General features: G+C 39.1%; 5 protein-coding genes and 1 non-coding gene across 6 annotated transcripts; 2 read left to right on the forward strand and 4 right to left on the reverse strand.

The window, feature by feature from the left end:
• Positions 1 to 32,681: 32,681 nt before the first annotated feature.
• LOC139712391 (SNF-related serine/threonine-protein kinase-like) lies at positions 32,682 to 33,748 on the reverse strand. The gene has a single exon (XM_071624216.1). The coding sequence runs from the start codon at positions 33,370 to 33,372 to the stop codon at positions 32,704 to 32,706; it is 669 nt and encodes a 222-aa protein (XP_071480317.1). The 5' UTR covers positions 33,373 to 33,748; the 3' UTR covers positions 32,682 to 32,703.
• Positions 33,749 to 39,061: 5,313 nt separating this feature from the next.
• LOC139712392 (splicing factor 3B subunit 3-like) lies at positions 39,062 to 69,229 on the reverse strand. Its single transcript, XM_071624217.1, is given in 27 exon segments — positions 39,062 to 41,379; positions 42,987 to 43,117; positions 43,554 to 43,659; positions 44,314 to 44,556; positions 45,577 to 45,789; positions 46,698 to 46,823; positions 47,348 to 47,504; positions 48,322 to 48,527; positions 50,229 to 50,403; positions 51,245 to 51,399; positions 52,377 to 52,453; positions 52,456 to 52,495; positions 53,971 to 54,114; positions 55,275 to 55,430; positions 55,708 to 55,863; positions 57,108 to 57,259; positions 57,521 to 57,593; positions 58,465 to 58,560; positions 59,517 to 59,682; positions 60,401 to 60,579; positions 61,277 to 61,339; positions 62,358 to 62,470; positions 63,482 to 63,623; positions 64,298 to 64,564; positions 65,219 to 65,295; positions 66,261 to 66,545; positions 69,157 to 69,229. Coding segments are annotated over 26 exon segments (3,684 nt in total). The 5' UTR covers positions 66,487 to 66,545; positions 69,157 to 69,229; the 3' UTR covers positions 39,062 to 41,334.
• Positions 62,865 to 63,006, reverse strand: LOC139712396 (small nucleolar RNA SNORD10). The gene has a single exon (XR_011709561.1). It is a non-coding gene; the product is annotated as a small nucleolar RNA SNORD10 (small nucleolar RNA).
• Positions 69,230 to 74,630: 5,401 nt separating the features above from the next.
• Positions 74,631 to 87,557, forward strand: LOC139712394 (uncharacterized). The gene is made up of 11 exons (XM_071624220.1): positions 74,631 to 74,673; positions 77,407 to 77,484; positions 79,078 to 79,330; positions 80,070 to 80,178; positions 80,628 to 80,901; positions 81,674 to 81,809; positions 82,401 to 82,797; positions 83,479 to 83,583; positions 85,517 to 85,696; positions 86,356 to 86,460; positions 87,252 to 87,557. The coding sequence occupies exons 2-11, from the start codon at positions 77,416 to 77,418 to the stop codon at positions 87,382 to 87,384; spliced, it is 1,761 nt and encodes a 586-aa protein (XP_071480321.1). The 5' UTR covers positions 74,631 to 74,673; positions 77,407 to 77,415; the 3' UTR covers positions 87,385 to 87,557.
• A 2,355-nt stretch (positions 87,558 to 89,912) lies between these two features.
• LOC139712395 (putative ribosome-binding factor A, mitochondrial) lies at positions 89,913 to 99,437 on the reverse strand. The gene is made up of 6 exons (XM_071624221.1): positions 99,237 to 99,437; positions 98,801 to 98,898; positions 94,115 to 94,163; positions 93,446 to 93,610; positions 91,852 to 91,964; positions 89,913 to 90,543 (listed from the first exon to the last, which is right to left on the reverse strand). The coding sequence occupies exons 1-6, from the start codon at positions 99,435 to 99,437 to the stop codon at positions 89,913 to 89,915; spliced, it is 1,257 nt and encodes a 418-aa protein (XP_071480322.1).
• Positions 99,438 to 99,483: 46 nt separating this feature from the next.
• LOC139712393 (GPI mannosyltransferase 1-like) lies at positions 99,484 to 103,718 on the forward strand. Its single transcript, XM_071624218.1, has 5 exons — positions 99,484 to 99,691; positions 100,572 to 101,131; positions 101,739 to 101,997; positions 102,544 to 102,645; positions 103,526 to 103,718. Exons 1-5 carry the CDS (start codon positions 99,509 to 99,511, stop codon positions 103,691 to 103,693), a joined length of 1,272 nt encoding a protein of 423 aa, XP_071480319.1. The 5' UTR covers positions 99,484 to 99,508; the 3' UTR covers positions 103,694 to 103,718.
• The last annotated feature ends 18,908 nt before the right edge of the window (positions 103,719 to 122,626 follow it).

Below are 122,626 nucleotides of genomic sequence, written 5' to 3' on the forward strand. Positions count from 1 at the left end.
CCCGTATCCATGAGTGGATGTGTGAACAGAAATGACAACAAATGGAAGCTATACCCTGCAAGATACTCCAGTCCAAAGCCAAAACATTGAAGGCAGCAACAGTCTTCTTAAGTTCTTCAATTTCTTTTGTCCTTTTTTATTACAGTAATTAAGGAATGAGAACCAACATTTATGTAAAAGCCTACCAGTCTAAACTAGTGGAATGTTTGTACAAGGAAGCAGCAGACTATAGGGCTCGTCTCATTTGTCTTTGAAGCTTTTTAATGTTCAATATGAAGTGTTTGATAGGAAACTGGGGTTAAGCACCATTTTTGAACATTTTAAAGCAAGTTCCATCATTCCCCACTAGTTACATAACAAGAAATATTCCTAAAATAGGATTAAGGATTTTTTTTTCTCCACAGGCTCAGTCGCAAACATTTCAAATCTTGACAAGAATGTGATTAAACAGTTTTTTAAAATCAAACTCCTCATATATTCTGCCAAGTGTAAGTGGTATACCATTAAACCTTTCAGAAACAAGACGAACAGCAAGCTATCACATGAAATAAATGTACACATACTCTGTAGAACTGAGACGGAGACATTCACTGCATTGAAAGAGCACAAGGAATAAATCTGTGGGTGGTCCCACTGAATGTCAAACCCCAATACAGACAGAAATCCATTTATGCTCTTGAAACAAAACCAAAAAAAAAAAAACACACACACACACAAACACACACACACACACTCACACACACACACACACACACACACACACACAAACCTACAATATGAATTAAATATTCCTGTTATAAGGGTTCATTTATTGAGAAACAATACATCCACTGAAATCACATCCCATGTATTCAATATTTTTGAGGTGCATTCTTCTAATTCCAGGAAACCTATCAGCCTGGAGAAGTACCTTGCATGGGGAAATGGAATACTTTAAATGTCAGAACTTCCGGCATAACTGGAAGGGTGCTTTAATTTGTTGTATTAGGGACTTTCAAAACATCACGAATGATATTGTGTAAATTGGGACAGTTGAACAAGTGGCTCAATTCACAACAGAGAGCCACAGTGATGGGATAAGAATAAAATACCATCCCTTACGGAAAAAAAAAAGAGAGAAAAAAAAAGGAATAATTTTTCCAACTTTGTGTAACCGGAGGCAACAGGTATTAATTTCACAAGTATCGGTCAACTTACAAAATTTGGGAAAATAAAAATGCAGTGAAATAGAGCGCATACACAATATTCATCTGACAATGAAGGCAGACTGTACATCCACTCAGAATAATATACAGTATATAATACCAACCAGCCTTCTACTCTCCTTCATAAACACCAATCTATTGATGCCTATACACAAAACTGACCTCAAGTAATATTCTGACTGCACATGTAGTATACTGTACCTATGATTAGACCTGCATGAAGTTGACACTCCTAATAGAATCAATAAAATCAATTCTTGTGATGATTTATTTGAATGACAAGCGATTCCCAGACAAGCCAAGCATCCCTGGATGTATACAAAACCAGCTGGACAATTATACTGTCAACGTACAGATTTTCATGCAACATTTTTTTTTTTTTTTTTTTTGCCAATTGACTAATACCTTCCATTGCACTTTACTTCTGAATGAGAGTATATTTGTTCAAAATCTAAATCTAAAATGATATTCATGCACTGGTAGCTTTGTATGATATTCAAGTGCACGATACAACAACAACAACAACAAAGAAGCCACATCTAGAAGTTTAGTAAGACCTAAAGTTCCCCCCCCCCCCATTTCTTTTTTAAGAGTACGAATATCACAATTCACTGTTTCAATGATCAATATCAATCTAGTCCCATTTCTTTCCGTCTAAACCTCTACCACAATAGAGGAACGACAAGCTCTGTCTCTCTATTTGTCACATACAATGGGGGACAAAATGTGATAGTGGGTGTAGTGGAAAAAAGTAAAATATCTAGCACTTAACGGTGCAAGTGAAGATAAAAGTTTTCCAAAGTTCACTTTAAACTGACTATTTTCGGCCATGATGGGGCAGCTGCGGAAGGACAGGATGTCATTGCCAGGAAATGTAGGGTATGACAGGGGCCAATACTTTTGGCGACAAAATTCTCTAATTCTGTAGCGAGGGGGGCCGAACGCATAGATATCAGAGACGTCCTACTGGCCTTTGCGTGACCCTACGGCTAATTCATCCACGCTGCCTATTCATTCTATTTTCGGTAACGTGGCTCATAATGCGACCATTTAAAAAAAGATATACTCTCCAGAGAAAAGAAAGATTGAAGTTGGAGAATAGTTTAGCGACGAGTGAGGTATCTACGATCAGTTTGGCACTATATTATACTTCAGATGATGCAGTTGAAGATATTTCCTTCATCTTGATTCATTTTGTGCTTCTAAATATATTGCCTGTTTACCACTCACCCCCTTCCTCTCAGCCAGTATTTCCCTCCCTTCCCTAATAACGCATCCATGATCAATACCTATTTCATCGCACGATGCAAACTATTTTTATCTTCCCAATGAAGATAATCCCGCATTTCATTCCCCTGCCAATGACACTGGATAGAATGATGAAAGAAATGCTAACCTTGCATACATACTTTGTGCATTGGCCTGTGGAACCAAGGAAGGCTGCCAATATGCTTGCCATTTTTTAATGACAAATCAACAAACATTCACATCTTTCCTTTTGTTTTGATTTCATGATAACATACATACAGTTGTAGAAATGATCACCACATAATAGATGCATACTGGTATTTTAAAAATGTCCGGAATTCATAGTACTATAGTAGAGAAAAAAAATGAACAACAGTAGTGGCAAATCACACATACAGTGCATTTATGACCAAAGATGTGATTTTCTTTTCATTCAAAACACTGAAATAAAAATTAGATAAAAAACAATTGTTGTCTCACCATGATTTGACATGTATACTCAATAATTTCTCCCTTCATCATAATTGTTTACAACAGATAATTTATTTGTTTCTTTCTCTTTCTTCTTCTTCTTCTTCTTCTTCTTTCGGGGGGGGGGGGGGGGGGATATACTTATGTCTCAAAACCATACTTGGGATTCTTCGCTAAGTAAAAATCAAAGGCAAAAGCCTGAATTTATCCACCAGACCACATACAACATTAAGTGCATGGCACCCATTTACTAAAGTGAATTATACCCTCACAGCCTCTATTTCTGTGGTCAGAAATTTGGGACTTCAAGCTAGAGAGAGAGAGAGAGAGATAGGACATTTGGCAGCCTGTATTTTAATATGTACGTCGATGAGCTGCGGCTGACTTGAAAATCATTACCAACACACTATGGGGCACAATCAGATCATACACCCTGGCTGGGTGGAAAGGGGTCGAGGAAGAGAGATCAAAGATAGAGGAAGATAATAAAATAATAAAAGAGACAAAATCACAGACAGACAGACAGACAAAAAAAGGAGCAGACAGAGACAGACAGAGGCAGAGACAGCAAGAGATAGAGAGAAACAGAGAGAGACAGAGAGAGACAGAGAGACAGAGAAAGACAGAGAGACAGAGATAGATGGAGATAGATGGAGAGAGAGAGACAGGGAAGCGAAATATACGCAATATACTCTTCTGACACGAACTTGACATTTAACAACACAAATATCAGCAGGGCGACGCTGCTAAAGACACTGCTTGACACATACACACTGCCTTGCAAGTCAACAACAACTTAATTCCACCTGACAGAGCTGTAACATTTCATTTCACTCCCGCTTGATTCCCCTTGGCACCCAAAATATGTTATTGTATATCATGCCTATCATGTTTATTGTTCACTCTCAGTTGGTGGTTTCGCATATCATTTCTACTTCACCATATTATATTCCGGGCCGAAAAAAAAAGAAACCAGCATGTGGACTGTGAATTTGGGGCTGTAATCATCATGTTTCAAGCTCCCATGAATATTGTCGTATTCTTTTCCAGGAAAGACTTCTGTTTCACTGTTAATAATTGCGGTGATGGAAATACACTGGGTGTCTGGTAGGATAAATTTTGCATGTACAACATATGATATCCTTCGTACTGTGTGATATTTTTACATCTCTTTCATGGGTTCCAAGATGTGTCATATATCTATGCTACCAAGAAATTTCTGTCACTTGGTATATATGGTAAATGACAGCCATTTATGCAATAACACTGACAGAGCCATTCTGGATCATGACATTTGTTTATGACTTCAAATCTGTGATAAAAAAAGTAAGTGTGAATAGCTAACCACCTGTTCTACTTTATACAAACAGCCATTATTACTTTCATACGAAAAAGAAAAAGCCATCAACAACAGATCTCATAAATAACTAAGATACACAACATGTGTGTGACTGCCTTCAGTCATACATTGTAATCACACGTACTGTATACACATATTTTGTAAGGTTTACCCTACAACATACATTTATGGTAGAGTATTTATATTTTGTTACCGCTGGCATTACTACCACTCATTTGTGGTTCCGTACATTAATAACGAAGAGCATCTCTGGATATGGAACACTAGAGCAATATCATAATGATGATGATCAGAATATAATGATACTAGTTACGTTCAGACGGCAGACCCTAACCTCGAGGTTAGGAAACCTCGAGGTTTAGCTCTTGCCCCCTAACTACGACGTGTGTCCACACGACGAATCTTAACCTCGAGGTTACGAAACCTCGAGGTTAAGCTTCTGCCCCCCGTAACTACGAATGGGTCCCACTCGATGTTAAAACCACAAAACCGGAAGTTTAAGCCCACACTGTTAACAAGGCGTCTATTTATTCTTAAGTCCAACCCTGTCGGACTCGCTTACAGGTACTCTTTTTCTCTGTCATGATATGCAGAGATAGCACTGCACTGATGACTTTATGCCTTTATAAAGATATTCGTTGAAAACATTTTTTTTTTTAGCGTCGGAGAAGAATATAGAATATAGCGAGTTCGACGTGTTCAGTTTCAGAGATCAAGCGCATGGGAAGAAAAGATTATGTTGTTGTGTCGTGCGTCATAGGTTTTTCACGTGTAGTGTATTTGTGGTGTACGTTTGGGAGGTTGACCCGGAAGCAGAGGGAAATTGTGGGGGGCTGGAGTTTACGGCGAGGTCACTCTTAACTTCGAGTTCGTTGTTTTTTGTGTCCACACGGTGCTTAACTACGAGTGGGGACCCCCGCGGCTCGTGGTTAGAGCGCTAACCATAAGATTTCTCGTGGCTCGAAACATCGAGCAAACCTCGAGGTTTGCTAACTACGAGTGCGTCTTCACGGTCCCTAACTACAAGCTCTAACCTCGAAGTTTCCTAACTTCGAGGTTAAGGGCTCCCGTCTGAACGTAACTATTGTCCTACTTACCCAGGGTAGCCTCTACAGTGTTGGTACTATTCTTCCAGAGAACCCTGCCATTATCATCAACCCAGCAGTGCCGAGTATTCACATATATACACATGGGTCAAGAGGGATATGATGGGTAAAAATATTTTGTCCAAGGACGTCAGCGCACGTGGCAGGATTTGGAACTTGGGAGGCTAATTTGAAAGGCAAGAGTCTCATCCACTGTATCAAAAGGCAGTCAGAAAGGCAAAAGATCAAGAAGTTTCAGATCGCGAAGTCTTCTTGATATTTTGTCGTGCAGTCACACTGGCAGCCAAACTTCTCGATCTTTGGATGAAGAAAATTGGGTCACTGATGTGCATGGGCAAGAAAAAAAGAAAGAGCATACCATCTAATGGCTAGTTATTGTGACATAACAATGAACACTGAGCATCACTATGGCTACATGCTTCAGTGGCACCGCTGATCGCAAAATTTCAGTTTCTTGTGGTCACACTGGCAAAACTTCAAGATCTTAGATTTCTCAATCTTTTGCTAGTGTGACTGCGGCTTATGGCGTGTCCTTACATAATGATAATGAAAATGATATTGATAACAACAATGCAACAAGAACAAGAATAACATTAATAACAAGCATCATCATCATCATCATCACAATCATAGTCTTGATCACAATCAGTAAAACAGTCGTAAATTGCTGACTCTATAAAGTAGATAATAACATGCAAGCTGTGTAGAAGTTTCTTTTAATCTTGGTTGGTCGGGGTCTCTGTATTATTGGGTAGTGTCGGGCAGAGCATTTCTTACCCAATTAGGCCATGTACCCAGTTTACTGGAGAGCATGTTCACTCATTCACGTCATAGATAACCACCTACTGATGATGCACTTGCTAGTATCTGTATCACACACACACACAGCACAGTATATCACTACAGCAGGCCACAGTTCATCTGTCTGGCACTAGTAAAAAGTAAAGTTACACAACATCCTTCGCAGTAGAAACCTCACTCTTTCACAAGATTTTTTTAATGGAAAACAATATTTAAACATATACACTGTACTTCTTTGCTACTGATCTCTAGGTTTCTCCAAGAACTTGAAGACTTCTCATAATTTGTATATCTACACTGTAGACTCCTACAGTGTATGTCAGGCATGCAGCCATGTGCTACAGTAAATTTTCTGTCCTCCTAGTTTTAATAGCGAATCTAAGTTTATTTTCCTATGATCGGTCCAAAGAAAGGTAAGAGTCTTGAAGGAGCTAGCTTTAGAACCTCAGTTGCTTTTCTTGAGATCTACCATAGCTAGACAGGAGTAGTGATTAGTGCGTCACTAGGATAGTGTGTGGTGCTGATGCATAGTGTCTACCTTGTAATGATATGGCGAACTGATTGTACACTGTGCAATTAACCTGCTGATGTTTAAAAGTGAAACTACACTGTAGGCTGTTGCCTCTCAGCATCTCAGAGTTTCTTAAGAATCTACATATTTTACACCCATCCTAGAAATTTTCTACAAGAAAAACAGGAAAATAGATTGGTTCCTCTGGAAAATTTCTACCAATTTACATCAAAATGCTTACCCGATTATCAGGTAAGTTTAAGTATGCATCGGAATTGTTTGTTCGGCCTGAACATGAATTAAGTAGGGTATTGCTCCTATTTAAAATTAAAGCAGTACCCCACTATGCGGAGACTGTAGTACCGATGTCTCTCTCAACCGTCCATCTCTGGCCGTATAGTGTACTCTGTACTACAGTCGTGATGAAGGAGGTCATTAGGATGGGTGGGTTGCCCTTTCCCCATGGATGAGCGAGACAGGAAGTCAAGTGCCCTGCTGGTGCAGACGATCAAAATTGAACATGTGAAAGCGGCAATGCGTGGCAATCCACGTGTAAAATAAAAACCCTACAGGGATTTTTCTTGACCCACTCAAGGTTAGAATCAAGAGGATCAAGTCACAGATTTGATTTTTCTCTTGTGTTGCCGTTACCTGAAGTGTTATTCGCCTACATTAGCGGGCACTAAACATGCAGGATGGGTAGGTGCATGATAGGACTCCTACCCCTAAGATACCCCTTATAGGCCCATAAGAGGGTGCTTTTTTATTTCTTTTAAATACTACGAACAAACAAGCATATAGTTTGTATGCCCTGTGTGAAATGTATCCCTGGTTGCTTGACATGAAACACTACGATATCCCCAATTGAAGTCTGTTACGAGAATACATACACGTACACACACATATAAACACACACAATGCACACACATCACCCCCCCCCCCCTATAAGTGGCATTGTAAAGCTACGCTGTATTTGTTCGTTTACATACAACCAATCCTTTCACTACCTTCTCTTTTCCACTTCACAGTGTGATACTTCTACGCCCTTGACAAAAAGTGCATTTACTCTCTGGGCAGCACAACTAAAACTTGAAACATTTATTACACAGGGCTGCCAACACTTCCACATCAAAAGCAAGGAAGTTCTGTAGAGCACTCAGGGAGATACTTCTGTGCTGTGTTACATACATCTTTATTGGTGAAAAGGATTCTCACATCCCTGAGGCTTACTGAGAAACATGCAGAATCATTTGTTGTATGTTGTATTAAACTTTTCGTCAATTGCTGACCATGACAAAATTATGAGTATACTACATATATACGTGTACTAAATACAGGAATTTGTTGAACACACACTGCTTGTGGTCGATATTAAAATCACACAACAAAGCTGAATATGCACTACTAAACATGCATACATTGCAGTTTGTAAAGTGCAGTAGCAGTCACAGATCGGGTGCTACATCTAACTGAACAGAAGCAGCACAGCATTGTACCAAGGAGGTACTAGTACCTCCTTGATTGTACTGGCATTATGAGCATCATGCACACACAAACTTCCCCATGCATTAAATACTTTCGTGACTCTTGGCTCCTTGTGATGACCGTGTAAGTCAAATGCAAATGAAAATGTCTGGTTTTACAGTACCTATTCTGCTGTCGGGACATGAAGAGATAGAAAAGTTTTCAGGGAGTCTCCTGCGGAACTATGAAGACTTTGCTGCCCTTGTACTTCAGGATGTGTCCCCTTGATCACCTACCTAAACAATTCTCCCTACTGCATATAAATCTAAACATTTTTCCGAAGCAGCCAGGTCTGTACCCTGGTGGTACGCTGTGTGCAAATGAATGAGGTGATCTCATACGCACCCACGCACAAAACGAGGAGGTCAAGCGGAGTCGGTAAATGCAGAATTATTGTGCAGAAGGCACTGGCAGAGCGTACATATGCTGTAATGAAATCTACTGGGGTGATCTTTCCCCTTTTATAATGATTAAATCACAATCGTTTCAGAGTGAAACACATCTTCACACTTTATAAATTTCATATTTCTTTTTCCAATATGAAACAATTGCTGAAAAAAATCTACAAAACAATGGTAGTTTGGAGATAGAGATAGTGCTCTGTCAAATAGAGCTCTGGCCGTGCAACAGCATAGCATTGTTGACATTGTTTCAGAACTTGAATAGCGCTGCTGCTGTTTGAGTTTTACAGTTATTGCGATCTCGGAGAATTCCACATAACAAAAAATCAAAAACAAAATAAAATGGTTCCCCTTCACTTTAGACCAACAACCCAAAACAACTCATGGTGATCACCAAGCCATGAAAAAAAACCTTTTCAGACGCATGCCATTTTATACCAAAACTCGATGACGAAACGACGTATGAAGAATCATCGTATAGCCGACAGACCGTTCAGACATTTATTTCGACCGTTCTGGTAAACGTCGTATAGATGTGCAGTTTCCCACTGCGCGAGTGACAGCTGTGGGGTCACCTTTCGTGCGTGGTCCCATTAAGCCCCGCCCAGTTATACCGTTCTATGGTCACCATACGTTCAGACGCACAGGGAATGCTGATTCGTTATCGAGTTCTAGTTCGAAACGATGCTCTGACCGTTGTTTCGCTATATGTCGTTTTGTTATACGTTGTTTCGTTAGTCAGCGTTCAGACGTATAAATTCATTGTATAGCGATACCGTTTCGGTATAGCTATACCGTTCTAGTATAAATTTTTTGCATCTGAATGCCCTGAAAGCCTACATGGTGTCCTGATGAAAAAGAGTGATAAAGAAAATAATTACAGTGAGAAAAGTGAAGTGCATGAAGCAAGCATGCAGAAGGGGGGGGGGGGGGGAGAGAGACAAACAAACTTGGAGGAGCATTAGCGGAAGATCGGATTACTCCATCCCATTTCCCACATCCCTCATTTGATCTTGGCTAGTCCTCTCTGGAGGCGTGGTGATTTCTGAATTGATGTTCTTCCCATTTAAGATGCCCCTAATCCCAGCACATTACACAATCCTCATCTTCACCAGGAAACCCTCTCATTACATTTGAATCTTGCACGTTTCTGTACACAAAAATAACCAGCCAGCAAGGTGTTCAATCAAAGGTATTTCATCACATAGCACATGGTACCTTTACCATAGGAAACACATGCAAAGTATAGCATCTTTTACCATGGAAATAAAATTTTTAAAAAGAATAGTACTTAGCAAGAAGTACAACTGTATGTTACAATTGCAGACCCAGTCCCAATCGTATTAAGTCAGTATCAATTCTGATTACAATTGCGCACAGACTGTAGGGCATATTTATGAGAAGAAACATTTATGAATAGATGAATAGATAGATCATTATATTCATAAACATAGATCAATAATGTTGTTAAATTGAGTCTTCCTCCATCAACTATATCACACGTTACATTCATATAAATTGCCATTCATTGGTTATTGAATTTATAGGAAACTGCAGAAATACAGCAAAATCAAATTTAAAAAAAAGGAGATGCCTTCATGATCATATGACATTAAAGCTGACTATGTATCAGCAAGCTTTGGATCACCACTATATGAGGTTTATGCAAGTTGACGGGTATTAACCACAAGCAGTGCATGCACAGTGTGAATGTCCTACACTATTTCATGGAATTGCAATGCTTCCCTTTGAAAAGCTTCACCGCGTATGTATGGAGACGTCACGAATGTTTTCATTATAAACAGCCACATGGTATTTTGGTATTACTGTTGATGCAACTCAAGATATTAAAGGCGCAACCTTCATATAGAGAGTTGAGCACCGAATGTTCTGACAAAGTTGGTGTCAAGTATCATCCATCGTGAAAGCTACAAACACTGACAGAGATACTTAAGCTGGACACAAGGAAATGAAAAGTAAACACAAGTATCAGTGAAACTCAACGGTACAAAGACAAACGCACTTATGCCACCACTCACTTTTAATGAGTATGCTGTGTTTGACACTACAGACACGTATGCACAAGTATCGAATTACGACTAATCACTGTCAATATTGAGATAATTCATCTTTCCACCATAATCAACTTTGAATGATCTTCACAGATGAATAGGACTATATAAATGCTCTTCATCATCATGTGTTTTTAATGCACTGTAGGCCATAAGTACAAACGTAGATTATTCCAACCCTGGTGGCCACCATCCCATAAATCCCCCCCCCCCCCCCCATGGAAAAATGCAGTATTTGCATACAGATCTGCATTTTTCCAAAACCGAGATATTTGCCATTTTAAGTTTTTGCCACAGCCATTTGAACATAATGTTTTCTTTTTAAAAAATTCCTTCATTATAGAATTATAGTCTATCCAGCTACCAATTTTTCCTGGATACATATAATTCTGTGTGTTTTTTTAAAGCTATTAGTGAAAATGTAGATATATTATACTTTTGTCCCTGGGGAAAAACCCAATGCAGCTGCATGCAGATACTGCATTTTTTCTGGGAGGGGGGGGGGGGGGGGGGGCAGAACTGCATATACACAAGTGTGTACGCCCTGTTGTGATTTTCATTTAAACCAAAGCACAGTACCGTACCATGATATTAGGTGCACTGTTACAATATCAACCATCCTGGGAACACAAGCTCAAAATGTCATTGATATTGGGTACGGGTACAGGTTGCTCAGCAGCAGTACAGACAGGGGTAACATGTGGTGATAGTAAGCCAACATCTTCCATCACACATTATATGATCCTCTTTCACGCAAGAGCTGCCTGCCAATCACTCTGTCATGTTCCTAACATCTCGATCGGAACACTGTCAAATGAACAACTGAAAAAAGAAAAGACAAAATGATTGGATATTCTAGGCCCCCATAGCCTTGACCCGAAATGATTTATTTTTGAGGCCAGCATATCGTCATAATTTGATGGTCCAATACGCAATTACACACAAGCCCAATACAAGAGCATCAATGGCAATTCCACATCAGGATGCTGCACTGCTACGCACTTGTGTTTGATTCATAAGGAAAATCATGGAGGGGGGGGGGGGGGGCACAAGCGAGATTATAGCTCTACATTTATATTAGACATGTCACTGTGGTGACCTGATATATGTACAATAGAAAGTGGAGGCTTAGCAAGTGAGTCCACACAGCCAATCCAGGGGTTACACCGCCACTTTCACATCACACCACCACATTTACTGACCATACAGGAAAAGGGGGATTACCCAATTAGCGAATCTAGTGGGCCCAGCAGCAAATCACATTGCACAACCCGGAGCCATTTAGGCTACATCACTTCATTGATCCGTGGATAAACGAGGCTCGCTGGGACGATTTGGAGTATAACATGTAATGCAGCAGCAGGGCAGGCCATCGACTGAGGGCGAAGGGGAGGGGCTGGTGTTCGGCTCCCTAATTTGTCAGAGTTCCATCTACCATGCGTCACTGCTACGTGTCCACCATAAACGTCAATATGTGACTGAAAAAGACCTGCTTAACTCCCAATATAGAAGAATGTCTATCAATACATACCCACCTACCACATGTAGGAAGGCATCCTGGTATAGTCAGTGATTATACAAAGCTCTAGTCTAAAAGTTTTAGCATTGTTCAGCATTATTTCAGCATTTCAGGTATGTGTGTTTAATGCATTTTTATAGAAGATTTACATTTCCACGGCAGTCTGACCTCCTTTATCAAAAAACATATCAATGACAAATTAAATCTTTTACTTCGCACGACGACTACCTCCCTTCTTCAATATGTTGCAATATCATAACCAGAGACAAATAACACACCATCACTGCCAAAAACAAAATAAAAACATTAGATATTCAGCAGAGTGACAATTGATTGACATCCTCACACTGACATATGAAAAGGACAATGAACTCCCTGAAATTCACCCAACTGTGCCATTTTGAATGCACGTATACGCTAGACTAGATATTAAAGTTTCTCACACCAACACAGCACACGTATCGTACGACTGAATCCCCGATTCTTGACGTGGCTGCTTGCCAAGTCATTAGCAGCTGACATTCACTTCTTCCTACCACGCTCAGCTTGGCCACACTACTGCAATGATAGCAACGACCTATCAAGGGGTCGGAGTAAATATAGCTCCTTCCACATCCTACCCACCAGCAATATAAGCCCAGGAGGCATTTGTACACCTCATCCCACTGGACAGAAGGATGGACAGCATAAAAGACAAATAAAAAGGAGGGAGGAAGACTTGGAGATGGTTGAGGGAGAATGAATGAATGAATGAAGGATAAAAAACAAGAAGTAATATCCCACACAGCCATGCCTGACGTCATACACAGCAGCGCTTGTGGTATTGGCAGATGCTTCCACAACACTGCCCAGTGGAGAGGAAATGGTAATGGCATGAGGGAGAAACAATTCGGAGAAGCCAGCATAGCGGAGGAAGCCTGGGAGGGGGGAGGGAAGGGGGTAGCCTGATGCAACAGCAGATATCATCAATATATATATCTCTACGCTGTGCGCCGCTCCACTCTGATTACGTCACGATGCTGGCTTGTCCCGTCTGTCATGCTGCGTGACTGATGGTCAGAATGCGTGGCGTGTGATAGCCTGAAACGACTTGCAGCGCGAGGGCAGAGGGGGAGACGACGGGGTTGCACGTTTTCGGTTCCGCAAACTCAGCTTGAGTGGTACAGGCCATGTTCTATTTCCCAACTCAATGCATCATCCCCCCCCCCCCCCCCCCATACACTCAACACTCTACTATGGTGACAGAGTTCAATGGGGCAGAACTATCCCATCAAGATGTTGCCAGACCTCAAGGCTACTAGAACAACACTCAGATTGCAGCTAATGCACATTGCTATGCCGAACATCCTGAATATTGATGGCAAAAATTTGTTTCTTGAGGGTAATTGCCCTGCTTGGGCATGATTGCTGGATTCCTCTACAGAAATTGGTTCATTTATAAAGTGTGTTGATGACATTTCCTGATACACTGCGTTCAATTCACTGTGAGAAAGTCACATTTGATAACAAATGGAACATGAACATATACATGTAGGCCTAAGAAGCCCCAACTTTCCAAAGCATTGCAATGGTTTCAAAACATGCTGAAATAAAAGCTCTTCAATGGCAGCATATATGCAGAGACTGACAATTTGCAATTGTTTCATTGTACCAATGTCATGCTCACCTGAATGATTTTATTTGAGGGATGTAGTATTATTCAAGCTGATTTTAGCAAAACAAAATCAACTAAGCAGAAAGGTAGAAAATTCATTAAAACCAGACCTAAAAACTAATGTTCGGGAACGTTACTTTCATACTGTTCAATGAAACCAAATACAGGTGTAATAGCATGCAGATATTTCATGGGAGCAATTGCCGCAGGAGCAAATTGTCATGGAACCACAGAGATAATATCCTCTGCAAAGAAAGTTAGCTGCATTAATTGAGAGGACCTACCCAAGGAACCAATGAACGTACGGGGAAACTGGCAGATATTTGAATATTCAATAAATACTTAACCCATTGAGAACGGTTGGATTTTGCTGCAACACGCATTTCCCATAGACGCTGGCCCAAGTACAAGTTGTATACTCGGGACTTGTCCTCAACAGGTTAAAAATACAGTTGTGTACACATCAAACATTAAAACTACATGGTCTAATTTAGCATTTGATGTTTTGAGCAAAGCAAATGCCCAGTAATAATGATTAATGATGATGACGATGATATCGATTTCATTAGTAACACACATAATCTACACGTGCATGTACAGTACCAAGTGTTCTTGACGTCAGCACGCTTTGAGAGTTTTCACTTTGTCCCTTGGTATCGGTATTACGTGGTAGCCCTTATCATTTTAAAACTGATCATGGTGCATAAATTTGCAATACCACCATTAATTGCATCACATGTTGTAACAAGGGGTTGGCACTTACCGAGAGTGTGCGCACACTGTACAGTGAAGCCGCAAATTGACCTCCTTCGACCTGCACTGCTTTATAAAGGAAACATGAACGCTCGGATTTATGTAGCAGCAATGATTGTGGCGCCACAGACATTGAAGTTTGGAAATAAAGTTTGCCATCCCACAAATTGCAAACATATTTTTGTACTTTTGTTTTAGGTATAATGTACACATACAATTCATTTGTAGTGTTGTCTTTAAAAGAGCTGAACATGGATATCACTGAGTTATTCTGACATGGCCCTTTGAGAAGGAAGAACTACTGGTAAAAGGGAAGGCAACTTAACCCGAAAGCATAGCTTGCATACCACAGGTTAACATGCAAATAAACTACACTTTCATCGCATGACCTCAACGGCAAAATAGATATCATAATCTAATTTCTTCCCGAAGCGTACAACACAGGCATAATTGCGCAAATTCAGAAAAATTAGGTCAGGCTTCACCGTGAAAGAGAGCCAGTAGATTGAAAATTGAGAGAAAAACCATCACTTTCCCCCTCTGCTAATTCCAAGAGCACGTTTCACTTAGAGCAGTCACACAATAATTCAGGGGGAGAAAGAGATAGGGAAGAAAAAACAAATCCATGTGGACTGGAGACCAATTGCTGTTGCGACTTTTTGTGAAGAAATTGACAAACTTAAAATCTGAGACAGCATTCCTTTGTGTTGATTTATTTTTAGCATATTCTGAAGGATTGCTAGGGGTGGGCACAGAATGCTGCGAAGGGGAACTTGAGCACGATTACGTGCATGCTCATGTGTGTATGTGTGTGAGAGTGTTGAGATTTTCAAGAATCCTTTGACGGAATCTTTTGGCACGATGCATGCTGCACAGCATAGTGTACAAGGCAGTTTGGGGGGACAGCGCAGCATTATCGATCAATGCAGCACACAACCAGCCATACTCAAGTTAAGACGCAAGCTCTTTCAGCTGGATGTATTAATGCATGGATGAGATAGTGGTGCATGGGAGTGTATACAGGAGAAATGAAGGGAGGATTAAAACAACTGCTTAATACGTACATATTATAAAGTGTCTCTCCGTACTGGATGAAAAGAAAGGTATATGCATTCAGCACTCCTTTATCAGTGTAAGACAACACCAGAATGAAAATATCAATTCACTAATATACATTTGTACACCGCTCCGTTCATAACAATGAAAAAATGAAAAGGTAATTAATCATGTTATGTGTAGCAATGCATATCATCTGCATTACTTTTGAAGTGATAAAGAACATGTGAGGAATTGAGAACTACAATTACATTCGAGTTGGAAATTGTTGCACTTGCAAGTATACTGTTTTGCTTTCATCTCACCTGCAAATATGTTGAATGGTAGAATCTAACATGCTATAACTAGGCCTATTAAAAAAAAAAGGACTATAGTATTCTACACGACTTTTCACAATATTCAGTTTGCCTTTTATTCGTTGAAATTCTTGAAAGGTCTACCCATATCAAGAGAGACCCAGAAGCATGCCCACATTGCGAACTAATGACGCCTATTCATTCAGCTTATAACAGGGAATTGAAAGCACATTATGACACAATTACATACACAGCACTGAACATATTCTAGCGTGACTACCCGTACTGTAACAACTGCCATGAAAGCTATTTGTTCACAATGTAGATTGTGCACTGCACAGAAAGACATACTGATACTGTGTACACCATGATATACATTTATCTTTTAGTGATCGTGAATTCTGCAATCTCATTGGTCAATCAACCACTTAATGTATCCCGTATTACGTGGATATGACGTCATGATACTGTATTACACAGCCAGCTGCGCGTGAACCAAAGACGCTTATAGGAAAGTGCACGCTAATCCTGTACAAAACAAATGGACAGCGCGCGGTCCTCAAGCTTATTGCGCACATAACCTGAGACCACTAGACGCTTGATAAACAACAGCAACTTATCTGGCTACTGCACTGCAGTATCTTATGGCATGTACGTGTATGTATTTGTATGCGCGCATCGCATGCAGTAATCAGCTCGCGAGACGTAGGCCTAAGTCAACATGGTCATGGCTGACAGCCGGCGATTTCAACATCATTCACGAGGGGAAATCAGCGAGAAGAAGGTTAGCACTTACACTAAAAGATAAAATCATTACCCCCTGCTTGTTCTAACGAAATACGGGAAATATCTACGGTCTGGTGCCATATTCCATTCGGCCTTCGGCCTCATGGAATATGGCACCAGACCGTAGATATTTGCCCGTATTTCGTGAACAAGCAGGGGATAACTAATAGTATCGCGTGGTCTTTATTTTTGCAAATTTGGCAAGTCCGGTGCTATTCAAGAATTTTAAAACATCTAAAAATATTGACTCTGATCTCGACATGAATGCAACATTGAGGTGTATGCATGTAGATTTCTATGTACCCATTGTTTTACTCTACGATCGTGAATCTAACCACTCGCCAACTTGACGGGAAGTCCGATCTGCGAAAACGTTAGATTCACCAAATATACGGCGTATGCAGTATGGTACATTGTATGCATAAAATTGTAAGTGAATAATCAATATTTATTGCTATTTTTGCCCCAAAGTTCCTTTAAGACAGACACTCAAAGTCCTCATACTGTACATTGGACAACGTACTGTACATCACAATGTGGGTTATGTGTAAATGGAGACTGTACATTGTGTGATTATGAATATAGAATGTACATGTACACTTACACTAATTGTTGTTTCAAAGTGTGCTGCTACATAGTCCATTGTAAATAATGCAGCCTCTCACGGCATGCTAAACAACTGTGACTGTGGATAATTGATTGTGTGTGCGTGTGTGTGTGTGTGTGTGTGTGTGTGCGTGTGTGTGTGTGTGTGTGACTTCAATTGTGAAGATAGGACATTTGCTGTGAGTCAGACCACTTTAATAATAAACTAACAGTCAAGGTCAAAAATAAGCTGTATTGCCTACTGCATAAAATCATTTTTTAATTTCTTTTTATTTTTTTGTGAGGAAATGAAATTTGATTCTACATATATCCATATATGTAGAAAAAGCACATAAAACAAAAAAGACAGAGACTACAAAAGATAATCCATCAAGAGGTATTAAACAGGATACCACTACATGAAAGTTATACACCTTTATATTCATCACAAAATAAACACAAATCCACTGCCACATTGTGGCAAACACTCATCATGATGAACATAAAAATAAAAAAACAGCAAAATTCCAGAAACACCCTGAAGGAATGCTTGCTACAGTAGATCAACTTTTTGGGTAATTCCAACATGAGAGCTATTTCATGCGTGCATTAAATTGAATCAACAGGCAGCAGTACACTTCCCAAAATAACACGATGATAATTATCATGTCAGCTATCATTGCTTTTAATTTGCAGTGCAGCACCAAAAATTTTATGGGAAAGCTTGATCGTGATCACATTCTGAATTATACTCTGGAGCAAGACTCTTTTTTTTTAAAATCTAAACAAGATGTTTCGTTCAATTTTGGCAGTCAAGCAGCGCACACCGAAGTTGCATGATAATTCCTTGACAGACGCACATTTTTTAAATGTGCAGCACTTCTCATATACACGGCTGGCCTGCATGTTTTCTTTGCGTGACTGTCAAATCACTTTCACAAGATTATCACAAATTGACGATTAATGCAAATTTTTCCGACAGCTTCTATGGATAAGAGAATCAGTGCACACTGGAGTTTGTAAAGAAGATTTCTTATTGAATCATAAAGAACCCATAAGTTTTTGATTGAAATGTGCATGTAACCCTAGCACGAATTAAAAGGGTGCATGAGGACATGTCGTGCCATATGAAAGATGATGGGGTACATGTTAATCTGTTAAACCTAAAACTGTGAACTGTGTGCAGTCAGTTGCAAAAGGCCTTAAAGTCTGCAAAGGTCACTTTTTTTTTCTGATTCAATCTGGTGATCTTGAACAGGAAAGGCAAGATGTAGGTTGTACTACCATGTGGCTTTTCCACTTCAGCATCAACATTATGCTTCATGCAAGTCTAAAATTTTGGCGAGACCTTTAGAATCGAAGCTACATTAAAATGCAATGAGCGAGTCTCAAACTTTAGGCATGCGGTCGCTCCGTGACTCCACAATGAGTTTTCTCTCTTTTGGTAATTGGCTGAGAAAAGTTGATTCCTCGCTAATGGGGTTAATTCCAATAGCGGCATAATGTGTACTCGCAACCATAAGGGGGAGACCGTGAATCTCCGGCACCTCAATATTGCTGATATGCCTATCTGGATTAGCATACAGCAGGGCAAAATGTCCCATAATCCCATTACCTCTCTCTAATAGCTAAAGCAGACATTTCCTCCGTGCTGCCGGGCCCAGTGGTGACAGAGCTACAAGCATCAGAGATATTTCTCATACGCTTTTAGCATACGCACTATCAGGCTGGTAGCGACTATCCACAGGAATGCACTTGTGCGCATGCACTAGCAGTCGGAAGGTTGCGCAACAAACATCCGAAGATGCGATTCCCCAAGCCGTGTGTACACTATAGTCTAAGTGAGTAGGCTTTATGCATACACATACATGTACAATGTAGGCCTACATATGAAAGAGTTTGAATACAAAAACAGATAAATACCATTCTCAAAGTTATGTTTAATATGTATAAAGGAAGGTCATCATCAAATAGAGATTTTTTTTTAATGATACTACACTCAATACACACAAAAAATTTGCTTTAATATACACATAGTACAATGTATGTGCTTTATTCTGCAGAATCAAAGAGATAGAATGAATATGACATATATTCAAAAACATTCACATACTTTTATTTTTGAGCTAATTTTGTGTTGTGCGAAATGCGCAAATTTCTACGGTCAGGGTTTCTAAAATTTTCCGCTTTCACAGCATGCAAACACTTTAATGCATTATGAAACTTGTAGCTTGTTCGACCCTTTCCAGTCTCTTTACTCTACAATGCCAATACATAGAAAAAATGAGCATGTGAAACAATGCAATCTAAACCAAGGCCAGCTACTTAAAAGAAAATATAAATGGCTATTAAATGTGCCCTCATTTTCAAACTCCATGCATGGTATCCCTGCGGTCAAGCATTTGCATTGAGGACGGACGGACGGACGGACGGACAACCCGAAAACATAATGCCTCCGGCACCACTTCGTGGCGGAGGCATAAAAATGGCGCTATAGAAATTGTATGTACACTGTATCATTATCGTCACTAATTATTACACAATTATAATTCAAATATCCAGCCGTGAAAATGTTGGTAGAAAAGGAGGTGTAAAAGAAGGAGAAGGGGAGGAAAACTAATCATGCATTTGCAACAAGTGTTTTAGATACTATATAAGTGTATATGAAATGTATCCAGTCTGTTCAATCACACCAGTAGAGAGTGCAACTAAATATTATGGTGTTTCCCCCTAACTACATGTACATAACCTCTGTTGAAAGCACCACCATCTGCTGCCACAAGAACATGTACATACATGTACTGTACATGTAGTGCCTTCATGAAACCATAAATTACACATAGGTACAGTTTACTCCACTGCATTTCTGCACTGTCTATGATATAATTAAATTACTTCAAGTTCACTGCATACTTGTACAGTACTGTACCTACAAGATTCTTAAAATGAAAACAAAAGAATAAAGACAAATTAGGAAGAACAGAGAAATCATAGAGAACCAAAATCAAATTTGGCTTTTCAGCACAGTGCAGCTACATAAGAAAGGGGGAAAAACCCTCAAAAGAAAAATTAATACTCTTTTTTCCCCTTTTCTCCTTAGTCCAAAAATATCATCTTTGCACACTCATACTGCATTTCTCTGGACATATCTGACATGAATTAGGCCATGGGAAATCACATTACAGCTATTCCAAGAACCTAATTAAATCTTGGCACAATGTGTGAAAGCATGCAAGTTCAAACGCAAGTTGCAGTCGATCTGCACTGTGCGGACATGTGCTGTACAATGTACATGGTACAATAAGCTACATGTACGTGACTGACATAAAGAGCAGTGTAAAAATGTCAAAATGCATACATTCATCTGTACCAATGCAGCTTCTATATCTGTGATATGCTAACATTTCTTCTTCTTCTTCTCTTTTTTTAGGGGGGTGTTTTGTTTTGTTTTGTTTTTAACTGCAGATCTCCTATAAGCTTTAAGCATGACTATATGTTAAAAAAAACATGAATGCTCCTAGATAAGATTAATTGTCTATGTTTACTGATAGGTGCACATTGACAGATTCATTAACTGCAGTGTCAACAACTGCATCATAAAACATTTTATAGCATGGAGTCTCTTCTGAAACAGTTGCACTCAAGTATAGATCTACTAATATGTGTGACTCTACTGTCAGTATTATGTGTTGTGAGTTCTCTAGGTGAGACTGGTTGGATCACAGAGATACAAGGCAAATTTGGCCCCCAGGGAACAGCTGCATCCCGCATGGGTTGAAAGGGGAGATTGGGAAAAGTTGCACAAAAGGGAAGATTGATTTTATTTTATACTTTTTCTTGCAAATCTACAAGCTATGTACCACAACTTTCTGTCATACATTTGTAGGTTCAATACACAATACCGCATAGGATGTAGGAATAAACAGCTGTTTTACACTGGCACGAACCCAATTGAGAAAAAACACACAAATACACACTTTTGCAGAAAAAAGGCAAACAGCCTTTTCTTTGAACATCATTACAAAAAAAAAAATAGTAACAACAACACCATGGGACTTTCACTGACTCATCTATACATCATATTTTCTGTATTAAAATTGTCCATATTTGCAACATGTTGCTGCTCTCTGCAAGTATGTCAACCATCCCAACACAGGGGCAGGACCTGCAAATTTTTGGGTACATGATGGTTTACCATTCCTTCGAGCTTTTGTGTGTGACAGTGTGCGCAAAGGTGGCAAGAGCATACATTAGCAAAAACAAAAACAAAAATAAAATGGAAAAAAATATTTATGGAAATGAAAGAGCCTAACACACATCTACAATACAGACGTTATTTTCATCTTGTTGTTTTTTTCTCAGTGCACTTTTTAACCCTTTTCCTACGGGCACCTGGTGACCTGTGTATTAAGTCTATGGGATTTCAGAATTCAGTATAGAACGAGTTAACAAAGTTTTGTGGACAAAAATAAAAAATTATTAAATAGCAGCTACAGTTGTATGCTGAAACATGTAGGTCTGCATTGTATTCAAACACATTTGAAAAGCCAACTTTGCTCCACAAATAAAAGTACTGTAGTATGAAGACTGCTTTAAGCTACAACTGTATGGTGATCACCGAATTCTCTCACGTGCTTCCCTGACCATGCTTACTTTCATGGACTAAAGTAATTCTTTTTTCCAGGCTCTCATAACTTCACTAAATTTGTCTGGAGATGGCATTGATTTGGTCATGTAATAGTTTACATGGCACTGCATTTCTGGCTGTGTGACATTTCACAATATGTACATGTACAATAGGAGCTTCGTTTGAATTGTCTAGTGCTTTGTTCTAAATGCACTATAGCTTCAAGTTTTAGGAAAGCAAAATTTGCTATCACAGGCACTGTCTCTATCAACGAATGTCTATAGGCCTAAGGCTTACAAAGTAACAACACACATGAAAACTTAACAACTTCCTCCCCTCAATCCCCCCACCCCCCCCCCCCCCAAAAAAAGAAAATGTTGATACAATTTTTTTCTACATCCAATCATTTCTGCCTTTATTGCCCTAAAGCATTCACATTATAATCTAGATTATTGGTGTATTTGTTATACAGCCTAACAGGAATTTGAGTCAGAATGTGAGTCTGGAATCAAGGCTAAGTCAGCATCAGGAATCAGGAAGTGGGAGGGGGGAACATTCCCATGGTTGGGCACACAGGTTTACATTCATGGAGCTATCTTGTTGACATCTGGCCCGGCTTCCTGAAATCCACAACAAACACACAGGGTAGGAATGTTTCAGTGCTTTAGCTGGTTCAGTACAACCATGTACCCCAATGTGCAGTCAGTGGTGGGACTGTATGCAGCGAATGGACGAGACAAACTTGTAGATTGCCTTTTGAAAATACAGGGTGGAAGTACCACCCACTTCCCCCCTTCCCTCTTCCTTATCGTTTATAGGTCAAGTGATTGATTGTGATGACTGAAAGCTGCCTCATGTTAATAAACGTTGGCTTGGACAATGTGCACATCTTGTGAAGGCCATCAGAACAATGTCATTGCTGCATGATACGTGTATGTTTTTTTCTTTCGTTTGTTTCTTTTTTTTATTAATTATCAAACTGCTATTACCTTCTTTCTTTCTTTTTATAAATAAAAACAGGGGGAAAAAATGTTATTCAAATATCACAACCTGATATGATCTTGGATGAACCCAAGCGCAGTCCTACAAATTCATTGTGCTGCAAATTAATGATTATTTATATTTCACACATGCAGATTGAAATTAATGGTGTGACAGACATGGTTGATGTTGTTACAAGGCCAAACTCAGCACGCATTCAACACTATTATACACTATTGTAGCCAACCCAGCAAACTGTCTACATGTGTATTCAAGTGAACGTGCATGAAACACATTGTAACACATCAGACTTTGATTTGTCCAACAGATACATGTACCATTCTATCGGCACATCCCCCTGATATTTTGAAAAGGAGGTCATTCATTTGGTGGTCAGGGTGTAGTCTTTTGGATGTAAACCTCAGAAAATTTGATTTCGCAACATACAATTGTACATTGAACAATCTTTCACCATTAGTTGGCACTGCAGTCTTTACTCAGAGGTATGGTATTGCAGGGAGATTTTTCTACTAGAAATCCTGAAATAGTGCAGAATCATAACATTAACTCTGATTTTTTTAAATCAATATGTGACATTTGATAGTATACCTACAATGTAAAATATAACAACATGTAGGCCTATACAGCAAGTACAAAACATGCTGTAGACGTTCAGTTAGTGTTTCAAAGACACAGTGTATCAATTCCAAGCATACACCTGTATGTGGATTTTATAAGCAATTATCAAACTTAGGTAAACAACAGAGAAAAAAAAAAAATCTGCATGCTTGGCATAACAAGTTTTACCTTCTAATAGATAATACTGCCAAGTTCAAAACTCCCGTACCATGGTCCCACATACAAGTACATTGTACATTTGTAGGCCTACACTGTACACATTATACAAACCTCTCCACTGTACATCCATGGCACTTGTGTAAAACTTGCATTTGATATGACTCCGAAATCCATCAAATTGTCATCTTTCAACTGCAGTAAATAATTCTCTATACTCGTAACTTGTACATGATATACATGTACATGTATTGTGAAGTACAATCTGTGTACAACAACTGTATATTATATGTTGAGTTTGTTTTTCTAGCATTTCACACTCAACTGAATACCACAAATACTATGGAGTTTTATCTTGCTCCCTTCAAGAAGGATGGTCTGAAAGATACAATTCTTTCCAAGTTCATGCCACTTTAGTTCGATGTTTTCATGTGGTGTCAGGACTAATCGGCCGAGAGTAATCTCCCCTGGCACGCTACATTGAAGCTATCTATCAAGATCAGGTTTCAGATTATAAAATACTGTTATCACTGCAGTGGCGTCCACTGAGTCATCTCAAACATCCGATGGACCAGACTTCAGATGATATGAACATCTGTGGCTTTTTTCCTCATCACTCGGGCCAAAATTTGTTGTAATGTCTCACAGGTTCAAGTCAAATTAAAAGTGCAATTCCATGTCATGATGTGCATTTATGTTGACTTTACAGTAAAACCAGAATCTAGGACTTATTTAAAGGTTTGATCAAAATTGGACAAGAAATAAAGCGTTACATGTATACCATCCTAAAGTGCAAATGTTATCACAATGTAGTGATGATGGTCGTAATTACACAAACACACACAGAAAAGGCAATGATGTCATACCTAATACATTGTAACTCTTCCGTCGGTATGTACACAAAATACTAGATAAAAATTATGCTTACTATCATTTAATTTTGCAAACAATCAGATGCTTCTGATAACAAACATAATTGCCAGGTTGTTAAAGACTGCCAATGACTTGATGAGAAGTTTGGTAACTTATTGATTTCATGTCAAAACAGGAAACTTGGTAAAGATTTATGAATACATATGTCACAGCGAGGTTTTATGGAATGATGACAACATTTCCTCCTCTCAGAAGTGCATACGATATGGTTGTCCTCAGTATCACTGTTTTCGGAGAAAACATACATGTACAAAAACTTTATAATATTTCTTCACTTCCTTAAAGCTGGATGGGCTTTTGATGAAACCACTTTATCATTCTGTTCATTTGAATTTACTTTATCTATTATTTAAAACCAATCTGATCATGGTGTGGAATGCATACACCTAGTTGTTAGCTCTCTATCCTCCTGTATCTTATCACCTTTTCTTTAATAAGGCATATAGATGGCTTCACACTTACAAAGGAGCTTGTTTGCATCCATGACTAGAAACTCATTTTCTGTTTCTGTACATATATTTGTACAATTGTACATTGTATGTACAATGTACAGTTGTACATACAAATGTTAGTAAAAAGCAAACTAGAATAAACATTCACCCCAAACATGTTTCTACTAACATGTTTGACAAATCCTGGTGTCATGGTGTTTTCCAATCACATTCTGTTGATTTTGGGAGAACCCTTGCCACTTGAACAGACTGACCCTCAAGCATGATTCGTTTCTGTCATGGGACTTAAAGAAATAAACTCTTAGGGCCTACATTGATAATGTACATTGAGAATTGCATATTGACAGTTCATGGACTTTGCGACACAGATTTTGTATGAAATCTTTTTTTGCTGTTATTGTTGCAGTCTACAGCTGTATGCTGAGACCCATTGTAGTGAAAACACCTCAGCTTCTAAACACATCAGAGATACACCTACCGTATGTCTCAAAACATGAATATAAACAAGACGTTCTCTTGTGGTCCAAAATCCCTCAGAATCTCTACCTCCCATTCAGGCTGGTTCCTCGAATCTTTGACCAGGCAGACTTGTTTCTGACTTCCAACTACAAAGTGTACTGTACACTGTACATGAGATACATGTAGTTACACATGTACATGTACATTGTACATCTAGAACACATGTGGCATTAAAGGCACAGTCTTCTAATATCTGTCTTTCCCACTATTGGTAATTGATTTCTAGTTGTAGGGTAGGTGAATTATATACATAATGTACAGTATGTACTCTATTATCTGACACCACACATACAAATGTGCAATGTACATTGTATGTAACATGTACACATATGTACTTCCTTCCTAATTGTGCCAAGCCATTCACATTTGATAAAAACAACCTACAGTATATGGCTGGTGACAACCTACAGTATATAATGCTCTGTCACTTTACAAATACAGCGTATCAATTACAGTGCCTTCACATGCAGATGTTCAAGTACAGTATACATACATGTACATGCAGTGTGTACATCATGTACACGTTTGTACAATGTTTTAATAGAGATGATGCTTAGAACCTGATATTCTGATGACAAAGGCTACATTGTACTTTTAGTTGTTGTTGGTTTTTTTTTGCTATAAATAGAGAAGATTGCCAGAGTACCACACGAAATATTAATATTTTGCTTCCATAGTTCTTACTAAATCTTACTGCACAATTATCTTGTCATCTCCTTCTCTGAATGCATAGTACACAATGACATAATGAGTCTTTGGTGAAACCTTACAAACATGAGTAAAGTGGTTTCAGAGTCAGGATATGACTTAAATTTCAGGAGCTGTACGTGCCTGGGCTTACAGTAGGCCCTGCACTACATCCGTACATTCTTAATCTCTTATCATCACTTTGCACCAGAACAGGTGTCATTTAGAACAGTTTTTATGTTTGCTTGGTTGTCTTCTAATCACTGTTTCGTTTTGTTATTCTACACAACTCAATCTATTTTTCTTGATCCTGCCATTAAAAGACCCCCCCTATATATTTTGGCTTTCTTAACCTGCTTGCTCTGAATTAAACGATGGGCTTTGTTTGTTTGTTTGTGTTTTTTTTTTTTTTTTTTTTTTTTTGGGGGGGGGGGTTCAATCATGACATCGTTTAAAATGATTTGATACATATCACACAAAAATCCAACTACCATACAATTGAACATTGAAAAAAAAGAATGTGATCCGAAGTTAATGTCTATGAACGTCCCGATATGATCACAGTCAGTGTGTAGGGCCTACACGTACAATGTACGTGTAACATTTTGATTTAATAAACAATGTGTTAAGGTATGAAACATATTGAATACATCATCTGTGATACAGTGTACATGTTCAGGCACATTTCAGCAATGTTCTGCAGCTCATCTGTCACAAGTACAAGCAATTGTTCAGGGTAACTGTCATAGAGAACAAACCAAAACAAACAGGGCAGAAGCAGGTGTAGGTACATTTGAACAGTAGATGTATGAGAGAAAAGAAACCCCTGGCAAGCTACTAAAAATAAATTCTTTACCCTGGGACCAAGTCTTGATCCTTGAAAGGTCACCCTCGTGCCCCAGTTCCTGTCCAGAGGGCACAGGCATGGTCTGATCACATAAGGGACAATTTTATTCGTAGCTGTTAGCCCCCCCCCCCCCCCCCCCCCCACCATCTTTGTAGAACAGACATGTTACATGTACAATGTACAATTGTAGCTAGTGTTTTGCACCAGTATGCAAACATGAAATGTGCAAACATACTGGCATGCCATGACTCTCTTGTCTTCATGCTGATTCCCTCACTTACACCATTTGTATACATTTTGTATGTGTACACACTGATCCCCAATCCTACCACAAGGACCCTAATTCAATCTACCAGGTAGTCTAAATGATCAATCTATCAATTTCAGGAGAAACTGTATTCTCATATGTACATTGTACATTGATGTACAGCTGTACAGTGCTAACATAGCCATCTTCACAGGCCTGCATTTGAAACGGCATGCAAAATGTAATTCTCTAAATTACAGGTACAGGGTATACAATGTTTTATATGAGTACAGCTGTAACGCTTATGTACAATGTACTTTGAAAGATGTCAAAACAAAATTGTTGGCCTGCATTCCAAATGTAACAAACACACAAAAAAAGTAGATAACAAGTACAGCTATTTTGTAAACATTACAAAGGTGAACAAGTGCTCATAAAATGATGATTGCTTTCAATATTCCCCTACTTCAAATAAACTGGGAAGATGAAGAGTTCACTTGTGACCATTATCTTAAATTTTATTTAGCTGATGTCAAGGGAATCGACAACGCTGGCACAATGCCATCAGTATCAGCATGTACAGTGTAGAGAATGGCAAGGCTCAAAGAAAATATAGCAGGTACTTGTACATATACCCACAGACTTTTTATGGCATGATTTTGCAGTGGGCCTTGAAATGAACTACAAGTTGTAGTTGCCCGCGCTAAGGCAAAGTGCTCCATATAAACAAGGTCCACATGCGTGACACGTGAGTCATGTTGAGCAGGATGGGTAAGATTCTAATTCAGGCTCAGTCCACATTATTATTAATAGTGGCATCTTCCGTGACACAGGCCCCAATATGAAGGCAGAGGCCTGCATACAGCTGTACATGTACACTTATCTGGGCCAGTTAATGCCACTGGACTACGGACTCAGTTTTATAAACATGTTGAGGTCAAATTCCATGATCAAAATATGTCTTGGCACAAGACTTTTCTTCATTGAAGATGTTAGTTGTTACGAGTGTATTAGTCTAAGGCAGATGACTGTAAATGTCAAGTAGGCCTTCGACTACGTACTACGTACCCACGTTATTATTTGTGCCTGTGTGTGTGTGTGTGTGTGTGTGTTTCTAATCTTGGCCTACATTCTGTACTGTTAGCTACAATTACAAAATATATGTACATAATATGTACACACTGTACAATACAATTGTAGCTACTGTACATACATGTACAGTACATGTGTATTCTTTATGAAAGTTTACCCTTGATTGAAAAGCGTTGCATACGCAATGTAAAAAGAAATCGATACAAGTCTTGAAAGAGAACATATAGGGGAGCAGGCTGCATCTTCTGCACAAATAAAGTGTTTCCAATTTTTGTTTGATCATTTGATTGTATGAGATAATGGTGCCCATCAAGCATATTGGTGTCACTCCCACTAGGGGAGTAACACTAGATACTAACTGTCAAAGCCTGTATTTTGCTGACTTTTATGGTTGTCAACAAGCATTGAGAGAGACAGGGTCTTGAATCAACACAACACTTCCTGTCACCTCTGGCCATTTCTGTGTATAAATGAGGAACAACGCTATTTTCACCTGGCCTTTGAACAATCACTCCTCCATACCCACTAAAGTCTGTAAAGAAGTCTTCGACAAAAGAATCCAGGGTCTATTGTGTAGCCATAAGGCTTGCAGTCATAGAAAAGGATGATACGATTATGTAATCAGCCCAAAACAGGCAGACATAAAAGGGTACCCTGTACCATTCTAATGGGTTGCGCTTAGCGTGGTACTTCCGCAGTGTCAGTGCATCTAGCTCACCTCGTGCCTTTAAATGTGCACCAAGAGAGTACGAGCTCTAGTCACTGACCTTCCTAAGCTTTGATTCTCCATTCGGTTCAAGATGTGGAAGCTCATAAATGCACTAGTGCCTAGAAAGCGAGCCAGCAAGCAAGCAAACCACAGCAGACAAGAAACATCATGACTAATAATTACACACACATCATTATATATGCCGCGTATCTTACTACAAGACTGTATAGAGGACGTAAAGTAGGTCTGGCATGGTGATGCTTTCATTTTATACAAGGAGAGAAGGACTATTAGAATACACTGTACACTAAGTTTAACTTGTTATTTCTGTGCCCACTCAAAATTTCATATTCGGATGTCATTGTCTCACCTTTGAATCAGAGTTTGGGTATCGTTCTTGTTCAAAAACTCTGTCCATCACACATAGATTAATAAATTGTGTGTGTGTGTATTTGTGCATGTGTGTGTTTATGTGTCTTTCTTGTTTGTTTCACATAAAAGGGTAATTCCAAGACTTCAGGTTTTAAGACAGAAACCATGTACATTGTAAACAGATATCTAATGATGTCTCCGATAACTGTGTGTACACACTACATTTGTATGACACATGGATTGTGACCATGTTATACTTATACATCATATGTATACATCAGTAGCTGATATACATGTAATTGACAAATGTACCAAACTTGTAATTTTACTGAAATGGCAAGCAATTTACATTCCCTGAAGTGTCACTATTGTACTGTATGTGTATACAACCAGATGTATCCATGTGTATAGAAAGCAGGATCATAGTGATGACTGTAAGACTTGGTAAGTATCGGAATGACTCCTGATTAAATGTACTCATCTGAGGAATTAAGAGTAATTGGTAATGACCTACAATTGTAATTTGCACACTGTATGATTTCCGTTTGTTTTATTCTCATTCTTAAACAACATGTAATGTCTCTCCATGTCTATCCATCATGATACAAAAAAGAACACCAGTGGCAGCTTGGTGAATTTACTGGACACCGCATGTTATGCTGGTATTCAGCTCTAGTTTTGCACAAAGGTTTGTTTTAAACAAACAAACAAACAAATACATTGTATACTATGAAGGAATGATAACAGTACACTGTAAGTCACTAAAATGAATAAGGTGCCTTCTTATTCAATTCAAATTCTGTCTCCTTCAATCTGAAGATCTACTAAACATGATTTGTGCTTGTATCTCAGGTGTAAAGTGTGTACATGTATATTGTGAGTACAGTTGTAAATACTATGAGTGTATGAGTGTGTCTGTACGGCAAGGCACGAGATCAGAATTCACATTCTCTAGCACTCACTTGACCTCTGCAGAAAACAATGCCATGGTCGAGCAACTGGGTTGTATTTTGTACAGAGCGTATTGCTTGTATAAAATATATGCGAATTTCACCTTTTCACTAAATTTTATAACAGTTTCACTATTGACATACAATATGCAGGTACAACATACATACACATACACTGTGTACATTCATGTATACATGTACATGTTTGTACAGTGTACAAGGTATAACTATAAGGCTCTTCTTAGATACTCTTCTTAGAGAACATATAATGTATGTGTACAACATACCTTCATGAGGGCAAATAAGTCATGTAATGTATTTTTGTTTACATGGTCAAGATATTAGACAAGTGTTACAGCAATCCCAAAGAAACTTCAGAAAGACTTCCATACATCCACCACACCCTCCTCCCCCCCCCCCCACCACCACACAATAGTATTTTTGTCATTGAACCACTCCACCCAACTCTCCCTTGTCTGCTTACACTACAGTACATTTGTAAGCACAGACGCATGCAGGACACACATTTGGCATGTGGTGAGGTATTGATATTGAGGGGACGTACTTGTAGTTGTACATGGAATGCTTGCCGAAATTTCAGAGTTACTATTTAACAGAAGACAAAAACTTCGAGTGTCCCATAATATAGAATCCAATTGCAGATGAGGGGTGCTTTGAAATTCATGCTGTCGCATACCACTTTTCCCTTTTGTGTCAACTTCTTCCAACACAATTAATGATTTCAAGTTTGGTACCCGTGCTGGTGTACGTTTTGTAAGTGCTACTGTATCTCAATGCTAGCACCAGCAATAATCCGGAACTTGTACATTTGTAATCAGTCTGTAGCTGGTTAACCTAAAAATTGTGACATACTTTGTACATGTAGGTACGTTGTACACTTTGTAGGTCTGATGGCTATAGTAGTGTTGGGTCTGGTGCTGAATGTCATCTGCTGAACTGAACTCCGCTCTTAGTCTTCTTGCTGACAATTCCTAATGCTTTGTTTTTTCACCTAGTGGCAAACACCAGCCCTGATAAATCATAAAATTTGATTCCATGCTGGTGTTAGTGTTGCCTCTACAATAACTGTATGTTCAAGACCCAACTTCAAGTCTATGGATGCACATCATCCCCAGTCACTTGTACATGTGTATGTGCATAGCCTATGCTGGAAAACAATGCAACAGTCACATGTAGAAAGTATGGTACATTAACTTAGACATGGCCACATTAAAATCTATGCCTGGCTGCAAAATTAAGAATTATGGACATGTCAGGACATTTGTGACATTGCAATTCTTCTTTATAATAAATATCATCCATTTCAGTGATTTTGAGTCTGCATTCTTTTATATTTTGATTTGAGCAAAATGCAATTAAGTGGAGTTTTTTTCTTTTGTCAATTTCTGCCCAACTTTGCAGCGTGTGCAGGCAACAGCAGTGTTGAGGATTGATAAGTTTGATCAATATCGCTTGCATTTAGTAATCTGATCGTCAGTGACAGTGTTCTGGAGCTTGATTTGAGTCAGTTAAAGGCACATAGACCCAGTGGTTTAGTCGAATGCGTACGCAGGCGCACGGCACAAGTTTCCTTCAGAGACCTATGCTATCAACTCCTCTTTGTGACCCATTTCCACGAGTCCAAAGAAGTCTGATCCACTGTAGTCAGTGGTCCGATCACAGTTCGATTCATGATTCAGCTGATGATGACAGCTTTAGTAAACTTCTTCTGCGACGTCATAGTAAGAAGCGCACACCCTGGCATCACTACAGACTGCGTGACGTGCAGAAGACATCGAAGGCAACGTTACCTAGCAACACCTACACACTTTACTCTTGATGACGGCTCAACTTCAGCAATCTTCGTATCATGCTAGCAGTGATCAGCAGTATCATCCAACAGCGCCCAAGCACAAGCACGTCTGCACCTATAACTTGAAATTACTGTGAAATCAAATAATACATGTAAATTTATAGGCCAATTCTCAGCATGAAACTTTCGCAATATTGGAGCCGATGGCCTTTTTCGTGGGATGAAACTTTTGCGAATCGTTGACTAGCATTCAAATGATGCACTGTATAGTACAGTCTCTAGAGACTAGACAAAAACTTTTGTGTTTCACTTTCTTGGCTCCTCACAAAATTCACGAAGTCTCATGCATGCAAAAATTTCTAACATAACTTGTCAGTTTTAAATTTATGTGGTTACAAATCTTACCAACTGCAGGTGCATCATAAGAATCTCCGAGTAAAATCTCTGGGGCAGAATATGCTAGACTTCCACATGATGTTTCTAGCTTTTCACCTGGCCTGAAGCAATTACTGAATCCAAAGTCTGTCAATTTCACCACTCCTTGTTTCTTGAAAAATATCACATTCTCTGGCTTCAAATCTCGATGGACAACTCGCCGTTTGTGGCAGTATGAAATGGCCTCGACAATTTGGCGAAAGTAAGTTCTTGCTAACTCCTCGTCAAGTCCATTTTCATGCTGCATAATGTAATCATACATATCTCCGCCATCTCCTAATTCGAGAATTAGGTACAATTTCGTCTGTGTGTCGATGACTTCATAGAGACGGACTACGTTTGGATGTTGCACTAGTTTCATGCATTTTACCTCCTGGAACAAGTGAGCTCGCGACACCTCATCTAGCTTGAGTTTATCGATGACTTTCACCGCTACCTTTTCACCCGTAAAGATGTGCCGGGCGAGCTTGACAATGGCAAAGTGCCCCCGTCCCAACGTCTCCTCCAGGTCGTACAGGCCGACGATTTTCGCGTCATGATTGTGCTTGAAATATGCCCCACTCATGGTGCGGGAAAGAAGATTGAAAGCGTCAAGATAGGATCTTACCTATCTGCTGTTTAAGACATACTTCTGCTTCCTCTCCTCCCTGAAAATATGCAATATTTATACTAGCACGGTCTGAAATACGAAACAGTTGACCTCAGCCGGTTCCCCCACCGTATACAATACTACACACCCGTCAGGTTTTCGGGTTTCGCTATCAACTTATCTTCGATCCTTCACCAGCACGTCGTAGAATCTACATCCATTGATAGCATACAGCTAGCTAGCCAGCCGCAGATGCGATGCCGTATCGTCTAGCTACGGCTACCGTACCGATTTACCGGCTCCTAACAGAACCTCCATAACATAGACTACATGCACACACAGCCAGCTTTCCCCTTTTCAGTACAGTCAGTGCGGCGAGATAGAATCAACATAATAAAACTACGGAACATATCGATCGTTTCTTTTATTGGTGGATGGGCTAACAAGTGCGGTGTACCGCCCAATCAGAGTCATTCTTACAAAACCTTTTGGAAAAGTCGTCTTGAGAGGGCAGCATACAAATAGGTAGAAACAAACTTGTCCAATGTCAATAATACATGTATTTTTGATGAAGGTGTTGATGATAATTGTGAATAATGTCTTTATGATTCTACAGCACATAGTAAAGAAAGTAATTAGTTTCCAGGCTTTATTTTGCCTTCTGTATTTTCAACATGAATCTCTTCCAAAAATGTAGTTGATGAATTGTTGAATGATATTACTGATCTCATAGATTGGACAGGCCAGCTTGGATCTAAGGCTGGGGTGGTATTCTGAACACCGTTTTATCTCTGTTGTAACTTCTGTTGTAACTTGTGTTGTAAGTCTGTGAGTTACAACACCGCTAAAACAGTCGTAAATCGGTATTCTGAGAACCGTTTTAACGGTGTTGTAAGTCCTAGAAGCCGCACCCACCCAAATAATCATATCCAATAGGAAATTTTGTTAGAAGTAGCATCAAAGACGTTTTAACCAATAAGATTTCTCCCTTGGGCAAATGCGCCTTGATTAACTCTGCGCGTTTTAACAAGCGCTCATTCTCTGGCGTGCGCACAAATAGGACAATGGCATGCGCAGGTAAAGAGAGCCAGAGATAAATAAAGTTACAACAGAAGCTTGATCATTATGCCTTCTTTCCAGTTTTGACGTATAGTTGGTTCGGTACGGGGATTCGAAAAACTATCTCAAATTGAGACTTTTTATTTGAAATTTTGTTCAAAAAATAATAAGATTTTTGGCGTTCGTGAGAGGAATCCGAATTTCATGGTTTATGGGGAACTATAAAAATTATGTACGCTTCATAGGCCCTTGCAATGCCTTGTTATTATTATCATTACTACTATCATTAAATATCATTAGTATTATTATTATCATTATTATTACTAATATTATCATTATCATTATTTTGGCACAGGATTGTCCATTAGAGGGATATAGGAAATTATCATGCTTATTGTGTTTTGTTAACTATTAATTGTATGTTAAGGGCACTCACAGCATTCAGAAGATTAACTGACTTCTTGATATTTGTGAAAAATGTAATATCCGATGTCAGCTTTTTCAAATTTCTCGTAGAACAAGCACTTACGAAATATTTTTGAAACACCCAAAGGTATTGAAAATGAATTCTCATTGGTGAAGATAGTGAGATCACGTAAAAAGAAAAAAATGTTTAATATTTTGAAAGATGAATGATCATAAACGGTACCATACATAGAGTTTAATGACTTTTACTTCTTTATATCCAGTATCAATTAAGTATAATTCAGAGGAAACTTTCTAAAAGAGGGTCTTTGGCATGGTATATAGGAAGTTTTGTATTTATGAGTTTGTGTTTTCGTGCTTGAAACAAACTGCCGACGGTGCCGGTAACCTTTCTGTTCATTTGTTTGTGTTTTTATCTATTCTTATGTGCATATTATGCTACGCGAATGTACTTGCAATGTTACTGTTACCAAATTTTGTATTGTGGAATGAGTTTACATTTTGTCAAACTGCTTTTATCTTTTCCCTTTCTATACATACATTGTTTTCATTTTTTTGTATATCTTTTTTTATTTTGAACTCGCGTACCACAATGTTGAGTTAATGAATTGTCTCACTATCTAACATATGTTAAAACGAAAGTTACAACAGAGTTAAAACACCTTCCACCCTGTTTTATCTCAGAAGCATAAATTTGCACGGATCATGACTTACAACATTAGATAAAACAGTTTTCAGAATACCGTGTAATCTAATGGGTGTTCAGGTTTGCGCCCAGTTGTACGCGCGTGCACATACCCTAAGACAATGGTATGCGCAGGCAAAGAGTGCGCAAGATAAAACACAAGTTACAACAGAAGTTACAACAGAAGTTACAACAGAGATAAAACGGTGTTCAGAATACCGATTTGTTACAACAGACTTACAACAGAGATAAAACGGTCTCAGAATACCACCCCTGGAAAATAGATGATTTTGATATACTGTATGATGTGGCTTCATGATGGAACTTGAATGTACTTCACCAGAATGATTGTCAAGAACATGGAGACTACTGATACTCTTGATTTTGTGTCACAGCATAAATCCTCACATAATGTTACCAGTACCAATAATTATGATTTGAGACTAATCCAGCTGTGTAAAAATCATGACCTGTGAATTTCAAATGGTAGATCGACTGCCCTGTCTTATAAAACTTGTGACAGAAATCAATCAATCAAAAATCTCTTGAAGGCTGCAATCAATCGCAACCTGTGATTGATTGATTGCAGTTCTCCGTCTTAATTTCAATCATAACTTTTTTATAAGATGGATTTGCATTCAATCATAAAGTTGCTATTGATTTGAATCAATCACAAGTCTTTATAAGACGGGGCCAGGTTTGGAAGATATGGAAGATATACTTATAAAAACATCTCTGTTGTATATTGTTTATGTAACCCAAAATGCTGGCTTTCTTTTTTAAAACTTGATGTACTTGTAACACATTTTGATATTACCCTGTCTGACAAATATATAGGCCTACCAATAACCCCACCTTCATTAAACAACACTAATTTTGTATTAGCCACACCAGCTGATACTCAAATGCATGGCAGAATGTAATTGACATACATACAAATGGTACAATAGAAAGAAAAAAATCTTATGCATAACCTTGCCTAACCCATAAGAAAGCCAATAAGATAATTATTTCATAATAATATGAATTTAGATCAGATAAGAAATGGGAATGAATGAATGAATGAATGAATGAATATAGAAATCATAATCTGAGATTGACTAACTTGTTTTGAATCCAGAGTATTCTGAGTCATGAGATATAAAATCTATTACTGAAAAAAAAATGTTTGCAAAACCTACCAACTTTGCTGGTTGTTTGAGAAATAGTTAATGAGAAATACTGTACACGTAGTTCTATCTCCGCTTGTTTTTTTTTTTTTTTTTTTATCATCGCTACTGTAATATACATACCTGTATCAGTATGCACTCATTGGAATGCCTTTTTTGTCACGCCATGATTTCTTCCCTTGAAAAGAAGTTTAAGAGTCAAACTAAAACAATGGGGCATACAAATGAAATTGAATTTCTTAATCTTTTCACTGTGTGTATGGTAGATGTGAGTTGTAATGTCATAGGGAGAGTCAGCAAAAGTTAATGCATACAAAAGTTTCACATAATCAAGAGGGGCAGAGAAAGAGAAGGGAAGAAGAGACCAAAAGATATCAAGTGTCTTGAATTGTTGAACTTTGTAACCCCATGACCTTATAAATGCTAAGTAGAAAATAATTCTGAATAATGATTAAACAAACAACAAAGAGAACTTTTTGTCAGCCTTTAATTTTGAATACTGTTCTAAAAAATTATTGTGAGATACATGTACATGAAGAGTTTGTTCGCAAAAAACTATAAGTCCATATTTCCCAAATAGAGATATTTGCGATTAAAGGTCAAGAAAAATAAAGAGAATAATAAGAAAATTTTTACTTCTTTTGACCATAACTTCAAAAATGTATCTTTATATGAAGTGACCAATATATCATTTAAAAGGTATTATTTTTATGATATAGACCATACTTCAAAATCTTCAAAAATGGACTTATCAGTTTTTGCGAACAAATTCTTCACATGTTTATCTTTCACTTGTGCATGCAGGATGATAGTGGTAATCTTACATTTGGGTGAAAAAGAGGAAAATGAGGATTGTTTAGGACCCACTCTGATGTGGTCTGAATGTACAAGTGTAGAATTTCATTCTAGAGAAAACTGTTTCACCTGCTATGATTGGCAGTGGCTAGCTTCTCTTCAGATGAGAAGTGTTTACATTGCTATATACATCTTGTTGAATATATATACATATATCCTGTTGAATCATACTCGTATCCAGCAACACGCACCTGTGAAACAATATCTCATTCACATGTTCTCTGTGTCTGAGGACTTTGAGCAGGGGAATTTAAAAAAAAAGGACAATATTTTTGACGTTTTCCTCTCAATCTCAAGATACTTGACCGCTTTCCTATGGCCTCTTGGGAGTCTAGCACATTTTGTCTGAAGCCTGCCGTGCATATTGTATCTAGTAATGAGACATACATTATTTTTGGAGTTGCTTTAAAATTTCCTCTTCATGATAAAAAATTTTCAAATGACAAGGGTCATTTCATTACATGGGATACTCTGTACCCAAGTGGATAGATAAGACTATATTATATGTACACTGTATGTACTTATGTCGTGATTAAAGGGAATGGCTAGTAACCGATCAGTGGGAATCAGTGGGAATGCTGGGGGATGATTGCTCCAATTCTTGTGGGATTCATTTAAGAGTACATTATATATCTACTGTTGTGTGAAATTTATTTGCTTCATAACAGTCTCATATTCAAGTAATGTGCAGATTACTGTAAAGGTGGATATTTACGCGCGACTAATTTTTCGCACTTGGCCGGGTAAGAAGAGTTTCGCGTGGTTTTAATTCTGCGGAATCAAGACATCACGCACAGAAACGTATGGCAAGTAAAAATATTTGCGTGCTTTTATTTTCGCGCTAGTTTCTGATTGCGCGGAATGCGTGAAAATTTCAACACCGCGAAAATTTCCACTTTTACAGATGCCCCGTCACTGACCAGGCACGCTAACCTGGAAACATTAAACTGCATATTACTTGAATATGAGACCATTCTGAAGCAAATAATTTTCACACAATAGATATATAATGTACTCTTAAATGAATCCCACAAGGATTGGAACAATCATCCTCCAGCATTCCCACTGATTCCCACTGATCAGTTACTTGCCATCCCCTTTAACATTGGCCATGTCTATTTCCGTGGATTGTTAGGCAATTGGATTTGTAAAGTCTGTTCGCTGGTATTTGTTCATAACTGATACATTTGCTTGAATTTAATTTAGTGGAGATCAAGTTATTTATCTTACGGCAAAAATGATGTTTGATTTGTGTGATGACAAGCTTATTCAACTGCTAACCATGAAAAACTTTAACCTGGAGAAATATCACACCATAACTGCACTAGCTGCTACTTTACACTCACACAGAATCAATCAGCCACAACATCACAGCAGAACTGTCCACAAAAACAAAAGAATTAAACATCAGGAGTACACATTTTGTACAAATTTATTTTCTATGTATAAAAGAAAAACATATGTCCATCATCAACAAATTTTCAGCAGATGTGCACGATCTGAAAAATGTGCAAATTCACTGACATCATACTGTACACTAATTTCTGGGTTTTTTTTTTTTATATAAATACTGTATATACACACATCAGAGACATTCTTGGGATTGCCTGGCTCAATGGATGTAAAAGGCATGAGAAGTTCCATCAAGGTAGTGCAGGTTTAGATCCAGCCTGATTTTATGTCTTTCATGTATATTTAATTCAATGGAGGGGGTTGGTTGATCTATGGAAAGTTTGAATACAGAAGGTTCCAAACTTAAAAGAAAAACACCTGTTACACAAAGTGCATACATGGTAAACCTTGCTATGCTTTGCATTCATTGCCTGAAATCAATACTCCTTTTGTCACCAAGTATTCACCATTCCCAAGAATGTTGTTCTTTTCACAACCACTGAACATGACCGCTTTAAGTACTGCTATTAACACATTCGATTGATTCCACTCCGCACGCAAAGGGCATACAAAGAAACTAGTTACCATTCCCACTGCCCCCGTCTCAGCAGTCATACAGAAGTAAATCTACAGGGTCACCACATTTTTTAGGTCAATATGTTTTGAAGGAAAACATTCTGCTCCTACAGAGCGGAGCATGTCTGAAATCACATATGCTGGGACCAGCATATAATCGAGATACTCTCATTAGAAGGCAGGTTCCCATCTTCACATTCTTTTCTGCACTGACAAAAAGACAGTAACCATTTAATATTCAAGGTAATATGAATACAAATTATGAAGAAAAATATCCTAACATTTGACTGGCATCATGTCAACCTTGTTTACCCTGGGTCTGGATTAAAGCCAAAACATAGTTCTCAGAGGGGCTAAAAACTCATCTTCCATCATTTGGAATTTGCATCCAATACACCGAAAGGGTCTACCAAGAAACTTACCTGGCCAATGCAATTAGCCAGGATGATGAGTTGTTTTGGAGTATTTTGAGATCAAAAGTGAAGAATAATTTTGATCGTAGTACACAACTTTTATTCCAGAAAAGCCCTCACCGTTAACCCCACATTCAGCATTGTCGAAAGGTAGAACATGATGTGATGATCAATCGTGCCCTTACAAACATATTTTTCAACAAGCTGCATGCGATCTTCTCTAGCACAGAAGATCGATGGGTATCCTGTAGCCCTATTTGTCGATTACTGATAATTGATTATGAAAAATTAAGTAGTAACCACAATAGGGAAAGCTCTGAGATTGTGGACTTCTGGCGAACCTTTTTGGCTAATATTTTGCATTTCATCAATCCCAAACTGAATCGTTTTATTACGTTATTTCACACATTTCTTATGCATAAGTGTACATTTGATAGCAATAATCAACAGTTCTCCTAGCATACGAAAACTATGTTTTGGCTTTAAGTTTGCAAAGACCCACAATGTTATGCCACTGACATTCTCTCTACATATAACTCAAAATCTCAACAGAAATATTCTCATTTCAACAGCTTGAAATTGATGGGTAAATGTTTTTCAGTGACTTCCATTAATTCATTCCAAACATTCATTTAATAACAATGGCACTTCAACTTCTGAAATGAATCAATGATTTCAACAGAAGCTACTATGTGAAAAAGCTGGATGATAAATTATATCAGGAAAACAAGGAAACAAACAGTAGCCATATAAGAGAGGTCATATCTCATGATTACGTTAACAGGCACTTTTTGACTGCATTTCACCAGGCTTGAAAGTATTTGCTTATTTGCTTGCTGAAAAATAACAACAAAACAAACACACAAGACGATGGTGGGCATTTGGAGGTGCCTCTTACACCTTGATCAATTGGACTTGCAACAATACATTTTAATACACAGGCAAGCATTTCAAACAATCCTCTGAGTTTGCCTCCATTGTCATGACTGAACGCTCAAAGTCTTGACTGCTGAGCTTGGGACAGGAAAGACGGAAAAACACTGAAGCATCCAGAACATGACTCTTTACCTTCAAACCTTCAGTCCAGAAAAGATCCTTTCTGATTTTCACAATTTTTAACAAGAAACTTCCTCATTAAAAAGTTCTCTGGAATATGATTTGCTTCAGCCGTCTGACACCAACTGCCACAGATGTGCCATTCCATCCTACATGATCACTTCATAGTTTCACTCATGATTTCATTGAGCTTCCAACCACTGCTAGATGTCTGTTGGTCATTGTGATCGGGGGAAATCCCTCAGGCTTCGAGTACCACATACAAAATTTCACCAAACTGGGACAGAATTGTCAGTGACCGTATCACTCAGAAGGCAAATCTTGTCCTGATGTCCTCCAGCTTTTTAGATACCTGCAAGAAATAAATGATATGAAACCCATTACAACCTAGTTCAGAGTAAGCTGAAGAAAACTTTTGGAAGAAAGCACAAACATATCTCGGAGAGTTAATCTACATCAATCACAAGGAGGGGACAAAAAGGACAAAATAAAAAAGAATTGAAATGGAATAATAGATTAGCCCATGAAGTCCATTTCACATAGTATCTTCTTCTTTTTTTTTTTTGACAAGATAACAGAGAAATCATAGTGTATGAAGGAATTGTATCCAACCACATGGACATGAAATTTAGTTGACTTTATTTCCAGCATATTTCAATAAGTACAATCTGTTTCGTATGAAATGTAACGCAACTAATAATATTAAGAAACATAGGCTCAAAGTTCTGGCAAAACTGTGATATTCTACCCACTTTCCAAACAATAATTCAGGGAATATGATAGAAGTTTTCATATTGTATAATGTCATAACATGACAGGGTGTTGGCCAACAAGATTGGGGCCAAACTATATTTCAAGGGTTCAAAACTAATTTAGCAACTTATGCCACAAACACGAAGTACACTTTTTCTTTTCTTTTTTTCAAAACACGTTTACCTGAGCTGAAATATCATGTTGCCACACAAAGTAACAGATTCATCATATTTTCAGAACATTTGGGAGAGTGGTCAGTTTGGTACACTTACAATGGTCAAATAGAGCATGGCATGTTGGGGCTCATCCATTGAAAATGTCATACATGTAGCTAAATCTCTACCTTGTATTTGGACATTCATTATCGACGAACTGACCATTGAGGGCAATCATTTCTTTTCAAACTTTGAAATGGCAACAATGTCATATCTTTTGGTATCATGTCCGATGTATGTAAACATTAACTAGACAACAACTTGAAACAATCTCCATACTCCATCACTACCCACACTTTTATGTAGTAACATGAAACCATGGGGGGGGGGGGGGGGGGGGGAGGAGGTTGACCTCCATGTCCATGCTATGCAACGTGATGAAAGAATGTTACTGGTACTGCAGACACGCTGGTGCTTGCACCACACAGAGTGGTCTAGGTTTCATGAAACCTTGCACGGGGCTCTTGGTGTGCACTGCCAGTAAGTATATTCATGGTCAGTATTCCCCTCAACTACTAGTATTACACACATACACACACAAAGGCACACACACATTCACACAATATCATAAAACAAACAACAAAAACTATACAAACCAAATTATTGCATCACTCATCATTCAGCATGACCTTATTTTCGTGAACTTATTCTTTGCAGCATGCTTGCTTTATCAAATGCAATGATACTTGATCTCCGCACCCTTGCCTTTGTCTTGCAAATGAAGCATACTCACGGATGCTAACTTTGTATACACCACTGCAGTAATCTGAGGGCTGAAAGAGGTGAAGTTTTGGTGGAAAAACAGTATTTCTGCCTTTCCTGCAACAGACATGTATGCCAATACAATAGGGACAAAAGAGTATTTTGAAAAGAAAAAAAAACAGTATAAAATACTGCAAAAAAAGTTTACAGTTGGTATATCTGCATACTATATCTTTGACTCCTCTGAAGCAAACAATTGTGCATTTGTACCGCCCAGTAGAATGCCTACCTCACTTGGATTCCTATCCAGCTCCTCGGCCACGCTTCTCTGTTTGGAAAGGTCCATTGAGTTGTACTGCTCACACAGGTCACCATCAATCACATTCTGTGTGGGATGTAGTAGAAAATGATGCACAAATCCTCATTATATTTGAATACACACGGCAAATGGCAATGACTTCAAGGGGAATTTGTTCTTCATAAATTTTACTTCAGTTCAGCAACACTTCATATATATCCAGCACATTTCCAATGCAAGTCTTGCAACACCATTACTTTCTAATTCACTCACTACATTATGCATTCAAACTTCTTTGGTATGTTCATATTTCTTTCAATAAAGAATGGGGAACATCCCCCCCCCCCCCCCCCAACTCTGCACAAGATGAATATGAAATATAAAACACACATTCTCAATCAATACAAGTTGTACAGAACCAAGAAACTATTCTATTGTAAAGGGGATCAATTTACCATGACCCCCGCTCCACATCTACAGTAAATGAGCACATGATCTAAGGGGCTAGAGTGTGAAAGTATCTCATGGAAGATCAGTTATTACAGGAGAGCATCTCACCTTCACGGGGGTAGTAGTAGGAGCGGTAAGACAGGTGGTCTCTACCACAGAGGGGAGGGAATTCTGACCTCATGTGCATCTCCAGGTGCTGAAAGAAGTCATGATCCTGTAGAGAAATAATACCAAATGGATGTAAGCAACAACTGGAAATGGCACTAATCTTTGAAATAAGCACTGCTTTGCAAATAACACAGGAGTATACACATACAATGTACCAAGTACACTTTAACTGACTGTGATTGCTTATTCTATTCTGACATCGGGACAAGATATCATGTGTGGGAGTCTTCAGACAGAAAAAAAAAAGTCATGCAAAGGCAAATGTTACAGCCAGAGCCACTGCAAGGTAGCTGAAGAAATTTTGGAGATGGGATGGAGGGAGGCCTGGTAGCCCTTCAAGGGTCAACACTTCCTCTGCTTTGTTGGTCAGACGGCACACTGAATTAGCTGGCTTGTTTCCATCATTACTCAGTACAAATGCCTCAGATCAACTAATGGTCGATGAATTTGATCTGAGCTCGCTATCTCAACTTTCACTTCAGTTAAGTTTGGGGGGAGATGAAGCCAGCACCTATGAAAAAAAGTTTGGCGACTTACAGCAACTTTGTGAATGATGTATGACACATTGTGGCAGCCGAGCACCTTTGAATGTTTCTACAGACAAATGGTGCTAAATAAATGCTGTTTCATCATCATCATCATCATCATCATCAACATGCAAGGGTAATGTACAGACAGTGAAATGACCACAGGTTCATACCTCATGTGAGGTGAAGGGCACCAGAACACCGATAGCCCCAGAGAGCGTGGTGTACACCACCGACTCGGAGCCTCCAGGGATCAGGGTGGCCTTCTGCAGGGAGAGAACCGTCTCTCCAATAAAGAAGCTGGAGATGACGTCCGTCTTCTGGGAGGCCCCATTCAGCAGGCCTCGGTCCCAAAGGGCCTTCACGCCTGTTGGGTCCTCATCAACATTGTCATTGACACTCGTGGGTAGACGCAGCTAGAGAAGGGGCACCCAGAGAAAAATGCAGAATACCATTACATATACAGTATAGCAATGAACACATAATGTTATTTCACCGATACTACAACATTTGTCTGATAGAGCAAAATATCCTTCTTTTCTCCCTTTAATCAGGTTACCTTACATTCTGTCTGATGTTACTGATGTGCAAGGTTCTGAGGAACCAAACTTGAGACGGAGCATTGTACAAAGGATAGACATAAATGAATATCATTCTCGTTATGGCATCCTCAGTGGCAACTAGAGGGCAAAGAAGTGTGCTAATAGCCAGGAATGTGTGCTAACCAAAGCTCTAAAAAAAAGTATGTTCAGCTCTATGGTAAAGAGTCTGTGCAGCAGAGGTCCTCTTGCCAGAATACTGTATACGCCATATATTTAGCGAGTCTAAATTTTCGCGAATCGCGACTTCCCGATGATTTCGCAAGTGGTTAAATTCGGGATGGCGCAGCACACTACTGAATGGAGAAATGTATACATGCACGTCACATTCATATCAGGATTAGAGTCAATATTTTTGCTTGTCTTTAATTTCGCGAATAGCACCCGACTCGCGAAATTCGCAAAAATAAAAACCTCGCGAAATATTCGCTGTATACAGTAAATTGATATGAATATAGTATACAAGATCACTATGGCAGTGCCTACACATGACTACTATCTCTGGAAGCAAAATAAGCTGAAATCAAAGACATTACCATCACATGTACAAAGGATGAAAAATATTGCATAGTTGACATACATTCACCGAGGCTGGTGATGGCAGTTATCTTACATACTACGCTACTACTAACTCAAATTCAAGTAAAGAATACTATGCCCTACACAGTAGAAGCATATGAACAAAACAATCATGAGGCAGCAAAGAAGATCCTAAGTCTTACCGAGTTTAAGCCAGTCACTCAGGAAGAAAACTCATTACAACACTACGACTGCTCACTGAATGTTTGCCATCCTCGAAACATATTTCAAATACCATACAGAGTGGAGCCTACTCACCACTGAGACACTGCCAAATTTGTCTGCACACATGATGGTGTCGTGGTCCAGCATGCAGGTGGCCGTTATCCAGCGGGGGTTAGAGTCATCGGCAAAGATGACCATCTGGTTCTCGGGCCGCTTGTACTTGAGGAAGTGGAGGCTCTCCTGGACGTCGCTTATCACGATGCGGTTGCCAGATGACAGGATGTTGGTAATGAAGTTTGGAATGTGCTGGACATACACAATGGGAAAAATTGTGAGGAAAAAGGTTTCTAGTACAGGAACAGTAGAACAATCAAAATCTTGAAAACCAATGAAATGTAAAATGTTGGAATGTAACAAACGTTGTCTTTGATTTCATTTAGATCAGACACCAAAGGATTGCTTAAAAAGAACAATAATGTCACAAAAAGTTTTTGCCAATATATGATTATTCATGCATACCTTCTTAATTCACTGCACACTAAGCATAGCTTTCATGATGAGTACTGATAAATATTTTATAACACTCAGCCCGAGCATTCTATGTGCATTGTTATTTCAAGGGGACATGCTATCTTGTTACAGAAAGTGGACTAGTTTCACGACAAACTTCAAGTAACAGTAGCACAATGATAATAAAACAAGTGTTTGCTACATCAAGCTTGTAAGGTAAGACAAGTTTTCAACTTAACAGGCACTTACACAACTTGTAATATGAGACTGTCAATCTTTATGGAGATATTTCTTACACTTTGTGCACAAAGCATGACCACACTTTTTCACGTGCAGGAAAGCATATTTCTACAGCTTACAGCTTAGGATTAGTACTACACTGCATTGATATGGGTACAACAAGACTGCAGTGGGTGTCTTTCTTTGCCATTGTTAGCTGTATATTCATTTTTTTTTCAAAGGTGGAGGAGAGATTTGTTAAAGGGAGTCAGATGTCCATTAGTGAGTACAATCTGAATGCTGACTTGATGGATCAGATCTGTGCATGCGATTTCACAACACGGTTAATTCACTTCAGTCGAAGCGCGAGTATACATGCATTCATCACATCCAGCTTTCATTCAGACAGAGCTCTACTGTGCAATGGACAAGCCTCTCTGGTGGGACGGAACAGCAGCTTCACGTGGTTGGACACCAACGCTCACCTTGTTTTCACACTTCCGGAGAAGTTTCTTCTTGCCGAGGTCATACACTCTGAGAAGCCTGCCGATGCCGATGAGTACTTTCCCTTGGAATGAACATATTGCAGAAGGGACATCATCTACAGGCGTCTGCAGCAAACACATATTTGAATAAATGGGACAATCAAAAGTTTTGTTTGCCACAAAACAATATATCTATGACAGTGGACCAAAGCACACGGTAAAACCAGCGTCTCAATACACAGTAGACAGTCCCTGTTCAGCTAGTCATGTGTTAAGATGTGTCATTCTATGACACTTCCCAGAATTGCATCAAGTCCATCAAAGTACAAGCCTGTTTTACTTGACATATGGTCATTTGTTACACTTGACTACAAAGCATTGTTGAAGGGAATGAGGTGTAGCTGATTTCAGAGCTTTCTCAGAACACACCATCAACACAATATCTTTTTTGAATATTCTTACGACACACATATACTTAAAGGGACCTCAAGACCAAACAACTGTAACATAATATGCACATAATCTGTCATGTTTCATTCAAGAAGTGCATACACTTCACATTTGTACTCTTTGTTGAAATTTATTATTGAGACATAACTTAAAACAGACAGACAGGCAGACAGACAGGACAGTGCTAAGACAAAACGAACCTTGTGAAGTAGCTCCAGTTTGGCTCCTTCCTCTTTGACAAGGTACGTGTGTATGGATCCCCCTGAACACGTCCTGGGGCTGAGGGTGACGTCTTTAGCTGTGCCAACCAGCACATGTGTCTCCCCCTCTCTGTTGGCAAACTTTACCACTGCCAGGCTGGTAGACAGAGGATAAAAGAACAGAATAATTGGAGCTACAGATACAATTGAAAGATTGCGATGACCTATATTTACCAGTTCAGACCTTCTTTACGCAACATTGCTGATCATGTCTTCATGTCCAGTTTGTAATGATTAATATACTGACTGTTGTATTTATTTTCAACATATAGTAACTATCATATCATATCATATCAAATCAATGGCAGGTAAGTCTTGTGTATTCTAAGTTTGTTTGCAGTTATGATACATTCCTGGCAAAATTAGAAATATGCACAAAGCTCTTACGGAAGAAGATACAAAATTTTGTGAATGAATGCAAGATTTGGACTGGTAAAAAAAAAAAAAAAATGCTCTCCTATTAAAAATTTGATATATTCACATTACCATTTAAGTCTCCACTTCATACCCTTTGTGAAACTAATTCAAAGAGATGTATCACTTCCATCAAATTATTCTAGAGTTATTATGATTAAGGAGATAAGATTTATCAGAAATACTTGGGAATTATCACTTTTAGCAGATTTGAGTGAAACAAAATCAAGTACAAACCTATGTAAGAGCTCTAAAGAGATAATATTATTGCCTTGTCTAACTATATATGTTATTGTGACTAATAATTGCTCCATGGAAACAGGTGAAACTTTGAAATTCTGCAAACTTGTCTGATTTCGATGAAACTTGACTGTCTACCTGGCTTCATTTAAAGTCAAACTTGAGTATGCAGTAGAATTCCCTTTGCATCAAGACATCATCAAGCACACAATCCCTCCAGGCAAAGGAAGCGGGCTCACTCTCTCAGCCCTAGGCCTCACCTGTACGCCGCCTCGTTCTGCTCCAGCTCCACCAGGTCCAGAGTCTGGCCCTGCACGGGGTTCAGGACCCGGACGTTGGAGGCCCACATGCCAGCTCCCGCCTTGGGGGAGCTGAAGGTCGACTCTGGCAGCTCCTCATGGAGAAAAGCCTCTGCCATCTCCGCAGCTAGCTCCTTCTCCTCCTCCCCTGCTGCATCAACCATTTCCTGACATGGGGGGAGGAAATAATGTCTTGAGCATTACTTACACTGAAACACACTAGAGTAACTGCGTCAGTAAGCGGCCGTGCAGCCGTTCGCGGCAGGTACAACATACACGGTAATATACAGCTAAACACAGCATTGCACTGTTACATGCACACTACACATATACTAACACACTAGCAATCAACAAAAACCAACCGATAAAATGGGCACGATCTCTGACGAAAGTGAAATTTTCTCACCTAAATGACAACATATCGCATCCAAAATGAAATTTTCGGTACTTCTTAACATAACAGTTAAGAAACAATGGTCCAAGAAACTGGATTTTTTGTCGTTATCTCGATGTTCATGGATTTTGAAAACATATCCTCACGTAAAATAGAATTTTCGCGAGCCGATGTGGGCCGCCATTTTTTTCGGAAAGTGGATGTTACCATCGAAAAAAAATGAGAAAAACACGAGAAAGACATCAACAACACCGCCAGAATTGCGATCTTGTTTGCGGCCAATGCATGTGCGCACGCTATTTTCACGTGCTTTCGCAATGGGAATTGGCGCTTACGCAATGTTCGCGAGACATGTGAAGGCGTTCAGCTAAAGATCGCGGAGCACGCGCGTATTGCATAGGGATTGTACATCGTGCCGCAAGCAGAAATACTACGTCGCATATCGCCCCTATCGGCGAAAATTGTGCCGGGTTTTGCCATGGTAAATCATGAAAACTGCGTTGGTCAATGGTAAATTTCTTTCATGAAAACAATTGCGTTAATGAATAATCTTGTCTATGATATATGAAATGGTTGAAAATAATTTGCCTGATTTGTTTACAAGTTGGAAAAACTATTAACAATGCTTAAACTGCCGCAAACGGGATATTTTACTCTATAAGCTAAAAAAGCAAACAAACAAACAAAGCAAAAATGCAAGCCTGCACTACTTACACGTGGTCATATGAAATACACTGAATATGATAACAAGAGTTGTAAGAGTAATGTTTAGATAATGAGCTGCTTTGAGATCATAATGTTGACAATCTCATCCAAACACTTTTTTTTGCTAAAAAAGCTATAATTTTGACACCTATAAACAGCTCACTCAGCTAAACTTTACAATTCCATCGCTGTGGCTCTCGTCTACAAATTTAGCCACACGCAAACTTGTCTTCAAAGCCCCTATCTATCTATCCATCTATCTATCTATCTATGTATCTTATTCATTTATGATGTATGTGTGTATGTATGTATGTAATAAGAGACATTGAAACTGCATTGACATACTAATCATTGCACAACAATCATTCCTGTGAGGGCATGCATTTCATTGTGGTCTCAGGATCCATGTATGACATTCAAATGAATTCAGACATATGCTTGTTTATAGCATCATAGACCACATTCAATTCAGTCTCTTCATATAAAGGGACAGATGCACACCCGACAAGATTATATACATACATTCCGAAGTGCGCAAGAGAGCAACAGCTTTGAAAACAGTATGACATAAGCCTTGTTTTGCCAATAAAATGATTAAGAATGTCCTCCAGCACAAGTAAAAACTAGACATATACATTGTACGCAGCAGATTCATGCAAACTGTCTTAAGTATCTACATGACAATTATCACTTCTATCATGCACAGAATTTGACACACAACATCTGAATAAAAATTACTGCGTAAAATATCTATTTAATGTTTTTGTACCTCAGCCATCTGCTGTTTTCGCTGTGCCTTCGTTGCATCTGTGTAGGCGTTGTGGTCAGTTTCCACGACGATGACACTGCTGTTCTCTGGATTAATGGCAAATTTTCTTGGCGTATATTTCAGCTGTGTAGATACTTGATTGAATACTGCACCCAGTTTCTCCAGTGCCAAAATCCTAAACAAAGGAAATACATTTGTATCATTGCTCAAATTGAAACTACAAAGCGCACATACTGTCAACAAGTATATATGTTTTTTTTTACAGATGTTAAAAGATCTGCAGAAATACCCTTGTCTGCATGATTAAAACCACAAGTGAGTTTCACTAAAACTGACAAATCCATTTATAAGAAAAATACATGTAGTAATAATGACTAAAAAACAAAAATCACTTTAACAGCACTTCCCCATCTGATAGTAATAAAATGATAATGATGTTGATGATGATACTACTATGTTAATACTCCTGTCATTACTTCTCCTGACATTAACAACTACAATGATAATACATTTGATCTCTTGTATCATATCATCTAGAATACATGGGGTTTTTGTGTTTTTTGGTTTATAACTTAAATAGTATTTCAGTAATCACTTGGTACAAAGTGTGTGCATCACTTCCACTACCACGAGAGAATTTTACATCTCCTTCTATTCACACTGTGATTGGGCATATTTCACAAGACTCGGTCTTCACCCATTCTGAAGAAAAATGCACACACAACACCAAGAGAAAGTTGGCAGGAGTTTGAACCAGCAACCTTAAGACCGCCAGGGCAGTGCCTACTCCCCAAGGTCGCAATCCTTGAAACGACATCTGGGGGGCATTTCATGAAGCATTTTGTCAGATATTTCGTCTGACAAAATGTTAAAAGCTACTGAAATCCTTGCATCTGATTGGCTAGGAGCAAATTTGTCCAACAAGTTGTCGGACAAAAATGCTTCATGAAATGCCCCCCAGGTGTCATGTGGTAGAGTTACTAGAGGAAAGACAGAAGAGAGGCCCCAATCCTCACCTGAGGTAGTTGGTGGAGATGGCCACAATACCCTCAGGACACTGCTCCGAGGCAAAGCCTGAAGCAAACTCCAGCGTCTCGTAGGAGAGCGGCGTCAGGTGGAAGCGGGACTGGTACCAGTAGCTCAGCCACGATCGACTCGACATGGCCAGGACCTGGATTTGGTGGATGAAACAAAAGGAAACCATACACAGCAAAGAAAACATCAACATGATGGGACACAAGTTATATGAGAGTGCAGAAATGACAGGTATGAAATCTGTGCTTGATTGAACTATAGTGCTAGTGCTTTCCAAATATTGCTCCTACATCTCGGTTCCTCTTTGCGTCATATTCAGATGACTTGGTGTCAAAAAAGTACTGGCAAAAGAGAGCCAGTCTGTGTGCTAAAGAAATGCTGTTTAAGTGATTTTTTGACAATAAAATCTTGTGTAATATGGTATAAAGAGTCATATTTGAATTATTCTGGTGCATGGCTCAGGTATCAGGTGAAAATATCCACACAAATGATTTCGGTGGATTGACAGATAATGATATACATCACTGCTAAGCACCAACATTTTCTATATTCACTAAACTAGGTCGAGTTAACAATTTCTATTGCCAAAGATTTTGGAGATATGAGGATCTCCTATAGGTGCCCTGTCTAAGAAAAAAAAAGTCAATTCGCAAAAACTGTAGCAAATATACATCCAGCTTTATTAAATGCTTTAAAGAGAGATTTGAATCATTATCCTCCATGACCTCAGAGCAGAGGTATGAAAGTCAGCGTAAAGGTGATTGAGTCTCTTTTCCCAACCAACGTGAAACACTTATTGCATGTACAGTGTGTCTGCTGTGCTAAAAACATTATACAGTAGCACCATCACTACAGCTTATATTGCTGGCAAAAAGAATGAGTGATTTACATGCATACATACACACATACTGATTTGTCATGGGAAAAATATGTTACTGTAACTCATGAAACTAAAGGGTTGGTGCACTTTTGATTGAGCATAAAACAAGATTGCAAAGGACTCTTAATTTCAAGAGCTGCAGCCAGGTAGATTAAATTCTACAGTCCCGTTGTAGCTTCAACATCCTCGGCTATGGAAAGAGACAAGTTTTCAAATTTATGTCGGTCACTCACAGCCTCTGATCCCTGCATGTTGATCCTGAAGAGCTTCACCGGCCTTGACCCAAGGTATCTCGTCCTGGTGTCCGAGAGCCCGTCACCGAGTCCAGGACCATCCTCAGCAACACACCATTCTGGAGTTAATCAAGCCGAGCAGCATGGAGTGAAAAGAGTTGGATGACGATAGGAGATTGAGATAGCATTGAGATTGAGAGAGGAATGAGAGAGCAGGAAATGAGAGGGATGATAGAAAGGGGAAATAAAGATATGAGAAATGGGTGACAAGTAGCATAATACACACACACAGACACACAAAAGAGACAGAGAGAGAGAGAGAGACACACACACACAAACACACACACAAAATGAAATGAAATGCAGAGAGTGAAGGAAGAAAAGACAGGAAGATAACATATTAGTACTGCACATCATTCTAAGCCCTGTCTACACAGAAACACGAATATTTCAATGTCTTGTTTGCAACAATTTGTTAATTCAAACTGTTAATCACATCAAGAAATGCCACAACACAAAGGCAATCTCAGATCAGAACAGTGCATGCCTTGTTTCAACACTGGTAACAAACCATCAGTCGAAGCGCGAGTATACATGCATTCATCACATCTGGGTTAGTTACATTTCTTTTTTTTGGGGGGGGGGGGGAGGGGATTTACATGAAAGCTGAAACATCTACATCATAAGACAAGAGCTGTAATGTGACTGAAAGCTGTGACACACTCTTTGTAATGCACTAAGATTTTATCAGCATTAATTTTATTCTTTTTTTGTGTGTGTGTGTGAAGAAGCTACATTGGAGCTCATGTGTCTAAGGTGCAGACTATAAACCCTTTATTATATAACAAAACAATGTGAGTACATAACCACAAAACACAATGGTACAAACATCATTTTCCACTGCACTACACAGATTTTCATGCCTACTACTGCAGTAAACTGCATGCAAACAAGATGAAACATTAACCAAACACTTGGCAACACCATACCAAATGCACACAACACAAACTATTCTCTAAGCACAGCTCTATCTGAGGTTACCAAGATGACTGACTTGGCACCATTCACACTTAAGTAAAAGACTATCTGTAAAACACACTTTGTACTTCACAATTCCATGAGGAAAGAGATAAAATGGATTCATCATAAGCAAAGTGAAGGAGCTGTATATGCATTCATATTTCTTTCAGTGTTTTTAAGACAGAAAGTCCTAAATTCAAAGACTGATCAATATTTGCTGTTTAATGATGGAAATGTTACAGCCGGCCGGCAAACTATGACATTGACAGATCTTGAGCTCAATTCCTCAATTGGACACACAGAAAGTTTTCCAAGTAGACACTCAACCCACAATGGGTGGCAAGGATACCCTAAAATATGGCTGATAAAATCTTTGCTAAAGAGACATATACTTCTTTCATGCTAAAACTGAAAATGGGACAGGTTCCATGCAGAGAACTTTATAAGCGCTCACAGGGACTTCAATTCTGAAGTGTATTTACCGTATCTTTACATGAACATATTTATGTGGAAAATCACAGGGGATACTAAAATAGCTTCACTTCTCTGAACTATGATTTTAAATTCCACTCACCTGTAGACCGATATTGAGGAAGAGTCCCCCAGAGCTGCCCCTCTCTCCAGTATCCTCCCTAGCCTCAGCCCCACCCATCTCAATGATACACAGGGCTTCAGCAGGGGCTGGTAAGGCTTGCATACTCAGGGGCTGCAAACAGTCCTGTCACAAGATGTCAAGGATAGCATGTATTACATTATTTAACATCAGATAAAAATATGTCATCTAATCGGGCAAAACAATATGAGTGGCGGATCTGTATTAATGATAATTCTATTATAAAAATATCTACATAACTTATACCATATAACATCAGATTTCTACAATGTTGCCACATTATTCTTGGGCTACATGAACAGTGCATTCTGTTTTCCTAATATATGTTTTCATTCGTATTCTATACCCATTGAGTCAAGATGAAGCATTGTGTTTGATATGAGACATGTGGTGAATACATCCAAAGTGTCAAACAATTATACTTGATCAGTCAAGTGGCAATGGCAAGCAACTCCTGTATTTGAAGTCATCTGGCTGAAACAAACAAGATATTTCAGTAATTTGTGGGTGTATGTACATTTGCAAGCAGTTCCTGCACTACAGTTGACACAACAGATGCTCACATGTAGTTGAGTTGGGTTGTATTTCTTTATTTTTTATCACATGAACACTGTGCAATGAATCCATTACAGATGCAGCTTGCCAATTCAAACCAGTGTCAACATTATGTCACTCGCCCATCAATAAAGTATAATTGCTCTGGGTACTCTTGCATTCTCCCAATAAACCATTGGAGCATCCTATTGTGCATAGCTCAGGTATCAATGAAGTTATCCACACAATATCATTCGGTGGATTGACAGATAATGATAGAACATCATTGCTATACACATTACAGGCACCAAGCACATAAACAATATGGATTTGCTTGCTGTGTTTTATTACAAAGGAAGAGTCTAATGAGGTAAAAGGCTGTTACAAGCTCACTAACAATTTAGTAACATAACATCAGTGGGTAATTAAAATTGTTATACAAACAAACTAAAAAACAGAACTAAACACCAACATTGAGGAAAGGCCTTAAACACCACTTGAAGTAGTATGAAGAAAAAGTGTCAGGATATATACTATTCAAACAAACTAAAAAACAGAACTAAACACCAACATTGAGGGAAGGCCTTAAACACCACTTGAAGTAGTATGAAGAAAAAGTGTCAGGATATATACTATTGTGATGTCAGCAAACAGGAACCAATATTTTGGAGGGCATCGCCTGAAGATACAGCATTACCTGCAAAGAGATGACATACAAGAAGCAAACTTACTGATTGGTCCAGGGAGATGATGCGGACGGTGTTGTCATCCAGACCCACAGCCAGGAACCTGGCTCTCTGCTCCCCAGAGGGCACACTGGCCAAACTCATGCACTTTACATCGGCATTCATCTCCTTCCTTTCAGTGTACTCATTCAGTTGACCAGTCTGTGTAGAAAGAAAACACACAGCCATTTACTTACAGAAATCAACAATTAAACATTCTTAGTGTACTATATCAACACTAATTGATGATCATGCAAAAGATTCTTCTTTAGTACTATGTTAAAATGAACAGTTTCATTAACATTATTTTCAGGGTGACAATTTCAAAATTTCAGGTTCATTTGTGTACAAGAGTGTAAAGACTGTGTTTCAAACTGGTGTGTATCAGGCTTCAAGTAATGTTTTCATATCTACAGATTCAATGTAAGTGTCCACTCACTGGATCCATCTCGAAGTAGACCAACTCTCCACCGGTCAGGGCAATGACCACCTGTCTCTGGTTGACTGCACACTTGACGATGGACTTCTTGCCTGGTGTCTTCCACTCATTCACACGCTTGTCAGCCCGAATGTGGCGGATACCATCAGGGTAGATCTGACCCCCAGTTTAGAGGAGAAATAGGCAAAAAAATATTGACTTAAGAATAGATGGTCTTATTGTAGCTTGTAAGTTCACTTGTTCAATCCATTTTACAATGGCCTACATGACAAAGAAGGAACTAGCCAGGGATTAGATCTTGGAACCTACTGCTCACCATGCAGTGACACTACCAACTTTATTCAAACTTTCAACTTTCAGAACTCTTGGGATACTGTGAAACTACAACTGTCCTATTTCAAATATGACATGCAGTAAGCACAGTGACATTGTACAGTTGGATAAGCTTGTTCTTTCGGTGCCAGTGCTCTACATTCATACATAGCTATGTGGATCAGAAATGTGCATGCGATTTCACAACACGGTTAATACACTTCAGTCGAAGCGCGAGTATACATGCATTCATCACATCCAGCTTTTTTTTTTTTTTTTTTTGGGGGGGGGGGGGGGGGGAGACCACACATTGACAAGGGATGGGGAAATATGTGACAATCATTACTTGAACATTCAAGGTAGGTGGCCTCATGCAGAAACACTGAGGGAGGATCATGAATAAACTTGGGGGAAATATGACTTACAAAGATGACTAACATGGCATACATATAAATGTTCAAACATCACTTATTGTAGAGTTTTCGATGCTGTAACTTCAAGATCTATATATGCCTGCCTCATTTAAGTTCTAATAGAAAGTTAATGGAATTCCATACAGCTGCTACTTTAAACGTTTAGTTTGATGTCAAATTGGACACATGGGACTCAAACAGCTTCTAAAATTTATCTTCACATGTGATTGGGTGGAACTGGGGAGGGAGACTTGCAAAACAGGACTGCTTCCTCAAGCCACCCTATCAACAAGATGTGCAAACTTAAAGCTACTGGGGGAACAATGACAGTTTGCTTCTGACATTGATATATGCACTGTATGATACTAAGTGTTCTTAACTTAGCACAGTGCACATACATGCCTCATCAGACAATAAAGAATAACATATAAAACACACAAAAATAAGCATATTCACTGTGAGCTACTGTAAAACCAGGAATTTACATGTGCACGAGGCAAGATTCTCCGAAGTAATATACGTGTGAAAGTTTTTTTTTGGTCACAACAATGCATTGAATGCTAGTGGCAATTTGTAAAAGCTTCATGCCATAAAAAAGCCCATCAGCCCCAATTTGCGAAAGTTTCATGTCCCAACTGTTTGTGGTTTTACAGTAAGTTATTTCTTCCATCTAACCTGTAGGAGAGCATCGTCACCAATAAGAGAGGACGACAGAGTGGGCGTGGTTCCCAGGAAACCAGAATCTGTCACTTCCTCCACAGTCTCACCGATGGACAGAACCAGGGTGGCATTGACGAAGGACACAATGATGTAGGCATCAAATTCATCTGAAATACATAATGATGAGGAGTTGACAATGTGAAAGTAGCTTTGCAAGCCATTTCATCCCAAAGAGGGGATGGCTTTTGGTGAAATAGGTCCTGTCAACAAAGTAGATTAACACACATTTATGAGCGACTTTGCAGGGGAAAAAAAAAAGTACTTTAGAAGTTGTGAAAATTTTGATATTAGCAAGTCATTTAGTGTGGCTTTCTAAAAGGATCTTTATACAGGTATACAGTTCTTTTGATGAGGTTTGCTCCACTCACCATCTGCTTTCTTCTTTACAGTCCAGACAGCGTTTGGGCTACCGGGCAGCTCAGAGACGGCCATTTCTGAGACCTGCAGTGAGAACATGGACACTCTTAATATCTTTACATAATCAAAAATTCACACTTAATACTTTCAGTCGAAATGTAAGTACATTGCATAAATAAAGAAGAAGGTTCTTTATTTTACCAAGTTCTCTTACATAATTAACATGCTGCCCTATCCCCCTTAAGATGGGTGTGTTGGTAGGGAGAGAACAGCAAGCTCAGTCATAAAAGCAAGCAATGGATCCCTCCCTACCTGTTTGATTTCTGCAGCACTGAAACACATACATTACCACAGTGACAAGGTAACATGATGCCCGAATGCTGCAATGCCACTGAGAAGTATGACAGTGACTTTTATCTCACAACCAACTATCTAAAAATGCCATTGACATTATGTGCTATAAACCTGGTGGTAATGCCAAAGTTAGGACTTCACTTTTGAATTATACTGTAGTTTGCATCTAAAAACCTTGCTGAAGTGGACTTTTGCATATTCCACTGAAAGACAAGATGAAAGTGAAATCTTGTATACAGACTTTCTGGTCTCTTACGTTTTCATAACTTCCTTTATATGTTAGGTGGGGGGGGGGGGGGGGGGGGGGGGAATATTTCACTTTCCTAAAATGTATTTCCCACTTAATTACAGATATAGCTCTCCTGCTTCCAGAGGAAAGACAAAATGGAGGCACAAATATAACTTTCGTACTGAAGAGCTTGCAACACCACGTCATAGCAATTACTGTTTGTATCTCACAAAACATGTAGACAGTAACAGCATATAAACATGGTGGACCCTGTACTCAATGTCATAAAGTATGTGTTTGATGAACACTTGTATGTATATACACTTTGGCAGGAAAGTCTGAACTGCCCAATGATGGTCACTGGCCACTTACCTCCAATCCGTGCCTTAGTACCCTCATGGATGACCTAGGACCTCTGCCACATGCTACATACAGCTGGGGCGTGTCCTCACCGGCAAGATCAGCAATCTGGTGCAGAAAGAGACAGATTTGGTTAGGAGATTAAAAGAGGCAAATAATGGTAAGTAGAAAATGTCAAGCTACAGTCTACCATTGGTGAAAACAACATAGAATAAGTCCTAAATCCATTTCTAAGAACTCATGCAACAAATTTAGGAATTAACTTGTTCAAAAGATTTCCACCTTGATGTCAAGAAATTATTTTGCAACGTCTTTGAAATTCCTCTGTAGAGATTCAAAGACCATTCATTCTCAAAACTATGCACCGTTTTAATCAATCAGCCACTAGTGTAGGACATAAAACAATTAAAACACACAAAAATGATAATAAAAGCTATCTGTCACAAAAGTTAGTGAAAGAGGAGTTTGCAGGTCTATCAATTACACATTTGATCGGATTAAGCTTGATTTGTACAACAATCTGAGGAAGTCAAAATATGCAATGTAGTGCAGTGAAGAGTTGTCTTCAGAGACCACATTAACTATAGGTCTCTCAGTTTTAACCCTGAAAGTTTAAACGATACGTTGGAAGCTTTCCTAAAGTTTAAACTCTAATGTTTTACCTCATGAAATTTCCCTCATTGGCTCCTCACCATTTCTCTAACAAAATGAGCCAAGTATAGATAAATATGTACACTTTGTAAAGAGTGCATGGTGACACCAAACTCATTGGAAACATGAATTCTTTACAAATGATAGATCCTTCTGACTCTCTGCCAGCATCTCCTGGTAATCTAATGAAATGATTTCAAATAACATTGTGCCATCGGACATGATTTCAAGACCATTAGCATCTGACTTCGTCCAGACATATAAATACAAGTGTCAACTCAAGACAACATAGAGCTACCTTCACAGATTTTATAAATAAAACACTCTTAGAATAAGAATCCACTCAAACGAGAGGGTACCCTTCAAAAATGAGAATTCTATCAGCCTGTGAGTGGGTTGTATAAGTCTTGTACCTGGCAGTTGAGGATCGGCGAGAGACTCTCCAGCTGATCCACTTCCTCCAGATTCCTGAGGGGTCGTGGGGCAAAGAAGAATGTGTCCCCTTCCTCCAGGGGTGTGGCACTGCTGAATTCTGGCTCATCGTCATCGTCTCCCAGGTGTGCAATCTGGTAGAGGTAGCTGTAAACCAGAGGTTTGGAGAAAAGAGTAGGGTACACAGATACGTATTTTGGACCATAACAACATTACAACAACATCAACAATAATTAACCTCAATGTTTTTGACCACAGAGAGATGGACAAGCATCTACTTCTGACAGGAAGAAAGTGTTTTCCTTACCACACAACCCCTTTGTACAATTCACTTTTCATACCTCGTCTATTCTCTAAAAGCCACACTATTAGTATATCAGAAAAATATACACATCAAGTGGATTTTGTATGACAACTGAAAAAAAAAAGTCTCCAAGTTAACAGGAGAAAACAAAATTGAAGTGTATAATAGGCAACAGGATGTCTTATCTTAAATTATTACTATATATGTCCACAATAAAAACCCTGAATATAATCACATCATATTGCTATATGGGATTCATAACAAGGTATTATCTCCACGGCAGAAGCACAGTATGATTAGCCAGAGTTCAGGGTTCCTATTTTTTCAAGGACTTGCTAACACACTCAGAAAATGCTGACAAAGCCTATGCTATTTTATTCCCGCTTTATCTTTATATTTGTTACATCGCTTCTCCTATGAAGCCAGGGAATAGAAGCATACAATGTTGAATGTTTGAAAGACTACAACAGAGTTGGTCCATATCTTAACAATGCATTACCACACCCAATTACAGAAATACATCCTTTTCCTTTGGTGGCTCACAGGGCAGACTATACTCACTGATTGCCATATTCTGATGCAATGAACAGGAACCCCGTCTTGAGCACATTCATAGACGTGGCCACGGGGACTGTATCGAAGTATTTCATGCGGATCTCTGTCACCATGTCGTCGTCTGTCTCCAGCGTGATCTTGAAGATGTCGCCTTGCTCCGTTTGGGTCAGGAAGAAGAACATCGACTACGGGATGAGAAGAAAGAAAGCATGTGATGGGTGCTACTCCAACTGAGACTACTGCCTAATATCTTTCAGGACTACATCTGCTATTATTTTTGAAAAAAAAAAACACTAAATAGAGTCATTCTGCATCTGCAAGATTGACACGAGCTTCCTAAAGTGGATTGAATAATTGCAATTGATTTGACGTCTCCCCCACCCATACAGAGTTTACCATAAGTAATGTGACAGCAAAGGTATGACATCATGAGTAACTGACAGAATTGAAAACCTGAAACAGAAATGCATTTGGATTGAATCTGTGAACCTCCAAGCCATTAGACAATATTGAATTTTTCAGAATAATGTACCCTTCATGGTAAAAAAGTTTACTTATTGTTGATAATATAGCAAAATGCTGGGCTAAAGTTGTTACATAAGAAAGGAGATACAGGTACATGTAACAGATTCAGGAGGCAGGGTAATTTGCTGTAATTTCTAAAAGGTATTTCAGGGGTAATATCAAGGGGATGTGTTGGTACCTGTGGCACACACGCAAGCCTAGGAGATAAAAGGCAATGCATTCATGCCACTGGCATCGTATTGATTTCTGCAGCACTGAAATACATTCGTTACCATGGTCATCAGGTAACATGATGCCCGATGCTGCAACTTGATCACTCTGTTAACTCTTTAAAGGTTCCCACAAGGCATTACTCACCTTTGTTTTATGTGTTGCACTGCAGACGAAGATCATACCCCTTTCAGGATCATCAAGATCATTCTGGTATGGAGACACAAATGAACACTTGTAACACCTTCTATGAACAACACAATTCTTATTTTCTTTTTTCTTTTTTTTGTATGAGCAGTATCTACAGTCATATGCTACTTTTTTCATTCCTGAAATATGTTTGTTGCATGTTGATCAACAAACAAAGCAAAATACATCTGAGTACTATATCGGGTCACTGCTTAACTGCTTAGGCAAGGCATGCAGAACAAAACAAAAATGTATACTTGAACTAGTATTGAAGAGGAAAGCTACTTGTAGCTGCATGGATATGTAGGATGGCTTTGATTTGACAGTTTTCATATTTCTGCAGCAAAGCAGTAGAGAGAAAAATCTGCTGCATGGTATAATATCTCTATAGAACAAAGCAGAGAAGAGAAAAGCTATTTGTAGCAGCTGTAATCTGGTAGGACATGGAAAAGAAAGCCAGATGTCATGATAATCTACACAAAAATCTTCACATATTTCAAAAACTAGATGAGCAAAATTTTTATTCGAGGAAGCAGTAGCGAAGTATTTTCCCTGTAACATTTTTGGAATTTCTCTGAAATCACTCAAATATAGCATGCATTAAAAGAAAGAAAGAAAAACCAAACAAACCAAGCATTCTATGATGAAAGATATTGTAACTATGAGTGTTTATCTATTGCTCTGATGCAAAGACAATGACTACTACCATTTTTTTTTTTTTTTTTTGGGGGGGGGGGGGAGGTTGAATCTAATATCTTCATTGACCAATTCTAATAGATAAAGAATGAAAATCTACCCAATTACATGATGAGAAAGCTAAGCTGTCTACAAGATTTCTGGAGAGAGAGCAGATCAGCATGCTAAGATGGTATAATCACAAGAAGTCAGCTGAAACACGGAAGCATAATGCACATCATATCTGCATCACATCCAGCAATCAAATTTTCTATGTCCCACAGCCTGCTACTCTGTAGCCAAATGGCACAGAGTGTATGTGAATGACATTGGTCTTTGTTACATTGAAACATCCGATGCTTACTCTTCTCCTTGGGATGGGCATCCTGATATCAGGCTGGTCTCCCAGGTTCTTGTAGGTGATGTAATTCTCGGAGCAGATGAGGACGCCGCTCGGTCCATCGCTGCCTCCAGGCACTGAAACATGATACCAAAAATTAGCTTCTCTTGTCGAGACTTCAGTCTACCTTGCCATAAATAAGCACTCGGGACAACAGTTGTTGGTCTTTTACAATGTTAACACAAGGACTATGACAGTGATTTACATAACAAGACCTAAGGCATGAAATGCACCAAGAACACTGACAAAAAGTAATGTTTTACACACCATTGGTAGGTCTGATGCACACCCCCCCCCCCAAAAAAAAAAAAAAAAAAAAAAAGTTGTTTCACTTACCAAGTCCATGAAAAGGCAGACATTTACACACTTATGTTACTATTCACATGAAAACAGATAGCTCTTCTCATATTACTAAAGCATGCTGGGTAAATCTTACATATTTGATGTACCACCAGTGGAAACTACCATTAAATAATCAGATGCCATGTTGTATCATATGTCCAACTGCAGCATCCCAGTCTGGCTACCTTGAGCAAAACGCTTAAGATGAGCACAGAGCAGAGACACTTAGAGCAGAACTCAAATGACACGCATGAGGTTATCATCATCTCATACACGTGTTTCCACATTAAAGACCCAGTAGTATAGGCATACCAGGAAGTGAGAAAGCTGGCCCAGCTCAGATGTATTTGAGAATCACTGGAACAAATTATGTACAGATTTATCACTGATCTCTATGTAAGTATACACACAATAAAAAGTCTTGACTTGAGTCAAATATTACCAATGAATGTACACTTTGATGCATATATTTGCAGGCATGTTGCTGACGGGCTCTATTCGTGGTTTTTGAATGTACCCCGGTGGACAGCGAATGAAGATGGACTCAACCTGACCAGCCATGTCTCCCAACACTACCAGGTCCTTAAAACCATATTCACTCCCAACTGACAAAGATTACTTTGCATTCAAGACAAAGAAACCAGATCACCATTCAAACATATTTCAAGTGCAGCCGCACACTAAGTGCTACCTTAAGAGCAGACACATGCACTTACATGCACTGGCAAAAAAATAGAGCAGATTACCTGCAATAAGAAGGTTGCCATGTTCTTCCAAGGGTTCACTGTACTTTCGGACGACATGGTTCAGGCCAAGGTCTAGTTCATAGTAGGTGAGGAGCTGTTGGGTTGCTAAGGCTGCCTCCCCTGTGGGGTCACTGTCTGCATCCTGGACATAAGGTGAACGTGGAAGAAAATAAAAATCATGACTATTAATGTCAATGTCCACTTAAACTTTTTATGTAACAGTAAAGATGAGACTATGTTCACAGAAGGCAGAGTAAACTAAAATCACATTCAACCATTCTCTGAAGCACTTCATAGGAACATGGAGGATTTTATGGCATAAATAAAAATGCACATGAATTAGAGTCTTTATAGCTTACGGGCTCTCCTTGACAAGATGAAACCCATACCGGTAAGCATCTTCCATAGATACAGGCACCGGTCAACAGATGCTGCATTTCTGTTAATGCTGATGTACTTGCTTTCTTACTCCCCAGATAATCTTCTTCAGCTCAATAAATCAGGACTTGTCTAATCACATTCTTGTCTACCTCATGGGAACACAGAAGGTTCAAAGTTACTTGTAGTTATTCAGACTAACAATCATCAAACGTATTTCAATGGTCACTGAAGTAGACTAGTCAATACACCGTGAATTCTGTTGGAAATTGTTCATCAATGATGAAAGTCCTACACAATGGAAGTTTCATAGCCTACTGGTTTAATCTCTGTATTTCAAAATTTATTTGGATTGAATTCTTATCTTTTTTCAGTGTGTTTTAAAAAACTAGCTCAAAATACACAAGTTTCAGAAGCAAACTCTACAACGTTTACTACCTCATAGTCGATCTCGAGGCAGGCAAACATGGGATTCTCAAAGCCGACATCTACACCAACGATGTGGAAGCAGAACGTGTTGGACTTGTGGGCCTCGAGAGGCGAGGAGATGGTCAGCCTTGCCTGGGCGTCTCGGTTCAGGATGTAGACCAGCTTCTGCTTCTCCAGCGCCCCCACCATGACGGCACGGCCCTTTGGGTCCACCGCCAGAAACTGGCCCGGCACGATGCGCCGGCAGCCGCTCTTCCCGAATGTTTCCTGATGGATCTATTAAAGGTAGTAAAGAAGAGTAACATACAATGTAGACACTGAAGCTGTGGCAGATATCTCTGCATGCATATGCAGTTATTTCCTGGGAATCTTAATTATACAGACCAACTATTCTTGTCAGTGGTCTTTGGTTGGTTGAGTCTGCAGAAATGCGATTGAACATATCATGGTAATTTCTATTTTTTTTTTTCTGCACACATATTTGTCTACCTATCTATATTCTTCTTTTCTTTACTCTTCTCACATTTTTAACACATCTTGTCAACATCAGGTTGTTATAGGCTAGGAAAACATTGAGCAAACCTATTTCTAATAGAAGGCACTATATGTTGAGAAGTAATTGTGAAACTACCACTAGTTATCAATCTTAACACTATTGTTGAAGAATGAAGAAGTCTTATTAAAAGTAGTGTTTCTGTCATGGACTTATTTTATGTGATCATTAAAAACAACAAAGATCATCACACACCTTTACAGCATCATTTTGTAATAAGCTGGGAAACATATTATATTCAATATAGAGTGCCCTTAATGTTAAAAAAAAATCATGGTGAAATTATCACTTTTTATTCATTTTCATGCTACTGATAAAGTCTGCAGTGTAGTGTTTCTGTCATCATGTACCTTATGTGATCATCATAAAATGCTTACCCTGTCAAAGCAATTCTTTGATGGGTTGTATTCCAGGATAATAATTCGACCAGAATCTGAGCCAACAACAATGTAGTCTGCAAGGTATAGATAAGGACAAAGGACAATAAGAGGAAAGTGAGGCCATCAGCATCAGAAATAACAATCTAATCTCAATTGACTTTGTGGAGATGTCATCCTCTGGTATTTCCAAACAATAAATACTGCTACCTTGGGCTTGTGTTTTATTGTGGTGATGCTTTGCAAATTTGCAACCATACCCTATTTCTTGACATATCAGTAAAATTGAAAACCAGTGACATCATGCATCCATACCTCAACTAGTTATGCACATAATGGCTTTCACCTGTATATGGATACATTACTAATAATGCATCTTCAAAACAATAATGAAACAGTGGGGTGTGAACTCCAAATATTCTGTATGAAAAAAAAAAAAATGTGGTAGATTTCTGGTTCTCAGGTGATCATGATCCACAGCTAATATAGATAATCTACTTTGTCATCTTGAAGTATATTCAACTAGGTTCCAGGTTCCAACATCTAATTACATTCAGCAAAAAAGCACACTATATGATACACCATTTGCCCTCAATACACAACATGTGCTTAAACAAACGTTGCCACATCATCTCGGGTTGCCAATTTGATGAGTCACAAATTCAACTCCATTTTCACTGTCGTACCGAAATCATACACACAAGACAGGAACATTACACACATGTGGCAACAGATTAGCACATAAAAAGTAAACAGTGAAAATACACTACAGGTGACATATTGTCATAATGAAATCCTCGGGCTGACAGCCTTCATTCATTACATGCTAAAATTTTGTAATAGCCAGACAATAAAGTATATAAAGATGATACAGATAAAAATTTTGGGACCTTAATTTTAACTTCCTTGTCAAGAGTTTCATTACAATTGTGTTTGCTATAACAGTACTGTATATATATATATATATATATATATATATATATATATATATATATATATATAACAATACTGTACCATGAGCACTTTTCAGTATAATAATCACCTTTGCTCCCTCCGGTCAACCTGAATGGCATGAGTGCCCGGATGACACCAAACACCTCGTGGCTGAGCACAGTGTAGAGCTTGCCGGTGTTGGGGTCCAGCTTGACCAGCTCCAGGAGCTTGCCACGCCCAACCACCAGCTCCTGCTGCTTGGAGCCAGCAAAGTTGCCATGGATGCACTGGACGATGCCAGTGGCTCGCTGCAGGGTCAGGGAGTAGAGGAACATGGCTGCTATCCGTTCCCAAGGATGCGCAGGAAACCACACCCTTTTTCAATGTAGTGTGCCTGAAGACGTCATGGGGGAAAAAAAATGTGAGAAAAGTCCTATCAACTCTCAAGCGCAAGCTGTAGTACTACATCATTCGGCACAAGTGTACTTTCACACCTCTTCATCTACTGATCTTCAAAACATGCACAAACTCACTCTAAATATCAAACAGCCATGAATATTTGCATCTGAGTGAGATTCAAGTCCAGTAGAAACGGAATTTTCACCATTTTTTACACTTTTACACTTGTTGGAATATGCCAACCGCAGCTTTATCATTCTGCGATAACTGCATTGCACAGCAGCAGACAGCGCAGCATGGTATACTAAACAATTCGTCTGTTGAGAATGATAAGGGCGTTAAGTTGTCACAAAACCCATAGTGTTCAAGACAACTTAACGCCCTTCTCATTCTCAACAGACAAACATGTTCACCGCAGCACTGAATTTAGCGATCTCATAGTGATCAGAGCAAGTTCTTCTATTTATATTTTCCTTATATTCTTGTACGCATGTGACATCTGAGTTATTCACACACTGCAGTAGTCTTCTCATCCAGCGGTTACTGCACAAAAACTTCAAAAATTCATAACTTTTGAACGGATTGTCCGATTTTCCTCAAACTTTCAATGTGTTCTACTAATATTGCTACATTCTCTCAATCCTTATGGGCAATTCCGCAGTTAGGTGGACATGACATGGATAAAAGAAATGTGCCTCTTTATCTTACTCCTTGATTTAGGTATCAACTAATGCAATGGATGTTCATCAATCATTAAGGTCTTTCAAATTCAGTAGATTTAATTTTTCGTATTTATTGATTTTGCGAGATCTAAAACCATCATCTAAAATGTACATGTGGGACTGGGGATGCTGAAATTTACTTAAATGCAAATTACAGTGGGTTCCTTTGAAATTTTTTCCTCCAAGCTTTGCTACATGTAAAGGGTAAAGGATGAATACATTTAAATACTCCAGAAGTCATGTGACATTTTGTCAATTACAAAAGGGTGAAATGACCTGCGGAATTACTCCGGACAAATGTAACGTTACTAACCGTAACGTTACTAACCATGCTTTTGGGGGTCTAGCTAAAAAATCGTCAGTCGAACTGCTAAAAAAATTTGCATGAACATTTGTCATGATGCAATAATTGAAATTAATGCAACACTTTGTTTGAAGTAACTTGAATTTTTGCACACTTTTTGTTACAAGACATTGATTTTTTTGTCATGTCCTTTTTTCGTAACGTTACTAACCAGCCCTTTAAGTTGCCATAGCAATTCTAATATTTCTTGGATTGTATTCATTCTTTTCTGTATCATAAACATGGGGAGGATGAATATGTTTTTGACATAATTTTGACTTGTAAATAATCACTTTGTAGGTATGACGAGTTCACTTTCTTCGTCAATTCCGCCCACGATTCCGCCGCCCGCTTACCGTTTGGGCGCTTTCTCTGGAATCATCCCGCGACGCGACGTACGTCGCATCACATCACGCATCCAGCACATACCAGTAGTGCTGGATGCGTGATGTGATGCGACGTACGTCGCGTCGCGGGATGATTCCAGAAAAAGCGCCCAAACGGCGGAATCGTGGGCGGAATTGACGAAGAAAGTGAACTCGTCATACCTACAAAGTGATTATTTTGCTAACAAACTGGAGTATGTCATCTACCCACCTACTCTATCAGTGTGGAATAGTAATTTGGAATATATGGACAAGATCAGGTTAGTACTGATTTAATTTTTCTCGTTACGAATTTGTGTAAAAAGATGTCAGACTTCAGCTTCACGAGGCTGATTCGTGCGCGGAGAGGTGAGAGCCGCAGAAAAAAGCATCGAAAATATTTAGTCGGATCAGGCCGCTAGGTGCGGCAGTCTTGCATTGTGCGAACGTGCTGGCGCCCGTGTTTTGATGGGCGCTCTGCATCGGTTGATTAAAACTCGATTTTTGAAAAAAAAAACAGACAGGATTTTTTCTTCTTTTCATCATGGATAGTGGACATGTGTGTGTAACAAAAAATCACCGTGCAAAGTTGCGACAATTTATACGTCAGATGGGAGATGAATAAGAAGTGAATGGGGGGCCTCATGAGGCGTTCCCCGGGGGGCCTCATGAGGCGGGGGGAGGTCCTCATGAGGAGGGACCATCCTCGTACGCGGGGGCGGTCCTCATGAGCGGGTTTCCCGGACTGTTGATTGGAATGACTTGGATATTGTGCATGTTTGGAGATCATTTGACAAACAGGTGTGAAAGTACACTAGCGCCTAACATGATGATTTAGAAAGGATTTTGAGAGAGTTTTGAGTTTGTTACCGTAGTTTTCTGTGCTGTGCTGTGCCTGCATGTGCCTCCCTGTGCTGTGGTAGTGTGAGCTGCTGTGTGTGCTACATGCTGTGCAGGGCGGTGTGCTGTAGCTGGTAACGCGCCGCCCTGCATGCAGTGATGCGACGACGATGTACAAACGAAGGCAAGGGATTCAAGATTACTGCAGCATTGTACGTACAATCACGTGGCCTCATCAGACGGGAGCAATTTGCAAAGAAAACTCACGCTAGTAAAATGATGAAGTATTAAAAAAAGTTATGACACTATGAACTAAACATTTTTAAGCATATTTACCTGGATGAATGACGATTGTACAATCCCTCGCCACAGGGCCACGGAGTGAATCACTAGGACGCAGCCATTTTCACTAGACATTCTCGATTCGCGTTTAAGCTGTCTGGGCAAAAGAGGGCGTCTTTCAAATACTAGTAGTGAGGCCTGCCGGCCAGCGTGTTTTTTTTAGACGGCACAGATTGGGGAAACTAAAAATTTATCGGGGACCCTATCCCTAAACCTAACCCTAATCCTAATCCTAACCATAACCATCAAACCCTAACCCTAACCCTAACCCTAACCCTAACCCTAACCCCAACCCTAATCCTAACCCTAACCCTAACCATAACCAAAAACCCTAACCCGACGTTTTTCCCATAGGTTTAACACGCGCCATGCCCCAATCTGTGCCGTCTTAAAAAAAACGCTGCCGGCCAGCACTGAGTGAGGCTGGAGCGACACATCCCACTGGCACATCATGGGGCGAGTGGACGCGTCAGGTATCATGTACTTGGAACCATAGAATTCGATACCTTTGATTTTATATATATATAAATATAAATATTTATAAATATATAAATATTTATATATATATATATATATATATATATATATATATATATATATATATATATATATAATCATATATTATGCATGAAGTGAAAAACCTCACGAGAGATCAACAATACTGCGAAGAAGAAGAAAGAAGAAAGAGAAAAGAAAGAGGAATATAAGAATAAGATCATGAAGGAGAAAAGAGAAGAAATAAAGGAAAGAAGAAGGCAAAAAGAGAAAGGAGAAGAAGATGATGATGATGACAAGCAAGGGAAAAACTGGACATTCTAAAACATTCATACATCATAGATTCATATGATCAGACACGCCATTATGCAGGTGAACTGCAAGTGTAGACATACTAAGGTGTAGATCGATGTAAACCACACCTCCACATTTATGTTGATACTATTATCATCATTTCCTGTCTGCTAAAACCCATGCCATGTGCAGTTTCGGTGACACCGAGAGAAGTCAGAGAGAAAGGGTTCATACTGCAATTTATGTTTATAAATATTATCATTGATGGGTAAGGATCAAATCTTGACTTAATTTTTGAACAAAGGAGTATCTCCAGTCATGGCAGGCATATCTACGCCACTTCTTTTTGTCTTCATAGTACATGCATTATACTTTCAAAGTCTTCCAATTCCTTTTTTTTTTCTTCACTCTGGGTTTTTTTTCTCTCTTTCTCTTTAACAAGAGAGCTTACTTGTGTTTGACTGTCCATCTTTGTGTTTGTTTGTATAAGTAATGTATGTGTGTGTACGTGCTTTTTTTCAATACATATATCGAAGCAACTTGCTTCCTTAGTGCTACACGTATTAACTTTGTTCGCTGAGCGGTTAGGCCCCTATAATGTCCACAAGGAGACTGCAAAATATAAGCTTGGCTTTTCATCACGTCTCCTCCATTTCCGTGCAATTAATCTTAATTCAATTTCATCTGAACGTGATGCTCAGTAATGTTAACTTCTCGTGTTTTTCTTTGTTACACTTATACATTGATATTTTCTCATTTTGTGTATGTAAATGCTCTGCATTGTTGGAAATGAAATGAAATGAAATGAAATGAAATGAAATGAAATGAAATGAAATGAAATGAAATGAAATGAAATGAAATGAAATGAAATGAAATGAAATGAAATGAAATGAAATGAAATGAAATGAAATGAAATGAAATGAAATAAAATGAAATGAAATAAAATAAAATAAAATAAAATAAAATAAAATAAAATAAAATGAAAAGAAATGAAATGAAAGTCTGAATTGATTGTGCCTCCTTAGACGTAACAACCGGTATAGGTCCCTAGTGCTCCCCCCCCCCCACCCTCGCCCAACTCGTGAAACATAATTATGCAGGCGCGAGATGCTTATTTTGTGCCATTGCACAAAGTGGCTGACAAAGCAGTGCGCAATGTCAGAATTGCTTTGTGATGTCACAATCGCTTGGTGACATAATTTCACAAATAGTGCACTACAATGTATTGGAAAATGTCACAAACAGTGACGTCATTTCCCAAAGTAGGGCCTATACAGTGGACTCGAGTGCAATGTAAAAACAGACCAATATCTGCAATAGCTGAAAATACATATAATCACGTCAAGCTTTTCAACCAATCACTAGAGGATTGATTTTTCAGCCAAAATATAAAAAAGAACTATACTTGAAGATTACACCATTTCAGTTTCAATTCGTTGGAAATAATCGGGAAAGACTTTAATGATAAAAATCGGTATTCCAGAAAGGTATACTATTTCAAACACTTTCACTACATATGGCTCAGAGTACACTTTTGCACACGGTTTACTTTTGGACGCGGGATTGACTTTTGTTTTAATCCATGGTGAAGTTTAACTGCAGTTGATATAGATACATGCAAAGCAGCCTGTGTATTAAGCGTTATAAATGAAACTTCAAATTGCTCAGAAAGATGGCGGCATTGAACCCCGATCATTAAAACGGCACAAATGCACCAGTGTAGAATCATTTTTGTGGTTCCATACAACTGACAGCTACTAGTATTTGAATTAGTCATAGCCAGTTGGAACTCCCATCTCTTGAACCTCATTTATTTTATGCCAATAAAATACAATCGAAGTCAGAGAAGGTGGGGATGGGGGAGGGGGGGTTTATATAGAGGGTGAGGGCAAGAATCCCTCCTGCATCCGACCAACTGGGCCCCATTTCATAAAAGATGTTAAAATGGCAACTCAATCTCAGAGTCTTGCTGGACGATGGCAACTTCCAGTATAGCAACAGCCAATCAGGAAGCTGGATTTTTGTCGTTACTATTACAATTGTCATTCCAGCAAGAGTTGCTATCATATCAACTTTTTATGAAATGGGGCCCTGATGATGAACCGGCCAAAGTCAACATTCCCTGGGGGCTGGGGCAAACCATAGTCCGAAGATCGGAGATTCTTTGTCCACAGTTTCCACAAAGAAGAAGAAGCAGACCACCACCAAGAGTCTAGCTCCTGCGAAGTTTTTATTCACTTTAGAGATTGAAGAGCAAATCTGCTCTACACAGTCGTTTCATTCACTAAAGATTTTTCACACATTATTTGAACTAATCAATATGATTGACATTTTATACAGTTACGTATAGACACATCAGGAACTAGCAACATTGACTTCGAACGAGGCGGCGTCGTGGAGGTGACGGATGCCCTGATGCCTGACCATTCTAAGGCTGGTTATAGTGCCCATGAGGAGGTGGAGGAGGGGGAACCACACTATGACGAGAAAAATCCCATGGAAAATGAAGGCTTTACTTTATTCCCTCGTGTTGTCCGCACATCTAAATGGTTGTCGGAAAGTCATGTTGATTGTCCTGGTCCATGATTTCCACTCCTGGGGGGTGTTTCATGAAACTTTTTGTCGGTGAATTACACTGACAACTGTTAAAAGCTACCGAAATCCTTGCGTCTGATTGGCCGATAGCAAATTTGTCGGTGAAAACCTCCGACGAACTCGTTGATGAAACGCCCCCTAGATGCTGTGTCCGCCACACTCTCTTGCATGCGATCAATAATAATTTCCTCAACATCTAACGCCCTTTCAGAATGATTCGAAGGACAGGTCAATACGCAGATATTCGTAGTGTTGTCACAGGAATATGAATCGCACACACCTTTTCCCTGTCTGCAAGAATGAATGTCGAAAAGACATAACTTGCCTCGTCAAACTGCCCAAAGAGTATCTTGTCGGGGCTCTGAAATTGAACGTCAGCCCTAACGAACTCAGAAGGCATTTCTTATTGTTTTAAATTCTAATTTCTTTCATTCCTCCGGCATATCGTACAATAGGCCTACATGAAATTAATACATCATATAGAACGAGATCATCGATATTGTTTTATATGAAGAGTTTTATTGCAAAATGGTCTAAGCGCCATTTTTAAACATTTCAAAGTAAGTCCATCATCGGCCCATTAGAGCAAAAATAAACCTTTCCAGTAATACCTCACTTGTAACATAACAGGGATTATTACCTCTACGAGGGAGTTTTGCGAGGCAATTCCGGTTGTTATTTTGCAGGGTTAAAGGTCAGGAGTTGTTATTTTGCAGGGTTAAAGGTCAGCAGTCAATATGCTTTTTCGCCACGTCGCTGCGTAACAGTAACAGTATGTGCAAACAGTGCAATCTTCCGGTTTGGGGAGGTGGGAAGAGAAAGAGTGGAATCTCTCTCTCCACCTCCCTGCTTTAAACGTTAACATTCCGATCGACCACGAAAAGAAAACATTCCAGGACGTCCAGGGTGTCAGTTACACGCACCGCAGAAGAACGCTGATAAATCATGTCATACAAGGTCGACCACTTACAGCAGCACTAGGCAATGACTAGTCCATTTGTGATCAGTAATTGCACAGTGACCATCAGTTTTACAACTCTCAAACTTTAAACAGAGAAGTAAAAATAAAATGTAAGAACGTTCAGAAGTTTGAAGTTTGCCCGTTACAACTACATGTATCTTTGAAGTTGGAGTTGAATGATATACATTGATGAACAATCAATTTGCAATTATTCAACATATTGATGGTGTATACAGGTAGTCAAATGTGGCTTGATCTGTGTCATATATAGTGTAGGCCTATAGCCGTATTTACATATTTTCTTAATTTCCCTAGGGGGATAGGTAATAATTATGATATTGACTGGCCTTTCTTTCGGGAGGTACCAGATAAATATTGCCCGCACTGAAAACATAATTATTGCCCTCGTCTTCGACTCGGGCAATATGCTTTCAGTTTGGGCAATATTTTCTGGTACCTCCCTCAGGGCCAGTCAATATTATATAAATGTTCTATAGGAGTTATGATTGAATATCATGTATCTTCTTATCATTTCTTTGTTTTTTAGCAGCTTTAATCACAAATATCAGGGGCGGATCCAGAAATTCTGTAAAGGGGGGGGGGGCGAACTAATATTTTTGGTGCCACTTCCGGGTTTCCTTTATTTTTTTCTTTTTCTTTCTTTTGCTTTTAATGAAAAATAAAGGGGGCGTGCGCCGGGTGCGCCCCTTCTGGATCCGCACTGGATATCTCAACTTAACAAGAATGGATTTAGCTCGTTTTGCGATAACACTCTGTTAATACATACAATAATAATTTTAGTTAATCGAGAAAAAAAAAACTAAAGTAAAAATAAAAAGGGGAGGGTATGCAATTATGAATTATTGTCTCACCCCATGACACAATCGAAGAGAATATACTCGTTTTGTTTGCTTGAAAATGTTTGCATTCTTTCTCCCGCTTTACATCCACAATACAGGAAAATTATCATTGAAGAAAAAAAAAAATCATGAAGGAAACTTCGGATCGCTCGATGACATACAAATGGATAGACTGCAGCAGCGCCCTCTATGATAACGGGGAAATGCGGGAACTCCGAAGTTAGTTGTATGTGTGATGCATTCATGTTTATGTACACATACATCAACCGCAACGTCTTACACTTTAATGCTGAGCCAAGCAAGTGGGTAAGCAGCTGACAGATTTTCTGGTTTTACATTTTTTTCGGCTACCATATGATAAGTCTGATGTCTGATGAAAGTCTACATTGTACCTACTTCGATCTTGGCTCTGTTTGGCCTTGTAATGTAACCATAACGTAACCGATGAATAATGGTAACCGATGGCTTTTCACCAGCCTTTTCCTTCGCTCCGCCGGAGCGGATCGGAGGAACCCTATCGCCAAGTGGGTACGCAGTGACAAGCTGCCGTGGCAGAGTGTCGTCAGGGTCCGTCCCGGTCCCGGCTGCTAAAGCTAAGCCCACCCTAACCCCGTCGCGGGGCGCTGTAACACAGTAACAGCCTTTTACGGTACGTATTTGTCCGTATGGGGTCGCTGCTGCGGTTAAGCCCACCCCACTAAATTAGGCAGCTCACCTTTCATGCCCATGGCCTTGTCCCTTGAGAGACCACTGAGAGACCCAAGATTGGCAAGATCCCTCGGCAGTCTCCAAGACCAGATAAGAATAGTCTAGTGTCTAGACACTAGAGATCGAGTTGTCTAGATTCTAATCTACCTAGGTACTAGTATGTGAAATGTAACTATACACAGCCCAGTCGCTGTACGTAGGTACGTCGCGACAGGCAATCGCACGGCGTAATTACAGCGTCTGGTCGGGCTATGTGAAATGGTAAAAAATACATGGGTCTCTAGTCTTGAACTAGACAGAAATTAAGATCCGTCTGTCCGGAGGAGTCTTTTATTTTTTTGACGTTATCGCTCTCCTCCGTAGAAGGAGGGGATCCGTGAAGCCAGATGCAGTCTCCGCGGAACATTTCCCCGACGACCAGATACAGACCGATCTTTCGGTCAAGTCTTGATTGTCTTGAACTTGCGTTATTACTAAGCTGTTAAGAATTGTATTCTAGATCTAACTTTAGGCCTAATAATAAACCATTGCCATTGGGAGGTAATATTAAGACCAAAAGGTAATTTTCCAACAAGTTTCTCATTGAAAGAAAGATATTATTCAGAGGGGTGAAGGCTCAGGTTTGAGTTTCTTCAGTTTGTCTCCCTCTGTTACAAATGAAAATTTGTCAAGATCGCAACTGCTGATCTGTAAATTAGCAAACATGTCAGAAAAAAGGAACCAGTGGGACTCGAACCTGTCATCTACTCATTAGGGCTGAGTTCGTTAGGTAGGGTTGGGGGTACCACGTATCGTCACCCTAAGGATCTGTAGCTTGTTTATTCTAAAAATATAATACAAATCCGCCTAATTCTTACCTCAAATATGCCATAAATACTGCAGTTTTGAATGTCATGACCGTCTCGTTGATTATGAATCTCCGTTTTAAAATAGCGCAATTTTAGTGCGTGCGTTCCGTTTTTTTCGCGCAGCTAAAAAGGGAACCTTGCGATCGGCACCCCCTCTCCATAGGTATACACGTGAATTTCACAGCATAGGTAATACACGTGAATTTCACAGCCATGCGTCGTTACTGATCGGATGTGTAATTTTTAGCTTGGTTTGTTTGAGTTTGATTTTTGTTTCTTCGTTTTTATTGTTTTTATAGCTAATGACACTTGATCCCGCGCGTACTTTTTCGTTCTATACGCAAACAGCCATGATACGCAGGGTGTCGATGGGAAGGTGCCCTGTCGATAGGTGGTGCCCCAACCATACAATGTAGACTTTAGGGCTAAGTTCGTTAGGGCTACTTAACATAACAATGTCGGAATCTCGGAGCTTGGGTATTTGTTCCATGTTCATCGTGTCACTGCCGGCAACCAGGGACATCCTGGTGGTAGTGTCGCTGCCCGGAAAGCAGTAGATGACAGGTTCGAGTCCCACTGGTTCCTTTTTTCCGACATGTTTGTTAATTTACAGATCAGCAGATCAGCGATCTTGACAAATTTTCATATGTAGAGGGAGACAAACTGAAGAAACTCAAACCGAAGTTTCTCTTTCACTAGAAGGATTCTACTCTGTACTCGAGATGAGAGATCTTTTGTGTGAGACATTGACATTGTCATAAAAGATTGCTGAATCCCGTGAATGTTCACTGAGTTGAGTGACCAATGAGACTATTGAGAGATCACTGAAAGAAATACTGCCCCAGGCCCAGGTTCTTTAGTTCAAAGCATAGTTACTTACGAGGGCTTTTCTTGCCCTTTCTAACATGGTTAACAGGACCACAATACTATAGGCCACTCCAGTGTATATTGCACTGTCAGTGTGTTCACAATATGCATGTAGTATTGATGATTGGTGCAGATAACCTTGAGGAATATATGATGCCAACTATTTTGGCTGGAAATCTCCTGGAAATCTTAATGTTCGTACCGTACTACTGACCTGTTTTGAAACATGATTCGCTTACTGCGAGTATCACCAATCTTTGGTATGGTTTTTGTTTTAGAATGGGGTCATAAACCTACTTGTGGTTGTGGCAAATTACTGAGATTACATGTAATGTATAGCAGTAGACACCTGAAGTGTCTGTTATCCAGTGTCAAATTAAACAAGATCTTTTTTTTTTTTCCTTCTCAAAACAGCTGTCTTTTGGTGGATTGTGTAATTGAGACCAGAGAATCTGATTTCTTATCCTCAACAAGCTGTAAATTATTTGGATGCCTTATCTGTGTTTAAATCCCAGATTCATGTTAACAAGATTTAATTGATTGTACCAAAATGGAATGATAAACAGGCTAGATTGCAAATTCTCACATGATTAATTGTTTATATGCTTAATTTCAGTAATGCAATATGGCATCTGTGCGAAGACGAAGTCGACGATCCCTCTCAGCCATGGACGATTTCACACCAAGGACTCTGGTAAATAAGTTACTTTAGTGCACCAAAACTGTTTCCATCAGTGAAAGGAAAGTTGCACTTTCTGCCGAGGAATAGATCTGTTATCTGCTGTCATTAAACACACGCGCACACACATGCACAATGCGACACAAAAAATGAGTGATACGGATATGATTTGTCAGGAGGGAGTACGCTGGTACTAGCTTATATGTTGCTCAAACACCCTTTCATTGTTCTATGGATGTATTACAGGGTATGTAGATTTGGAATGCTGCTGTTCCAGGGATTCAATGTTTGAAGACAACACAATTATGAGTGAAGATGAAGACAAGTATTAAAATGTTAAGCATTATGGTTAAACCCTCTGATATCATAATAATAAACAGCATCATTTGTAGATATTGGTACTACACAGTGCATTTGAATTAAGTTATAAGTAAACATGTCCTCACGGGACATGAAAATTATATACCTTATATTATATTTTGGCTTTTTAATTGCACATTGAAGGCATTTTGATCAGAAATCTGGCTTCTCATTTGACAATAGATGTAAGTATGCCCAGCTGTGTCACTGGAAGCCTAGCTTATTCAATTTTAAAGGGACTGTACATTACTGGTTGCGGCGGGGATTCATGTTTTGAACATTCCTAAGTGAGATAATGAGAAACCTATTATGAAATATGAAAGAGAATGTAATTTTAAGAAGGATTCAACATTTATTTGATGAAAATTGGTTTTCAAATGGCTGAGATATCCAAAAAAGTGATAATAATAAAAGGTGACAGGCCACGCCTTTTATTAGGATCTCTATGCTTCACCTTGTTTTTGGATATATCTCAGCCATTTCAAAACCGATTTTCATCAAATAAACTTTTGATACCCCTTAGAATTGCATGCTCTTTGACATCTCGTAGAGTAGTTTCTAAATATCTCGCAAAATGTTAAAAATAAGCTAAATCCTCACCTCGACCAGAACTGTACACACCCTTTTTACATGTGTTATTACTCCCAAATACACTCTGTAGCTGCCCCTGTTTTGTTGTGTGTTTTGTTTGCAGTTGATAAAATGTGATTCTCCCAGAAGTGAATATAAGTAGAATGCAATTTCCTGGGTATCAAGATAATGTTACATACATGTACATTGCAATGGATTTAATCAATGCCTACATTGGGGGCACTGTGGCATAGTGGATAAGACTCCCGACTCCCGATCGGAGGACCCGAGTTTCGAATCCCGCCCAGTGCTTACGTCCTTGGACAAGATGTTTTTTCCCAATGTGTCCCTCTCGACCCAGGTGTATAAATGGGTACCTGGCAACGCCAGGGTAATAATAATAGCAGGGCCCTCTGGTAGAGCAGTGGCAACACTGAAGAGGCTACCCTGGGTAAATAAGACCTGAATATAAATGAAAAAAAAAATACATGGACATGCCAAATGATAGGTTTGTCTGTGGTTCATCAGATAGCTTGTTTGAGCAGACAATGTACACGTGTTCATGTACATCAATGTGTGTTGTGACTTCAGATTTGAAAAATGAATGGTCACAATTCTAATTTGAAAATTTGCTCTCTAGTATAAGTTTATAGCTCATTCTCTGACTTGTTGTAACAGATTCAGGGTTTCCTGGACACCGCCCAAACCGTTCGCCAGTCCCCAAGAAAGAGAGCGAGGGTCACCCCTGGCCCAAGCGCTGCATCGCCGGCACCCATCCCAGCTTCAGCCCAGCGGAGGCGGTCGAGGACTCCGGGCACCCTGCCGCGGTCTGCCCGCTCGTCACGCCGCATGACTCGGCTGGAGACTCTGGCAACCCCTGGAGGGAGTGACCCCACCCCCAGGGGCTTGATCACTGGTTTCCTACAAGCTGGTAAGAGGAAAATTATGCTGAAATTTTGCTTGTCAGGCAATCTTCTGTATCTGTGGACCTTGTTGATTTTGTTAGCCTCTTCTCTTTCCCTCCTTTTCTATTTCTGATGAAAGTTTGTAGCCATTTTTGTCATGTACATGTTTTGAACAAAAAATAAAACTGTTATTTTAATGGTTGTCTCTTAATTTTTCTCAGCTGTACATGTGCACAGTTTTGAGTCTCTGCATGGTCTTGTATTTTGTGCCTGTTACTAACACCAATCATTGCTGATATCAAAATTGTTTCATAGTCTAATATTTTTTGTTGTTGGGGGAAGTGATTTGGTTTTTCAATCAGTGAAGAGAAAGTTGACTCACTGTAAAACCAGAAATGCTGATTGTTGGCAAAAGGAACCAGTGGGAATCGAATCTGTCATCTACTTGTATTGCTTTCTGGGCAGTGACACTACCACCAGGTTATCCCTGCTGGCTGGCAGTGATGCAATGAACTTGGAACAAAAAACCCAAGCTCTGAAATTTTGACCTTGTTATTTTAAGTAGTCCAAGGCAGACTCCCACTGGTTCCTTTTTTTCTTTCCTTTTTTTTTTTTGACATGTTTGTTAAGATATAGGTCAGCAGTTGCAATCTTACAAATACATTATTACAGAGGGAGACAACTGAGAAAAAACAATCTTTCATAGCACGTCTTCATCCCTCTGCTTTAGTAATCTCTTGATCTATTTCTTATTTGTATTTTCAGCTGATGTTCAGACTCCAGCTATTTATGCAAAACCTAGAGTGTCTTCTCCTTTGAAGCAACCTACACCTTCTGTGCGCAGCAGAAATGATATCCAAGCTCATGCAGAAAGGTGTGTACAAGACCCTCAAAGCAATATGCTACTGTTGTTATTCCCTGCATTATGATTGACTTTTTACTTTAATCAGATATCCATCTCATTTTAGAAGCTATATTGTCTGTTAGAATTAATTCTGTAGTCAAACTTGCAAACTGTTTGTGACATGCAGTTGTCACAAAATAATGTACTCCATCTTCATACAAAGGTTAGATTTGTGGTTTTATTTTTTCCTGCAGGTTTGTTGAGAGTCGGTCTCCCAATACTCTTGAGTCATCTTCTTTTCTTTTTCTTTTTTTTTTTTGTTCAGACATTTCAGAAATGTACACTCAATAGTGTCATTGTCATGTTTGATGAGAGCTAAAGTGCTGTGCCTAGTTTGTGCTGTTTTCTTTGAAAAAAAAAAACCAACAACCAACAAGACAAATACCCCCCAGCAACTCTCACTCATTACTCTTCAACAGCAGCAGCACGTCATCTGATTTGCCAGTCTCAGATGTGGCCTATCGGTTTGCCCGCCCCCGGCCAGATGAAGGGCCCCGCCCGAGGCGTCGCCGTGCCATCGACAGGGAGGAGTTTGCCTCCAGAGTGAGGGAGAGGTTGAGCCAGGAAGAGGAGGAGGAGGAGGAGGAGGAGGAAGACAGGATGGAGCAGGGAGAGGAAGAAGGAGAGCGGGAAACCACAGCGGACAGAGTGCTCCTTGAAAGTATCGCAGAAGATCCATCTCAGTTTTCCCTGGTAGGTGATCCACAACAGAACATTTATTTTACCGATCCATTTCTGAAAGATGTATTTCATTCTTCATGTGCAACATTTTTAACAAGCATTGTCTCTTCTTGTCAACTAATGTAGAGGAGCTTTGAGAAGAAGTGCATGAGCTAGGTCACAGCAAATTTGGTGTGTAGTAATCTTTTAAATTCAAGCACTACATAAACATTTCAATACAGTGCACCACCACAATGTCCATTTACAGCAGGTAATAACACAATGTCATGCATTTAGATGGAAATCTATCCTTCTTTCTTGTCATAGTCATTTGATTTGATCTGTCCCTTCAGATTGTCAGGGCTTTAGCAGATGATTGTGGTGACTGCTTTTGTGCTGCATACATTTTGAGTAATATTTGATGTGTGAAGTATTGCTAGTTTGTTGGAACTTCTATGGTAAAGACAGGTGGCAATTTGTCAGAAGCTGCTGTTGAGCTACAACTTTCCTTTTAAAGGAGAAGTTTAAAGGGATATATTTCATTGTCCATATATCATTCAATATGGCAGCCTGTTGGCCGTTCAGTGTAACATTTGGAGTCATATTACTTCACTATCTGTTGTTTTTCCCTTTGCTTGCCTTGCTCTCAAAATGAACAGACATATGATAAAATTACATTTTCCAGTTTAGTTACAGCACTATCTGACTTCGCATGGAATCATTGGATTCAACTGCAGGGTGTTTTGTTTTTCCTAAATGAAAGATCCACTCAAAGGACTTGTCACTGTCTTATTGTTCCCCCAAGCCCCGCCCTGACTCAACCACCAGGGACCAAGGTGAGACTTCGAGATTGGGTACCACCCCGTCTGGTCGACGTCGGAGCAGCAGGCGGTCACTCCTCCAGGACTCTTCTCTCCAGGTACCGTCCACCAGCACACAAGGTGAGGCCAACTGAAGGGACAGACTGAGCAGACATAAGAGGCATGAATTTTTTATTTTATGGCACCTCAATGGCAGCCATGTCCAGGGCTCAGCAGAAGCAACTGGGGGTAATCACTTAAACTGCAAGCATGCAGCATTAATGCAGACATGTATAGAGTGGTTACCAGGCATTCAGCAGTTGTTTGCTGGTTTCGATGTGCCACAATTTTACCCACTGTGTGGTTTGGGCCACAAACTTTCTGCTGCACAGATTCTGTTGTTGTTTCCTCCTCTCCCCCCCCCCCCCCCAAAAAAAAAAAAAAAGAAGAAAAAAAAGAAAACATTTAACTCATTTTTAAGAATACTTTGAATCATTTGTTAACATGTAAAGTTTACCATGTTAGGAGCAGATTTGGTATCCTACATCATGATAACGGGACTCTCCTGCACTTGTGTTTGGAAGTATTTAAATGGAAATTGCTGTGCCAGCAGCATTGATCCTATTTCATCAGCCATTAGTAAAAAGGATTTTATATCTACACGTATGTTCATTTGACATTGCGTGAATGTAGCAACTAGCATCCTCTCTGTGATTTGTTTCCTTGCTTCAGTGTCACACCAAAGCTTTCTGTCCAACGAGGGAGACTCGCTGATGATGCAAGTCAGTCAGGACACCGTGCGGGCCCACTCCACGTCCAGCGCCGACACAACTGGAGACGATGAAGAAGAGGGCGTCAGACAGTCAGGAAGTGCCAGCAGGAGGGAAGAGGATGAAGGAACTGTGGATGATAGAATGGGTGAAGAGGATGCTGTGGAGGGGACAGAGGAGGAGGAGGAGGAGGAGCCAGCAGAGAGGATCGGCGGAGACAGTAGCCGAGGAGAGGATGAAGATGTTGATGAAGATCGGGAGGACATGGATGTCCGTGATGACAGCAGAGAATTCTTTGAGGATGCCGATGTGGTTGCCCCAACCCAGCCCGCCCACATAGAGAGTGTTAAAAAGAGGGGGTGAGTCAGTGTTGCCGTGCACTGCCATTATAACAAGCATAGTTAAACAACAAAATTCTTGTTATGATGAAGTAAAAATTCAGGTCCTAGAGTCAGCATGTTGATATCTTTATATACTTTACTGTTCAGCTTCAATGAAATTTCAGTATAACAAAAGAAAACTAGTTGTCCCAAGGACTTCATTATAACAGGAGTTGCCTGCATCAGTAAGAGGTTGTCTTCTTAATGTAATTTATTTTTCTCTTCCTATGTGAAAATCGAAGGCACCCCTTCCACCAGCTCTGCAACTTGTCTGACTTATTCTTGTACAATCTCTTTGTCATCATTCTATGTCACCTTCATACAAGTTTCTGTAATCTGGGTGAACTTTATTATTTTGAGATACTACTCTTTCATGAACTGCGCATGAAAATACGTTTTCATGAAAGCCATTTCTGGATGTTAGTAATACAGGAAAGATTTTCATTCCAAAGAAAAGCAGATGTTACGTGTAAAATAGACAACACCCTTGTACCAAATTAGGAGAAGTTTTAGTGGGATGAGACAAAGCATATTAAGAACGTAAGAAAGTTCTGATGATTATGCATAAGAATAAGTCATTTAGTATGGGATAGGTGTGAAGGATGCCATGTTTTTGAAAAGTGATATGTTAATAAGCAATGTCTTCCTATTCAGCTCCAGAGCAAGCATCTCCTCACCACTCAGGACACCTCATCTCAGGGCAACGGGGAGACGGACCACGCCCGCTGCCAAGACTCCGGCTGCCTTCAGGCAAGCCCCTCTTCCGTGAGTGAAGTGTTTGATAGTTCTATTCCTCATGTACAAACATAAAGTGATGATCTGTTTAGTTAAAGCGTGCGATGAGTAGAAATGAATAGCTATTATTCTAATGACAAAATGCAGCATCAAATCACAGAAATGTCTTTCTGGTACATGGTGGATTGAAAGTCATATATCCCTTTGCGAACATCGTAAAATTTTGCATGGTAGAAAAGTAAAGTCTCCCAACATTGAGTAGGGTATTTTGTGGTAATACACCTCAGAGTTAAAAAAAAAGAAAAAATGAAAACTGTCCCCATGTCACTCAAGAATACACTCCCCTTTTGTGCTGAGAGTAATGGCAGGAATTTTTCAGGGTTGGAATAAATTCACTTGAAATCTCTAGCAATGCTTCCCCCCTCCATCATTAAGAAGTTTTCAGTTTCATTAATATGAAGAAAAGTCTGAATAACCTACTTCTCCAACATATCAGCTTTTGAAAGGACTCTAATTTTCAGCGTTGCAGAAAGGACACATGAACTTAAAAAGTGTCTGCATTTGCAGAAGAGTATTGAGAGTTTCATCTTCAGAGGATTTTTGAGCTGATATCACATTCATTTATGTGTACACAATACATTGAAGGCTACGATAAGTGTGTCTGTGAAAAAGACTAGAGAGAAGCAAACAGACATGAAAGTGGTATCCATGGAGAATGTACCTACTGGTGCAATTTGCATTGGATGAATCCACTGAAGTGAGAGCCACAGCTTAGGGAAACTCCTTAACCCTATTAACTGGGCTATTTGAGACCATGTTTTTACTGAGGGGGGGTCAATTTGACCCCCACCCCCCTTCAGATCTTGGCCGCTGATGGCGCGATTGCCGTAAAATTTTGCCTGAACATAGAGCCGGATGTCAACTACAAGATTACATGGTCATACAATACAAAAATATTGATTTTCTATTTTTAGATAATTAATTATGCAAATTTATGCATGAAATCATATTTTCACCTGTAACTCCATTAAAAAGACTGAAGGATTGCTAAATTTTTGTGTCAGAATTCCTCAAGACACATTTAACAATTTTCTTGTAAGAAAATAGCACAATCAAAATCAATTTCTTATGTATTTTATTGTTTTTTCGACCTTTTGTTTTCTATTGTTTTTTCCAAACTTTGTTGCAGGCACTCTTTCAAGCTTATCTACATTAGAATTTATTAATTTCAATGATATAAAGTTGAAATAATCTAATTTATGTCAGTTTAACAAAAAAAAAACCCACAATTTGCATTGGATTTGCACACGATATCATGAATTTGAGCTGTTTTCGGGTTGACATGCATATGCAAAACATTATGTAACTTCAGAACGGTGTACCCAGACGTCACAAATTTGGTCTCAAAATATGCGTGAGACTGCAATGAAAAAAATCATGAAACGACGCGGCAAAATCTTTGCGCGTTGCGGAATCGTAGCGCGAAATGTCGAAGGGGGGGGGGTCAATTTGACCCCCCCTAGTTGGAATAGGGTTAAGCACAGTTATCAAAACATGATACATTATCAGACTGTCCAATGCTGACCTCACTTTTAATGAGTGTATCACTTATCTTTTTGCATTTAGTGAATCCACTTGTTTGGGAAAATTTTGCCTCAAACCAGATTGCACACTTAGTCAGAAAGCTATGACTACTGTCAAGTCACAAATCTCACAAGTCTTCATTTTTCATGAAAAGTGCACATTCCCTTGACTGAGATAAGTTTAGGCAAATATGTCTGTGTGTCTCGTGGAATAGCTGGGGCTGTAAACACTGTTGTTGCTTTAAAATACCATGCTTGCACCTGGTTTCAACCCCAGTTATAGCAAAAGACATCACTTCAGTGCTCTATACCTGTATTAACTGTACATTTGGGGAAACTTCTCCCTTACTGTTTGTAAAATTGTGCTAAAAAATTCGCAGGACCAAGAGGCAGCCTCTCCATCAGATCAAGACGGCGACGCGGCCTCCCCCAGGGGGCAAGGGTCCCAGGACGCCCAAGGAGCCCCCCACCACACTTCCCCGCAGCCTGATGAGGAGCATCTTCAGCCACTTCTCGACGGCACGCATTTCCCAGGAGGCCATCAGGAGTGTGGAGGAAGTGTGAGTGTGCTCACCTCTGTTAATATTCATCACAGAATCCTATGAAATTTTGAGATGCTCTGTGTGATTCTTACTCACTCATTACAAAGCTGCTATGATACAATCATTTTGACAAACATGTTGTTGATTTGGGAGGTCTACTGGTTGCTGTATATAATTCTTTCATTTGTGAAATTCAATACCCTCCCTCCATTCTCAGCTTAATAGCTGATAGGAATTCCTGTTTCCTTTGTCTCTTTGGTACAGTCTGTTTGTGTTTTTGTTATAGTGAGTGGTTGTATCAATCTTGAAAAGATGTTTTTGTGTTTAGAATTATAATTGTATACACATTTTAAAGAGCAGTTAAGCAGATATGAGTTGTTTTTTATGTTGCTGTTTGCAGCACAGTGGAGTAATGTGTATATAACAGCTGTGCTATAGCTGGCGTGATGTAATGCACTGTGAAACAACTTATAGCTTGTAAGAGTGCTATACAAATGTAATTGTTGTATGTATTAGTATCTAATATGTAAAATGTACCATTGCCGATTGTAATTCACATCATTCATGACATTTAAATGCAATAAATTCAGTTTTCATTGTAGATGTCCCTCTCTGCTAATCCCTCCAACAAACACAACATGAATTTTTGTCTACTGATATACTTGTATATTTTCCAGATCCAGCAAGTACTTCAAGAATATCTCCAGTGACTTACTGGCTTACTGCAAGCATGCAGGAAGGAATACCATTGATCAAGCAGATGTAGAACTGCTCATGAAAAGGTAACATAATATATATATAAAAAAAGAAGAAGTTATACAGATTTCTTTGTACTCTTTCATTAGATTACACACTGTTTCTGTCTGCTATTAGGCCTTTGTGAATCTTGTGATTTTCTAAAATACATATATGATGACTTTCTAAAATGAGCACATTTGTCACCATTAAGCAGAGTTTTTAGGAGATGGACATGCTTATATATACACACTTTCAGCCAACCAGGACAATACATCATCTAATCGGTATAGATACAAAGCACAAAATGCTGGATCCATGATTCTCTTGAGCAGTGCATTTTATCAAAGGACAATGTGCCGTTACATTGCTTCTTGTATACCATAAGTGATCATAGAGTTTGCTTGGGAATGTAATAATCTTGATGTGGACTTAACGATTATTTGAAATCATATTGAGAAAGGAACATGCAGCTGATCTTGGCAATCCGATTTGAGTTACTGTCTATATTTCTCTAGGTGTCTGTGCCCATGATGACATGATTTCCAGTATCTCAATATTGTTGTGTGCCCGGGAGAACAACACAAATGCAGCCGAGGCATGTGCTATACTTATAGATCTTGCCAGCGTTCGCGTCATTCTCCCTGGCACGCATTCCTTAAATTGTGTGCGTTTGTGTATTTCTCCCAGGCACACAATGGTATTATATCATCCATCTCTATTTCCTTCTTTTTTTGTGCATGAATGCATTGCAGCCAAACTGCCAGAATGAAGTGCATTCATTATTACGCAGAGTAAGTGAAGGCAAGTCTTCTTTGTTCCATTTGTTTGTTTGTAGACAACGCTTAGTCTCCGACAAGGAGCCCCTTCAGATCTACATTGAGAAGTACCTGCCCATGGAGTACAGGGAGGAGCTCATACCCATGGCAAGGTCTGGGAACAGAGTCTACCCAAGGATAGCAAAGAAATGAAGTAGTGTCACGGATGACACAAAGACTGAATTGTGGATTCAGTGTGGTTTCATAGATCAACACATAATATCATGATCAACACATAATATCAATATGTGTTGTCATGAGCTTAATGGCCCCAAGAACATTTTATGGATGAGGAATCTGAATTCTGTCTCCAGGTTCCACTTAGGTTAGCAGTTGTGTGTGTATGTACGTGTATATCCATGGTTGAATTTTTGTCCCATGATTTACACATTATACATTGTACTCATAAACTGACTGTGGATAAGTATGAGTGTATGTGTGCTTAATAGTGACAAGGTCAATCATTTTTATTGTTGTTGAATTACAGAAAATGGATATGCAATGTTTTACATCAATAGGGGCGTTGCCATATTCTGAAGGCAACAGGCTGACATGACCCTAATGTACATGGAACTGACATTTGAGAATAATGAAGAAATGATTCATACACATTTACAGCATTCTTTTTTTCCTTTATGAACGATGGTGTGTTTATTTGATTTCTGATGTGAGTGAATAAGGTATCTGGTGCTTACTGATTTCTCTTTATACCAAATGTTGCTAGCAAAAACAAAACAACAAAAACAGTCAATTCATTGCACCTCTAAATTCTTGCTCACAAAGTAGTATAATGGTATATGCTAATCATACTCTTTGTAACATAGTCATGATAGCATACATTTATTAGTTTGTTAAAGGAGGTGGGGGAGCAGTTATCAGTAAAGTTGTACTCTAAAACGAGGAATGTTCACATCAATTTTAATTTCGCAAATTTCATGAGAGCCAAGATTTACAATATCAAAATGCATGCGAATGTTCTTGTCTACACTATACAGTGCACTCTCGTTATAATGAGGACCAGCGGTTTTCTTATGTTTGTTATAATTGAACAATAATGTATGTAAAGCTGTATACATGGTGAATTTGGCATCTGACTTGTTACTTCATTGTTACGAGAATTTCGATACAACCGTGTTCGTTAAAACGGAAGTGCACTGTATGCATTGAATGCTGGTGACTATTCATGAAAATTTCGTGCCCCTGAAAAAGGCTGTCAGCTCCAATTCACAAAAATTTCATGCCGTGAAAATATCTTGCTTTTTCAGCATATCCTGTGCATTATAACATGCAATACATGTACTTTGAAACATAATGAATAAATTAACAAATGCATAAAATAGCGTGCCATTTCAAGCACATTTTTTTTCTTCCTTTTTTTAAAGTTCAGGTTAATGAGGTTGGAATATTATCTATGGAAAAGTTATTTTGTTAAGTGATTTCTATCTTTGTTTATCACAGTCACACCTAGAGCATTAGCTTACCACGATATACATGAAGCAATCTTAAGTTACATAGACTTGAGTAAACGTGATATTGGCATGTTTAGTCAGAAGTTTTTTACACTGAAGTACTTGACAGAAACAGTCAGTTCATGTTGCAAATACAGTAAACCTCGGATAAGTCGACGTCGAGTGAGTCGAAAATCACTTAACTCGAAGCAAAATAAAAAGTCCCGATTTTTCCCTATGCATTTTCTCTAAGAAATATTTGGATAAGCCGAAGTACGAGAGTCGAATTTCGGCTGTGTCGAAGTAAAACATTCAGTCCCTTTTGTACAAAATACACGTAGTTTACATCACTTGAGCCGAAGAAGATTTGTCTGGCATTCTCATGACATTTAGAGGAGAACAAAAAAATCGGCATGTCGCAGAACCCCGTCCCTGGCCTGCATGCTGCAGGTAAGCATGCACACTCACCGTACCGGTATGCACGCATGTCGAATACGTACACATGTATGCATGTAGGGTATACACACAGCACATCGATCCATATACTTTATCCATACACACAGCACATCCATACTTTATCCATGTCAAGCCAGAACTCCTTGGTCAACCAATCGCTGCTTTAATATTTTAGTGACAGGCCAAGTGGGCGGAGCTTGTTTGTGCGTGCCCGGCTGGCTGTATAGTTTTGTTCAGTGGAGGTGGGATGGGCCTGGGAGAGTGTTTGTCTCAGGGTAGGTTGACAGAGATGGCTACCTACATTGTATGTTGCACCATAGACATAGCATATGCACATTGCCACATTAGCGCAGACATTCTCAGAACTACGTTTAACTACTAGTATTGATACAAATTCCATGTTCAATTTAGAACAAAATAAGAACATTATCTTCAAGAACAGACAAATTTGAATGCAAACACACACACGCACGCACACACACACACACACACACACACACGTGCATGCAAATGTACTATAATACATGTACATAACTGTGAGTCGAAAAAAAAATCGACTCTCGCGAGAGTCGAATTTCACTTAAGTCGACGCATTTTTGCCAGTCCCGAGAGCTTCGACTCATGCGAGGTCTACTGTATAACAATTTGGTAAATAAAATAAGTTACTGTAAAGTAATGATTACTGTTGAACTATCTGTTCATGTTGTAGATGTACCAAATACTGATAAAGTATTACAGTCCTTTCAATGCAATCAAGCCATTTCCGTGTATGAAAACTCATCTACGCGATGTTTCACTGTCCCCGTCAATCTGATGATACCCTGCCTCGTCCTCGTCAAAATCACTCTCACCGCTAGCATCACCAGGATTCTCATCACCATTTTCATGCGCTAAGAGTTCTTCACCATCATTCCATCCCCTCTCATCCAGCTGCCCCCTGTACACTGACTGGTCCTCCTCACCCCTCCTCCTCGCCTTCTTCCTCTTCTGAAACTTCTTGAATTGTTCCAAAGAATCTGTCGTGATCGGAGAGAAGCCTTCAGGCACATGCATTTTCTCATCTTTCTGTCTCCCTCTGGATATCTGAGCCAGTGCATCCGCATGGTCCACTGCAAAGTAATTCGGTCCCCCGTATGCGATCTGGGACTCCTCGCGCGTAGGCTTGCTCTGACCACCCCTTTTCAAATGGTCTAGTCCAAGCTCAACTTGTGCTGCTGATTCACCGTGTGGATCATTCCACTTTGAAGTCAGGGGTTCGGTGTCGTTTGATGTGTCCTCATCGTCGCCTGGTCCAAGGTCTGCGGTTGCCAGGAGGCGGTCGATCTCTGCGATGCTGGCAGCTGCCTTGTCCTGGAGGAAACACACACGTGGGACTTTCCCAAATACTCTAAGTGAAATGAGAGCATGTCTACAGAAGGGGAAAAAAATCAGAAACATAATACTGAGAATTATTTTGATGCAGGAGGCTTATTTTATCCATATGATAGACTAAGCTGTGGAGGAAACGGGTTGGGACTATGCCATTTCACTTACTCAAGTACAAAACACACTGCACAAACATACGCTAATTCATATGTGTGGGACCATATACAGTATAATATGACATCATCACTAACATTGCAATGTTTCATGGAGAATAAGTAATGTATGAAAAGTAAAAGGAAGGCTTTTTTTTTCTTTCACTAATGAAATACCATTCTGTGTTATTATTTCCCAGGGTGACTTTTCTTTTCTTTTTCAAATTCATATGGCACCAAGGATGCTAGATGGGACAGCCAATGTTTATCCATAAATGCAGTACCTCCCTGTTGACGTACATTTCATGCAAATTTATTGATTCACTACAACAACCAATATCCAAATCTTGCCACATGTAACATGTACATTTGTCACCTTTTCACATCTATGTGCTACACACAAATTAGATTGGATTGTCCCAAGTATATGGCATGACAAGAATTCTGCTCCTGGATAAATACACTGAAATATAAAAGATTGACATCTGTAATGTTATTACACATATGTGAAGGAACAAGCATCCCTATTCCAAGACCTGCATCTTTTTGTGCATATGTCATAATAAACATGATAATCAAACCTTGTTGAATCTACTAAACTGTACAAGCCTAGGCTCCAAGATGACATTTATAACCATAAGGAAAAAAAAGAAGAAGAATGGATTTCCTTTCCCTCTAAACATGGTGGACTAAGTCTTCAAACTGCTCTTCACAGAAGTCCTTTGTGGCAGACTTTACAGTGTATACCTGCTATTGGAAGAATAGACCGGTTTACTGACATTCAAATTTCATGCATGCCTCTCTGACAATGGTTCTTCTTGACAACCTGAAAGACTGCCTGAGGTTTGTCTGATGTAGCAACAACTAATGCACACAGAGTAGATTCTGAGTGTTTAAAAATTGTGTTCGAGGTGCAGGTTAATAGAACAGCTCCTTACTACATCAGGGATCCATTTCATGAAGTCATCACATAAAAGTCTTTACATAAATCTCAGAATGGCCAGTCGGTCATATGTAATTATGAGACTTTCAGAGAGAAGTAAAATCCATTTATGAAGTCTCTCAAAACGTGTCTTACGAGTGAAAAGTCTCTCATATGGCTTTCATGAAACGGACCCCAAGACAGAAGAAACACCCATAAATTTGAATTGTTAGCATACCGGTCTATTGCACAAATGTGAAGGCGTATGCTGACTTGCCTGATTTGTCCCACATATCTGTCCAACACTTCCTGTACTTTGTCATCACTCTCTGCATTCCCGGACGCCTGCCAGTAAACTCTGGCCACACTCATGTCTCCAGCCATCCGCACCTACCAAATGAGGAGCAGACACTTTAGAGATATTGAGTGGATGTCTTTGACATGCCCCGATAAATGTGTTGTTTGTCAGTCAAACAATGATAGTGCAATAGAAAACTATCTTTGCCATAATGCTTCAGTTCAGTTAAATTGCTTGGAACTTCCACTACATGTCATTCATTCATTCCTTTCACTTGACTGCACATACAGCCAAATAGTAATACTGCCCACAAACACCTTTCTCTACCGTATGCTTCTGTTATTTTCAATGTATTTAAACACATCGAATACATTTTCATTCATTCTGTCATTCATTTGATTTCACTGCACATTTAGATTTTAAAACAGTTGCCTTCATGCAATTTAAAAACAAAAACAAAACAAATGTATACAGTGATATGGTTAATGAACTGATATCGTCATTTACCATATAAGAAAACTCACCACCTTTACATTCACAGTAAGACACACTGAAGCCATCATAAAGAAACATCAGAAGAATACAGGTCCCAGCTCTTTATATTTCTTTGTCATTGTACCTTAATAGAGTGAGAAAGCTAATACAGTATTCATCGCATAATCGGGACAGGTTGGGAGCAGCAAACACGGCCCCTTTAAGCGGGGTGCCCGATTTCGCGATGAGCACTCCCCATACACTAACGGCATACGACATGTACATGTAGTGCACACATACACATGCATACTGACGTACTGTACATGTACATGTACATGAATACACAACCACGCTACCCCTCGGCGCGACCCTCTAGCTCTCCCTGCACATGGCTTTGCTTATAATATTATGTAGGGGAGAAGAATGTTCGCGAAAGCATGTGTTTCGCAATGGCATGGATACTTATACACGGCGCTTTCGTGGCTATGCATGTACGTGTACTGGATGAACGGAGGTCAAAACACACCAGTCCGAAGCTTGCTTTGTAAGTTCGATGACGACAACTGATAGGGAATCTTTGAAATATTGTTATGGTATTTTGGTAGATTTTTTGTATAAAATATCAACAAAATCAAAGATCGCTTGAAGAAAAATTGTCCCGTTTATCAGAGGTCCCCGCCCGATTATCCAGTGAAAATAACATGCATTGGAAATGTTTCTGGGAAGCGTATGTCATTTAAGCGAGGTTCCCGATTATCAGATGCCCGATTATGCGATGAATACTGTACCGTACATCAAGGTAACTGTCTTAGGTTTTTAGGTCTTCATTACAGCAAGGTTCCCTTGTATCTGAAATATGATACTTCCACAATAATCCTGATAGTTTTACTGGGCAGACTTGGCGCTATAAAAAAGTAACACATGAATTTACATTCACAGCTCCTAGTTTCCTCAAAACTGAAAACCTTACATTAGGCATTCACATTCTGTAAAACAGACAAAGGCAGGGTAAACCTGAGAATTCCAAGAAGATACGTTTTGATCCACATATAAGGAGGAAATGTTTTGAATATGACAGTAGATTCAAGAGCTAACTCACAGAGAGAATGGGAACTTGAAGCTCTTCCAGTTCTTTGCTGATGTAGTCTGTGTTGACCAGATCCACAATGTGCTGGTAGAGGATGGTGTTGTACACTCTCAGCCTGACACTGTCTTGTTGTTGCAGTCTCCCATCATTTCTCCTGGACAGTTGGGTGTTGGAAGACTGCCAAACAGATAATAACAGGATACAGTAGTAGATTGTATTTGTTTGACATATATGGCCGGTGTTTGCAAGTGTAATAAGCTTGTTTTGTGCATTTGTGTGTGTGTGTGTGTGTGTGTGTGTGTTTGTGTGTGTGTGTGTGTGTGTGTGTGTGTGTGTGTGTGTGTGTGTGTGTGTGTGTGTGTGTGTGTGTGTGTGTGTGTGTGTGTGCGTGCGTGCGTGCACACGTATGTGTGTGAAATCACCCAGTATCAACTTTGTTCTGGTGGTCATACCTGCTGCCATCCACACTAATATCTGTTTCTGAATAATTAGACTACCAACTGCCACAACATGTTTTATACCAAAAGCTTTCAGTGATGACCGAGTCTGTCTTCACTTGATGCAATTTGCACAAAGTATGTGTAGGAAATATAACATTTATAATGGCCAATGAAACTCAACAAACATACTTTGTAGCAATTGGTCAAACTGAAGCTCATGATGCTGGTAATTAATACTCACTATCTTGCCCAGTTGTCCTGCATTTACGGGGTCAAAGTAGAATTTCTTCCTGGAGGCATGAAACAAACATACAAACAGATTTTTAAACATACACAAATACATAAACTCACAGAAAGCTTTGATATTAAACCTCTACAGTAATTCAAATATATAGATGTGTAAAGCTCGCACGACACTGTATATGTTGTTCTATTATTTGTTTGAGATTGTAAAATGTAAATCTGGTCAGCTGCTGCTACAGTTATTCTTACAAAGCTGTACCTAGATAGGCAATGTTTTTATGTCATAAAATGACCAATGTTGACCTGCTGTCAATACACTATAAGGATTCTAGGATTATTGTCCACCTTGCAACATATCTGATATTAATATAGTCCTTGTGATTTCAAAATATGAGGGAGGTTATGGTCTAGCTCACAGAACCATACAAATTACTGGTCCACTAGCTTGCTATTAAAGTATTTGTTTTTATTTATTCCTATATCAATTCATATCTGGGAGGGGGGAGGGGTAAATTCTAGCAGAGAGATTCACCAAAGGCATACAACATCATGTAATGAATAATATTACTGTTTATATAATGATTATAATGTTACTGTACATTAAGTAGTGAAATGGTATATTATTTACAATAGTTTTGAGATGAAATTAAATTGGAATGGCTCCTTTATCCAAAAAAAAAAAAAAAGCTTTGTTCGGTCAAACAGTACAGATTTAGTTTACAGGGGAAAAAAGACACAGATACCACAATGCTAACTTTATTTCTCAAAGCTGAACATTTGACATCTCACTGATTGAAATTGAAGGGCATGATCTGTGCAGCATAACCACAAGGTCAAGATCTGGTGCACCAGATCTGGTTGCACATCTCAGAGGAGTGCAGGATATTACATTGAAAAGTCACTGAACAGCTCCTCAACGACATAACCAACACCATGCAGAGTATGCTGCATATATCCATCTCTAATCTGCCTCACTCTCTTTCAAGTACCCTCAAAACCAGGAAGCCAGAAAGGACTGAAGAAGTTGATCAGGCCTACAGTCACATAAAGCAAGCCTGGAAATGCTGGAAGGACCGAGGTCATCCTTGAAACCACAAGGTCAAGAGTTGCACCAGATCTGGTCGCACATCTCAGAGTCCAGGATATTACATCCAGAAGTCACTGAACAGCTCCTCAACGACATAACCAACACCATGTTGCAGAGATCCACCTCCAAGCTGCCTCACTCTCTTTCAAGCACCCCCAAAACCAGGAAACAATAAAGGACTGAAAAGTTGATCAGGCCTACAGTCACATACAGCAAGCATGGAAATGCTGGAAGGATCAAGGTTGTCCTTGAAACTACGAGCTTAAAGTGTAGCTGAACTACAGTGGACTCCCTTTACAACGAAGTCCTCGGGACCGGCAGTTTTCTTTCGTTATATCGGAATTTCGTTATAACCGAACAAATAAACAATAGAAATACATAGAGTGGATGACACTGCAGCCAAAATTTTTACTTCGTTATAACTGGAAATTTGTTATAACCATGTTCGTTATAACGGGAGTGCACTGTACAAGCAGGTAAGAAAGTGTTCAGATGCTGTCTACGTCAGGAAAGGCAGCGTGTACACAACGAGGTCCTGGAGGAAATGGAATCTTCAAGGGTAGATGATCCTCGACTGTTCTGCAAGCTAGTCAGGCAGCTCAAAGTCTCCTCAGAAAACGGTAGAGAGACAGATTCCTCAGTGGTACAGAAAAGAATGTACACAGGTCATCATATTCTTGCAGGTTGTGAGGAATAATTCTCTCCACTCTCAACACCTAAAAACCTCCTGTGTTTAGTGGACCATGGTGTTGGTACTGCAATACAAGCCGTACAAAGAACTCAACTGTGTATCACAACATCACACTTGAACAAAGCTATCATTAGATTGAGTGTGGGAAAGGCTGGTGGTCAAGACCATATCAGCCCAGAGCACATAAAATTTGCCAGTCCTATTACCCTCTGATCCTTGTGCAGGTATTCAACTCACTTGTATACCACTGCCACATACCAGCTAGCTTCAAGATCAGCCTCATCCTATCAGTGCACACAGGAAAAGGGAAGCCCATGAATGACCCTTCAAACTACAGGGATACCTCACTGACCTCTGTGTATTGTATACTCTTGAACTACTCGTAGAGACTCGTGCAGATCAAAAATATACCAGATGAACTGCAAAGTGGGTTCCAGCATTCCAGGAAGACCATTCTTGTATGTTACTGGCAAGCACCCTGAACATTATCACAAAGAGCAATGCACAAAATGAGATGCAAACCTTCATGGCCTATCTGGATACAGTGAAGACTTTCAATACTGTATGACACAACAGTCTGTTACTCAAGATCTTCAAAGCAGGTGTTCATGGAAACCTCTGGCTTCTCATGAGGAGACTGAATGAAGATCTGACAGCCAAGGTTTGGTGGAATGACAGAACAAGTGAATCCTTCCTGTGAGGCACGGCATCAGACAAGGTGGAATCCTATTCCCCTTGCTCTGTCTCGTATACATCAACAACCTCAACACAAGACTCCAAGCCTCAGGACTCTGGGGCATCCACACACTCATTCAACACTGGTATATTGGCTTTGGCAGATGACGATGCTCTTGTAGCAACATCAGCGGAGGAGCTGAACAGCATATTCCAGATAATTTCTAAACACTCTGCTAAATGGAGATAACCCATCAATGCTGTCAAGAGCGCCATCATTGTCACCAGACCGGGGCCTCAGACACCACAACTGTAGCAGTTTGGCCCGAATAACATATATTGCAGCTAGATAGCCATCCCTAACTTGGTATCATTCACTCACCGGGTAATCAGGACCCAAGCCCTAAAATGATCTCCACAGCCAACAAGACTCTCTATACGCTTACAGGACTAGGCAACCTTTGCATGGGACTTACACCGACGGTCATGGCATCCCTGTGGGAACGATTCTGCATACCCCATATGGATCCGAGGAACGGTGTAGCATACCTCACAAAGGCTGCTTTGAATCACCAAGACAATGCTCAGGTAACTATTCAAAGCCCTGCTAGGAATCCCCCACTCCACAGCTAATAAGTCTGTCCACATCCTGACAGAGCTTCCCAACATTTCAGATGAGACAGCCATGCTTGTCTTGAACTACCAGGGAAACTGATGATGCTCACACCTAATTAGTACCGTCTCTTTTAGCACATACTGGGTCAACACCTGGACTCCAAGTCTACAAGAGCCTTCTCCACAGTATAATCTTCCTCTGTTTGGAGGATGTCATTAATGTACCCACTACTCTTTAGCAATGGCAGAGGATCATCACTGCAGCAGTCCTGGGTCATAGAGAAGGCAAGTCCAAAGAAGCTATAGCCACCAAGTCCACTCTTCATCTGCTCAGCTTCCTGGACCCTGTACAGGCAACTACCCTTCTTCCTGCCCAACTCAACTCACATTCACTCTGCCAGGCAATACATTATACTAATTAAGTGCCAACTGTTCAATGGTGTCTACCCTACAAACACCCATCTAAGCCTTGATAGGGAAGCAAAAGAGCAATGTAACTTGTTTATACATCCTGTATGACAAATCTGTGTTCCTCGTCTTCACTGTTCTTTTGATGTTTTTTTTTTTTTTAAACTACTTCTGACCACCCAAGTGTACAACACTTAGTGCATAGTCACATTTTTTCCCCAGTTGTGAATCAACTGTGCACAGTTCTCTTAGGACTAAGGAAAAGGTGTGTTCAGGACATACCTCTGCTCTGGCACAGCCCACAGAACTCTTGTTACACATCGCATCACATCACATCATTCATTGATGAAAAGGTCCAATCAGGTGTCACTTCTCAAAACACTACAGGGCTGCCAACTCTCACGCATCGAGCGTGAGACTCACACAGTTTGGTCCTTTCTCACTCTAAAACTTTAATTCATTTGCATGCATTTCTATTGATCTCACTCATTTTGACTCCTGAATTATACTTTATGGCATTGGCCTATGGGAGTCTCATTCTCAACTAGTTTCCAGTGTTGGCAGCCACTGACACTAGCGAGTAACTCCTGCTTGCGTTCTCAAGTGGGAGCACACATGATGTTCATTAGCTGTTTTACTGATGAATGAAAGTGCCCCTGCCAGAAATAGGCACCCTGCCGCATACAGGGTTGTTTACTCCAAACCTGCTAAGAGAACCGAGTCTACTACTGTAGTCTGTTCTCACAGTAGTCAGTACTGTATCAAAGTCCCTGGCATATGTTTTTCTTTTGCATTAATGATTTCATTGTCAGCTATACGTAGTCTTTTGTCAAGGCCCTCTCGCTGTATGGTGTAGAGAGCCCAGCCGAGTAAGGTAGCGCGACTCGCTTCGCTCGTCCGTTACAGCGAGACGGCCTTGACAAAAGGCTAGCATGCAACGTTAAAAGTTTACTTCCCTCGTTGTTTTGTAAAGCCTGCTGCCTGAGATCAGAGTTCTGCAACCATCTATTACTCACGAGTCACAATACTGTAAGTTTATCGGTCAATTTATCTAACTAGACGCACGCACGTCGTAGACCATTTTAGTATTATTTATAGAGTCTAGATCGTGTCTAACGTTACTAATTTACGCCTACATTTAACTAACATCAAAATAAGTATGTAGGGCTACATACTTTGGTAGGTCGCGATCGCCTTTCACAACTCACTTTTTCTTGGTCATCAGTTTCTCAAATTTACGGGCGGAAAACGACTGTCTCTGCTTTTTACGCAATGCTGCACTTGAACATATTCTTGAAATGTTGGACTGCGAAACCAAACATGGCGCATTACGATGTAAACAACATCGACTCCAAACGCGTGATCCATGGAGAAGAGTTTTGGTGAATATCATGGGCGCTGCCATCTTGGAATCTCCGCAAGACACAGAAACCTTCATAAGCGTTTTCAGAAATTTATTTACATATGTTCCGTTTGTCCTTTCGAAAACGTACAAACGATTGAAAAATCGCATTATTGAGAGTAAAAATTAAGCATAATTCTGTAATTGTTATCATTTAGGCCATTCATTGCCTTTTAATTTACCAAATAGTTTGTATATAATAGTAAAGCGTATAAAATAAGACTAACTGTTCTCTCTCGTACCCCGTCTGCATGGCATGTGCTTGGACGGACGTGAATGGATGGGGAGCTGCACCACTGCACTGCATGCATGCTGTACGGCATGCCACCGGCATTAGTACCCTCGATGGCCGATGGATCTTGTGCAAACAACCATAGTATTGTAGCGCACGGCTCAGCAATCACAGCTCCTCCCTGAGATATATGTTTCTTTGAGCTGATCATCAAGCACTCGTTTGCCTTACCGAACAAGTAACGCGAAAACCGAGGACCCAACATTGCAACAAGGAACAGAAATGACGATGGCTTCTCCCACGAACTCGATGTTCATCCGCAACATTCGTTCATGTTGCATAGCCGCATTTGCCTGTCGTCTGCTACTCATGGCCTACGGTGAAGTCCAAGATCAAATGATGGTGGTGAAATACACAGACATCGATTACCATGTCTTTACAGACGCTGCGAGATATGTTACCCAAGTAAGCATACAAAAAGTGACATAAAGTACTCTTTATGTCGTCCTTGACTTTAAATGGAATCACTCATTATGGTGGAGTCTATAGTCTAGAATATGTAAAATTTTAATGTGTTTTTGACTGCTGTTAGAAATAAAATTTAGATAAATACCAGGTATCTAATAGAAAATGCAACCTTCTTTTCAACTCAAGTCTCCAAGTTTGATGTACCGGTACCGGTAGTAGAAGTATCTAATGAATTAACTGGTCTATATACACAGCCCAGTCGCTGTAAAAGCCGTGCTGGCGCACGGAGACACTGGAGCACGGTGTCTGGTCAGGCTAATGAATAGATTAGAGTCTGATGAATATACGAAACAAATAAACAATAAAATTATGAGATGATGATGTATGTATAGCATTTCCATGATAATCTTGTGGTTAGGGCAGGATGACACTGTACACTGATCTGTGTCTGTAGTAATTTTCTTTGATGGTGGATCTAGAAATCAAAAGGCAATCTTACATGCCCATGTGTGATGATACTTATCATGTGATCAAGCAGGCCATGCAGTTGCAGGGCATTTGTAGAAGGTGACATAAACACCAATGTATCTTCGTTCAAAATAGAAAGTTATACCTTAATTTCCTCTTCTTTCAGTTCTGTGACTCTTTGCTAGTTTCATTTAGATAGAGATAGACTTTCTATTCCCTGCAAAGTATCAATATGAAGGAGTACCTTTTATAATAGATATGTCATCGCTTTCATCAACAAATCATGTTTAATTTTTGTACTACATATTAATAATATAACTCATGATTGTCTCATATATATGTTGTGCTTACATTTCCACAAATTATGTGTTTCTCCTGATATTCTCTGTCTTGATTTTTCCCCCTGCAGAATGAGTCTCCGTATCGGCGAGCAACATACAGATACACACCTCTCCTGGCCTTCATGCTGACGCCAAACATCTGGCTGGCATTCCCGTTTGGAAAGCTCCTCTTTTGTCTCCTCGATATCGCTGCTGGACTCCTTATATACGAGATCATCCTCATGCAGGGCTATGGTGAGAGGACGGCCCTGAAGGGAGCCCTCGTGTGGCTGTTCAACCCACTGACTGCCACGGTGTCCAGCCGAGGCAATGCGGAATCCGTCATGGCCGTTCTTGTCCTCCTCGTCCTGCGATGCCTACTGAAGCGGCAGACTAAATTGTGTGCCCTCATGCTTGCTGTCTCTGTTCACTTCAAGATCTACCCACTCACGTACTGCCTCCCATTCTATTTCCTCGTCGGAGACTCTGAGGTGTACTCCGCCGACAGGCGTCAAAAGTGGAGACGGTGGAAGCAACAGAACCTTCTGGACAAGTCCATCAATTTGTTGTGGCCTACAAAGAACAGAATTGAGCTGGTGGCAGTATTCACTCTGACATTTGCTGCTCTGACTGCTGTAATGTACTACTGGTTGGTTCTCGTCAGTCATTGTGATTGGACTTAAGGCTATCAAGCATAAGCACTTTCCTGTTTGCCAGTAGCAAACACAAATACACAGCAGGTTGCAATGATATCAGAAATAATGCATATCCATAACCCCGTAGGGAAACCCAAAGTATAAATTTGTAAGTTGTAAAAGTCTGCTCAATGTAACAAAAACTCATAACAACTGTGTGTATGATATATCACAATATATTATCAGCATCTTAGTGTAATTTTGACAGAGGAAACAAGACAATGTTTAGAACTACATAGTCCTCACTATACTGAAGGATTAAAAAAAAAAGATGCAATGCCATCCCATTATAAAGAACATGGTTGCAATGAAATTTTGTCACAATAAAATAAAGTTTCTGGTCCCAAAATCATTATCTATATATCTTTCTATTCTTTATTTGCTAGGCTATAACAAAATTTTGAGATAACAAAAGGAACTGCCGGTCCATCAGACTTCATTATAAGGGGAGTCGTCTGTTAAAAAAGGAAATCAGAATTTAAAAAAAGATATTCTCTCATTTCTCAGGGTTCTATCAACATATTTTTAGCTTTCACATATTTTTCTTTTCCTCCCCTGCAGGTATGGAAATGACTTCTTATCTGAGGCATATTTTTATCATTTGACCCGGCGTGATGTCAAGCACAACTTCTCACCATTCTTCTACATGCTCTACCTGACGTCTGAGTGGTCGGCATCGTTCCGTCTCGGCCTCCTGACCTTTGTTCCCCAGGTCATCCTCCTGGTTGCATTTTCTCTGCGATACTACAAGGACATCACATTCTGCTGTTTTGCACACACATTTTTGTTTGTGACATTCAACAAAGTGTGCACTTCACAGGTAAGGGTAATTTCACAATTGAAATCAATTGTCCCAAAATGTTACCATGAACAGTCACTACGACGATGTTTATGATGTCCTGCTCAAGTCCCTTTTTAGAGGCAATATTCACATTTGGAATTTTGGAATAATTTGTAAGATAATTGGCGTGCTGAGATCTTTTGTGGAAAGGCTTATAGCCATGATGAAGGTTGCATGTAATACATAGTAAGATCTGCAAGATTGAAAGTTTATTTCATCTGATGAAAAATTAGATTTGATCAAAAATAGTGGCTAGGCTGGGGCTGGACAGCATTATTTGTTAATTATCATTTATCATCTAACAGTGATAGGTATATCACTTTTTTATTCAAGTACTGTTAGCAAATGTATCAAAATATATTGAATATTCAAATTCTTCTTGCTTTCCAATGTTGCACACGACTCCCCTTCCCCCGTATTTTTCAAAGCTTTTATGGATCTTTGTGGCTTTGTTTAATTTGTATAATGTGTCTCAATCAATAATCTATAAAACATTTTTTTTTCCCTTCTTTTATTTGTACACAGTATTTCCTATGGTATTTGAGTCTTCTGCCTCTTATCTTGCCCTCCACGCTGATGTCTGTCCGAGAGGGAATTTTCCTCATCGCAACTTGGTTTGCTGCTCAGGTGAGCATGATCAGGGAATTACTTGAACAGACTGGACCCTGTACACAGATTTCTCCAAACTATTACATGGTGTCCACTTGATTTGTGATGATGAGGGATGAGAAGGATACCCGGTATCATCCTGATATTGATCATGAATCGCTGGTGGAAATGTTGTAACCTGCTGTTATTGCAGAATGACAAAGAAACACTGATTAGTCATAGTCAAATAATTTGGTTGCACACTTCCATTTTGAGCCTTTTGCAAGTTAGGAGAAATTGGAAATAGTTTACTCTAAACCTGGTAGGATTTCCATGTTATGTTGACATTGATTCCTTGCAGAAGAATCTCTGAGCTCTGCAATGTAGAAAATATAACATTTTTTCTTGTAGCATGTCTTCCTTTGTGAATCAATTATAGAAATATATATCCCTTGCTATGTCAATGCTTGATGCCATGACTCTGCTGAAATTACTGCTAAGTTCATTTACCTTGCACCTGTACTCATCAGGTATACATTCGAATGCTCCTAAGCAATGCTTTTAATGTATGGGTCTATGACAAGGAAATAATGTGGCATTTGTTAACAAGTTAACAATTGTATTGTCATAGCTATTTTGAAACTCGGGAGCAGTTTGACCTTTGACACCAGTCTCATGCCATTTTGCTCCTTACAAAACAAAATCACTAATGAAAACTCAAGAGTGCTAATGGGTTCCATCTTCAACTGACTAGTCTGCCAGTGATGTTGGTTTCAGTTTTGATTTTCAAAGTAACATTTATTTCCTTCAATACCAAATCATTACAATGAAAATGTATATACAATGGCATTTATGTACATTGAAGGAGGCATGGCACCAAAAAGTTTGATGAAACTTTACCCATCTTCCCCACGAACAGGGCCTGTGGCTGCTACCAGCATACTATCTGGAGTTTGAAGGCAGGGACACCTTTGTGTTCATCTGGCTGGCTGGCCTCTTCTTCTTCTTCACCAATGTCTACATCCTCATCAGGCTGATGAAAACGCGAGAGAGACACAACGTCTGGAAAACACTGAAGCATAGATAGCACACATTGGATTTAATTTGTGATGGTGAGGGATAAAATTGATATCCAGGATTACACCAGTAATCATGGATGGCAGATGGAATCCATGCTGAAAATGGTCAATATGCGTACAAAGTTTGTGTAGAGAGACGACGCAGACGAAAACAATGCATGGCAGGCTGAGGTGTATCCATGTTTGGTGTTAGAGAATTTAATACCTTGTAAAGATGTTGAGATAGAGGTAGCAGACATTCAAATTGATTTGGGATGGTGAAAGATAACAGATATGTCGTGGATAATAATGTTCTGTAATAACCGGTGGAGATGATGCTCGTGTGTCAGAAATGAACAGTTTGCTTCCATAGAACACAGGAAGACAAGTCCTCTGAAAACAAAAGCTGGCAACTTTAGGTGTATCCCTGTTTGGTGTTTAAAAATTGACACCATGAAAGCACAAACAGTTCAGTCCCTGTGCAAAGCAGTTCATGCAACACAGCACAGCACAAAATGTTTCCATTCATGAGAACAATTACCACGTGGCTATTGCTACTTGTCAGTCACCAGCAAGAGTATGTGGTGCTTCTACTTTCAGAATTTATAGTGTTGAGAATGTTTAGTGATGAGGAATAGGAATGTTTTCAAGATTTTTAACAAATCACAATGAACAAGGATGATGACATGACAGCTTCACCTTATGATTGCATGATTGGATGCTTGTGGAAGCAGAAAAAAAGAAGAAAGCATGCACACTTTATACACAGGTGAACTTGTCTACCAAACAGCATTGTAATGGAAATTACATCACTACATATTTCTGAAGAAGTACTGTGTATGTGAGCCTCCTTTGTCATCTTCTTTGTTCCTTGTTCAGTGTAATTTGTTTTTGGTTTTCAGAGTATGGATTGCTCCGCTAAAGGATCGCGATAAGTTCCACTGAGCTATACATGGAGCTGTCAATTTGAATATTACATGATGTGAAATTATGAAAATCGTCTAGACTTCCCCTTTCAGAGAACTTGAAGATGTATGAAGACCTTGAGCTGTAGCTCGGCAAGTGCACTCTTCTCTGAAGAACATTTGTGACCCGCTACAACAAAATGATCCTAAAGTCGGGTGAGGCCGATTATTTGAAAATTGCATGACACAATTCCCTAGTCTTTCTGCTTTAAATTGATATATAACACATCTTATAAAAATAATCGGCTGTGGAGATATCGATGTTTAAAAGAGAGCATGTCGAGACGTCTGGGAAATCACTGTTTCGAGAAAAGCGCCCTAAAAGATCTCCTTGCGACGCAATCACGATCAAGGGACACGCAAGTCAGTATTCACCTCCGGACAATAGAAGGTAAGCCCTAGCAACCCCCGAAATGCTCATTCAAACACAGCGTCGGCGGTCTCCTCACCGACCAATCAGTGACCAGGATGCCAGGAGAAGCGGCTGGGCATAGCGCACCCTGCCAGCACGCACCAGTCGACTAGGCAGTGTGCGAGCTTCACGCTTCGGTTAGCGGCAAGCAGCAAACTGACCAATGAGATCACTCTGGTCGTTGTTAGGGGCGGAGCCTATGGCGCTCAATCCAAATGTTCGAACCAGTTTCTGCTTCGTCGAAACGCCAAAAAACATGGCCCAGAAAAACGCTATTTTTTGGTCTTTCCTTTCATCATTTGCTTCAAAATTTCGACAGACGATAGAAGACATGTCAGACTCTAATAATATGTCAAATTCAGAAAATCGTAAGTTTTGACCAAATTTGATGCTCTGACTTCAAACTCGATTTTCACGGCTTTGACCGTGTGCGACTTTAGGACCATTTTGTTGTAGCGGGTCACATTTTCATCTCTGTTTTAAAATGGATATGATTTACCTTCCTTAACATGTTGAGGATTGACTGATTTTGCTATGACACACATTTCCCATAGACACCTGCCCTAGTATACTTGGGACTCGTCTTCAACAGGTTAATATTTTTGTAAACTTTGGTGAGAAATCACTTGGTGTACATGGAACAAGGAGTTATTAGGAAGACACTTGAGGCTGCCCTCTTGGAAGGCTACTGACTGTGTATGTATAATGAATATATTTGTCTTTCCATTCCCAGCATATATGCTTCTTTCAAATGTACGGTTACATACCTGGGGCATTATACACAGCCACATATATTGATATCATCACACAGAATCACAGTATCCTGTGTTTCTTTGATAGTGGTAATATAAGTTTGGTATGAAATGACCTGTAAATTCACAACTCATATGATGTGCTTCTCGCACAAAGACATACATTGTGTGCTAAAATGTCTTGAGGAACCGCCTTTAAAAAATAATCAGCTCAGGGCCCTGTTTCATAAAGCTGTTTTTAAAGTTACCATGGGTATGCATGACTTTATGAATGACTGGAATATGAAGTGCCAAATGTGTGCCCATTTTTTTTTTTCTCTTACGTTTTAGCAAAGTATGGCTGTATGTCAATATTTCACCTACAGTGGGGCAAAAATACACTTTCAACTAAAAATGTGTGTTAACATGTAAGAATAATCATTATCATCTGCAAATTTCAACTTTAGCTACTGAAATTAACCATGATATGGAAACCCACATGGCTTGCCATATTTAAGTGACTCGTAAAGCCATGCATAACTTTACGAACAGCTTTATGAAATAGGGCCCACCTGTAATATCTTAGCATAGACTTATGTGACACAACACCCAAGAATGTACAGTTGAAGACTTTTGAAATATGTTTTGTTACATGCATTAGTCCAGCATTGGTCACAAGGTGGCCCTATTATAGTTTAATAGCGCTATTTCGACAGCTGCAAAGTAGAATTGTACATGACTAGACTTGCACCATTCCAAAAACTGACTGCTTGGGGAGTTCTCTGTGGCTTGACATTCATGTTTAACCCTATTCTAACTGGGCTATTTGAGACCAAGTTTTTACTGGGGGGGTGTCAATTTGACCCCCCCTTCAGATCTCGGCCACCGATCGCGCGATAGCCGCGAAGTTTTGCCTAAAGATAGAGCTGGATGTCAACTACAAGATTACATGGTCATACAGTAGAAAAATATTTCCTTTCTATTTTCAATAAATTACTCATGCAAATTTGTGCATGAAATTATATTTTCACCTATAACTCCATCAAAAAGACTGAAGGATTGCTAAATTTTTGTGTCAGAATTCCTCAAGACATATCAAACAATTTTCATGTAAAAAGATAATGCAATCAAAATCATTTTCTTTTGTTTTTTATTGTTTTGTTAATTTTTTATGTATTTTATTGTTTTTTCGACCTTTTGTTTTCTATTGTTTTTTTGCCAAAATTTGTTGCAGGCACTTTTTCAGACTTATCTACACTAGAATTGATTAATTTCAATGGTTAAAAGTTGAAATAATCTAATTCATATCAATTTAACCTAAAAACACAATTTGCATTGGATTTGCACACGATATCATGAATTTGAGCTGTTTTTGGGTTGACATGCATATGCAAAACATTACGTAACTTCAGAATGGTTTACCCGGACGTCGCAAATTTGGTCTCAAAATTTGCAAGAGACTTCAATGAAAAAACTCGTGAAACGACGCGGCAATATCTTTGCGCGTTGCGGAATCGTGGCGCGAAACGTCGAGGGGGGGGGTCAATTTGACCCCCCAGTTAGAATAGGGTTAAAGGGACTGTACAGTACTGGTTGAGGTAGGGATTCATGTTTTGAACATTCCTAAGTGAGATAATGAAAAGCCTCTTATGAAATATGAAAGAGCATGTAATTTTAAGAAGGATTCAACGTTTATTTGATGAAAATTGGTTTTCAAATGGCTGAGATATCCAAAAAAGTGCTAATGATAAAAGGCGACATGCCCCAACTTTATTAGGATATCTTTGTTTCACATTGTGTTTGGATATCTCAGCCATTTCAAAACCGATTTTCATCAAATAAACTTTTGATACCCCTTAGAACTGCTTGCTCTTTGACATCTCATAGAGCAGTTTCTGAATATCTCGCAAAACGTTAAAAGCTAAATCTTCACCTCGACCAGAACTGTACACACCCTTTAAAAGCCTTTGGCATGGGGTTACATAAAACAATTTGTGTCATCTCATCATCTCATCTACTTACTGGGACGTGTGTAAATACATGTGAGGGTAAATTTGATATTAAGCTGCTACTGTGCAATATCACCCAGCTTCTCAGGTGTTAATAACACAGAGAGTAGATACATATTTCCGTTCAATGTGGACAACAATATGTGTGAATCATTTACCCTGATGAGGATGAGAAGGAGAAACAGATACCTGAAATCAACTTTTTGTCCATGATCAAAATGTAACAATAAACACATAGCTGCATAATGCGTGCAACCATGTTTATGCATTATTTTTTCAGTGAAAGTTTTATATCAATTTTCTTTAATTTTCTTCAGAGCAAGTGAGAGTAATCCAGGGTTAAATTTGCAATGTCATCAGCTTTTGGATACCATTGCCCGAGTTATGAATAAAGATGGTACAGCAATGTTTGTACATAGTTTTGTTGATACTCATTTGAAAAGAAAATGAAAGCAAATACATATTGTTTCTCCTCATTTCATACACCAATTATAGTTGACGATGAAACTCACCTGTATAAACTCAGTACACGTACCACTCAGTGATACAAGTGGGAAGTTTAGGGTACATGACCTTTAATGACCCCCGCTTCAATACATTGAGCATTTTCATGGGAAAACCTGATGTTATATCATTAGAGTAGACAGCTACTGCATCTACTACCCTGAGCATGACAAAGGTAGTGAATGCCAAACATGTTTCTACTGTAAAACGAGCCACAGCAGCATACTAGGTGACTGCATACTTAGTGTTCTTGTAGGCTAAACTTGTATGCGAACATGCCAAGTTGTTCATATGCCAAGAGTTATTCACTGCTCCCAAGGGTCAGGCTTGACCATGGGATGATTGACCATTACCTTCACACTGGTCACTAACTACTATGTACTTCAAAGGGCATCCAACATTGTCAAGCAATTCACGATAGAACTATTAAAATAGTTCCGAAAATAAACTTGCGAGCAAGAAGTTGAATGTACAGCAACTCAAAGTGAGTAAACTGATTCACAAGCATTCACGTAAACTCATTCACGTACAAGAGAGTCAAACTTGAAGTTTGACTCTCTTGGGTCTTGACTACTGTATACGCCCTATATTTAGCAAGTCAAATTTTTCATGAATTTGGACTTTCCAGTGATTTCGCGAGTGGTTGAATTTGCAATCAGGGAGTACAGTACTGAATGGAGAAATGTTTGCGTGCACGTCACATTCATGTCGTGATCAGAGTCAATATTTTCATGTGTCTTTAAATTCGCGAATAACAACTGACTCGCAGAATTCACCAAAATAAAAATCTCACAAAATATTTAGTGTATACAGTATCATGGAAGTTGGTTAACCAGTTGTGTGCTGTGAGTGTTGATTGGCACAGAGAACCCCATAGCATTGTACACACTGTCCAAAGTCCCTGGTACAGAAAGGGTTAACTCCTTACTGTTGTGTGTTCCCTATTCTCATACACAATCCTGTCCTTGTATCTCTCCCCTGCTACCCTCACTGTATTACCACAGTGAGGAGCTTGTTCCTGGGTTCAGAACAAATGAGGAATGCTATGGCGATATTTTTTTTTTTCCCTGATATATTTTTTCCCCTAGTTGAAGTCATGTGACCGGATTACCACGACTGACTCAGGCAGAACTTTTCTGGCCGGCAGCCAGACACAGAGTTGGGAATGAAGGGGAAAACTGATACATAGGATGGGATGTGGGGGGGGGGGGGGGGGGGGGGGGGAATGAGGGAGGATGGAAAATGATCTTACAGTATGAGGACAGCATGTAGCAACATTATGTGATATGATCCTGTGAAGTATGATATGGTTAAAAAGACCCCCCCAAAAAATGATGGTTTGAAAAGTTGCAGCCTTTACTTGCAAATTATTATCATGATTCCTGTAAAGGGAATATTATCAATAAGTGCTTTTATAGTCTCAAACTGACAGCTCAGATGTAAATGATTTTGATACATGATAACAACAAACAAGTGCATCATTCAGCAATTCATTAGTGAAAAATTGAGCAAAGAAAATGGGATTCCATTAAATTTAATCATATTTCAGTAAGTCTGTGTCAAGTGTTTGTCATAGTGGCATTGGTTAAATACTGACTAACTATTTTTGTGTTTTTATTTTCATGGTTTTTGAGTAGATTTATGGATAACTCTTTGACAACCCTGAAAACCAGTTTTCCAGTGACTTGTCACTCATTGCACACTTGAGTAGTTTGTTTGATTGGGCAATTTTGTATGGACTTGAAAATATATTTCCCCCAAGGCAGTACCGTACTTGACTTTCATATAAATGGTGTATTCAACTAATGTGCACTTTTCACATGTATTGGTCTGAGCATTGTATACTTTCACCACAGGCAGAAATGTGATGTATGCTATTATTTCTTAACTCTGTGGCACAGAAAACCCCAAAGGGTTATGTACATTGTCCAAAGTCCCTGGCACAAAAAGTATACAAAGTTGTAGTTAACTGACTCTCTCTGTCGGGAGAGCACTTGTAGAGTTTGATTGCAAAAAAGAGTTAACTCCATTCTGGGCAAGTTGAGATATTTGCAATTAAATCTGCTAAACAACAAAGAAGACAATGAGAAGATATGTGATGAAATATTTTTGATCATAACTTCAAGAACATTTCTTGTTTTGCAACAAGGTATTGCAGGAATGGTCATATTTGGTCTATAAGATCTGACGATGGACTAATTTCAAATACTAGAATATGACACTTAACATGTTTTACTATCAAACTCCTCACCTGTAGCCCATGCACCCAACAGTAGCTTGCCAAGGCACTGTATTGGCATTTGAGTAATAAATAACCCCTGTGAACTTAAACTGCAATGTTTAGAGCGACAAAACACAAGTCAGGTGTAATAGTGCAATAGTCCCACATGTGATGGCTGCTGTGATGCAATAGGGATTGGGAAGATTACCTGATGCTATTTATTGACAGCTGTAGGCTATATCTCCTGATCGCCAAAGACAGCATGCCAACATGACTCCCCATCAAGTCAGGGTTTATCAATAGTGTTTGTTTGTTTGTTTGTTTTGGTTGTGTTTTCTTTTTACATATTTTCAGCAAGATGAGCAACTCTGCTTACACTGAGCCATTTCATTATCTTTTGGCAACATACATTGTATACCGTGCAAAAGTGTGTGAATTTCGAACATTAAAATGAACCATTACTCTTCAAAACAATCCATCAAGTCACATAGATGACCAGGTGAAATGAACAGCTGGTCACTCGGCATTAGCTTGAGATTACAGTTGAGTTAATTGCTGGCAATGGCATATGTAGTCACCCAACAAATAAGATTCTAGTGCAGTAAAGGCGCAATGTACCTACGAGTTGAGGAAAATTGATATGTGTTGTTTACATCAGTCTTCGGATAGAAACAATTTGCTGTATCTCATTTCATTATCTGCAGGATGATCTAATCTCCCAAGTGTAGAATGATATTGATATGGCACTACTGCAGTATGAAATAACTCCTTGGGAATGGAAATGTCTGTATGTGACTCGTCACTGTGTTACCCTTATCAAGAAACGGGTCACACTACAGCTGAGAAAACTGTAAATGAGATATTTGGGTGAAAACAAGGAATTTGATATTTCTCCAATTGTCAAAAGAGTGATATCTGCCTCAGTTCCAGTCAAATATTAAAGGTCTATTCAAGAATAATTTGAAATGAGAATTGTGCATTTTAATGAGGTTTTTCCATGGTTTTAAGAATTTGACCTACTGTGTTTAAATGCTTATAATTAATCTCAACACCAAGGTGCCTGAATGAAACACCTGCTATGCTGTGATATGTAGCTAATAATGTGAAGATGTATGGAAAGTTTCTTCTTAACTATTCACTGCCAGCAATGTGTCAGGGATTTAAATGGAATCATTATCTTTAAAGGCTTTTGTTAATCTGTTTTTGCATTGAAAACATGTGCTTCTGAAATATCTATTTCTTGCCAGTGATTTCTGCAAAATAAAACCAAAGCAAAGCAGCGCTTCGAAATTTATAACTTCTTTGCCTTACATTCCATACGAAATTTTCGTCTGTGTACACATTTTCATGATTCATGTACGTTCACTGCTTATTGCTTCTGAATTATCGGGTCCAGTGCACTGCATTGATAATAACGCAGCATCAGCCTCACATACACATGTACATGTATGCCGTTCGGAGCCAGCGATATGTCGCTGTATATTACATTAGTTGCAATAATTGATGTGTTGTAAAAGAGCATTGACCTGGCAGAAGACAGCATAAATATCGCCCTCTTGAGGATTCGGTAGGAAATTTTAAGATGAGAATATATAGTTGTGATTCATGTTGATAAGTGTTTAATTTGTCATGCAGCAGAAATGGAATCCTTCCCCTGCAGTACCCTTTAAAAGTGGGCAAGGGAAAGGGATAGGGGAGGAGGAAGGTGGCTGGAGCAGGAAGCTGCAGGCACCTGCCGAAACGAGAACAGGAAATATGGGAGTACGACGTGAGGATACAACCAGATCCTAGCTCAAGTATCCGTCAAACAATCTCCACTTCTGTGGCAGTGCTGGTGTGTGTGCATCTGTATGTCTGTGTGTTGTTGATATCTCCAAATGAATCTCGCCCAATGCATGTGTCTGTAAAGTCCCCTCACTCCATACACAAAACTTGAAATGCAAGTAAATCAATGCTTCATGTACAGCATGAATTCTGTCATGTTTAGGCTTCAGTGCATGCAGTGTGTCAAACATGTATCTTTTGCATTTGTTTTACATGTTACACAGACATGTACACCATACCCCCTCCCACCCCCCCCCCCCCACACACACACACACACAAGCACCTTCACACCCGTGCTTACAGGCGTAATTATACACCTATTTCATCCATACACTGACAGGCTATTTCCCATTTGAAAATAATGATAACAATAATATGAACACTTGTAATGCACTGGTCAGTACCTATCATGCATAGATGTAGATGTGCCCCAATGCCCCCAATGCCCCCAAACACCCTGAACCAACAACACCACACAAACATGTCATAAAGAATGACTTACCAGATGTGCAACATTTCATTTTGATACAATGTATCAGTCTTTTTGCCACTAACAAAAATAATACTCTCATTTCATTTATTTCTGTTAATCATCATCAAGTAATAAAACAAGTTGTAATCTGACTGGAGATCAAAGAGGCAAGAATGAGATTAGAATACAGAGATAAACATCTGCCAAAACAGAGAATAAATTACAAACAAAATAGACATAGATTCAAGATAATTGCTGAGAGGATGTCTTTGATGGGAATAATTCAAGAGTGTAAATCCATAGAAAGTCAAAAACTCATTACCCTCCCCCCCCCCAAAAAAAAAAGAATAAAAAATAAAAAATGTGTTTGGACTCAAAGTGGTAGGTCCTATTCTGTAACTGACCAGGGCCCACAGCATCTTTGCAGTGGAGCACATTCATTAATAGTATGAGCAATGTAAGTGCCAGATTTGGCAAAGCATCAGGTGTATTTTTGTAGATCTATAACATCCTTAACATAAAACAGAAACTTTAATCAACATCAAACCAGATAAATGATGAGATACTTATGGGAATGCTGTACTAGTATTAACAAATGTACTTGGATTTTGCTGTTTTGAATGTTCAAACCAACCTAAAATGCAAACATGATACATGTGCAATTAATGCCTTTCAGCAGTGTATTATAAACCACACACAGCCATATATACACACAGAAGAGGCGATTTGGAGAAATGAACGAGAAATTAATGTCACTGATCTTGGCAAATTGCACATGCAAGAACAAGAAAGAATTATATCCGATTGTGCCACAGGAAAAACACAACCCCCTATCATGAAGGGTAGGCTGTAGGGAGTAAAGGGAACAAGCCAAGGGAATGAAAAGAAGGCAAGAGGGGGGAAGGAGGTTACGTGGGCCACATTCAGGAAGATTGGAGCTCCTCCAACGGAGAGTTGGGAGAATTAACCAATCCTCCCGGGACTGCAGGAAGCTAGAAAGATATAGATTAAACATTCAGTGGTGTCTTCGGGGGACAGGTAAATCAAGTAAAGATTGCAAACTTTGTGCAAAGTATGGCAACTGCCATGACAGTGGTGCATTCGAAACTTCATCTACACACACATAGATGGTACGCTCCAAACTACTGCGCAAGAGAAGGGACTTGGAAGCCTGTTTCAAAATGAGAACTATAGAGGGAGCCATATTTGGGTGGTAAATAAGGCAAGGCAGGTTTGGGCTCTTGATTTGTATTGAATAACCTACTATTCATCTTTACATAAGACAAAGTGATAATGGCTGACATATATGCAACATAAGCAGATAACCATTAACATCATCAATAATCATCAAAACTTTCAGTTGGAAACTGTTCTTATTTAAAAATTTATGTGTTTTGTTGCTCTATCAAAGCCATCAAGATAATCTGTAAGTATTCACGAAAAGTCTGGTTTATAACTGATTTCCTTTTTTTTCTGCTAGGAGATATATTGAGTGTGCATGCAAATGAGTGTTCATACATGCTTTCATAAAGAGAACATATCCCAGGCATTTTCTTGGAACAGGCACTGTCAATCATACACTATAGAGAAATCCTGTAGTATATTTCATGTAATTTTGGTTTATTTATTTTTGTTTTAGATTAACTCATTCACAAAAATTCAGGAAAATGAATCCACTTAAAACAGAAATGTAATTGTTTGCAAGCTGGAAGTCGCTATTAAAGTTTTCTTTTGATGGAGATAATACTTGTTCCTCATTCTGTTGCTGTGTTACTTGATCACAAATTCAACCATTTCCGACATTATTTTATCGAGTCCACATTCATGAAATATATAACTTCCATGATAGTATGTCCTACACTTTGCATACATAAACTGATTTTGAAAAATTATGATGAATCTGAAACTAGCTGTAATCAATTTCTTTGCGTTCACCCTTTAAGGCATTCAAATGATAGCTGTATAAGATTTTATGATTCGTAAAAATGCTATTCTATCATTTTTTATATCTTTAATCAACTATTCTTAAGGGATAATTTTTTTTTCTAAAATAAACTGAATCGAAGTTTTGCTCCATACTATACTCTGTGCTGATCAAGAGATTTTATGCTTTTTTGGGGACCCTTGATTTTACCTGGCATCTATCAACGCAGAACTCGGCAAGGTGTTTGCTAAAGGGAAGTGACTTGGGGCGGTTCACACCTCGGGTGTGAAAAAAGATATTTTCATCCGCCATGTTTTATTGTAGGGTAAGATTAGAGGAGACAGCCGTGATATCAACAGTCCGTCACACAGACTTTCCTGTTGTAAAAACTTGATTAAAGTCGTGATGACGGATGAGTCACAGAAGCATGTAAGGCCGATGCTAAAATACCTTCAAAATAATACATGTTGAAGGCACTTTTTGCTTGAGGGCAAAGTGAGGATGAAATATAAAGTATTCAAGTGAGTTTGTTGACGCAGGCATATAGCCTCTAAATATATGAATATAGAATGAATATAAATATCAAGTCCCCCCTCTTGGTTCTCCCTCTCTTTCTCTCACTCTCTCAATATATCTATATCTATCTATATATATATATATATATATATATATATATATATATATATATATATATATATATATATATATATATATATATGTGTGTGTGTGTGTGTGTGTGTGTGTGTGTGTGTGTGTGTGTACACACACACATAATTATGTATATAGATATACAGATATGAATAGATAGATCAGGGCTTGACATTAGCAGTGATAGATGCATATTAACAGTGGGTATATATATATATAGTAAATAGGTAGAGTGAAATTTGCGTTGTGATTGGTTGGATAGTATCACATGATTGTGCAAAAATTCCGGTATAGTGGCACGACCGTGCCACTATACCGAACGATTACAGTGCGTGCCTACGCTTTATGTACGAAGAGATTCGCGCAAGGCCTAGGGAGCTAGCTAGGCGGCCGATGGACGTAGTAAGAGACAAGGCCAAGCATTTCAACGTCATGCGCGCGTACAGCCGCCTGGACGCAGAATGTAGGAGTTTATAACCGAGTCTGCTCTGTGATGTGCAATACGCATACACGGCTGTACTAGCTAGCGTCGCACGCTGTGTACAGTTTGCACGTAGGCTACGTACGGTAGGTTGCGGTTGTTTAACTCTGCGTGTAACAAGTGCAGTGCCGCGGCGGCGGTCCCCTCCGGTGAGTCTTGTTAGATCTGAATTAGGGCCTAGACCTACGGAAATACATGTAGATCGAGGGACCTATTTACTATAATAATTAGTGCATGTTCTATTGATGCACCAGTACTGGACTATAGAACTCCAAATACTAAATTATCCCTCGTGCAGTTCTATTCACCTCGGCCTGCGGCCTCGGTGAAACAAAACAGCACTCGGGATAATTTTGTATTCGTCGTTCTCTAATCCAGTATAGTGCATCATAGAGCATGCACTATTTATATAATATCCAACTCTCTGTCTCATTTGCTCCCCCATAATGATTTCAAAAAGTAGAAATTTGGTTTTAGTTTTGTGTGCAGTTCAAGGGAGACTCATGAGCCAATGACAACAAACTTTCCTACAATTTGCATAACTGACTGCAACAAATGTCAATTCCTAACTGTATCATATCATGTCTGATTTTCCTGAAACTTCTAGTCTACTCTTCATTAAAGCCAATAATAGACCAATTCGTATTTCCACTTTGCGCATGAGCAGAAAAAGGTCATTTATACCAACAGGCATTTGGGTTTGTTAATTCACCTAGATAAGCATCTGTGATGCGATGATTATTCATGTGATCCTTATCTAAATAGTGCTTGCTAGCACATCCACCTGACAGCAAGAATGGTATTTCGCAATATAAAAGGAAATATGCTGTTATTGCATTCAATTACAAAACAATGAAATCGATGCCTGCTAAATTGTCAACTGATGGAGTATTCTGATCACCTGATCTAAACGCAAGTTCATTCTTTGTTTGAACATGAATTCCATAAATTGTTATGTGGGGCAAGCATATGCATTATGCCGCTTTGAAAACGAGTGAAGTGCCTAACCGACTGAGAAAAAAGAAAGATCATTTGTACCAATGTGAACATGAGCTAATTACGAACTGGCTTATTATGAAAATGCATCAGAGTAGCATTTCAACTAAACCTAAGTACTCGTGCACTGCTAATGCAGTTTTATCTGGCACTCTATCTTTAGGGCCCGAGTCTATTTACTGTGCTGTTTGTAATTTGTGTCATGTTCACAAAGAGCCATGTTAACCCATCAGATACAGAAACTTTAGTGCTGTAAAAGTGGAAATTTTCGCGGTGTGGACATTTTCACGCATTTCACGCAACCAGATGCTAGCGCGAAATAAAAAGCACACAAATATTTTTGCATGCCGTATGTTCCAGTTAGTTGATGTCCTGATTCCACGGAATTAAAAACACGGGATATCCATATCTTACCCGCCCGAGTGTGAAAAATTACTAGCGCAAAAATATCCACTTTTACAGTATGCTATGTATCCAGTCAGTAGGCAGCCACCGCATCTCCCGAGAGTCAGTAGGGTAAGTCATACAGTACTAATTTACATTTAGGAAGTGTGCCTGAAGAATTCTTGTATATCAACTACAGAATACTCAGCACATGGTATGTCATCGGCACAAAGACACACATGAAAAGAAAAACTTTTACACAGATTAGTTAGTTTTGTTTCTGTTTGCTTTTCCAAATTTTATTCATGCTCTATTCCAGCACAGAATGTCTTTATAGAGTCATATTTTTCATTTACTGTTTGTGTACATAAATACCACGGGCAATGTGACTGTGTCTTTAGATATTGACTTACACATGGAAAATATTTGCACATTTTTGCGTCCTCAAAGATTTCTTGTATATAATGAAAACATCTGTTTGATATGTGCACTATTTCAAGTTTTAAAAAAAAAAGGTAAAAAAAAATCTTACATGAAGAATATCATGCAAAATATAAATGACGCAGATGCAGATGGCAGAGTGTGGTTGTGACAATCTCTACAGTTTTTACATCAAAACCATGTAATTGCAAACTGGATACATCTTTTTAAGCATTGAATGTCTGAAAAAATGTCTGAAAGATAGAGAACTGTTGGGTTTTAAAAGAGCATAACAGTAATTCACATTTTTCTTCACTAGAAGGCTGCATTTTGGAAGATGAAAATTACAGATATTTCTACATATCGGCATGACAAAATGTTTGTTTGGATTTTTCTTTTACTTGACCATGACTATTTGAAACCAAATCATTTACAATATGACAATCAGTACAAATTGCTTCACAGTCTTAGAATTTAGAATTCAGGTTATGAATCCTCTACATTAGCCTTGCCAAAATTGGAAATGAGATAGAACTTGGAAGACTTCACTCTCTCATCAAAATTTAACATTTTCTTCTTTTCTTTTCTTTTTTTGGTACCTATTCAAACTAATATCATAAACATGAATTGGTCACATCTGCATCCATCAAAAGACATGTCTTTACAACATGATACTTGATATACTTTTGTTTTTCAATTTTTTTTTCTCAAATTTTAGATTATTAAACAATTATACAGAGATTAAAATGCACTGATCGTATAAAAGACATCTTCATGGTGAATAGTTTTTGTATACACGTTGAGAAGATTTTATCAAAATACACTGAAACAAACCTTTCTGCTGCTACAAAAATATTTTATCAAAAAATAATTATGCTACATCATATCAAACTAAGACCAAATCATATGATAGCTTAACCTTCAAATGTAGGATTGCCACTCTACACAAAACTTTGATTTCATTTCTTTTGCTGCTTCCTTTGATATACTGTATGTCAAACATGTGACATAGTGATCATTGTCACAAGCTTGTATTGGTAACAGATGTCTAGAGACAAGAAAAGGATTATGTTGCTAATGCCTGTGAAAGCACACCCAGTTCAAGGTATCAAAAAAAAAATAAAATAAAGAGACCTGAAACATTTGATGAGAATATTGCACCATTCTTACATGTACACCTTGTATCACAAGGAATCATAACAAAATTTGTGTTAAGAGACTTTCAGAATACTAATTAGCTTTGCCAGCAAAATGTAACATATGACACATGGTGTGTTCCCATGGCAACAGTGAAAACTGCACACCAAACGTCTTGTAACTATTTGGTCCTTCTCTTCACACAGCACATGCACTTCTTAAATTAAAAGAAAAGAAAAGAAAAGATAAAAATACTAAAGAAGAAATTGTGATGGGCTAAAGTGCCCAGTTACTGAACAGGTCTAGAAGCTGGTGCACTCAGCAAATTCTCTGGCTGAAATATATTCAGCCCTTATTGGGTTCTCCACAGAAGTATAAATGTGTTGCAACATATCAGAAATGCCCAGCATTACAACATTACATGGGAGGACACAAGGCGCAATTGCAGAAAAGTTGAGTTCATACATAAGTCAGAATATCAAACCTAAGTCAGATATCAGCCAATCAAAATTGATTATTTAGAGACTTATGTTTGATATCAACATTTATGCAACAGGGCCAAGAAAAATATATATCTTGCGTTCAGGCTACAAATTTTGTCACACAACATGTGCTCTGCCATTAATGAATGGTCCAAATTCTACTTTGTCCCAAAGCATGCTTGTAGTGATTGTAGCATACACATTTTTTTTTTTTTTAACAGGGATTTTATGGTGTCCAGTACAGCTTGTGATCGCAAAAATATACCTAAAATTCTATCAAACTTGTATGTATTCAACATTAGCAAAGTGTATACATATTTTATTGTGTCCATGCTGTGAACAGTGTCTGCATAATTATCAACAATATTGATTCATCATTTTTCCAGTTGTATCCACTGCCTGTTAAACAACAACAACAACAACAAAATAAAGCTTTCAAGCTTGACACAACTGAACTTTCTAGTCGACAAACACAAACAAATTCCTAGTCTAAAAAATACTGCCTTACAATTCTTGCTTCACATATACGTATATATTGTCTTTCATATATATACAATATATTACAATACAATATTTGACTGAGGAATGGAAAATATCACACAAAAATGCATAAGATATCAGAGTTGGCTTTTGTAGATCACATTTTCAAACAGCACATAAGACTTGCTTAAATACAAAGGATATTACTCTTACACTCCAGGTAGCATATGTACAAAGTATGTTGTCATGCACCGATACTAAATTTACATGTTTTCCTACTAGGCGTTTTCACATCAGCCCGATGTTTCGAAATAGCGCGCTATTTTCTGACTTGGGAAATTAAAAAATATCTCGAGCTTGGATTTTTATCGGGCTGATGTGAAAACGCCTCTTGATAAGGCAGGTGCATTTGTTTTGTTTCTTTTTTTATAGAGCAAACAAAGCATTCCTAATGCCCAGCTGTCCCTTCTATCCTTTTGACACATTCTCAGTGTTAAGCGAATGGAGACAGTGGTAGTACCTAATAGCATCAGAGTTGTAATAATCACAGAAATTAACTCCGGCTTGTTTGTGTCACATATGGCACATGCCAAAAAGAAATGACGCACACCCTCAACGTAAAGAGCGTTTCCTTTCTCTACATAGCACTTGGCACCTGTAGATCTGCTGGCTTGCAAAAACACATAAATCTTTGAATAGCAGTAACTCATATTCTACTTGATATAAACCGTCACTCCACTTTGAAAACTGACTGACTGGCTGACTAGCTCATAATTTCATATATTTCAGTGCAATCACTATAATAGCACTATGACATAGCATTCTTCCTTTTATCCTTCCTTCTCCACCGTCCACCACAATCTGTCCACCAGTTCTCCACATGATTGAGCAGACTTTCATGACACCAATGCCAAGTTTGAGAATGGGTTCATGATAAAATTAGATAGCAATCTTTTAAATGAGATCTTACCACTGGTAAGATACACATTATTTTTCCTTTTTCTTATTGTAAGCGATGAGGGATTTGATGTGAAATGAATGCCATGCATCTTGGTTAATAGTGATGCCAACAAATTATAATGAGTCATTCAAACACACTCTATATTGCCAAAGAATCTTGCAAGATACCCTGCAATTTCTGCAACAGGTGATTGGTTCAGCGACAGTTTTGTGAGAGCAATGCATACAGTTGTATGCATTGCAGCAGTTACCAGCTGCAAAGAACCAAGAACGCATATAGTCACATCACTTTGTGAGACATGCATTAATAAGAATTATTGAGTTGGATTTCATTGACAAGTCTGGGTTTGGCAGTGATGTGATAATTTTAACTTTGCTGCACCCTAGATAGTGATGAGTAAAATGCTTGCTGTAGAAAATTCCGTGGCACAGTTACTATTTTTTCACAGGTCATGGTGAACTTGGCAGTTTCGAGCTTCTATTGTGCCAGGAAAAGAGCAATTGCTTTTCAAACAAGCGTCGGTGGTCGGCTTGTTTCTCTAACAATATCATGAACCCATCCTTACTTTCCATCGCCTCTCCTTCATCATTAAGGCAACAAAAACAACAACCCTGCTCAATTAAAAAAAAAATGCCCATGATTAGTCAACACTATGCACCCCTATGACACCCAAACCCCTTCAAAAGAAAAAAGAAAGAAAAACAAAACAACAACTTGAGCACTGATCACAAGACAATAACGACTAAAATAACAATAAAGGGAAATCTTGGCTGTAATGACGATATATGGTATACGATCTCTAAAACCAAGCATTTTTTGAGACTGGTAAGCTTTAGCCTTTTAGTATGAAACGATGATGCTAGCAGAGTTCCCAAAGATGTCACCATTAGGCTATACTCTGCAGACCTCGTGAAGCCTGAAAGGTCAAAGGTTAGTTGCACTCTGCCACAAACTGGTGGTTCAAAGGTCATGAGAGAACATACTGGTCATTTGGGTTTGGTCAAATATCCTTACTTTATGACAACATTTCTTTGTGCACTTGTTGATCCCTTTGTCCATGACAAATACTGACATTGCAATCTGACAGACAGAGACGATTTTGGTTTTACTTTCAAAAGGTGATTGAAGTGTCATGTTTGTAAATCCACAGCTTAGCAGAACACCAGCAAAGCAAGCTTTGTGATATTTTCATTATCATATTATTATTACTATGTAGAGAATCTGAAAACGAGATAAAAAACTTAAACCTGATTTCTAATATACAAAGGATGCCTGTTTTAGCCAGACTAGGCACAAAAGAAAAGGTAGCACACTCATCGAAATAGAAAACTATTACCCATTAGCATGCCAGCAGTGTGATAGGTTAATGCTAGAAGGTAATTATTGTGTGACTGACTCATTTCCTTTTTCCAGCGTGTGCACTCGGCATGACATGCCCCCACACACATAATACACAGACACAACAGCACTGCTGGATTCTCCCTGGTCCCCACCCCACCCCCTCCCTCCTGCCAGCATCCGTCAATCAATTAATCCCAGCGGCAACATACATTCCAGCTTACATATCATACAGCATGTTTGATCACATATGTACACACATACACAGTTCCATACAGACGCTGACACATACACACACACACACACACACACACACACACACACACACGCATACACATATTTATCCTTGGTGCTTCATCTCAAATTGCCCAAAGACAGCTGATCCATCCATATCAAAACATGATTTGTACACTTTCATTGAGCAAGAAGTTTGTTGACCTTCCTGTGTAAGTTCATCATCTTCAAGGTTTTCATTTAACACATAATCTAATTTCCAGGCTGTTTAATTGAATCCTTACGTGAAATGTACTGAATGGGTGGCATTTCACAATGTACATTGTCTATCACTTTTTA

Source organism: Diadema antillarum, unplaced genomic scaffold, assembly GCF_040938485.1.
Source record: "Diadema antillarum isolate AM-2024a unplaced genomic scaffold, OU_Dant_1.0 seq00001800_RagTag, whole genome shotgun sequence".
NCBI lineage: Eukaryota > Metazoa > Echinodermata > Echinoidea > Diadematoida > Diadematidae > Diadema > Diadema antillarum.

Bases quoted from the DNA above. Each gene is read 5' to 3' on its own strand.
- LOC139712391 (XM_071624216.1), bottom strand. From the start codon at position 33,372: ATGAGTGGGGCATATTTCAAGCACAATCATGACGCGAAAATCGTCGGC.
- LOC139712394 (XM_071624220.1), top strand. From the start codon at position 77,416: ATGGCATCTGTGCGAAGACGAAGTCGACGATCCCTCTCAGCCATGGAC. The intron at 79,331-80,069 runs GTAAGAGGAAAA...TTGTATTTTCAG, and splicing joins CACTGGTTTCCTACAAGCTG to CTGATGTTCAGACTCCAGCT. The intron at 80,902-81,673 runs GTAGGTGATCCA...TGTTCCCCCAAG, and splicing joins ATCCATCTCAGTTTTCCCTG to CCCCGCCCTGACTCAACCAC.
- LOC139712395 (XM_071624221.1), bottom strand. From the start codon at position 99,437: ATGATCAGCTCAAAGAAACATATATCTCAGGGAGGAGCTGTGATTGCT. The intron at 93,611-94,114 runs GTGAGTATTAAT...TCTGTTTGGCAG, and splicing joins CAGGACAACTGGGCAAGATA to TCTTCCAACACCCAACTGTC. The intron at 91,965-93,445 runs GTGAGTTAGCTC...CTCATTTGGTAG, and splicing joins TTCAAGTTCCCATTCTCTCT to GTGCGGATGGCTGGAGACAT.
- LOC139712393 (XM_071624218.1), top strand. From the start codon at position 99,509: ATGACGATGGCTTCTCCCACGAACTCGATGTTCATCCGCAACATTCGT. The intron at 101,998-102,543 runs GTAAGGGTAATT...ATTTGTACACAG, and splicing joins ACAAAGTGTGCACTTCACAG to TATTTCCTATGGTATTTGAG. The intron at 102,646-103,525 runs GTGAGCATGATC...CCCCACGAACAG, and splicing joins CAACTTGGTTTGCTGCTCAG to GGCCTGTGGCTGCTACCAGC.